At 44.2% G+C, this 122431-nt stretch overlaps 1 protein-coding gene and 1 pseudogene across 2 annotated transcripts; both read right to left on the bottom strand.

Moving 5' to 3' along the window:
- Positions 1-10468: 10468 nt before the first annotated feature.
- Positions 10469-62759, bottom strand: LOC309548519 (beta-1,4-galactosyltransferase 1-like; the record flags this gene model as incomplete). The annotated part of the gene is made up of 6 exons (XM_082248482.1): positions 62533-62759; positions 31271-31458; positions 22332-22454; positions 18326-18430; positions 10661-10769; positions 10469-10570 (listed from the first exon to the last, which is right to left on the bottom strand). Exons 1-6 carry the CDS (start codon positions 62734-62736, stop codon positions 10469-10471), a joined length of 831 nt encoding a protein of 276 aa, XP_082104608.1. The 5' UTR covers positions 62737-62759.
- A 53317-nt stretch (positions 62760-116076) lies between these two features.
- On the bottom strand, positions 116077-117875 carry LOC309545122 (piggyBac transposable element-derived protein 4-like; annotated as a pseudogene). Its single transcript has one exon. The product of its transcript is annotated as a piggyBac transposable element-derived protein 4-like (transcript).
- Positions 117876-122431: the final 4556 nt, after the last annotated feature.

The raw sequence follows: 122431 nt of genomic DNA, 5'->3' as shown, positions 1-122431 counted from the left end.
ATAGATCACTCCAGGAACTTCTTATTGAGTGTGTGTATTTACTTGCTGATATGAGATCATCCACACATGATGAGTCTTTGGGAGTTGGGATTGGTGTCTCAGCGTTTCTCTACATGACTACTGAAGTGGAATATTTCTGCAGCTGTAAATCCACATCATACATAAAACGCAGGAGCGTTACACTGGCGCATGTGCTGAATTTGGTGGTGCAGAGGTTCCTTAAAAACTACCCCGATATGTCAGAGCTGCTGCAGAAAGTGCGGGCCGTCTGTGTGCACTTTCGGCGTTCTCACCCTGCTGCTGCTCGCCTGTCAGCGCTGCAGCGTAACTTCGGCCTTCCCGCTCACCGCCTCATATGTGACGTGCCCACAAGGTGGAACTCCACCTTGCACATGCTGCAAAGACTGTGCGAGCAGCAGCAGGCCATAGTGGAGTTTCAGCTGCAGCACGCACACGTGAGTCGCTCTGCGGAACAGCACCACTTCACCACCAATAACTGGGCCTCCATGCGAGACCTGTGTGCCTTGTTGCGCTGTTTTGAGTACTCCACCAACATGGCCAGTGGCGATGACGCCGTTCTCAGCTTAACTATCCCACTTCTATGCCTCCTTGAAAAAACGATTCGGGCGATGATGGAAGAGGATGTGGCACAGGATGAGGAGGAGGAGGAGGATGAAGAGGTAACATTTGCAAGGCTTTCAGGGCAGTCATTCGCAAGGGGCTCCGAGGGTGGGTTCCTGCACACACAAACGCCAGGGACACAATTGTCCAGCAGGGGCACAGTTCTGGAGGATGAGGAGGATGAGGAGGAGGAGGAGTTGGAGGAGGAGATGGAACCATGTTCACAGCAGGGTGGCACCCAGGCCAGCTCATGGCCATCACTGGTGCGTGGCTGGGGGGATACAGAGGACACGGACGATACACCTCCCACAGAGGACAGCCTTTCGTTGCCTCTGGGCAGCCTGGCACACATGAGCGATTACATGCTGCAGTGTCTCCACAACGACCGCCGAGTTGCCCACATTCTAACTTCTGCTGATTACTGGGTGGCCACGCTGCTGGATCCCCGTTACAAGGACAACGTACCGTCCTTAATTTACTCACTGGAGCGCAATCGCAAGATGCGCGAGTACAAGCGCACGCTGGTAGACGCGATGCTGCTGGCATTCCCATCTGACAGCGGGGCCACAGTGGAAGCACAAGGCAGAGGAGGAGGAGGAGGAGGAGGTCGCCAACGCAACCAGGGCATCGCCAGCACCTCAGAAGGCAGGGTTAGCATGGCCGAAATGTGGAAAAGCTTTGTCAGCACGCCACAACAAACAGCAGCACCAGCAGCTCAGATGGAACGTCTTAGCAGGAGGCAGCATTTTACCAACATGGTGGAGCAGTATGTGTGCACACGCCTACATGTAGTGAATGACGGGTCTGCCCCCTTCAACTTCTGGGTCTCCAAATTGGGCACATGGCCTGAGCTTGCCCTTTACACCTTGGAGGTGCTGGCGTGCCCTGCAGCCAGTGTATTATCTGAACGGGCATTTAGCACGGCTGGGGGCGTTATAACAGACAAGCGCAGCCGCCTGTCCAGAGACAATGTGGACAAGCTCACGTTCATTAAAATGAACCAGGCATGGATCCCACTGGACTTTTCCGTAACTTGTGCAGAATAGCAATGGATACCGACCTTACCCACCCATTGTTCCATTTTTGCTCTTTCTCACTCTTTTGGGGTGTACCCTCATTTAAAATTTGTGAAAAGAAGCAGTGTTGGCTACCTCGTCCTCCTCAGGGCCAGATTAACGTAGGGGCTATTGGAGCTGCAGCTCCAGGCCCCTACCTTTTATATAGGCCCCGGGTTGGCCATATTCACTGTTACCGCTCTTCTGTCACTTGTAAACACAGAAGTCTGGCTTCTATGCTCGCTTCCCCAGGCAGCACCCTCAGAACCTCCCCACACAGCGCGAAGGCCGGACAAGGAGGGACAGTTGCCGATGCATGGATGTGTTTATGGGCTTCAGAGACAGCATCCCATGTTGAATTAGGCATGCATGGCTGCACCCTTCCTCCTCTGGGTGCATGCCAAGGCACGGCCCTTAAGGCCCTTCAAAATCCTCAGCACCAAGCCCATGATGCTCTTAATCTGGCCCTGGTCCTCCTCCACCGCCGCTTCCACCTACACCGCCTATTGCATTAGGGTGTGCACCCCAAAGTTGAAATACACATGCATGTGTTTGCCTACATGTACATGGCCCCGATACATTACTCCGAGGGAGATCGGAGGTCCGAGGGAGATCTTTCCCATCTCCTCACTGGCAAACAGAGCGATAATGCTATGTGCCCTAGGTGATTAGGCGATCGCGGCAATACCTCACATGTGTGGTTTGAACAGCGATTTCATTCGCGGCTCAACTTGCGTATACGTTTTTTTTTGTGCGCGAGCTAACGGTGACGGGGGCGGCTAAATTTTTTTTTTAACTTTATTACAGGTTTTTTTAAAAAAAAAAAAAAATCTGATCACTTTTATTGCTGTCACAAGAAATGTAAACATCCCTTGTGACACCAATATGTAGTGACAGGTACACTTTATGGAGGGATCGAGGGTCTAAAAGACCCTAGACCCCTCCACTACACTTCCCTGTATGCAAAACGCCGAAAACGGCATTTTTGCATACAGCTGTTATTCAAATCTGCCGCCTTTTGCAGCACAGTAACCCGGAAGTTACGTCATGGACGCCGCCTCCGGGTTACGTCATCGGAGACCCGATCGATGCCGTTTCCGGCATTCATCGGGACTCCATCCAGCCGGCACTCGGGGCTCCCGGTGGGACGGGAGCCCCGAGCAAAGCCACGGAAGGCGGCGGGAGGGGGGGGTGTCCCCTCCCGCCCCCCGGGTAACGATCGAGTGGCTCCCGAGCCGCATCGATCGTTACCGACGGAAAGCCGACCGTCGGCTTCAAACAACGGTACCAGGATGATGCCTCTAGCTAGAGGCATCATCCCGGTATAACCACTCAAAGTCAGCCGACGTAGATCTACGTGGCTGGTCGTTAAGTGGTTAAAGTTGTATAAGTAAATATGTTATTGTGATGCAATTGCTAATATATATATGGCATATACGCTTATATCCTGTACTTAGTATCTTGGACGTGAGTCCTACTAAGTCCTCTTCGCTAAAGAATAAAAAGGTTTGTTTTCCTGAAGTCTGCGTCCAGAGTCCATTTCTGGTTTCCCAAAACTGCTTGCTGCTACATTTCTTGGTGCATAGGCCGGGAAACCAGATGGAAAAACTGAGACAGATGGCCATTTCCACCAAGACTCGCGGGGATTGGTCTGAAGCTGGCCCCTTGGATCGCCACCAGACAAATTGTCTGGAAGACTCCATTACATCCTGATCACCTGCTCCAAAGCCACCCTGACGGTGCCTTGAACCCAGACTCGGGAACCAAACAGAGCTCCACTTCAGGAACAGAGAGGATTAAATCAGCTGGAAAAAAGACCAACTAACCTTTAGTGAAACTGCAGGGATCCTCTAGCAGGCCAATGAAAATCTGGGACAGTTTTATGAGAGACTGAGTGAAGCTTTCTTACTGCATGCTGTATACTGCATTCGATCTCGAGAGGCTGATAACAAATTGCATTTGTCAGTCAGTCTGCTAGATACATTAAAAGGAAGTTGCAGAAAAACACCAGAGAATACTCAGACAGAGAGAGGAAGTAATGTGAGGAACAAATTAACTGTTATAGCTACTGTGAGAAGCAGGTTATAAGGTATCCAGGAAAAAGGATCAATTGTGCCAAGAGACTGTAAAATACCTGGGTTTCAGAGTGTTACGAGGCCAGAGACAGTTGGGAAAGGGCAGGAAAGAAGCTGTGTGCCAGATCCCCACCCCAACCACCAGATGCCAAGTGCGTGAGTTACTGGGAGCAGCAGGATTCTGCTGGATTTAGATACCTGACTTTGCCACCAATCTATGAATCCACAAAGGGGGAGGGAGAGAGCCATTTCTATGTGAAGAACAATAGCAGTTGGAGTCCTGACACAGTACCTGGGATCATGGCCATGCCCTGTGGTGTACCTCTCGAAACAACTGGACACTGTAGCACAGGGTTGGCCAACTTGCCTGTAGGCCATCGCAGCAACAGCCCTCTTGGTGGCCAAAGCTGACAAGCTATCACTGTCAGAAAACCTATGTCCAGGTCCCACACCAGGTACAGGCACTGATGGATTACAAAGGAAATCACTGGTTCACTAACAGCCGGATGGTCAAATACCAGGCTATGCTGTGTGAAAATCCTCAAATCCATTTAGAGACTCTAAATCCAGCCACTCTGCTTTCCAGCTCACAAGAACATCTGGCACATGACTGCCTCCAGGCAATGGATGAAGTCTATGCAAGTCGGCCAGTCTTGAAAGACAGCCCCTTGGAAAAGCCAGATGTTGAGTACTTCAAAGATGGCAGCAGCTTTGTAAAAGATGGGATCCACTATGCCGGCTACACAGTGGTTACACAGGACACAGTGATAGAGGCAGGAGCCTTACCACAGGGAACCTCTGCTTAAAAAAGTGGAACTAATCACACTAACAAGGGCATTACAACTAGCTGCCAGATTAGGAGTGAATGTTTATGTGGACTCTAATTATGCCTTCCTGACGGATGCTCACGGGGCCCTGTATAAGGAAAGATGGCTCATAACATCCGGAGGGAAGAGCATAAAATATGGGACAGAAGAACTGGTACTCTTGGAAGCAGAATGGGCCCCTTAAAGTTGCAGTGATTCACTGTAGAGGCCATCAGAAGGGAGACTCCCAGGTAGTTAGAGCCAACAGGAAAGCCGACCAAACAGCCAGGGATGCGGCATTCCAGCGGCCACCACAACAGATAATGGCCCCATTGTTCCCAGTACCACTCTCTGAATTGAATCCAATCTACATAATGGCAGAACAAGAATGGACTGAACCTGGAGAGTACAGGGAAGACCAGTGGTATCATCTCCAGGACTGAAGAATTGTCATCCAAGCTGCAGTAGCAACTGAGTTAGTGACAGAATTCCACAGGGGAACACACATAGACAAAACAGCCATTGAAAAGGCCCTAGATAGACATTTTTATATTCCCTGCCTACCCACATTGGCACAAGCTGCAGCCAGCAGATGCGTAGAATGTAGTGATTGACCGATATCGTTTTTTCGTTGCCGATACTGATATTTTCAGAAAAGGGGTTTGGTGTAACCAAAAACTGCGCAAATGGTTCAACCGTGTATATAAATATATATAAAATATAAATATATGTGAATAAATAAATAATTATTAATTTAAAGGAATTGCTTCCTTGTAGTGAGCAGCAACAAAAAAAGCAAATGTGCTGAACGATTGTTTAAAAGAAGAAAAGTGTCGCGCTCAAACATAAATATAAAGTGCCTGTGCAGATATTAGATCAACAATTCATAATTAGTACCAATCCAAATTCAAAACATCAATCAATCTGTGCTCAACATTATAAAGTGTAAACAGTCCATATGCAGCATCAACCAGTCCACATATCATTGGTGTCACACAATGTAGCAGAGACTTGATAGTTAGTGCAGATTAAGCCTTCACCTCCACACTTCACCCAGTGATCTAGTAAGGTACTCCTTACCGGAAATATATGACCCCTTGATTATAGGGGGTCACATAGACATTTTCTCCAACTCAATGCACGATCCTCAGCTCCTCTGTCACACAATAGGTTCCAGTAACAAGCCTTTAGAGCATAGCTCGGATCAGGTGGCAAACATGGGTGGAATGAAAAGAGACTCTCATGGTGCAGTAAATCAAAACATGTCGCTTTATTTAAAAAGAAATGCACTTACTAGAATCTCCATAAAAGAATCGCCTTTCTCATAAAAGTATACAGCGGGGTTGAGAGCACTGCCGATCGTACAGCGCTCCTCTAACCCGGAAGTGGCTACGGTCTCACGTTTCCACTTCCGGGAAACGTGAGACCGTAGCCACTTCCGGGTTAGAGGAGCCATGAAAGGGTGGAATGCAACCCCTTTAGGGCAAAAATGGAGGGGTCCTTATACTGTCCTACTTTCAACCCCCACAGCCATTAAGGTGGCCGAGGTGATCCCCTGGATACATTACTCCAGGGTACAGCGAGCTGCACAGACTCCTGGCTGAGTACAGTAGACTCTCAGGACCCACTAAAGTTAAAAATAACCAGAGAAATTTGAGGGAAGAACTCCAGCCCTGCCCCTGACACACACCTGTAAGCCGCTAGGCCTGTGCATGGCAGAAGATAGTTGGATTGCAGCCCTGCTCCCAACACATAACTGGAAGCTGTTTGGGTCAACGCACGTCGAAAGAAAAGGATATCTGATATCTGCTAGCTCTGCTCCAGTCACACACCCGGAAGCTGACTGGTCATTGCACAGCCGAAGCTGGGAATATTCACCGATATGATGTCTGTTAGAAATTCTTTAATAAGATTAATGGTAGCCATAGTAATAATACTGGCTTGGCCCATAAGGGGGAAGGCATATCATGTGATCAAAACCACAAGAGTAGGGCCCATAACTATTACAAATGTGAAGGCCTAGTAAATGGCACTTGTGTGCATAATGAAACCACCTATTCAATGTGCACCGTAGGGGACCAGGTAACCTGTTATGACCCCACCTATACACCCACCAAAACTGTGAATGGTTCGGAGCTTTGGCTAGACAGGCAAGTTGAAAAACTGTATTCCGATAAACAACCCTAATACATCAGCGAGCCTGAATTTTGATCCAGTATCTCACAAAAGTGAGTACACCCCTCACATTTTTGTAAATATTTTATTATATCTTTTCATGTGACAACACTGAAGAAATGACACTTTGCTACAATGTAAAGTAGTGAGTATACAGTTTGTATACCAGTGTAAATTTGCTGTCCCCTCAAAATAACTCAACACACAACTATTAATGTCTAAACCGCTGGCAACAAAAGTGAGTACACCCCTAAGTGAAAATGTCCAAATTGGGCCCAATTAGCCATTTTCCCTCCTTGGTGTCATGTGACTCATTAGTGTTACAAGGTCCCAGGTGTGAATGGGGAGCAGGTGTGTTAAATTTGGTTTTATCGCTCTCACTCTCTCATATTGGTCACTGGAAGTTCAACATGGCACCTCATGGTGAAGAACTCTCTGAGGATCTGAAAAAAAGTATTATTGCTCTACATAAAGATGGCCTAGGCAGGGGATCCTCAAACTAAACCTCTCGAAAACCTCAAAGCTTTTGCGGAACTACACATCCCATGAGACATTGTAAAACTCTGACATGCCCAAACATGACTAGGCATGATGGGAATTGTAGTTCCTGAACAACTGGGGGGCCAAAGTTTGAAGACCTCTGGCCTAGGCTATAAGAAGATTGCCAACACCCTGAAACTGAGCTGCAGCACGGTGGCCAGGACCATCCAGCAGTTTAACGGACAGGTTCCACTCAGAACAGGCCTTGCCATGGCCGACCAAAGAAGTTGAGTGCATGTGCTCAGTGTCATATCCAGAGGTTGTCTATGGCAAATAGATGTATGAGTGCTGCCAGCATTGCTGCAGAGGTTGAAGGGGCTGGGGGGGGGGGGGGTCAGCCTCTCAGCCTCTCAGTGCTCAGACCATATGCCGCACACTGCATCAAATTGGTCTGCATGTCTGTCTTTCCAGAAGAAAGTCTCTTTTAAAGATGATGCACAAGAAAGCCCACAAAAAGTTTGCTGAAGACCATGTCCTGTGGTCTGATGAAACCAAGATAAACTTATTTGATTCAGATGGTGTCAAGTGTGTGTGGCGGCAACCAGGTGAGTAGTACAAAGACAAGTGTGTCTTGCCTACAGTCAAGCATGGTGGGAGTGTCATGGTCTGGGGCTGCATGAGTGCTGCCGGGACTGGGGGGCTATGATGCTATGTGATGCTTAGTCTCCGCTCAAACTTTAACTATGATAGAATCAAAGGGGGAATGTGGCAATGCCCAAAACAACACAAAGAAAAATGTTGTTTTACTTTTAAAGTTTCAGCAGAATTTCTGATAGTCTGACTTTCTGACAAGCTGATTGTAACTCAGACACCTCTTCCCCCCTCTTTCTCCCTTGTAGACATGTACTTGATGCTTAAGCAACGAGTACCAAAATAAGTTAGAGAAACAAGACATACAAATGTGAAACCACAAATGTAATTTGCTCTAGATGCTGCATAAAATGTATGCTACTTGCTTACTAGCTTTATGTTGTATAAGGAAATATGTATCTGTGAAGCAATTGCTAATTATATATATATATATATATATATATATATATATATATATATACATAAATATATACAGTGGGTACGGAAAGTATTCAGACCCCCTTAAATTTTTCATTCTTTGTTATATTGCAGCCATTTGCTGAAATCATTTAGGTTCATTCTTCTTCCTCATGAATGTACACATAGCACCCCATACTGACAGAAAAACACAGAATTGTTGACATTGTTGCAGATTTATTAAAAAAGAAAAACTGAAATATCACATGGTCCTAAACTGAAATATCACATGGTCCTAAGTATTCAGACCCTTTGCTCAGTATATAGTAGAAGCCCCCTTTTGATCTAATACAGCCAGGAGTCTTTTTGGGAAAGATGCAACAAGTCTTTCACACCTGGATTTGGGGATCCTCTGCCATTCCTCCTTGCAGATCCTCTCCAGTTCTGTCAGGTTGGATGGTAAACGTTGGTGGACAGCCATTTTTAGGTCTCTCCAGAGAGGCTCAATTGGGTTTAAGTCAGGGCTCTGGCTGGGCCATTCAAGAACAGTCACTGAGTTGTTGTGAAGCCACTCCTTCGTTATTTTAGCTGTGTGCTTAGGGTCATTGTCTTGTTGGAAGGTAAACCTTCGGCCCAGTCTGAGGTCCAGAGCACTCTGGAGAAGGTTTTTGTCCAGGATATCCCTGTACTTGGCCGCATTCATCTTTCCCTCGATTGCAACCAGTCGTCCTGTCCCTGCAGCTGAAAAACACCCCCACAGCATGATGCTGCCACCACCATGCTTCACTGTTGGGACTGTATTGGACAGGTAATGAGCAGTGCCTGGTTTTCTCTACACATACCGCTTAGAATTAAGGCCAAAAAGTTCTATTTTGGTCTCATCAGACCAGAGAATCTTATTTCTCACCATCTTGGAGTCCTTCAGGTGTTTTTTAGCAAACTCCATGCGGGCTTTCATGTGTCTTACACTGAGGAGAGGCTTCCGTCGGGCCACTCTGCCATAAAGCCCCGACTGGTGGAGGGCTGCAGTGATGGTTGACTTTCTACAACTTTCTCCCATCTCCTGACTGCATCTCTGGAGCTCAGCCACAGTGATCTTTGGGTTCTTCTTTACCTCTCTCACCAAGGCTCTTCTCCCCCGATAGCTCAGTTTGGCCGGACGGCCAGCTCTAGGAAGGGTTCTGGTCGTCCCAAACGTCTTCCATTTGAGGATTATGGAGGCCACTGTGCTCTTAGGAACCTTAAGTGCAGCAGAAATCTTTTTGTAACCTTGGCCAGATCTGTGCCTTGCCACAATTTTGTCTCTGAGCTCTTCAGGCAGTTCCTTTGACCTCATGATTCTCATTTGCTCTGACGTGCATTGTGATCTGGAAGGTCTTATATAGACAGGTGTGTGGCTTTCCTAATCAAGTCCAATCAGTATAATCAAACACAGCTGGACTCAAATGAAGGTGTAGAACCATCTCAAGGATGATCAGAAGAAATGGAAAGCACCTAAGTTAAATATATGAGTGTCACAGCAAAGGGTCTGAATACTTAGGACCATGTGATATTTCAGTTTTTTTCTTTTTTAATAAATCTGCAACAATGTCAACAATTCCGTGTTTTTCTGTCAGTATGGGGTGCTATGTGTACATTCATGAGGAAGAAGAATGAACTTAAATGATTTTAGCAAATGGCTGCAATATAACAAAGAGTGAAAAATTTAAGGGGGTCTGAATACTTTCCGTACCCACTGTATATATATATATATATACAGTATATATATATATATATATAGCCTTAGTTTCTTGGACGTAAGTCCTACTAAGTCCTCTTCGCTAGTGAATAAAAAGATTTCATTTCCGGAAGTCTGTGTCCGGAGTCCATTTCTGGTTTACCAAAACCGTTGGCTGCTACACTCCCAGGTCACCAGAACTAGTGTCACCATTGGAAGATTTCCCCTCTATTACAATTCAGGGGACAATCCAAAATTTGGGATTTTCTTTTACTTTCACTTTCAATGATAATGGTAAACGGGACAAATAGAGAGGGTGAATCTCCCTAACGGGGACACAGACAGCAATAGAAACAGACAGATATACTAATCATTCTCCCCTCTATTTACAACCAAAAAAAAAAAGTTTTGCCTTTAGTTATACTCTAAATATGTTCTGTCACAAGATCACAAGTTTCTTTGCTAGCCCACACCCACTGATGCTCACTTTCATCAAGCTTCCATGCTTCTCCATAGATCTTTTGGAGCTGTAGGTCTAATTTTCTTGCTTCGTAAATTGTCCGTTATCTCTTGCAAAAAGGAGAGACGAATGATCTTTAAGCAAACCAGGGTTCAGAAATTACTATAATATTAGCAAATATAGATAAACAGTATTGGAACCTAATGTGATGATCCTATATTAACTGTGATTTTTGTAAAAAATCTATGTTCAGTGTGGCTGACAACTTCGTATTCCAAGGTGTTTAATCCATCTTCATGCATGAGTTGAGCGGCCTTGTTTATGAAGTGGAAACTAATAAAAAGAAAACAAAAGCAAGGTATTGTATACATGTAAGGAAAGTATATAAAATAACATAAGGAAACTGTATAGCTTTTTTGTACTCATATAATGCATGTTCATTATTTAGCTTGCCTTGACTATTTTAGTTTTTAGACCTTTGTGAGAATGCAAAAGTAATGGGAATGCAAACTGCAGGTCAAATGAACCTGCCAATGAATTCTGAAAGATTTTAGGCCCTTAGCCTGGGTTCACACTGCTGCGGTGTTAGACATCGCATGTAATTCGCACTGGAATTGGAGGACATTCCTGGGCAAATTACATGAGGTGTCTCTGGGGTGCGATTTGAGCCATGGATTTGTATGGCTTAAATCGCACCGCATTTACGCCAGACTGGTTCAGAACCCTTTATGCAATTGGATTATTCAAATCGTGCTGCATTTTGCAAACTGATTGCGGGTTGTCTTTAAATTAACATACACTCCGCAATTGGTTCACATGGACGGATTGCAATGTAGATGCGGTGCCGAATTCTGCAGCAAATTCACTGTAAATTTGCTATGAATTCACATTGAATCTTTTGTGAACCCAGGCTTAGAATGTTTGTTTTCTAAAATCTCCATGGGGCCCTATTGCTCATCAAATCAGCAACCATGACAGGTAATTACAATAAAGTAATACTAAAGTATAATTTTTTTTTAGTTAAAAAAAAAAACATGTTATATTTACCTCCTCTGTGTAGTGGTTTTGCACAGTGCAGCCCAGATCCCCTCCCCAGATTTCCCTCTCCTGGCCCCTTCCTCCTGACTAGTGCCCCCACAGCAAGTAGCTTGCTATGGGGACACCTGAGCCAAGCCACAGCTCCCTGTGTCCATTCAGACACGGAGCTGTGGTCCGGCCCTGCCCTGCCCCCTTTCTCTCCTCATTGGCTAACTGACTTTGATTGACAGCAGCGGAAGCCAATGGTGCCTTGTTACTGTCTCAGCCAACAGGAGGGGAGTCCCGAGCAGCCGAGACACTGCTGCAACATTGCTGGATCTACTGTAGATGGACCTCAAGGCTGCTGCACACAGAAGGCTTTTTATCTTAATGCAAAGAATGCATTAAGATAAAAAAAAAAAATTCCAGGGTGGAGGAGCCTATGAATGGCACCCGTGGTGAGCCCTTGCTACGAGCGCCAGCAGCCATCTCTCCATGCAGTGACATACCTGATACCCTTTAACCATCCCGCCTCCCTATCCCCCGGTCTAAGAGGGTCCAGGACTGCCTGACGTGTACGGCTGGAGTGGTGGAGGTAGTGAACCAGCTGGAATGAGGAGAGAGTAAGTAGGAGGCTCTGGAGGATCCCGGGGACCCCAGGTGGGTCGGCAACTGCTGAGCTGTGTAGGAGGGCGCGAGACGGAGATATATTTCAGAATGGCCGAAAGTGTCTGAAGACGATCAGGACCAGCTGAGGGGCAACTGGCAGAACTGCACTCGGAAGTATCCGGGGGAGCCCCGGACAAAGCCGAGGAGTCACAAGCGCGGCTAAGGAGTGGAGACTGAGAAAAAGAGGCCGAGATCGGTTATTCACATATAGTGTTTTCTGCTGAGAGGTGATTGAAGAGCTGGGAAAACAAAATCATCCTAAATTCCTCTGGACCCACACAATTTTTTCTTAGGACATTGATCCTCCCAAGGCAAGTTACGTATGCCCTTGCAGACCCCCCCATCAGAGTGGTGAGTCCTGCCTTTTCATTTTGTTTTACTATCTGGCTGTTGACTTTGCATAGTGTTGGTTGTCTGTCGATTTTAATCAGCCACACAGTGACGCAAAAGTACCACTGGAGACTGCGATTTTAAAGGAGTAAGATAAAAAACACAGAACTATGAGAGGCAAAACATCAAAAGGAGTGGCGATGGCTAAATCACCCAGGATAAGCTCAAGCCCTGGAACAATCAAACAATACATGACACAAGAAGATGGCCCAGACAAGCAGGTTCCAGAAAAACAAAAGGGAACCCATACAAGACAGACAGAAGTAAACGAAAAAAATGGATCATCACACAGAAAAATATAGATCATCAATGGACACAAACACTTTAGGGCAATCAAGAGTAGAGCAGGATTTAGTGAATGACCCAGAGACAGACCACATTGTGGATCAAGACATGAACACCCAGTTGCCACAAAAGTGGAAATGGTGGCTAAGTTTTCAAGGTTAGAAAAGTCTTTAAAAACTGAAATGGTAAAAATCCATAATGACCTAGGCCACCTATTGTCACGTGCGGAAGAAATGGAAAAAAGACAAGACAACCATACACAAACAATAAACGAGTTAAAAAGAGAAAAGAAAGATTTAAAACTGGAACAGAGGTACCTGGCATACAAACTGGAAGACCAAGAAAACTGGAACAGAAGGAAGAACCTGAGAATAAGAGACCTACCAAAACCAACACATGGGTAGGTTAGTGGGTATAATGAGAAAGAAAATGTCATACCATTACTTGAAAGAGAAGAAACTGAACAGTTACTGTAAAAATAGAAAGAGTATGCCAGATTAGAAAATCAAAAGGCACATCAGTAGAGGCTCCAAGAGATGTAATAATGCAATTTCAGAACTATGAAGAAAAAGCCCAAATCTGGGAGAACAGCAAAAGTAAGATTCCGTGAGGAAATGCAGGACTTCTGTAAAAACTGAAAATTCCTATACCAAATATACCAGCTTGGCTCAAAGATAAGACAGAAGAAATGCTTCAAGAACAGTGGTGATTGGCATCTAAGAAAAGAATCTGAACTGTAAATACGAATCAAAGAAAGGCAAAGAGATTGACCGGGGGGGGGGGGGACTCTGCAGGGGGGGATAGAGGGAGGTGGGTGGAAAGAGTTAGGGAGCTCAGGATGGCTGAGCTAACTAGCTCTAGCTAACTAGCAGGCCCCAAATCTCATTTCCCCATGCAAGGGGGAACAAGTACTGCACACATACCAGATAGAGCACCACCCAAAGATAATAAGAGTAGATGGGCAAGGAGTGCCTAAGAGGAACAGTATATGCTACTCTAGGACCAAGAGATGGTCAAATTTACATCTTGCCAAGATTAGCAGTAGGATTTGGGGGGAGCTTGTGATAGCGTTGTTACCTTGTGTGCTCCCGCTTGACCCAGCTAATATCTGCTCTGTCAATATCGTTTATGACCTGGCTAGTTTTGACCCTGCTTTGCTCGCTTCTGATTCTGTACCGTTTTGACTCTAAACTACCTGTATATGACCCAGCTTGTCTAGACTACGCTTTGCCTGATCCTACTATAGTGCCAGACTCAGCATGACTACTTGCCTGCCCTGAATCTCCTGTTAAATCTGCAGTGGTGAACCACAAGTACCAGCTAACCTCCTGCTACATCTGCAGCGGTGAACCACAAGTACCAGCCAACCTCCTGCTACATCTGCAGCGGTGAACCACAAGCACCAGCCAACCTCTACCTTCACCTGCTGCAGTGAACTACAAGTTCCAGCTGACCTGCTCTGCTTAGACCTGCTCATGGTATGTGCACTTGTTTATTAAACCCTTTGCATATTCACACATCTGAACTGTTTCCTGTTATCTGCTCCTAGCCTGACATTATCATGAGCCATACATTTAAAGGGAAGACTATCATGGATCCAGTGCAAGCTCAGTAGAACTTTGCAGTTTATCCCATCAAGTCCAGGAAATAGCCGCAGAGCTCGTCAAGGTGCAATCACCTTCTAATACCACTGCTTCTAATACTGCATCATCTGAACCAAAAATTCCTCTACCCAAACGGTTTTCTGGTGACCGTAAGGGGTTTTTCAACTTTAAAAACAGCTGTAAATTATATTTCAAACTAAAGCCATCCTCATCTGGCTCTGAAAATCAGAGGGTTCTGATAATTCTCTCTTTCCTACACGGTGACCCCCAGGCTTAGGCCTTTAACCTAGAACCAAACCATTCAGCCCTGCTAACAGTAGATGCCTTCTTTGAAGCTCTTGGTTTGCTTTGTGATGATCCAGATCATGCTGCTACTGCAGAATCAACCCTGCGTAACTTACAAGGGACTAACACTGCTGAAATTTATTGCTCAGAGTTTTGCAAGTGGGCCCCGGATTCTGCCTGGAATGATGCAGCTCTCCGCAGCCAGTTTAGAATAGGCCTTTCAGATGCAATTAAGGATGCCCTGGTCCACTTTTCCTATCCAGCCTCACTAAAGGAGGCTATGTGTCTAGCAATTAGAACTGACCGCCGCCAGTGGGAGAGGAGGTGAGAGCTCTGGGGCAAATTATGTACTTCCCTTGCCACCTAATTATTCCACCTCCAGTGCCAGGTTTGAGGAAGAACCTATGCAGTTAGGCTCCACCCATTTATCTGCCCAGGAACACACACGCTGGCGTAACATGGGACTCTGCTTGTATTGTGGCCCCAAGGGTCATATGCTATGTTCTTGCCCTACACATTTGGGAAACTCCAGGACCTAGGTGATTGTGGGGAGGTCACCTTAGGTCTGCTTTCATCTCCCCAGAAGGACAATCGCATACTATTACTCACTGTTATTTACTCATGAACTGCTGGCCTTTGTAGATTCTGGAGCCGCTGAGAATTTTATTGATAAGACTCTGATTAACTCTTTGTCCCTGGAAACTCATGCTCTAGATTGACCAGTCTGTCTGATTTCTGTGGATAATAGGCCTTTCTCTCAAGATCATATGCTCCAATCCATCAACCCTTTCCAGTTATAAGTGGGGGCTTTGCACTGGGAGAAGATTTCATGCCTTGTCATTTTCTCTCCATCCAATACTTTGATCCTAGGCCTTCCTGTGCTTCAGAATCACAATCCAGTAATTGAAATATTGATAGTAAAGGGTATAGGGGCTACTACTAATATATGTTGGTATATTTGACACTGGTATGTGATGATGTATCTGTTATAGTGTTATTGGTGTGACATATTTACCATACCATTTACCATTTACCATTTACCATTTACCATACCATACCATTTACCACATATAACAACACACTTATACATACACGGCATACAATATGATATAACTGTAAAGTGCTCTCATGCTCAGTGCCACAAAATTACGATATGTAGATAAATTATGTGATAACAAATCCTATGAAAAGGTGAAATCCTTCTATAGTATAGAAAAATGATAAATAAATAAATAAAGTGCTGCAGTGTCAAACCTGTGAAAAGGTGAATACCTACTGTATAGGTACAAAGTATGATAAATAAATATAGTGCTATAGTATTTTAGGTAAAAATTATATATATATAAAAATATATATATATACATATATATATATAAATATCTCCAGATCAAATATGTCCAAAGTCCCAATATTATGTGCTGAGATGGGCTGTCGGCCACATTACTCTTTGAAGGTGCTGTAGTACCAAAACAAATCTAAGTATTAACAGTTTGTGATCCTTTTTAGGTGCTTGTGATATCCCAAGTGTATGAGAAGCTAAAAGAATAGGTGGGACGGTGGTACTGTGCTTATCTCTTACTTGGCTGTGCTCTGTGCGGTGATGCAGTGCGCCTATAAGAATTGCACTCACCGCAATGCTTTCCCCTGTAAAGGGGTAGCAAGCTCTGCACAGCAGTATAGGTGATCCAGGAGATCTTGCGATTATCCCTCTACAAACTCTAGCCGGTCTATGGTTCTGGTACTGGTCCTGGTGTGTATGAATATCTCCACGCTAACACTCGGGCCCTTCCTGGCGTTTCCGGGGTGTCTCATATGGTGTCCCACATGAAGGAGAATAGACCGACCATAGTGTAGTAATTTCAATACGTATTTTAGTAAAATAAATATCCACTTACAGTTTAAGTTTAGTGCAAACCGCAATACCGCTTGGTAAGTGTGCGGACCGGATGTCCAGGTTTCGATGCGTTCCAAAGGACGGAACCACACTTCCGCTAGATTGTAAGCTCTAACGGGCAGGGCCCTCTAGTTCAGGGATTCCCAAACTACGGCCCTCCAGCTGTTGCAGAACTACACATCCCATGAGGCATTGTAAAACTCTGGCATTCACATACATGACTAGGCATGATGGGAATTGTAGTTCCTGAACAACTGGAGGACCATAGTTTGGGAATCCCTGCTCTAGTTCATCCTGTTTTGAACTGTATTATAACTGTATTGTCTTCCCTCACATTGTAAAGCGATGCACAAACTGTTGGCGCTATATAAATCCTGTATAATAATAATAATAATAAAGCTAGAAGTATTAGAACACCAGATCTACTACTGTCAATTGATGCTCAAAAAGCATTTGAAAGGGTGGACTGGAGGTTTATGGTAGAAACAATAGAGGACATGGTTCTTGGCCTTAGGATGAATGAATGGAAAAGAGCACTGTATAGGAATCCGCCAGTAGTGGTAAAGGTAAACAGAAATGTTTTCCCATCCTTCAGAATGTTTTAGCTGCCATAAGAAGCAGTGTAGATACTGGTGGAGTAAAAGTGGGCCACGAGGAACATAAGGTGGCAGCATAGGCTAATGATGTTCTGCTGTACATCACTAGCCCTAGAATAACTCTGCCAAATGTTATAAAAGAATTTAAAAAATATGGGGAACTATCAAATTTTATGATCAGTCCAATAAAATCAGAAATGTTGAATACTGGGCTAAGTAAGAAAGAAGAAATAGCACTGCAGAGGGAATTCCCATTCATATGGGCGAAATCAAAATTAAAATACTTAGGGATAAATTTAACTCCATCTCTAAAGAGCCCATATCATGCCAATTACATTCCTATGCTAAATGAATTAAAAGCAGATATTAAAAAAATATCATCACGGCCAATTTCATGGCTGGGTCGAATAAACATGGTCAAGATGATAATACTACACACAATCTTATACACATTTCAAATGCTACCAATAGCCACCCCACAGACATATTTTAAAACAATAAAAACAATGATATCAAAGTTCATCTGGCAGGGGAAAAAGCCAAGAATATAGTATATGGTACTCAGTAAAGACAAATCACAGGGGGAATTAGCCGCACCAGACATTAAGAGATATTACACTGCCGTCATATTATCACGAATGATAGAATGGACAAAAATAAATTCAGACAAAAGATGGGTTAACCTTCTTAGCGGTATTCCCGAGCGTGGCTCGGGGTTAAATTTCAGAGCCAAAAGCAGTAACCCCGAGCCACACTCGGGGTACCGCCAGAAGCATCGCTGGATCCTGAAAGCGGGGTTACTTACCTTGTCACCGGGATCCAGCGATGTATCCCGGCGGTGTCTAGCAGCGGATCTTCCTCCTGATCCTCTCCGTGCCCGGCTTCCGTCTCCTGCGACGTGACGTTCGCAGGGGGGTGGAACCGGCGGCAAATTCAAATGTAAAACACACCAAACACACTGATACAATGCAAAATAAAAAAAAAAATCACATTAGTTTGCCCCCCAGTGCTATATATATATATATATATATATATATATATATATAATAGCGAACCGCAACGCCATCTCTAATTCTAAATATTACTACTATCTTTCAGGCAATTAGCATTCAAAAAAAGGATAATTGTTTACACAAAAATGTAAATTACCTTTTTCCAGTCCTCTCATTTCCAGGATCCCTTGGATGGCGCATCGCTTTAGATCGGGAAATTTTTGGATTTGGACGTTCAATCTTCATTCCTGCAGCCACCACTCTAATATAAATAAAAAAAGGACATTCTCTGACAGGAATCGTTTTCTGATGACATAACAATAGTACATATGTAAAAAGAATATATATAGTGTATATATATATATATAGCGGGTAAAATAAGTATTGCACATGTACATTACACAATACATTTCTAAAGGTGCTATTGACATTAATTTTTTTTACCACATGTCAGTAACAACCCATGTAATCCATACATAAAAAGAAACCAAAACAAATAAGTTTAGAAATTATGTTATGTGTAATAAAAAGGAATGGCATAGGGAAACAGTATTGAGCACGCTCACTGAAATGTATTTAATACTTCAGACAAAATCCTTTGTTGGTAATGACAGCTTCAAGACACCTCCTGTATAGAGAAACTAGTCGAATGCATTGCTCAGGTGTGATTCTGGCCCATTCTTCCACACAAACAGTCTTCAAATCTTGAAGGTTCCTTAGGCCTCTTATATGAACTCTGATCTTTTGTTCTTTCCATAGATTTTCCATTGGATTCAAATCAGGTGATTGGCTGGGCCATTCTAGCAGCTTTATTTTCTTTCCTTGGCTTTGTGTTTAGGATCATTGTCTTGCTGAAATGTCCAAACTTTTTTTATCTTCATCATCCTGGTAGATGGCAGCAGATTTTTATCAAGAATGTGCTGCTTAGTGTGGTCACTTTTTCTGTTTCAATCGTTTTTATTAGTTTTACAAAATAGAGTAATACAATTTAGTAGATATTTTTACATTCCTAAAGACTATCAAGAATGGTAAAGGCATACAGTATTATCAAAATCAAAATCAAGGGATATCGGTATAGTCCTATGTCTCACTCAGGCAGTACTCACAAGCTATTAGCATCAAGGGACTAGCCCACAGTGTTGGGGTAGTTACTCAAAAAATGTAACTAGTTACTAGTTACTTCTGTAAATTGTAACGAGATTACTTTACTAGTTACTGCATTTGAAAAGTAACTTCACTACTTATTACTTTACTTTCCTCTTTCTTAATTGACCGTGTAGAAGAAGATACATGACACTCTTTCTGCATAGAGTTTATTGTATAAACACAGGCTTTGGGAAACATGAGAACAAAACCTGAAAAAACAGAATAAAACATAAAGTGCAACAAAAAGTCATAAACTTCATCCCTCTCTATTCTTCGAAATAACGATAGTATCGCACGGCTTGGGTAACGCAGGAAAGCGCGTTCCTATAGTCTAGTAAAGTAGTGTAGTTACCTCCTATAGCCTAGTAAAGTAGTGTAGTTACCAATATTAGTATTGTAACTAGTTACATTACTTCGTTACCAAAAAAAGTAATGTAGTTACTGTAATCCGTTACTTTGTAACTAGTGACCCCCAACACTGCTAGCCCAGAGGTATAAACCCGAAGTAAACCCATCAAAAATATTAACATAAATTTGAAGGTATTACAGGTACTATAGTGTGATAAACCTCCAATAGGACCAGAAGTCGGGATACAGGACCCGGCATTATCATCAAAAACAATTTAGAAAGAAAGTTTCAAAAGAGCAAAAGCAGGAACAGAATAGAAGAGAAGGGGAACAAGGCCAACTTTCCAAGGACACCAGGCCAAAGAGATCAAATGTGGTCACTTTTTAATAGGAAAGCAGAGGGACTGGCAGGAACACCAGGGATTTTACACAAGGGAAGCAATACAAAGGGAAAAGGATACTTTTCAAGTGCATGGTACTGTCGGGACTGTTGGGGGTTATTAAAATAATAATAGGTAAAAAGAAAAATGATTTTAAAAGCCATGTAAATGCATATCTTATGATGCTGAACAGTACAGCATGGCGTCCATCTTGTTCAGGGTGAAATAGAGTTCATATATGTATTCTTGCAAAATGTCTCTCACAAGCTTACAAGAGAGCATAGAATTTCAACAATAGGGTTCTATACTTTCAGCAGACATTTCTATTTTCTTTTGTCATAAATAAGTTGATACCTTGACATCTCTATCAGATAAGACTTGGTCAGTCTGATACCAGATGTTAAGGGGATGGTAGTGCCAGTCTGTCTATAAGTATTTAACAATGGACAATACCCCAGTATATTCTAGAAGACATTTAAAGATGAACCATATAAGTTTTCATATATACATCATTATGTGTGAGAAGATATTAGCCATAATTATGTAATTATATTGTGTAAGGCATATACATATATATTTAGGAATGTTATATCACATTTTGGGTTTATATTCTCATAGTAGTAATCTTACTTAGACTTAAAACTAAAGTGAATACTAATTACTTCATTTTAAGGTATGTGGTAGGAGTGTTTATATAAGCGTTGCTTTAAAAGAGACTAAGTAATAGATCTTCAAACCTAGACTAGATGCCTGACAGCCCTATGGCATGGTCAAATAATGAATGGCTTTTCACTAGCTAAGAGGTCAATAGGTCATCAGATAACAAAATGTTTTAATTATGTTAAATACAAAATCTAATGAACGGTATGATACTGCCCTCTGGAGACAAAATACCAGGTGCAGTCTTGAGATAATTTTAGATATTCCCATATAAAAATATTATATTGTATTAAAATATAATTATTGAAATGGCATTACTTGCCAAAGTGAATGATGGAGATAAGATGGACATTTATGTATGTACTGGGAGTTTGGACAAAGTTTTATATGTGTTTTATGATTACTCTTACATATAGAGAAATCATCATTTAACTTTATTATCCAAGGTATAGGGTTAATTATATAAAGAGGTGTGTCTCTGACCTCACCAGTTTAGGTATAGAATATCCCAGCCAATGGAGATAATGTTTCATCCCTCTGGGTTTTACTTATGGTAATTTTTATAGCTCTTTGTTCTTACCATATAAAAGACCAACCCAGATGAGAGAGAGGACACACATTACACTGCCCATCAGACAATACACTTACATCACACACACTATTACATTCCTCGATAGACTCATCCAGACATACTCTATTTGTCCATCATTCATCTGAAACTTGGAGGAAACTCCTCCCTCACTGGCATCCATCTTAGGACTCTGGTAACACCATTTGAAGCTAGCGGCCATCTTAAGTGTGGTAAATATGCCTTGCTGTATTATTTGATTTTATTCAACAATTGTTTATTCCTTCCTTATATGTTTTATATTGCAAATTTAAGGGTAATGAGATTACAATCCCAGCCGTATAAACCATGGTAGATTTTTCTCTAAAAAGCTGATTTTTGTTTTTATACATTTTTATTAATATCAGATTTAGTGCATTATTTGCAATTTTAAGTCTTCCGTTTTGCATGGCTTATTCTCATTTCATCTGCAGTGATGTGACTTTCGGCTATGCATTACGCAGACCATTGTAGTCTGTTTATATAGAACATTAATTTATGGCTTATACTATACCTGGGAAGGAATGGTAATCTTGCTTTCGTTTTGGTTTCACTTTCACTTTGTTTTACTTTCACTTTCATTATTGAGCTAAACATCACATTGCATTGATTGTTTGAAGTTAGTATTTTTTCTGTAGAGTTATCTTTTTGTGTCACTTCCTGTTTGATCATATATTGTGTTTACATGTCTGGAGAATAAATATTTTTATATATATTCCATACTGTAGACTGTACTCACTAAGATTGGTATATGCTTTTAAAAAGAAATTAATCAATTAAAAAGAATTCACGACATTGATTTGTGGTATAGGTGAGGACTCTCCTTTTTCATAGATCTTTGCTTATTAACCATAAATAAAGAAACTGTTATATTCAGAGCAGTATAAATATTCTGACATAATTAAGTACGAGCGCAAGATATTTATTATTAAATATTCTTACAGTACAGCAGGCACATATCAGGAATAAGAAATGTTAGATTTACATATTCTTTAATTATAAAATAGCTGTTTGAAACAAACCTGTTGTATAATTCATCATCTTCTCCTCCCCATCCCCAGAAAAGATTTGAAAATCCATTAACTTTAAGGAATTGTTCTTTAGTGAAGGCCACTATTCCTCCAAATACAGTTTTATAAGGTAGACTGTGGAAAACCAGAAAATAGTATAATAGGAGACATTTTTAAACAAACAAAATATGTACAGCAATCCCAGCTATCTGCTGATTCCTTCTTCTGAAAATGCTAGTACCCTGGCTGTAATGCTAATCCAATAGCTTCAGTATCTTTGAAGAATGTAGCTGGAACTGCTATGAAGACAGAAAATGCTAATTTTACTCTGACTTTCTAATCTGAATGTCTGTTTAGGGTCAGAAAGTGATAAAAACCAAAGTCAATCAGTTATCTAGTATGCTTACAGGGAAGCCAGCAATGGAAGCCCTATTTCTCTCACTACTGGTTATTTTGAAAATGTCCTAAAATACTACTGTCAATACATGTTTCACAGCATTGTGTACAGATTGATGGGTGAATTTAATGTGATTTTTTTAAATACTGCTATATTATAATACCTCTGAAGAGACCTAGAAGTCCTAGTATAGTTAGGTTGGTACAAGATCAACACACTGGGACTAATTTCCTTACAAACACAAATTCTAAGGATCGAAGGCCCACATGCATTTGCAAATGTTTACACCTAAAATGCAATTCCTGGACCTTATCAAACTAATTGTACACTGATGTTCAATATGTGTGCTGTGGCCCTAGTTTGCTGAATGCAGTGTGTTATCTTTGTGCCTTCTGTTTGTCTAAGGTGCACAGAAAAGGTGCAAGCCAACATTTTAATGAAGAATCAAAAAAGTAAAATGACCATGTTGCTAAGTAATGAATTGTGAATGTGCCAAAGTAAAGAGCATGCAAAAAAAAAAAAAACCATGTAGACCAGGATTCAATCCTGTATTAACACTCTTTATAGAAATGTTTATACACAGCCCACATGGTTTCCTCTTTTTAACGTTTTAATCTCTGCAATAGAGTGTACTTGTGGATTTGGTAGAATGAATGTGGATAAGGGAGACCTTTAAGCAGAGCTACCTGTTAGATCCAATATGCCATATTGCCATGGAAAAATGTAAATTTATCTATAGCTACCTATAACTGGAATTTCTGGTAAAAGCAACAGCAAATGGAATCCTTTATGTCAGCTTGCAATGGAACTTCTGCAAATGCTTATAAAGTTCTGAACTTGAAGGGTTACTAAACCCACAACAGTAAAATCAGTCTGTATATGCAGTAAAGCATGCTTGTTATACTCACTGTGGAACCTAAGGGGTTAATCCTCCTCATTGTGTAAAAAGCCTGTTTGAGCCTGTCTTCCCTGATCCTCCCCTTCTTCCACTGTCCCCAATCCATTTCCTGATAACACCGAGCTTATAGAGTCACTCTGCACATGCTAAGTTTGGTGTATATTGCTAGAAAGTTTTTTTTATTTCTTTAGAGGGTGCATGTGATCAACACAGGGCCAATCAGCACTGACCAGACAGAGGATCAGCGGTTATGCATCCTCATAGGACAGTCAGGGCAGAATGAAAATTTCTCCTACAAGCTTTAACCAGACACTGATAGAAGTCACACTACTGCTACAGTATATACTGCTCATGAGAAAAGGTATTTAGCAGTTTAAATTTACTAAAATAATGACATTTTCTTGTTCCGTGTACTGTGGGAGACCAGATATAGTGAATGCATGTTCCTGGGTTTAGTAGCAGTTTAAGATTTTACAGTCATTCCATGATTCACTAAGACTTTTCACAAATTAAATTTTTGGGTTTTTTTTTTTACTGTTTCTTTTCCTATGCCGAAGACAGTTCTTGTTTTGCTGCCTTGGGCGCAGGGCATTCAGAGGAACAGAACTTCTTCCAGCTGGCCAGATCAGTATGTTTATATTTGCTGCTTTTTAAATACTGTTTCAAGCTTAGGCTAAAGTGGGGTACACACTATAAGAAAATTGGGTGAACGATCGTCCGATTTTGCTCGTTGTTTCTCAGCCAATCAAAACCGATAAACGGAAACTTGTACGAAAATTCTCATACGACAAAGGGTTTTTTTTTGTTTATTGCTTTCGATCATGCGCAGTCTTTCTTTCCTGATTTTTCTCATACAAAAATCATACGAAAATGGTACACATTAAAGGAAAATCTTCAATCTGTTCCCGTATGAGAAAAATCCTGGAGTTTCTCCCTTTGGGAATTTTTTGTACGAAAAGTTGGAATTGGCTGTCGAAAGTTGTATACACACTATACGAAAATTGTAGGAAAGTTCTTTAAGTGAAAATTTTTGCCTGATTTTCTTATAGTGTGTACGAGTCACACATATCTCTTTATTTATATTTTTTTCCTTCAACCAGAGGGTTGAAAAACAAACTGAGAAATCCCTGAGAGATCCCCGCATCAAACAATAATGTGTAATAAAGTGATCTCTCCCACTGTATCTTTGTACCCCCCACCCCACCAGAACATACTGATCAGCGCACCATTGGCTGCAAGAGCTGATTGTATGTTGGTTTTCCAGCATGACTGTTACAGAACCCCGTTGTTAGACCAGCTTCTGTTGAACAAGCAGCGGTACACATGTACTTTCAATATGTGCTTTAGGGATGCTTCATGAACCTCTATCAGAATGGTCCTTTCCACTCTGCATATTAATGGAATAGCTATGATGAACAGATAACGAGCTGCTGACTGCAGCAATTCATATAAAATGTGTCGTCCCCCCACTCCTCTGCTACCCGCTGCCAAAACGCCAAGAGCTGCCACCCTGCCAACACACATCTTTCTATTGGGTGGCTGCAAAAAAACTAATTCTGTGTCCCTTGCACAACTGATCCCCCCCCCCCTACTGTGCCCTCAATCCCCTTGCAGCTCTTTCGCCACCTGTAACAGGGAAAACAGCAGGCTGTGCAGGGAAGAAGCAGCCACCACCCAACAGGGAGGACTCAGTGGCAGGCAGGCACTGGCAAACAGCTTAGGTCTGTGTCCCCAGCACAGCTCAGTGTCTCTGCTGTGCCCTCAAATTCCCTGCTGCATTCCCACACCTGTAGCCGTGGAGACACCAGGCATTGCTGGCACCCTGTCCTGAATAGACACAGAGGAGTGTTTACTTATAAATACAGAGTTAGTAAATACGGCATGTCCTTTTGTGAATGAATAGGTAGCTCTCTAATAATTGTATGACAATGAAAGGGTTAATAATAGCCATGCACACTTTTGTATTGCTGCAGCGCTTAGATTTGAATCCAGATTTAAAATGGTTCTAGAAGGTTTTTTTTTTTTTTAATTTTAAAACATTTAATGCATTACGATAGAAAAAACCTTCTGTGTATAGCAGCCATCCCAGCCCCCCCCCCTAATACTTACATGAGCCCCATCTCAATCCAGCAATGTTGCACGAGAGCCTCGGCTGTTTGGGACTCTCCCTCCCGATTGGATGAGACACAGCAGCGGGCGCCATTGGCTCCCGCTGCTGTTAACCAAAGTCAGTGAGCCAATGTGGAGAGAAAGGCTGTGTGTCCATTCAGACACAGAAACGTGGCTCTGCACCATCCCCTCTGTCTCTACATTGGCTAACTGACTTTGATTGACAGCAGCGGGAGCCAATGGCACCCGTTGCTGTGTCTCAGCCAATCGGAAGGGAAAGTCCCCATGGGTGACCCCATTGCAAGCTGCTTGCTGTGGGGGCACAAGGCAGGAGGGAGGGGCCAGTGCATCGGCGAGGGACCCGAAAAGAGGAGGATCTGGGCTGCTCTGTGCAAAACCACTACACAGAGCAAGTAAGTATAACATATTTTTTATTTTTAAACAAGAAAAAAATGAGACTTTAGTAGCACTTTAACCCAATTCCACTGCTGCCCACCAGCCCTTTAAAAGGTTCTAAATGCCTGGAAATGGAGATGGTGATGGAGATGGGCTTCCAGATCACATGACCACTGTGATTGGCTGCCACTGTGGTTACATAATCGGAATCTTCTGACCATAAACAATGACGGGGAACAGTCCGTGACAACTTGGCCCCTTTACTGGGAGCACACAGTAAAAATGCTCCCAGCACAGAAGAGCAATTCCCCATAGAAACATATGTACGGTGGCTCAGCTTTACAGCACTCCCACCCTGCAGACAATTAAATGCCCAAGGCCAGTGGGAACTGGTTAAGCTTCCTACACATAACTTACACACACATAAAGTACACATGTGCAATAAACACAATGTGGTAATGCACATTTTGTGGGTTGTTGCAGTGCGGTGTTCACACCAACAGGTGTGCATTATGGTGCACATAATACATGTGCTGGTCTGCTTTGTACACATGCGCTACTGTGCTTTGTTACAACACATCATGCTTGATTTTTTTCCCTTTTTTAAAAACATTTTAAAAATGACGTCATTGTATTGTAATTCTCACCAAGGTACAGTAGTGCACACAATGCAGTTCACTCCAGATTTTTAGCATTAGTTGCTTATTTAATGTTTTGCATATCTTTGATTTTCATTGTTTTGCAAAAAAAAGGCATAACAATGAGTATAATTTTTGCCATGGAAAAGCATCACAGCCATAGTATAAGTACAACCCCCTCCCGCCACTGTGTTGGATTAAAGTGGGTGATAAGGGGTAGTAAAAGCACAAATCAACCACCTATTTTTACCACCCCCTGACTGCAAATGTAAGCTAGACCCTAATGAAATCTGCATATGTACAACGAAACCTGCATGCAGATCTTACATTTTGTGAGAAAACCCCTTTGCTCCCGATGGAGGAAATGGAAGACTGTCAGGAATGTTAATGCACTATTCATTTTTAATGTATGTATATATTTTTAATAAGGTTTTAGGTGGGAATCTGAAGTTACTGTGATATCATGGTGGGTGTATGATGCATTTTTCATTGGTGTTTCACTTGTATATAAGGTGCTATAGATTGTACAGTTTTAGGTAATTTTAACTGAAGAAGAAAATGGTCTCAAATGTTGCATCTATATATGACATGCTGAATATGCATTAATCAAAGATAAAGGTGTGCTTCTAACATACTGCATGTTATATCTGGTAAAACTTGGTGCTGTCCAGTGGTTCCTGAAACACTCTACACATAAGGTCCGTTACTGGTTTGGTGTGTGATAAGGGTATCTTCATGATGGAAGTACCATATTCCATTAGAAAGCACCCTGGATTGCTGTAAAACATATTGCATCCTAATTGTTGTGAATCGTTTCTCAATATAAGTCTTGGCAAATGGTGATATAGACCGCTGTGCTACTTTACATGCTCCTTTTTCTTGTTCTATTGTTGCTGCAATTATGTGTACCTGCCAAAAGGCGGATTATTTGTATCTTGCTTAAAATACAATTAAAAACGAAAGTAAAAAAAATAAAGAAAAGCACCCTCTACCTCTACTCTACTACTACAAGCCCAATTATTCCCTTTAGTCTACTGTATTGCTGAAATGTTTGAGCCACCATGTAGCTGCATTGACATGATCACATTACTACACCTTGAAAATTGAATGTGCACTTGTTCTCTGCGATGCTAGGTCCAAAATAATAATATACACCTGCACAGATTTCGACTTACTCATTCTGCTAAAACTTAAATTTAAAAAACATAAATAAAAACATATTAATAAACATAATTTAAAACATACAGTATCTCACAAAGGTGAGCACACCTCTCACATTTTTGTAAATATTTTATTATATCTTTTCATGTGACAACACTGAAGAAATTACACTTTGCTACAATGTAAAGTAGTGAGTGTACAGCTTGTATAAAAGTGTAAATTTGCTGTCCCCTTTAAATAACTCAACACACAGCCATTATTGCCTTAACAGCTGGCAACAAAAGTGAGTACACCCCTAAGTGAAAATATCCCAAATGGGCCCAATTAGCCATTTTCCCTCCCCGGTGTCATGTGACTTGTTAGTGTTGCAAGGTTTCAGGTGTGAATATGGAGCGGTGTGTTAAATTTGGTTTTATCACTCTCACTCTCTCATACTGGTCACTGGAAGTTCAACATGGCACACCATGGCAAAGAACTCTCTGAGGATCTGAAAAAAAAAATTGTTGCTCTAAATACAGATGGCATAGGCTTTAATAAGATTGCCAAGACCCTGAAACTGAGCTGCAGCACGGTGGCCAAGACCATACAGCGGTTTAACAGGACAGGTTCGACTCAGAACAGGCCTCATCATAGTCGACCAAAGAAGTTGAGTGCACATGCTCAGCGTCATCTCCAGGGGTTGTCTTTGGGAAATAGATGTATGAATGCTGCTAGCATTGCTGCAGAGGTTAAAGGGGTGGGAGGTTAGCCTGTCAGTGCTCAGACCATACGCTGCACACTGCATCAAATTGGTCTGCATGACTGTCGTCCCAGAAGAAAGCCTCTTCTAAAGATGATGAGCAAGAAAGCCTGCAAACAGTTTGCTGAAGACTAGCAGACTAAGGATGGGGATTACTAGAACCATGTCCTGTGGTCTGATGAAACCAAGATAAACTTATTTGGTTCAGATGGTGTCAAGCATGTGTGGATGCAACTGGGTGAGGAGTACAAAGACAAGTGCCTACAGTCAAGCATGGTGGTGGGAGTGTCATGGTCTGGGGCTGCATGAGTGCTACCGGCACTGGGGAGCTACACAGTTCATTGAAGGAACCATGAATGCCAACATACTGTGACATACTGAAGCAGAGCATGATCCCCTCCCTTCAGAGAGTGGGCTGCAGGGCAGTATTCCAACATGATAACGACCCCAAACACACCTCCAAGACAACCACTGCCTTGCTAAAGAAGCTGAGGGTAAAGGTGATGGACTGGCCAAGCATGTCTCCAGAACCAAACCCTGTTGAGCATCTGTGGGACATACTCAAATGGAAGGTGGAGGAGTGCAAGGTCTCTAACATCCACCAGCTCTGTGATCTCATCATGGAGGAGTGGAATAGGACTCCAATGGTAACCTGTGAAGCTCTGGTAAACTCCATGCCCAAGAGGGTTAAGGCAGTGCTAGAAAATAATGGTGGCCACACAAAATATTGACACTTTGAGCCCAATTTGGACATATTCATTTAGGGGTGTACTCACTTTTGTTAGCAGCGATTTAGACATTAATGGCTGTGTGTTGAATTTTTTTGAGGGTACAGAAAATGGACACTGTTATATAAGCTAAACGCTCACGACTTTACATTGTAGTACAGTGTAATTTCTTCAGTGTTATCTCATGAAAAGGTATAATAAAATATTTACAAAAATGTGGGGGGGGGTGTACTCACTTTTATAAGATACTGTACAGATCCTTCTCAAAAAATTAGCATATTGTGATAAAGTTCATTATTTTCTGTAATGTACTGATAAACATTAGACTTTCATATATTTTAGATTCATTACACACAACTGAAGTAGTGCAAGCCTTTTATTGTTTTAATATTGATGATTTTGGCATACAGCTCATGAAAACCCCAAATTCCTATCTAAAAAAAAATAGCATATTTCATCCGACCAATAAAAGAAAAGTGTTTTTAATACAAAAAAAGTCAACCTTCAAAAAATTATGTTCAGTTATGCACTCAATACTTGGTTGGGAATCCTTTTGCAGAAATAACTGCTTCAATGCGGCGTGGCATGGAGGCAATCAGCCTGTGGCACTGCTGAGGTGTTATGGAGGCCCAGGATGCTTGAGCTCATCCAGAGTGTTGGGTCTTGCGTCTCTCAACTTTCTCTTCACAACATCCCACAGATTCTCTATGGGGTTCAGGTCAGGAGAGTTGGCAGGCCAATTGAGCACAGTAATTCTATGGTCAGTAAACCATTTACCAGTGGTTTTGGCACTGTGAGCAGGTGCCAGGTCGTGCTGAAAAATGAAATCTTCATCTCCATAAAGCTTTTCAGCAGATGGAAGCATAAAGTGCTCCAAAATCTCCAGATAGCTAGCTGCATTTACCCTGCCCTTGATAAAACACAGTGGACCAACACCAGCAGCTGACATGGCACCCCAGACCATCACTGACTGTGGGTACTTGACACTGGACTTCAGGCATTTTGGCATTTCCCTCTCCCCAGTCTTCCTCCAGACTCTGGCACCTTGATTTCCAAATGACATGCAAAATTTGCTTTCATCCGAAAAAAGTACTTTGGACCACTGAGCAACTGTCCAGTTCTGCTTCTCTGTAGCCCAGGTCAGGCGCTTCTGCCGCTGTTTCTGGTTCAAAAGTGGCTTGACCTGGGGAATGCGGCACCTGTAGCCCATTTCCTGCACACGCCTGTACACGGTGGCTCTAGATGTTTCTACTCCAGACTCAGTCCACTGCTTCCGCAGGTCCCCCAAGGTCTGGAATCGGTCCTTCTCCACAATCTTCCTCAGGGTCCAGTCACCTCTTCTCGTTGTGCAGCGTTTTCTGCCACACTTTTTCCTTCCCACAGACTTCCCACTGGGGTGCCTTGATACAGCACTCTGGGAACAGCCTATTCGTTCAGAAATTTCTTTCTGTGTCTTACCCTCTTGCTTGAGGATGTCAATGATGGCCTTCTGGACAGCAGTCAGGTCGGCAGTCTTACCCATGATTGCGGTTTTGAGTAATGAACCAGGCTGGGAGTTTTTAAAAGCCTCAGGAATCTTTTGCAGGTGTTTAGAGTTAATTAGTGGATTCAGATGATTAGGTTAATAGCTCGTTTAGAGAACCTTTTCATGATATGCTAATTTTTGGAGATAGGAATTTTGGGTTTTCATGAGCTGTATGCCAAAATCATCAATATTAAAACAATAAAAGGCTTGCACTACTTCAGTTGTGTGTAATGAATCTAAAATATATGAAAGTCTAATGTTTATCAGTACATTACAGAAAATAATGAACTTTATCACAATATGCTAATTTTTTGAGAAGGACCTGTATATATACACCAATTTGTGGTTAAAAGCCATTACCTGAAATTGAATTTGTCCAAAGAATTAGCCAGGTGTCTGGGGTTTTGAGAGCATCGGTACAGATTCCTCTCATCCATAGGAATAATGTCAACATCACTGAAGATAAAACAGTCATAGTCGTAATCTTTACTAGCTTCTGTAAAGCCAACATTCATCAGCTTAGCTCTGTTGAAAGTTGAATTTTCTATCTGCAGAACAAAAGATTATATAGTGGACATTATTCTCAATGCTGCACCACTGATGTGCAAGTTGCATCTGCAAATATCAAACCTTTGCACCAACAACATTTAAAACAGATTTTATAAGATTTTTGCCAGGGTCAAGGTACAGCCACCCATCTACTACCTCGCCCAACGTCAATGAACTATCCCTTGTTTAGAGCTCTAGTATTCTAAGGCCCCTTTCACACTACGTCAGTTGTCATCCGTTTTTCGTCAGTTGTTATCTGTTTTTCATCCGTTCTCATCCGTTTTTACATAGAGATGCATTGATGTCCGTTTTTCATCCGTCAACAGATGGATGAAAAACGGACAAACGGACAGCGTGTGTGAAAGGGGCCTAAGTCTGTTTTTTTCCCACTTTTTGCAAAAAAAAAAAAAACTGTGAAGCCCTCATAGCAGGTATTTGAGTCGGTTCTCAGGGCTGTTGGCCTGGTAGCATCTCGACACCCCACTTAGTTACTTGAATAAAATGCTGTCATTAAAAAGCTTAAGCATCATTTGTTTTCTTGAGGTGACAAGTCATGCATACAGATGACCTAGAAGAAAGTTCTGGTGTAGTAAAACTACTTTACATATGCAATTCTTATTTTAAAAAAGAAGGTTTTTTTACTCTAATGCCTTTTTTGTATTTAGGTAAAAATCTTCTGATTGCAGCTCCCTCCCACAGCGCCCCTAAATTCTCACCTGAGACTGATCTCAATCTGTGCCCGAGAGCAGCGGCTCTCCTATTCTCTCTCTCTCCTCACTGGCAATGGAGGCAACAGCGGGAGTCATGGGCTCTGGCTGCTGTCAATCACAGCCTGGTAGGAGGGAGTCAAATACTGTACGACTCAGGAGTGCGCACAAAAGCCCTCATAGCAAATGTAAGCAAGTATGACATGTTTGTTTAAAAAAAAAATAGGTTTGCAATCACTTTAAATGTACTTTCTATTAGGCTTTACTATGCAATGATATCTACAAGCAAGCCTAATTTATTCTTGATGGGATGATATTTTGCCTTGAGCATAATTACTTTAATTTTGTTGATGTTGATTATTATCTACAGATCAAGGGCACATCTTAACTTTGCACCCTTTTATGCAAATCTCACAATGCGCTATTGAGACAATCTCAAGATTTGGATAGACAAACCCTTTGCCAAATACATCATAATCTTTGGGAGGAATATAGGTGAAATTATGATCATTTGGGGTGGCCCTGAGCCCTTAGTTGCACAGTTTGTGGAGCACTGCAATAGCAAAGAACTAGGTCTCTCATTTGGCCATGTTAGTAATCCTTACCTGAGCTGTTCCCCAATTTAGAACTAAGCTCTGACAATGGGCAAATTTTATCCAGGATCCACTTTAAACTGACTGCTGGCAATAAATATTTAGATACTGACAGTTACCACCATTCCAAATGGATCTAGAACGTACCCATGAGCCATTTCTGTAGGCTCTGGAATAATTGTACCAACAATGAAGATTATGCTACACAGAGCAATGTCTTTAAGACCAAATTTCTTGATAAAAGCTATAGTTTGAGGCTATTAGATGAAGCATATTGCCCCCACACATGTTCTGTTCCCATACTGAGACATGGGGAGAATAACAAAAGGAACTGAAAAGGCCATCCTCTATGTCAGATTCATAAAGCCCCGTACACACGTGCAGATTGTCGGCCGAACGATCGGCCGTCTTTTGTCCCCGGGCTGTCGTGTCCGCTGAAAAGTGCAAAAGACTGCACACGAATTTTGTCCGCCAACAACAGCCGACTGCAGAAGTGATGTCATGTGATGGTTAACTTTCCCTGTGTTTTTTCTTTTCTGAGCATGCCCAGTCTTGCAAATCTGCTGTCTGTCGGCCGAAATCTGTACTGACTGGCGAACAATCGGCCGTTCTGGTGTCGGCATACAAAAATTTTAATGCTTGCACGACAGATTCTGTTTGGCCGAAAGTGCGCTGTCGGCTGTCAGAAGCATCATACTAACAAGCCGAAAATCGGCTGATCGGTCGTCGGCCAAATCTTTTCGGCCGACAATCGGTACGTGTGTACGGGCCTTTACTCTTTGTCATTACAAATACAAGGGGATGGAGGAGATTTTAAAGCACTGGGCAATAGACCTACAAGATCCCAAATTGGAACCACTATTGCCAAAAAAAGTTCACACATGAGAGGATACCCAAATTGAAAAGTAAAATTGCATCTAGCAATTTAAGTCTAGTAGCCAGAGCCCCTAAGCATCTATTTATCCTTTAGTAAGCTAGTGCTAATGCATCAGTGCTGTAAAAACTGTGCCTCACATGCAAATATGGGCAGCATGGACAAAAAAGCTTTATGGATAAAAATGGGAAAATATTTCCACTCATTTCCTTTGACAACTGCTCCACAGAATTTGTGGTCTATTGCTTGATCTGTCCATGTGGCCTAATGTATGTAGGAAGAACCATCAAAACAGTAAGGAAAGGATTTGGGGAGCTCTGTGGGCTTACAGAATAAAGCAATGTGGAACATATTGTTCCTAGACACTTTGTCCTAAAGCATGGCAGGTCCCCTGATCAGTGTCTTTAAGTATGAGTTATTGAATACCTATCAAAGGATGCCCCTACTGCTGAAAGATAGGCTATGCAATCGGGAAACATATTTAATCTACACCCTGAATACTTTAACATCAACAGGATTTAATGAGGAAGTGAAGGTTAACACCATTTTGTAGACTGTTGTAGGCGGAATTAGTATCATATACTGTACTGTATATTTTACTGTATATTTGTCACATACTGTATACATACATTTAAGGCTTTAGGCCTTTATCTTTTTTGTGACATCATTTTTTTAATCCTATAGGAAAAAAAAATACTTTCCTCTTTTTATTATATACAATATTAATGTAGCACTGCCCCCTAGGGAGCTGCTGAGTGTGGATTCCCCTGAGTTACCCATAGCAACAGTCTGTAACACTTATCACTTTAAGACTTGGCTCAGACAATGAACAGTCCAGGGGATTTGGTTTTTGTGTTTTATTTTAGAACTTGGATGGGAGAAGGGATGAGTGGGATACTCCAACTTGAACTATGCACAATTTCTGAGGACAACTGACTGTAGTGTATGCGGCAAGGCCACTGCTTTACCTTGCCACTGAAGTGAACTAAAAAATATGTTCTTGAATGCATTCCTCTTCAGGGTCCTAAACTGGCACCCCCTTTCTCACTTCCCGTGCATACTAGTCCTTGTTCACTGACTCTCCACTGGAGTGGTCCCCTTCCTGGGCAGACCCCTGGCAAGTTTCCCGGTACTCACGGACACTGTTTTTCCTTGGGTTGCTCTGCCTTCAGCTCCACTCGTCAGTATCCTGGACCTCCTGGCTTAGCATCACACACTTGGCCCACTAGGCTGAACCCCTGTGACAAGTTCCTTGCTGACAGGAGGAGAGACAGCCATCACCCTCCTCCTGGGACCTGGCTTCCCACCCAAAGACGCCCTGTCACATGTGCTCTCTGCTTTTATGACCTATCCCAGAATGCACCACTGTTGTGCCCTCCCACTGGGACAGCCACAAAAGCCTGTTTGTCACTGGCTGGGTTTCCTCCACTGCCCAACAGGCTCCCCTATTGGATACAGTGGGGACACTCCCTCAGACCAAGTGAATCACACATGGACACATGTAACAGGCAAAACTACTGATCAGGCTCCCCTGATAAGCAGATGGAGCAAGCAATGCTTTTACCTAGCACCTACCTAGGAGGGTGCTACATTAACAATAATATAAAAACTTGTTTTGCTTTTTAAATAATATAATTGTAGCACCCTACAAGGTAGGTGCTAGGCAAAGTATAGTGGGCCTTGGCTGCCTAACAGCAGAGCCATGATTTTCAGCTAGGCTGTCATGTCTCCCAGGTGTTGCTATTGAGACTGGGGAGTCTCCCCACTGGCTCCATGAGAAGGGTTCTCATTGGGCAGTGGAGGAAACCCAATCAATGGCACATCCAGGTCTGTATCTACCCCAGAAAGGCATATTCTGCCACACAGGATTCTGGGACTGGGTATAAGTTTGAGGGGAACACATGACGCAGCGTCTTTGGCTGGAAGCAGAGTCCCAGGAGGGACAGTACGGCTGTCTCTCCTCTTGTCAGAAGGATCGGGTGTCTCGGGCGGCTGAGGATACAGAGAGAGCTGAGCTCATCTGCAGAGAGGACCCGGTGTGTCGAGGACCAGTGGAGTTGAGAGGGGTCCAGTTTTAGGAAAGCATTCCAAGTTCGTGCGTAATGTAACTGCCCCTGGGGTCTGTCAAGCTGAGAGGGGACCGCTCTGGTGAAGGTCCAAGGGATCCAGGAGCTGGCTATCGGTAAAGGGGGTGCCTAGTGAGAGGACCCAGAAGTGTCAGAGGGGGTGCCTAGTGAGAGGACCCAGAAGTGTCAGAGGGGGTGCCTAGTGAGAGGACCCTGAAATGTCAGAGGGGGTGCCTAGTGAGAGGACCCTGAAAGTGCAAAGGAGGCACCAGAGGTTGGGCCCTGAAGAGTTGTACAGCGTGCAGTGTGCAGTCTACAGAGTTGAGAGTTGCAGCAGCACAAGCAGTTACAAGGAGCTACCTCAGTCAGTGAAGGGCTGGAGGGAGTTGTTCACAGGACTTTTGAGCTAAACAGAGTGTCAAGAGTCAAGTCTTACTACAGTCCAGGATCTTTTGAGTTAACCAGTGGTGTTACAAGTCAAGTTCTAGCACAGTGCAGAAATAAAGCATTTTTCAAGCGTCAGTAAGCGTTGGATCCAGCTGGCGTCAAGACAGCGCTAACAGGCATTTTTCTACAAAGTGTCCCAGTTTTACCTAGTTGAGCCAGAGGAGTATCCCACTCATTCCCTTCTCCCATCCCCAATATAAAATAAACAATACAAACCAAAGATGCCAAAGAAGTCATTGTCTCAACTCTCACACTTGGGTACTCAGCTTAAATGGGCTGAAGGTGTCACCGATAACAATGGCAGACCCATCTCAGACTCAATGCCTGGAAAACCTGCTACATAATCATTTTAAACTCCTATATTTTATTCTCTACTAAAATGGGCTATTTATCCTGTAATTGTTGTTTACTCATGGCAACAGTATTTTGTAACAGTGTATCTGAAACAGTGAAGTAGAATTTAGCAAGGTTTCTAGAGTTTATTTGTATAAGGTTTCTCTGCTTTTAATCCTTCTGGTAAACTTCCTCCATAACACCTGCAGTTTGCTTTGTTTAATGAACCAAGTCATTGTTCATTCCAATTTTCATAGTGCTCCCTTTTTAATTTTTGTTTCAAATTGCAATCCTAATATTGTAATTTACATGCCTTCAATGCTTTTTACTTTTGGTATCAAATTTGCTATGTTTTAAAGTGGATAAAAGTAATCTAAAAACTTTTCCCACCCCCTTTCTAAAACCTATTCTAACTACCCTGTGGAAGAAAGATGTATATACTTACCTATTCTCAGGCCATTCTGGTTCAGTCACATGAACTCCCCTGTGTAAGCCAGTGCCAGCTACAGAAGAGAGGAGAAAGCACCCCGACAATGCCTGAACAATGATGTCACCCATAAGCTTAAAAATGGATCTTCCAATGTTGGCACTCCCTTCTTTTTTCAAGAGGCCACTGCTGTCTGACCCAGGGGAGTACGATATGATTGGATCTAAGCGGCTTGAAATTACACTATATTGTCAAAAGTATTGGGACACCTGCCTTTACACACAAATAAACTTTAATGGCATCCCAGTCTTAGTCCGTAGGGTTAAATATTGCAGCAATAACAGCTTCAACTCTTCTGGCCTGTCCACAAGGAGTGTAGGGAATGTTTGACCATTCTTCCAGAAGATTTGTTTAGGCCAACAAAACACACTGCAATCATACACAGGAAACAAGGAGGTCGTGGGTCTCAAACTTTTATACATATTTTGCAGCCGCCCAAATTACCTCTTTGATCTCTCTTTATACTACACAGCATGCTTCCCTGTGGGTCACTTTGGAAACGCTCTCCAGTTTCTCTCTGTTCGCTTCTGTGACTTCCTCCAAAATCTAGACCCGCATCCACCGTTCCTCTAATGTCCCATTCGCTTTGAGTATGGGACTCCACTAACCACTTCAATACAGGGCACTTTTACCCCCTACCTGCCCAGGCCATTTTTTAGCTTTTAGCGCTGTCGCATTTTGAATGATAATTGCGCAGTTTTGCAACACTGTACCCAAACAAAATTTTTATCAGTTTTTTTTCCACAAATAGAGCTTTGTTTTGGTGGGATTTGATCACCACTGTTTTTTTTTTCTTTTTTGCTAAACAAATAAAAAAAGGCTGACAGTTTTGAAAAAAAAAAGTTTTTCTTCGTTTTATGTTATAAAGTTTTGTAAATAAGTAAGTTTTCTCCTGCACTGACAAGCACTGATGATGAGGCTTCGCTGACGGGCACTGATGAGGCAGCACTGATGGGCACTGATGACGCGGCACTAATGAGGTGGCACTGGTGAGCACTGATGATGAGGCACTAATATGCAACACTGATGGGCACTGATAGGCGGCACTGATATGCAACATTGATGGGCACTGATAGGCGGCACTGATCGGCAATCATAGGTGACACTGATGGACATTGATAGGTGGCATTGATGGGAACTAATAGTTGGCACTGATGGGCACATATAGGGCAATCATAGGCGGCACTGATGGGCATTGATAAGTGGCACTGATGGGCACAGATAGGTAGCACTGATGGGCAATGGTGGGCATGGATGGCCAGCACTGGGAGATGGCACTATTTGGCAGCACTGATGAGAAGGCACTGACAGGCATTACTAATAGGCACTGGTTGACATCTTTGATGAGCACTGATTGACATGCCTGGTGGCCACGGGTTGGCATCCTTAGTTGCATGTGTTGGCATCCCTGGCGGGCTCTAGTGAGCATCCATAGTGGGCTCTAGTGGGCATCCCTGGTGGGTCTGCACTAATAATCAATGCGCTGATTATCAGCACAGACCCCCCACCCCCCCCCCCCCATCAGGAGTGCCGCCGATCAGCTCTCCTCTACTCGCGCCATGTCAGCGCGAACTGAGGAAAGCCGATAAACAGCACTTCCTGGTTACGATGTGACCAGCAGTGATTGGCCACCGTTGATCACATGGTAAAGAGTCTATGTCATCGGCTTTTTACCAGGATCGGAGATGCAGTGTGTCAGAGTGACACATCGCACCACAGATCGCCGATCTGCGCGCCCTTGTGAGCGGCTTATCCTGATAGACATCATATGACGCCCAGTCAGGATAACTTAACCACTTTGCGGCCGTCATTCTATATATGGCAGGCAGGAATTGATTAAATACTCTAGTGTTCTAATCTCCCCACATCTGCTACTCCTTCCCCTTTTAGGCAGCCCACTGTTTTCTCAAGGTTTGGAGTCCCTTATTGCCTTCTATTGGTGGGTTTCCCCCAAGTATCATTGCCTCTATTCCTTTCCTCGCTGAGCTGAAATTAGAGGCAAATATCAACCCCCCCCCCCCTTCCCCCCACAGTGAACTTTTTCAATTTCTACAAATTAAACATTGTCTAACTTCGATGCTCGCTAATAGAGACCTGACAACCCAACTGTCATTGTTTGAGTCCACCTGCCATCGGACTCCTCTCTCTCCCAAAATTATATCTACTCTCTGCTCACAAAACCTTAACAACACTGCTTTCATTTCCAGGTGGGAAGGGACCTTAAAGCACTAAAGACAGGGGAAGCTGATCACAAATTCAGACCGCACTAACTTCTTTTTCTTGTTGTTAACTTCTAACTTCTTGTTCCATTAATATCCTCACAATCAAATCGGCTTTTAACCACTTAAGCCCCGGAGGATTTGGCTGCTAAACGACCAGGGGGTATTTTGCGATTCGGCACTGCGTGACTTTAACGGACAATTGCGCGGTCATGCGACGCTGTACCTAAACGATTTTGGCGTCCTTTTTTTCCCATAAACAGAGCTTTCTTTTGGTGGTATTTGATCACCTGTGCGATTTTTTGATCATGCGCTATAAACAAAAAAAGAGCGTAAATTTTGCAAAAATAGCAATATTTTTCACATTTTTTTATATGAAATTCCCCCCCAAAAAAATGTAAAAATCAAAATTTTTTAACATTTTCGGCCAATTTGTTTTATGCTACCTATGTTTGATAAAAAAAATCGCAAAAAGCGTATTTTGATTGGTTTGCGCAAAAGTTATCGCGTTTACTAACAAAGGGAAAGATTTTTGTCATTTTTGTTGTTTTTTTTTTTAACTCGTAATGGCGGCGATCTGCGATTTTTTTTTGCGGTACTGCGACATTGCGGCGGACAGATCGGACTCTTGACTGACATTTTTGACACTTTTGGGGTTACCAGTGACATTACTACAGTAATCAGTGCTATATATATGCACTGTAACTGTAAAAATACACTGGTAGTGAAGGGGTTAACTTTATTTGAGAGGGAGGGGCTGTGTGTGTCCCTAGGGGCATGCTTTCTACTGTGATTGGCTGTGGCTTCAGCTGTATGAACGGTGATCAACGGTTCTATATAGTAGATCCGTATGATCATCTCTCATACACAGGGGAGAATGACAGGCAGCTTGTTTACACAAGCCGCCTGACTTTCTCCCTCTCCCCCGCCGATCGCAGAGTGACCGGCGGACATCGGATCCACTGGTCACATGCGCGGGGGGGTCCGTGACCACGCGGGAGTGGGAGCGCGCCTCCGGGGGCGCGCGCTCGCTCCCTAGACCATCACAAGCAAGCGACGTAGACCTACGTCAGTTTGCCTGTGAGGGGCTGACCGCCGACGTAGATAGTCGTGCGGCGGTCGGCAAGTGGTTAAAACTGTTTTGGTACCGGGTCCCATCTTGTGTGGCACATCTTCACCTGTCTGCTCCTGGCACCAGTTTCAGGGGTTGCTCTGCTCCAGGAGAGGTCCTCCACATATGGTGGACATGACTAATGCTCTCCCGGTTCTGGACAAAAGTCCTTATACTTTTAGAATCATTACTAGCTTACCATCCCAAGAGACCCATGGTATGTCCTGTCACACCTGAAACCTCTGGGCCTTACCAAATTTTAGTTCAGTTCAAATGAGCCAATTTAGTACTACTGGCAGCAAAACAAACAATAGCAAGAGCTTGGAAACAACCGTTCATACCCACCACCGCTTAGAATTTTTTTTCACTAAAGAGAAGCTCTCCAGTATCATTTCAGATACACATGAGAAATTTCTTAAAATATGGATTCCGTGGATCCAACATGCTAATCCATCTATACCAAGGGCAAGTTACGCATTGCCCTGGCTGGGGTGCTCCTATTGTTCTTTCACTCCTTACACCCCCCCCCCCCCTTGTCTTTTCTCTTTCTCCATCCCCTATTTACTCTTCCGCAGGGATGATCTCTAATTCTGCATCCCTTTAGGGTTGATTTAGTAAAGGTAAATAGTCAGTGCACTGCAAGTGCAGTTGCTCTAGATCTGAGAGGAACATGCAAGCAAAATTTAAAAAAAAAAGTATTTTTGCTTGCACATGATTGGATGATAGAAATCAGCAGAGCTTCCCCTCAGAGCAGATGCACTTCTAGTGCACAGTATATTTTAGAAAATCAACCTCATTGTTTCTTGTACAGTGAACCTAAGATATAAGCATCTCATTCGCCAGTGCCTATTTCTCTGGTAACAGATTCACAGGTTCCATTTCCCGTTATCCATAATGTTTTTCTGCTATGGCATGATTAATGTGCTCTTCGACATGCTAAATGTTTTGTTATTCGCCATCATTTCTCTATTTGATGTACAACTGCTTCTGACTTGCAAGTTATTGATGATATGCTTTTATCTGTATAACAGAAAGGGATAGAATAGAAAAGAATAGGAAATACGAGAATACAATAGAATACTATAGAAAAGAATAGAATGGAAAAAATAGTAGAATAAATTAGAAAATAACTGTCTTGTGAAATTCGAATCTCGAATAGAATAAATTCAATTTGAAATGCCAATTAAATTTTTCCGAATTCAGAAAATTCTAATCGGATTTGAAAAAGAATAAATAGAACAAATTCCGAAAAGGAATTACATGAATTGAACTAATTTAACTAAACAAAATTATTTAAATAACAAATCAAAATAAAGCAAAACACATTTTTTTTTGGTCTGCAGATGTTTAGATTGGAGCGGTTTTAAGAGTAATTAGTTGTACCTTGAAATTCTACTTCATGGTTCTGCCCGCGGCTGGAACATACAAATAGGGCGCGATACAAGCCCTTGTATGGCGGCGTCTCCCCGTCTGGGGGAGCTTCTTGGAGTTATTCAGCCCTGAGTAACAGCCCTGGTAAGAAACATTAGAACCCCTACGAGTGGCTTCATATTTTTCTCTTTGATGCAATGTATGCAGGACTCTTCACTGAAGTTCCTCTTTTTCTTTTTATTTATATACCTATTTAGGCATCAGTTTTACAATTCCTTCTGTTATTTTTGGACCGGCTGGTCCACTCATAATTGGATTTCTCTCCATATATTGCTGTATCCTGACCTTTGTTGAGCATTCATCCCCCCCCCCCCAGGGCCATCATTTTTTTTTCCTATTATACTTTACTATTAACTCTTGGTGTTAACCTTGGGTGTTTCTGGCCCTCTTTCTGAATTTATCAAACAATCTTTTTATCTTAGCTCATTCTCTTTAATCTTATATATTCTTCTTCCTCTTGACAATGCATTTTTACATCTGTAATTGTCACAACCTTTTACTCCCTGGTCTCTAACCGCTTTCCTGCATGTGGCTTGTTTCTTGGTGTGAATAGCTCTGCCTTTATGTATTATTTTTGTCAATCACTCCATTGTGGGTTCCCTATTAGGCATACCACTCATCTTTCTGGGATTTCAGGTGTACACGCCTACAGCCTCCTTCCTTGTCTGGCTTTTACCTTCTTGCCTAATATATGAATATATGCTCTGTTTTTTGTGACATACACATTTACTATCCATAATTGACATTTCAGGCGATACAGCTACACCTGGCTGATGTTACAAAGATATACATATCTACCATTGATTTCTCGGGCACTGCTAGGCAGCACACTCCAAAGAGCCCCCCGTTATGTGCTATGGTTACCTTTTTTCTTTTTTTTTTTTTTTTACTTTGTTGGCTTTTGCCTGTTTGAATTACTACTTGGATTTATCCAGGTATGTATAATTACAATTAATCTTCTGTATCTTTTGTTTTTTCTAGTGTTTACATGTTTTCAGTCCCCATATGGGCCCAACATGTGGCGTCCGCCTTGGGGTTTCCTATGTTCCCAGCCCCTCATATTGACCAACTTCATCCTCCTCTTTTTGGTTGACTGCCGTATTCCATGCCTTTTAATAGTATATTTTGTACAGTATGTGGTTTATAACCTATATCTTCCTCTTCTTTTCTTGCTTCATAAACATTGGAATTGTTTCTTTTTTATAGTTTGTGGTTTATGCAGATTGTAGTATTTCTGTTTAAATAAAATGCAATTATCTCATTATACAGTAATATATGTACCAGTAGCTCCAGAGGAAGCTTTCAAGCGAAACATGTAGGGCAATCTGGCTACATGAAACTTCAACACATTTATTGTCGCACAAGTGTAACTCAGGGACAATAGAACAACCTCATTGTCATCGTCTGTGAGACCTAAAATCTGTGACGTATATACTGTGTCATTTACTCTGAAATGTGACATGTACCTCTGCTTTGTACCACAACTGTGATTGTTATCTCAATATCACATATGCCTACTGAGGCAATATATTTCTATTTTCTGTTTTTGTCTGAAAACCTTCTGTTTTTAAATTGTCAATCAATAAAATTGTAATTTATAAGCTACTAGTTCCTATAAAGTCCATATTTTCCCAATATTTCTTTCAGGCTCAGAGATGGTTGACGCCATGACAGCTTGAGCCAGGAATGGTTGTATGCAATAATGGCACCAACCTTCTCTCCGCCCTCTGACAGGGACACTTGACACATGCTTGGCACATGTTCTGAATCTGGTGGTGCAGCGTTACTTGAGCAGATACCCGGGCTTCCAAGATCTCCTGAGGCAGGCCAGGAAAGTCTGTGGCCATTTCCGCAGTTCGTTCAATGCCAGTGCTCGCTTATCTGACATTGAACGGGAATTCAACCTGCCCAACAACCGCCTCAATTGTGACATGCCCACCAGGTGGAACTCAATGTTGGCAATGCTGCAGCGGCTGCACATGCAGCAGAGGGCCATCAATCGGTACCTGTGTGAGTATAGCACAAGGACAGGGTCAGGGGAGCTTGGCTTTTTTTCACCACGCCAGTGGCTTTTGATTAAGGAAGCATGCATCCTCCTGTCACCATTTGAGGAGGCCACAAGGTGAGCCGGGACGATGCATGCATCAGTGACACTATCCCGCTAGTTTACCCGTTGGAGCACACGCTGTGTGGAATCATGGACAGGGCACTTGAGGCAGAACAACGGCAGGAAGAGGAGGACTTCCTTTCCTCACATGGCCCCCTTTATGCAGATATCATTCCTGCAGGGCCACAAAACACACAGCAGGAAGAGGAGGAGGAGGATGAGGATTTCGGCAGCATGGATGTAGAGGAAGAGGATAGCATACAGCAGTCTTCAAGGGATGGTTTTGATTCCCCAGAAACCACAGGAGTTGTACGTGGTTGGGGAGAGGTTGCTCCTGCTGACAATGTCATCCTTAGTGACCCAGAGGACTCAGAAGCTAATGCCTCCTCCCTGATTCTGCAAAGCCTGCGAAAGGACCCGAGGATTCGTGCTATAAATAAGAGGGATAATTACTGGTTGGCAACCCTTCTTGATCCACGTTACAAGGGTAAAGTTGCAGAGCTCATCCAGCCTTCGCAGAGGGAGCAGAGGATGAAACATCTTGAGGAGGCCTTGAAAAAAAATGTGTACCGTCTTTCCAGACACTGGGAGGTCAACATTCTCCGGACATGTTTCTGAGGCATCGTTCAGCAAAAGGAGGAGCGGTGGAGAAGGCGACCGGCTGACCGATGCCTTTAAACAGTTCTTTTGTCCTCAGCAGCACCCAGGGCTGTTAGGTTTGAACCATCGCCAGCATCTCCATCATATGGTGATTGATTATCTAGGCGCAAGAGCAGACTTTTAGACCTTTCCAGCTGTGCATCCACTGGCTTACTGGGTCTTGAGGATGGACCACTGGCCAGAACTTCCTCAATATGCAATGGAGCTATTGGCCTGTCCTGCTTCCAGCGTGCTTTCCGAACGGACGTTCAGTGCTGTTGGAGGTTTTGTGACGGACAAAAGTGTGCGTCTGTCCACGGATTCTGTTGACCAGCTGACTTTTATCAAAATGAACCAGTCCTGGATCAACAAGAGCTATCAGGCTCCTGATGCTGATTTAACCGATTTAATTTGCTAGGGGTCTGCCATCCCTTGAACACTGCATATAGCTTCCGACAATGTTTTTGGTTTAGGTAACTACCAACCCCCAAGGCCTAATTTTTCTGCACTTGTATGTCAGGTGCATACAATTGAAATGTTGTATGTCATTTTAATAGCAGGCCCTGACCATGTGCCCTGCTAACTGTGAGGGGTTACGGGCACAAACACCAGGAGAAGGGCTCTAGGACCCAGCAGGGCTATCAGCAATTTACCTGGGCCTATATAAGGAAACCTGCCAGTGATTTTAGTTGCTGGTTGATCTTCGGCTCCTCCAGTGTGTTATCCTTGTGATATTCCAGTTCCTGTTTCCTGTTACCGACCCGGCTTGTCCTTGACCTGTCTCCTGATTGCTTCCTGTGTTTGACCTCGGCTATCCACCTGACTATGCTTGCTCTGACATCCACCTGGCTCCTGATCTTGGCTATCCACCTGACTACGCTTGCTCTGATATCCACATGGCTCCTGATCTTGGCTATCCACCTGACCACCTTCCAGTCTCAGCATTATCCAAGTCCTGCAAACTCCTCATGGGTGCCACCTATCTGCTGATTCCACTCGAGCACTCCAGCTGTACTCTGGATCCTTCTGCACACAGTCCAGCATACGACCCGTGCTACTTTGGGCCTGACCTCTCCTGTTCTTATCCTCAGGGGGGGTCTGGAACTTAGCCGCAAGGGAAGCCCTCTCTCTCCATTGGCCTCCAGCACCAGGTACGTGATAGTATCAATCAGCCAAGATGTCTGAGGCCGAGAGAGGTGCTTCCGCATTAGAGGTCCTATGTCAGCAGATTACAGCTCTTACACAAGCAGTCCAGAGCCTTCAAGATGGCTACCAGGGCCGATCCGAGGCGGGTGCTTAGGGTGCAGTGCGCCCAGGCGCCGCCTGGTGGGGGGCGCACTATCCTCTCCCAGCCGCAAGTCTCTCACTGCAGCCTTGGAGCTGCCTGCTATATCCTTTGTAGTTAGTTGTGAGCTGAGGGGAGGGGCGACAGTGGGGGAGGAAGACAGGCAGGGCCGGTGTGGTGGGTGGAGAATTACATGAAGGGGGAGGGGTGCTCTGTTCTGAAGCTTCCTCCCTTACAGAAGTGTCATTACTGTCCAGCAGCTACGGAGTTCCCAGCTCTGCCCAAGGGAGGAGACTTCTCTTTCCTCCTCTGATAGCATCCTGTGGGCGGAAGAGAGGAGGACAGCCATAGAGAACAGCTCCTGAGTACAGAAGTGAGTGTGTGCAGAGTGAGGGCAGAGTCTCCTACAGTTTGTTTCCAAAGGGCAGAGAAATTCAGCGTATTGCCAATGAAAGGATGAAAAAAAAAAAAAGTGTGTGCAATCCCTGCTCCCCCGCCCCCTCCCCACATGCCAGCAGCCTCCTGCTAACCTCTACAGTCAGCCATGTGTGTCCTACGGAGGGACAGAGCTGCTGAGAACCGACTGGCAGCATTCCTAGAAGTGACTAGCAGCATGGAGGACCCAAGCTGAGCCACTGCCCTCTGTTGCTGTTACTGAAAGGTGGGAGGAAACAGCTTCAGAGTCCTACAGCCGATATGTGGGTGATGGTATTGTAGCAGAGGAGAGCTTGCTTCATACAGACTGATAGCATGGATTTTAGAAAGGGGGGGGGGGGGGTTGAATTGCAGGGACAGGGTGTCAGTTATGCGTTACACAGAGATTGGGAAAAATACATTATTCCTAAAAAGCTTCTTCAGTGCAACAAAAAATGCTCTTTTATTACCAATTCAAGTTAACAATAGCCAAGTTATAGGAAACCTAACATGAAACAGGGAGGCTGTCATTGCTGTTTTTTTTCTGAAAATGCTAGTTGCTTGGTTGGCATGCTGACTGCATTGTTCTGATTCAGTGGAGGTATACAGATTGTGGTATGTGAATTCTAGCAGACTTTCCTGACATACATGACATGTTTGAGGTCAGAATGTATTAGATAGTGGGTCAGCATAACGCCAACTAACTAGCATTCTCAGGGAGAGGTTGGCAGTAAAGGGCTTATAGTTCACTAATCAGACCCAGCCCTCCTTTCCCCAAACACACAAATTCACAGGACTCTGCTAAGGGGTAGGGGTGTTATAAGTAAAGTGTAATATCCCTTATTATAGGTAACTTAGGAGGCATTATGTTGCCTCTTATGTAGTACACTACACATATACTTCCAAAACATGATGGTGATGTCACATTACCATTATGGAAGTGTATGTGTAGTGTACTACATTACGTGGTCTGACTGTCTGACTGAAGTTTAATGCATAGTAAAACGTTTTAGGCTTATGGAAGTGTATGTGTACTAATAATGCGCATTGTGCCGCACATTCACGAGCATATGGGGGGGTGGCAATTTTTATTTTGCCTAGGGCGCCAAAAATCCTTGCACCAGCCCTGGAGAGGAGGAGCCGTACAGAGGAAGCAGCGGCTTTGCTCTCTACTGCAGCCGCCTGCTTTCTCTGTACAGCTCCTCCTCTCACAGGCGGAGTGCATTTGATATCACTCCACCTGTGAGCCAGGACTATGGAGGCGCCGTTCTCACAGTGACAGCTGCAGCCCCGCTGAGATATCACACAAGAGCTTTACACCACAGAGCCTACAGAGCCCAGCACACCACAGAGCCCAGCACACCACAGAGCCCAACATACCACAGAGCCCAGTACCACCGGCACCACAGAGCCCAGCACCACAGAGCCAGCATACCACAGAGACTGGCACCACAGCCCAGCATACCACAGAGACCGGCACACCACAGAGGAGCCAGGAATCAGGACCAGCAGCCAGACACCAGGACCAGCAGCCAAGAATCAGGACCAGAAGCCAGCCCAAAGGCCCCAGCAGCCAGACCCCAGGACCAGCAGCCAGACCCCAGGACCAGCAGCCGGAATACAGGACCAGCAGTCTAGCCCCAAAAACCAGGACCAGCAGCCAGGAATCAGGAGGACCAGCAGCCAGACCTCAGGACCAGCAGGCCAGCCCCAGCAGCCAGACCTTAGGACCAGCAGCAAAGCCCCAGAAGCAAGGACCCAGTCCCAGAAGCCAGGCCCCAGGACCAGCAGCCAGCCCCAGTACCCATTATTTAATGTAAGTGAAGTCTTCTAGTCTTGGGCCTGGGCATCAAAGTGCTATTAATTAATATAATATTGTTTATTTTTCTATTGTTCGGTGACACTCTAATGTAGTCTCTCATGGGGGCTTTCTATCAGAGACTCTCCAATAGGCACAGAGAGGGCCTCTGTAAGATAAGCCCCCCTCTAGGTCCCAATAGACTCCGTTGTAGTCTCTAATGGGGCCTGGTGGGGGGTCTTTCTAACATAGACTTTAAAATGCACACAGAGATGACCTCTGTTCGAGAGACCCCCCTCCAGGTCCCATGATACAACCCCATTGTAGTCTCTAATGGGGCCTGGTGGAGGCTCTTTCTAACAGACTCTCTAACAGAGGCCCTCTCTGTGTTCCTTGGAGAGACCCCCTCCAGGTCCCATTAGGAAAGGGGAGGAGTTAGTAAGATGACCACGCCCACACGGGGGCGCCATAAATATTTCTGCACCCAGGCGTCTGTTACCCTAGGATCGGCCCTGATGGCTACTTTCAGCTGGAAGGACGCCTTCACTCTCTCACTACCTCTATGACTCCTGTGGATCCTAACCAAGCTACTAGCTCCACTGCCTCCGCTCCAACGGCCAGTTGTTCTGCTACAGCCGCACCTGCTATGGGTTTACCCCCTCCGTAGCCCAGAGTCCCCACTCCTGATAGCTTTTCAGGTGACCGACGGAAATTCAGAGCTTTCAAAAATGCTCTTGACCTTTACTTTGCTCTGCAACCAAGGACTTTTTCTCTTGAGACTGTCAAGGTGGGTTTCATCATTTCACTTTTATCTGATGAGCCACAGTCCTCGGCTCATAATCTCCTTGAGCAAAATAACTCAGTCCTGGATTCAGTTTCCACCTTCTTTGAAGCTATGGCTACCCTATATGATGATCCACAATGGACTGCCACCGCAGAGTCGGCCCTTCATGCTCTTGTACAAGGCAGACGACCAGTGGAGGATTACATTGTGGAATTTCGCAAGTGGTCAGCTGATACTGGGTGGAATGATGCCGCCCTAAAATACCAGTTCCGGCAAGGCTTATCTGAGTCTCTCAAGGACGAGTCGGCTAGGATTGAGGCTCCCGCCTCATTAGAAAGTCTCATCCAAATCTCTATTCAACTAGATCGACGGCTGCGGGAGCGAAGCTCTGAACGCACTCAGACCCTCCGACCCACATGGGTAATGCCAAAGGTCCCAGGACCAACACTCCCAGTCTCTGTTCCCCAGTCCTTAAATACATCCGATGGGGAACCCATGCAAATTGGCCTACTCCACCCTGCTTTAACCCCTGAAGAGAGAGCACGCAGACGGCAAGATAACTTGTGTCTCTATTGTGGGGCTTCGGGCCACTTCCTTCGCAGTTGTCCTGTTCGCTCAAGTAAGTCCAGCCTTCCACGCCCCTCGTACCTCCAGTTGTCTGGGACTATATCCACTCATTTAATTCTCCCCATCTCTCTGCAGGTGGATGGAAAGGAAGTAAAGCTGCGGGCGATCATTGACTCTGGAGCCTGTAGTTGCTTCCTGGACATCAACCTAGCCAAGAACTTGCGCATACCCCTGAAACTGAAGGAACAAAGACTTGATGTACATTTAGCAGATGGCACTGCTCCTAGCTCTGGACCAGTCACTCAGGAGACTATCCCTGTCCTTGCCACAACAGAAGCAGGCCATCGGGAATTCCTTCACTTTGATGTCATCAGGTCTCCTATATTCCCAGCCATTCTAGAGATACCCTGGCTACGGGCCCACAACCCGCAAATTGACTGGCCCAAGGGAGAAATTATCTTCTCATCTTCCTACTGTCATCAACACTGTGGTGTCCCCACGCCTGTCAACTCTTCAGTGTGTCTCTCCATTCAACCTACCTCGGATCCCTGTCATGCTGTTCCTTCAGTCTACCTTGACTTCCTTGATGTGTTTGACAAAAGAGGTGCCGATGCCTTGCCCCCACATCGGTCCTACGACTGCCCAATTGAGTTGCTACCTGGAGCAGAAGTACCCTTCGGGCGCATCTTTCCTTTATCCGAGCTGGAGCTGGAGACCCTCCGACAATATATAGATAAAAACCTTGCCAAAGTATTCATCCGCCCTTCCTCTTCACCTGCTGGAGCCGGCATTTTCTTTGTCGAGAAGAAGGATCGTTCTCTCAGACCATGTATTGATTATAGGGACCTTAATAAAATTACTATCAAGAACAGATACCCACTCCCTCTCGTCCCCGAGTTATTCCAAAGATTCCGAACAGCCCAGGTTTTCACAAAGTTGGACTTACGGGGGGCCTATAACCTGGTTCGTATTAGGGAAGGTGATGAGTGGAAGACCGTCTTCCGAACACGCTTTGGTCACTTTGAGTACCTAGTGATGCCTTTCGGGCTATGTAATGCCCCCGCAACATTCCAACATTTTGTGAATGATATTTTCAGAGAATACCTTGACTTGTTCTTAATCGTCTATCTGGACGACATACTAATTTTCCCAGCCTCGCTTGAACTCCATCGAGAGCACGTCAGAAAAGTGTTAAAGACCTTAAGAACCCATGGCTTATATGCTAAAGCAGAAAAGTATGAGTTCGAGAAACAATCTATCCTGTTCTTAGGACTCATAATCTCCACGAAAGGGATTTCCATGGATCCCCAGAAGGTATCAGCAATCTTGGAGTGGTCTGCACCTTCTAAAAAGAAAGGGGTCCAGAGGTTCTTGGGCTTTGCTAATTTTTATAGGAAATGTATTCGGAATTTCTCGACTATTATTGCCCCGATCACCCAGCTCACTCGCCTGCACTCACGCTTCTCCTGGAACCAAGATTCTCAAGCGGCTTTCAAAAAACTGAAGGCTCTCTTCACCTCTGCTCCCGTGTTGCAACATCCTGACCAAGCTCTTCCCTTTGTCCTTGAGGTGGACGCATCCGAAGTAGCTACAGGAGCCGTGCTCTCTCAGCGTCAGGGCCCAAAGGCCCTGCTTCACCCAGTAGCCTTTTGCTCCAGGAAGCTGAATCAGGCCGAAAGAAACTATGATGTGGGTGACAGAGAACTCCTGGCAATTAAAGTCGCTCTCGAATAATGGAGGTACCTGCTGGAGGCCGCTAACCATCCAATTATGATCTTCACAGATCACAAAAATTTGGAATATTTAAGATCTGCAAAACGCCTAAGACCTCGACATGCCAGGTGGGCCTTATTCTTTTCGAGATTTAATTTCCACTTGACATACCGCCCAGGTTCTAAAAATGGGAAAGACGATGCCTTGTCCAGGATGTTCCCCGAATCTACTGAATGTGCTCCTCCAAGCACTAACTTATCTGCCCAAAATTTTTTGCTGATTCAACCCAACCTAAAGGCATCCATTGAACAAGCTTCTGTATCGTGCCCCGAATCCGAACATGACTCGTTAAGGAGGCAGGGTGGATTACTTTGGCACCAAGACAAAATCTTTGTACCTCAAGAAGCTAGGTCTCTGGTTCTCAGGGCATTCCACGACCACCAACTTGCAGGGCACTTTGGGGCCCGTAAAACTAACGAGCTCATTCAGCGGTCCTTTTGGTGGCCTAACCTCAGTCGGGACTGTAGATCCTACATCAAGTCATGCACGATTTGTCTACGTAGCAAAAGCGACAAAGTCAAAGCCTGGGGGTTATTAAGACCCTTGCCTATCCCTAATCGCCCCTGGGAAATGATTTCAATGGATTTTATTGTTGATCTTCCTCCCTCTGAAAGATTCACGACCATCCTGGTCGTGGTAGACCGATTATCAAAAATGGCCCACTTCATACCAATGATTGGTACTCCCTCTGCAGCAGAAACCGCTCACATGTTTATCAAGGAGATCATAAGACTTCATGGACTACCAAAGAACATTGTTTTAGATCGGGGGGTGCAATTCACCTCTAGGTTTTAGAGAGCCCTTTGTAAAGCCTTGGAAGTGGAACTCTGCCTATCATCTGCCTACCATCCCCAAAGTAATGGGCAAACAGAACGCACTAACCAAACCCTCGAGCAATACCTCCGATGCTTTTCAGCTTTTTCCCAAGATGACTGGGCATCCCTGCTTCCACTGGCGGAATTTGCCTGTAATAATTCTGTCCATTCTGCTACAAACCAGTCCCCATTCTGGGCTAATTATGGATTCCACCCTGCTGCCCTGCCTGAAATTATGCCTGAAACTTCAGTACCCACCTTGCAGGACAGACTTGTTTTCATTCAAAACAATTATCAGGTCCTCCGGGAGTCCATACAGAAAGCCCAAGTGGATTACAAAAAACACTTTGATCGGAAACGGAGGGGAAATCCTTCCTTCAAGGTTGGGGACAAAGTGTGGCTGTCTACTGCCAATCTGAAATTGGCCTGCCCTTCACGGAAGCTAGGGCCAAGGTATATTGGGCCCTTTCAGATCAAACAGGAAATTAACCCAGTGGCTTACGAACTATCTTTGCCTGACTCATATAGGATCCATCTGTCACGGAACCATGAACCAGACGTACAACAACAGATAAGTGAAAATAAGAAAGCTTTATTGAAAAACAAGCTATAAAGCAAAAGTCCAAACGGATGGCGAAACCGATGAAGAGTCTTTGCGAAGCCAGGGGTCAGGAACCAGCAGGGTAGTCAGACGAAGCCAGGATCAGGAACCAGCAGGGTAGTCAGACGAAGCCAGGATCAGGAACCAGCAGGGTAGTCAGACGAAGCCAGGAACAGGAACCAGAAGTAGCAGCAGTCTTAGTAGCATGTGAACACAGGAGGACCAAGCAGGGAACTGAAGCCACAGACCTCCTATATATATGAGCTAGGTATCCAGCTCCTCCCAGTGGGAAGGAGGAGCCGCAGGGTGGGAGGCTACAAGAAACCCAGAAACCAAGATGGCCGCCAGCACATGTCAAACGAAGGAGAACAGCAAGAAGGTAAGACCATGACAGTACCTCCCCCTCAAGGGCCCCTCCTCCGCGGAGTAAAGAACGGTTTCTGAGGGAAGCGTGCGTGGAAGGCTCGGAGCAAGGCAGGAGCATGGACATCTGCGGAGGGAACCCAGGAACGCTCCTCTGGACCATAACCACGCCAATGAACCAAAAACTGCACCCGACCGCGGACCAGGCGTGAGTCCAGGATATTGCTCACCTCATACTCCTCACGATTGCCCACTCGGACCGGACGAGGCCGAGGAACCGAGGAAGTGAAACGATTACACACCAGAGGCTTCAACAGGGAGACATGAAACACGTTGGAGATCCGCATGCCAGGAGGAAGCGCAAGGGCATAGGCTACCGGGTTTACCCTGCGAAGCACTCGGAAGGGACCAACAAAGCGAGGCGCCAGCTTGGGAGTGGGCACTCGAAGGTTGAGGTTGCGGGTGGACAACCATACACGGTCTCCGGCCTGGTAGGAAGGAGCAGGCGCTCGTCTGCGATCAGCCTGGAGTCTCTGGTGCTGCGCAGAGACCTCAAGGGACTTCTGGATCTGTACCCAAGAAGCACGTAGGACGGAAAGGTGATCCTCCACAGCCGGAATATCCTGGGGAGAGAATACCTCCGGTAACACGGCAGGTTGGAACCCATAGTTGGCCATGAAGGGAGACGTCCCAGAGGAAGAGTTCACCGCCGTGTTCCTGGCAAACTCAGCCCAAGGCAGGAGGTCAACCCAATTGTCTTGGTGATCGGAGACATAGCAACGAAGGAATTGCTCCAAGGCCTGATTGGAACGTTCTGCGGCCCCATTGGACTGAGGGTGGTAGGCCGAGGAGAAGGAGAGATGAATCCCCAACTGGGAGCAAAAGGCGCGCCAGAACCTGGACACAAACTGACTCCCCCGATCCGACACAATCTCCTTGGGCAAACCGTGCAACCGGAAGACCTCCCTGGCAAAAATCGTGGCCAACTCCTGTGCAGAGGGTAACTTCTTGAGAGGAACACAGTGACACATTTTGGAAAACCGATCCACAATCATGAGAATGACCGTATGGCCTCGGGATGCAGGGAGGTCCACAATGAAATCCATCCCCAGGTGTGACCATGGGCGCTCCCCGGTGGCTAAGGGTTGCAGAAGGCCCAACGGAAGGTGCCGAGGGGACTTACTCTGGGCACAAACGGAGCATGCCGCTACATATGCGGCGATGTCGGAACGTAGGGAAGGCCACCAGAACAGACGTGAAACAGCCCAGGACAGCTGATTCTTTCCAGGATGCCCCGCGGTCTTGGAGTTATGGTAGGTTCGCAACAACCGAGTGCGCAACTCCTCAGGCACAAAACATCTGCCGTTGGGTCTCCCAGAGGGAGCACCAGATTGAGCCGCCAAAATCTGCTCACCCAGGGGAGAGGTCAGGCTGGTGCGAATGGCAGCCAGGATCTGATTCGGAGGTATGACCGAAGTCGGAATCGACTCCTCCCTGGACAGGTCGGAGTACTGCCGTGATAAGGCATCAGCCCTGATGTTCTTGGAACCGGGTAGGTAGGAGACCACGTAATTAAAACGTGACAAGAACAGAGCCCATCTGGCCTGACGTGGTGTCAATCTCTTGGCCTCAGAGAGGTAGGTCAGATTCTTGTGGTCCGTCAGGATGAGGACCGGAACCACCGAACCCTCGAGCAAGTGCCTCCATTCTTTAAGAGCCTGCACGATGGCCAATAACTCCCTGTCACCAATCTGGTAGTTGCACTCCGCGGAAGACAGTTTCCGGGAGTAAAACCCACAAGGAAGCAGAGGACCCTCTGGTGTTCTACGCTGAGACAGAAGGGCGCCTACTCCCGTCTCAGACGCGTCCACCTCGAGGACAAAGGGCAACCCAGGGTTGGGATGCGACAGAATCGGAGCCGACACAAAGGCGGACTTTAGAGCCTCAAAAGCTCGGATGGCCTCGGGCGGCCAGACCTGGGAATTACTGCCCTTCCTGGTCAGATCCGTGAGAGGCTTGGCTAGCATGGAAAAGTCCCTGATGAACTTCCGATAATAATTGGCGAAGCCCAAAAAGCGCTGCAGGGAGTGAAGACCACTGGGCTGGGGCCACTGTAAGACATGTAGAACCCCTCAGCGGAAATGATGTAACCTAAGAAGGTTACCTGGGATCGGTGAAATTCGCAATTCTCAAGCTTACCGAACAGCTTGTTCTCTCGTAACCGTTGCAACACTCGTTTGACATCCAGAATGTGGGTCTCCATGGACTCAGAATATATCAAGATGTCATCCAGGTAGACCACCACACACTGCTGCAACAGGTCACGGAAAACATCGTTGATGAATTCCTGAAAGACTGCGGGCGCATTGCACAGCCCAAAGGGCATAACCAAGGATTCATAATGACCGGTCCTGGTGTTAAACGCGGTCTTCCACTCATCGCCCGCCTTGATCCTTACGAGGTTATATGCCGCCCTCAGGTCGAGTTTGGTAAAGACCGTGGCCCCTTTAAGGCGATCGAACAGCTCGGAAATCAAGGGTATCGGGTAAGCGTTCTTGATCGTGATGCGATTGAGACCCCTGTAATCGATGCAAGGCCTCAACTCACCGCCCTTCTTTTTCACAAAGAAAAATCCAGCCCCTGCCGGGGACGAGGATTTGCGAATGTGTCCACGTGAAAGCGCCTCCCTCACGTACTCCTCCATGGCCTCATTCTCCGCTACCGACAGTGGATAGACTTTGCCACGAGGAGGAACGGCACCAGATTGTAACTCGATGGCACAATCGTATGGGCGGTGCGGAGGTAGGGCAACCGCGCGCACCTTATCGAATACATCCCGGTACTCCTCGTATTCAGGGGGCAACAGAGAGTCCGAGGAAGTACACAGCAACTTGACAGGCCCATGGATGCAACTAGCCCCACACTGCGGTGACCACGAGAGGATCTCGGCCGATCTCCAATCGAAAATCGGATTATGCTTCTGGAGCCAGGGGTACCCCAAGACCACCGAGTAGTGTGGAGACGAAATAACCTGGAAGCAGACCGACTCTCTGTGGACGGCACCAATGGCTAACCCCACTGGAAGGGTCTCATGAGTCACGTGTGGCGGCAGAAGGGGTCTGCCGTCTATCGCCTCAAGAGCCAGAGGAGAACCTCGAGCCTGCAGAGGAATGGAATTGGCGGCAGCGAACACACTATCAATGAACAAACCACCAGCACCAGAGTCCACCAACGCCTGGGTCGTCACCGAGCCCCCGACCCAGGAAAGGACAACAGTGATCAGTGGTTTGTCAACACGGGAAACCGGGGACGAGGAGACTCCACCCAAGATCTGCCCCCGACAGGATCTCAGGTGCGAGCGTTTCCCGGACGGTTCGGACATGCCAACCGAAAATGCCCACCGAGACCACAGTACAGGCATCGGCCCTCGCGTCTCCGGAGTACCCTCTCCCCCTCGGACAGGCGAGCAAACCCCAGCTGCATGGGTTCACCCCCAGACAAGTCATCCCCAGGAGGCGTGGGAGGAGAGGGAGGCACGGGTGGGACAACAAAGGTAGGCGCCAATCTGTTAGGAGGCCTCCGCAGACTCTCCTTAAAGGAAGGTCTCTCCCTGAGTCTGGTGTCAATCAAAATCAGGAAAGAAATAAGAGACTCGAGCTCCACTGGTAGGTCCTTAGCTGCAACCTCATCCTTCAAGGCATCCGAGAGACCATGAGAGAAAGCAGCGACCAGAGCCTCATTATTCCAGCCCACCTCTGCTGCCAGGGTACGAAACTCAATGGCGTATTCAGCTATGGATCGTGAACCCTGTCTGATGGACATAAGGAGCTTCGCAGCAGAGGCAGCACGAGCCGGCACATCGAATACCTTCCGAAGAGAAGCAACAAAACCGGAAAACTCGGCAACCACCGGATTGTTGTTCTCCCATAAAGGGCTGGCCCAGGCCAAGGCCTTGTCCGAGAGCAGCGAGATTAAGAAGCCCACGTTTGATCTCTCAGTAGGAAAGGCATGTGGCAGCAACTCGAAATAAATGCCCACCTGGTTAAGGAAACCTCGGCACTGAGTTGGCTCTCCCCCAAAGCGCTGTGGAAGGGGGGCAGAACCGGACATACCCCGAAACACCGCAGGCGCAACAACAGGTGTCGGGGTAGACTCTGGCGCAACAACCGGAGCGGCAGTAGGAGCGGACCCAGGAGCGACAACCGACCCATCGGCAACGGGAGCGAAATGAACCGTGCGTTCAAGCAGGGTTTGCAACGCCACGGCGAACTGACCCAACAGGTGATCCTGCTGATCAAGTCTGGCAACCAGCGTGGGTAGTGAGGATGGCCCTGCACCGTCAGAATTTGTGGCCTGTGGTACCGTGCGTTCAAGCAGGGTTTGCAACGCCACGGCGAACCGACCCAACAGGTGATCCTGCTGATCAAGTCTGGCAACCAGCGTGGGTAGCGAGGATGGCCCTGTACCGTCAGAATTCATGGCTTGGTCCTAATGTCACGGAACCATGAACCAGACGTACAACAACAGATAAGTGAAAATAAGAAAGCTTTATTGAAAAACAAGCTATAAAGCAAAAGTCCAAACGGATGGCGAAACCGATGCAGAGTCTTTGCGAAGCCAGGGGTCAGGAACCAGCAGGGTAGTCAGACGAAGCCAGGATCAGGAACCAGCAGGGTAGTCAGACGAAGCCAGGATCAGGAACCAGCAGGGTAGTCAGACGAAGCCAGGAACAGGAACCAGAAGTAGCAGCAGTCTTAGTAGCATGTGAACACAGGAGGACCAAGCAGGGAACTGAAGCCACAGACCTCCTATATATATGAGCTAGGTATCCAGCTCCTCCCAGTGGGAAGGAGGAGCCGCAGGGTGGGAGGCTACAAGAAACCCAGAAACCAAGATGGCCGCCAGCACATGTCAAACGAAGGAGAACAGCAAGAAGGTAAGACCATGACACCATCCGGTTTTTCACACCTCCTTGCTTAAACCAACTGTTCCAGATCCATTTCCAGGGAGAGCGGAGCCACCTCCGCCGCCAGTGACGATTGGTGAGAACACAGAATTCGAGGTGGAAGCAATCCTGGACTGCAGGAAGCGAGGGAGACAAACCCAGTTCTTAATTAAATGGAAAGGGTATCCACCCAAAGAAAGCTCATGGGAACCTGAAGCCAATGTACATGCCCCCAGACTCCTCCAAGAGTTTCAGGACAAACACCCAGAAAAAAATTGCCCAAATGGGCATCCGGAGGCTGCCCGTCGGGGGGGGGGGCACTGTCAGGGCACAAACACCAGGAGAAGGGCTCTAGGACCCAGCAGCGCTATCAGCAACTTAGCAGGAGAAGGACTTTAGGACCCAGCAGCACTACCAGCAATTTACCTGGGCCTATATAAGGAAGCCTGCCAGTAATTTTAGTTGCTGGTTGATCTTCGGCTCCTCCAGTGTGTTATCCTTGTGATATTCCAGTTCCTGTTTCCTGTTACCGACCCGGCTTGTCCTTGACCTGTCTCCTGATTGCTTCCTGTGTTTGACCTCGACTATGCTTGCTCTGACATCCACCTGGCTCCTGATCTTGGCTATCCACCTGACTACGCTTGCTCTGATATCCACCTGGCTCCTGATCATGGCTATCCACCTGACCACGTTCCAGTCTCAGCATTATCCAAGTCCTGCAAACACCTCACGGGCACCACCTGTCTGCTGATTCCACTCCAGCACTCCAGCTGTACTCTGGATCCTTCTGCACACAGTCCAGCAGGTGACCCGTGCTACTTTGGGCCTGACCTCTCCTGTTTTCATCCTCAGGGGGGTCTGGAACTTAGCCGCAAGGGAAGCCCTCTCTCTCCATTGGCCTCCAGCACCAGGTACATGATACCTGTGTAACACATGCAATTTCAAATTTGCATGGAATTTTTACCAGCAGGTCCCATTCCTGCACCCAGCAAGAGAAACTGCGAGGTCTTGGTTACGGTGTTCAGGCACCACCTTCCACAAAGGCCCAATTTTTGGCACTTTTATAACACATGCGATTTCACATTTGCATGGAATTCTTACCAGCAGGTCCCATTCCTGCACCCAGCAATAGTAACTGCGAGGCCTTGGTTATGGTGTTCAGGCACCACCTACCACAAAGGCCCAATATTTGGCACCTGTGTAGCACATGCGATTTCAAATTTGCATTGAATTCTAACCAGCCGGTCCTGTTCCTGCACCCAGCATGAGTAACTGCGAGCCCTTTGTTATTGTGTTCAGGCACCACCTACAGCAAAGGCCAAATTTTTGGCACTTGTATAGCACATGCGATTTCATATTACCAGCAGGTCCCATTCCTGCACCCAGCAAGAGTATCTGCGAGGCCTTGGTTACGGTGTTCAGGAACCTTCTACCGCAAAGGCCCACTTTTTGGCACTTGTATAGCACACGCGATTTCAAATTTGCATGGAATTCTTACCAGCAGGTCCCGTTCTTGCACCCAGCAGGAGTAACTGCGAGGCCTTGGTTACGGTGTTTAGACACCATCTAACGCAAAGACCCAATTTTTGGCACTTGTATAGCACATGCGATTTCAAATTTGCATGCAATTCTTTTTTTTTTCCAACGCAATTCTTACCAGCAGGTCCCCTTCCTGCACCCAGCAAGAGTAACTGCGAGGCCTTGGTTACGGTGTTAAGGCACCACCTACCGCAAAGGCCCAATTTTTGGCACTTGTATAGCACATGCCATTTCAGATTTGCATGGAATTCATACTAGCAGGTCCCGTTCCTGCACCCAGCAAGAGTAAATGTGAGGGGTTGGTAACGGTGTTCAGGCACCAGCAACTCCAAAGGCCCAATTTTTGGCACCTGTATGACAAGTACATGCGATTTCAAATTTGTATAGATTTTTTAGCAGCAGGGCCCGTTCCGGCACCCAGCAAGAGTAACCGTGAGGAGTTAAGGTGTTCAGGCACCATTAACAACCAAGGCCCAATTTTTCTGCACCCGTATAACAAGTATATGCGATTTGAAACTTGTATGTATATTTGTACATGACATTTTTTGCTTTAGAAATTTCAGTATAGCTGCTGCAGGCTACATACATCGTAGAGATGCACTACGTTACAGGCACATTCAGGGGACCCCCCCAGGCACGATATTTGAAGGAATTTTTAATTTTTATAGTCTCACTTTAAGCCTCATTAAAATCAGTAAATCAGTGCTCCTTTAAAAACGATCGTTTTTAAAAACTTTTTTTTCATTGCTACATGTTCCCCAGGTCAGGACCCGGATCCCCATACACTTTTTTGGGGCAATAACTTGCATTTAAGCCTTCAAAATGAGGCTGTTTGATTTTCGAGGTTCGAGTCTCATAGACTTCAATGGAGTTCGTTTGTTCCAACAGACTTTTCCTCTGTTCGCGGTGTTCTAGTGCAAACCGAACCGGGGGGTGTTCAGCTCATCACTAATGTAGATAATGTGTTTCAAGTTCCTCCAGGTGGAGGGGTTCTACTACACCATCAAGGATAGCTCTACATGTTTTGCAACCTTGTCACTTCTTCAGGAGCCATTAGTGTGCCTATATAAGGAAAATAAATAATAAGGTATGTATTTTCTATATGTACACAATTGATTACATACACAAAAAAGTTAGTTCATAGTTCATTTTTTACCATATCTCAACACTTACTGTGCAATTGATATGGGCCTCCCTTCTTTGACCTCAGGAACAAGCGCATAACTGTTTTTTAATAGCAGTAAGTGTTGAATTATGTTAAAAAATGAACTATGAACTATCTGTTTTGTGTCTGCAATCAATTGTGTACTCATAAAACATCTATACATTATTATTTCTTTTTCTCAAATAGACGCAATATTGGCTCCTGAAGAAGTGATTAGGTGTTGAAACATGTAGAGCTATCCTTGATGGTGTAGTGGAACCCCAGCAACTGGAAGGAACTTGAAATACATAGCCTAAGGCTGGCCATACACTATACAATTTTCTTATTCAATTTCCTTTAGATTTACCTTAAACTACGTAGTGCAAGGGCCTGCCTGACTGCATACAAATTGAAAGTGTTTAGGTTTGACCCTATATTACATGGTTTTGGTAAATCTAAAGGAAAGTTGAACAAGAAAATTGTATAGTGTATGGCCAGCCTAAATCTAGACAAGCCTCATTGTGTGCGATATATATGTATCCCACCATTACTAATCAGAGAAATTACAGTGCTGCCACTAAACACCTGTTCTGTGCATACATCCTATCTGATTATAACATATATAAATTCATCAACTTTTAGGATAATACATAAACATGGTTGTGCATAAAAAACATTCTTGTGCGTAAAAATGAATGAATAAAAATATATATATAAAAATACATATATGTATATGACGTGGCAGGATGCCTTGACTGGCATTTAAATAGTTGACTTAAACAAAATGTCTTTCGAGTTAATCTCATTTTACTTTGATTTCTTTACATGTGTCACTGAGCTTGCAAAAGCTAAGAATATATCAGATGACGAGACAGTGGAAATTCCCTATCTCTCAGAATATCAACTCTGTCTGGACAGCTGAGCGCAGAACTTATAATATCTTCTAATAAAAGTCCCTTAGGAAACTTTTCGATGATCGTCACCAAAGAAAATTCCCTGATGACAGAGAATCACAATATAGATTAACCTTATGCTTACCATAATTAGTTGTTAACTTTGATTGGACAAAAGATGTTAGTAACAACCCATTTTCTGTACGTCATTTAGTGTATTTAAACTCTTGCCTGCTGTAATAAAACCAGGTCACTATGATTCAGCCATCTTGAGTCTTGTCTGATTTCATTATATATATAGCTATATATATTGTCTGATTTGGTATCACTGACTAACAGGTAACAGGTATTTTGTACCTGAGGAAAAATTCCACAACATATACTGTATATATATAAAAAAAAAAAAAAAAATATATATATATATATATATATATATATAGAAAATGGTGTTATTTGCAATTCATAAAGTCCTGTGCATAAAATATGTGGTGGCAGTGAATTCACCAGGTAGAGGGATTTCACTTTGGAAAGGAGGACCCTTTCCCTAATGCCCCGTACACACGTACCGATTGTCGGCCGTAAATATTCGGCCGACGACCGATTGGCCGATTGTAGGCTTGTTAGTATGATGCTTCCGACAGCCGACAGCGCATTTTCGGCCGAACAGAATCTGTCGTGCAAGCATTAAAATTTTTGTTGGCCAACACCAGAACGGCCGATTGTTCGCCAGTCAGTACAGATTTCGGCTGACAGACAGCAGATTTGCAAGACTGGGCATGCTCAGAAAAGAAAAAACACACGGAAAGTAAACCATCACATGACATCACTTCTGCAGTCGGCTGTTGTTGGCCGACAAAATTAGTGTGCAGTCTTTTGCAGTTTTCAACAGACACGACAGCCCTGGAAAAAGACGGCTGATCGTTCGGCCGACGATCGGTACGTGTGTACGGGGCTTAAATCATCACTATTTTTGGACTTTCTATGTGTGATGTGAATGTGATGTTTTGATGCACTGTATTGTTTGAATAGCGCAACACTTTTTATGATCATTATTAGACCTAGTTTTCCTTCTCTTCACCTTGCATTCTTTTTCAGTAAATCAGGGCATTTGTATAGATTAAGCAAAAATGAATGTTACCTGTTCCACCACATATACTGCATATTCTCCCTCCTGCTTTTGTAGAAGTGGATGCATGTAATGCAGCCACATTTTAAGATGGAAATCCCGATCACGGTATGGAATAATTATGGCAATTTTCTGCAGAGCCTTACAAATTTGAGGTATCGCTCTTCCTCCAAACTGCACGTTTGGATTTTCTGAAATGGTATGTAAAAATGACATGTCCTCCCCCTGGGTAAATAATACAGGACCTGTAATAAGGTGGAGAAAAATATTGAAGTTAGTCTTAGAGCAGATCATTATATCCTGCAAAGTTACATTTAATATCTGAGAATCAGAGCCGAATCACCCATAACATGACATATGCAAGTGTCTAGGTCCTGCAATCCTGGTGTCTGCAATCCTGGTCTCAGCAGGAGATAAAAAAAGGTAACTTACAGGCTCAGAGCCGTCAAAGTCCAGACAGCTGTGGACAGGTAAGCAGAAGAATAGAGACTTTGTGCTCTTGATCTCTATGGGCTACAGACACCTGGGGTTTAATTGACCCCTGATGTTCCATCAAGAGCACCAGTCCTTAAATTTATATTACCATATATCAGCCCCTTTATGACAGTAATAAACATGAAATGTAAAAATGTTTAAAAAAAATTAAATAAAAATGTTAAAAATAAAAATACCCCTCACATACATACCGTACATAGACATATACAGTTTCTCACAAAAGTGAGTACACCCCTCACATTTTTTTAAATATTTTTTAAATCTTTTATGTGACAAAACTGAAGAAATGACACTTTGCTACAATGTAAAGTAGTGAGTGTACAGCTTGTATAACAGTGTAAATGTGTTGTCCCCTCAAAATAACTCAACACACAGCCATTAATGTCTGAACCGCTGGCAACAAAAGTGAGTACACCCCTAAGTGAAAATGTCCAAATTGGGCCCAATTACCCATTTCCCCTCCCCTCACTAGTGTTACAAGGTCTCAGGTGTGAATGGGGAGCAGGTGTGTTAAATTTGGTGTTATCGCTCTCACTCTGCCATACTGGTCACTGGAAGTTCAACAAGGCAAAGAACTTTCTGAGGATCTGAAAAAAAGAATTATTGCTCTACAAAAAAGATGAGAGAGATTGCCAAGACCCTGAAACTGAGCTGTAACACGGTGGCCAGGACCATACAGTGGTTAACCAGGACAGGTTCCACTCAGAACAGACCTCGCCATGGTTGACCAGAAAAGTTGAGTGCACATGCTCAGCATCATATCCAGTGGTTGTCTTTGAGAAATAGAGGTATGAGTGCTGCCAGCATTGCTGCAGAGGTTGAAGGGGTGGAGGGTCAGCCTGTCAGTGCTCAGACCATATGCTGCACACTGCATCAAATTGGCCTGCATGGCTGTCGTCCCAGAAGGAAGCCTCTTCTAAAGATGATGCACAGGAAAGCCCGCAAACAGTTTGCTGAAGACAAGCAGACTAAGGACATGTGCGATGAGCCAGAACCGCAGGGGCGACACGTGAGGTGCACGGTGGGCCGATGAGAGACAGAAATAATACAGTTCATCGGTTTACTCACGGTTAGCAGAAAGCCTCCCTGGGCTGGTCGCACAGTGAAGAGGAAGACAGCACGAAATCCTCCGGGGCACGCTCTGTGATAGGGAAACGCCAGCCAAGATGGTGGTTGAGGTGCCCGTGATGACAGGGGTGTTTAGAGTGCTTGTGGTGGCTGGGTCCCTTGATGGTATTTGTCGTGACGCCAGTACCGTTAATGGTGGTACAACCAGTTGTAATAGCAATAGTGAAGAATGAGGTAGACAGTGGTAGGATACAACTCACAACTTTTACTGTGACTGGTTTTGATTGCAGCATAAACATCCAGATAGAATACAGTCTCTGGGTAAATAGAGGAATTCTGCTGATCCACTGTTAATAGGTTTTGGTAGGTCTTGACTCAGGCTGTGGTTCAGTATAATGCTTACTTGTTTCTGGTCCCTTTAGAATCCAGTGAAATTTGGTGAGGTTGCCAGTGGCTAAGGAATCCTTCACCTTTATTCTCAAAGGTCTTTGCTGTCGTTTGGTTGGCTTTTACCCTTTGATTTAAGCAGTTCCAATTTGTCCCTTCTTAGGACTGACCTTCTCTAACCTCTACATGGTGCTTCTCTCCTGTACACTGACTTCCTGAACTGCACAACTGACCACAGATAAACCTGAGCTGGGATAGATATCCCAAAGTGGTGCTATCCCCATCTTGTGGTGGGAAGTATGAAGCACACTTGACCAGCCTATGAACAGGGATTAACAAATGGCAAATGCAAAATGACATGCAATATAGCGATGACAAAGAAGTAAATACATTTGCAGTTCCCACGTGTCATGAGTGGGACGCTGCATACCCCCATGGTAAAACGTGTGTCGACCTCGACACATTTTTGACTCAATGTTGTGTCTTCCTGTAAGATATAAGAGAAAGGGAAAAGCATGCATGCATAGGAAATAACATAACCCCATTCTTGTACTTCTTGTATCTGCAAGTAAAATGGGTAAGGCAAACATATCTCAGGCAACAACGAAATGTGTCAAAAAGGGGTGTAGTTTTTCCTCTGAAGACTGGTGATATATGGCAAAACCAGAATAGTCCACGATGAGATGGAAAAAGGAAAAACAAAACAAAAATAACATCTCAGGAGGCTCATAGGGTATGAGTCCGTTCCCTGGGCACAGGAAAATGTCAACAGAAGAATATCACGGAGGCTCAGGTACGCTAAAGTCTATCTCCGGGTGCAGGCTTGAACGTTGCAAAACTGTAGGTAAGTAGTCCTTTTAAAAAGTCCTTTAAAGGAAATGAACATGATATCACAAGTAAGTCTTCTTCTCACTCTGGAACTTCAGAAGATGTAAGGACGCATTCAACGATGAGATGGCAGGGCTGGTAGTTGTCTTCTCGACTGCTGGTGCAGGAAATCCTTATAACGGACAGGTGGTTGTCCTCTCGTAGTCCTGTCGGATCTTCGTAGCAGCTGAGTTTCTACAGGCCTTGTGTCAAGGGAACTTGGTGTCTCTTGAGCTGTAGTAGACACTTCTTGAGATAGCTCCTCTGGTTGAAGTGCGGTTGTATTGGTCTTGGCAGGCACTAAGATATTGAGCCACGGTGTAAGGAACCATTGTAAAGGATCAGAGTCTAATAATGCTTTTCCAAAAGACTGTAGTGGATTCTCTGAATCAGAATATTTTGTAGGCTCTGGTTCTATGGATTGTGTTTCCTCTTGGACAGCTTCTTCTTGAAGAGTTTCTTCTTGAGTACTTTCCTTGAGACATAACTTAAAGAGGTTGTACACCGAGAAAATTTTTTTTTTATCTTCTTTACATCCTGAAAGAGAAACCCATAATGAGCTAGTATGCATCGCATACTAGCTCATTATGAAATACTTACCTTAGAACGAGCCCCCGCCGTGCCGTCCGCTTACCTGTATGACGGGCGACATGTATAGTCGCCCGTCTTCCGGGATCGCGGCGTGACGTCACTGGCTGCATTAAAGGTAAATATCTCCTAAACCGTACATGTTTAGGAGATATTTACAGTACCTATAGGTAAGCCTTAATATAGGCATACCTATAGGTACAACTTCCTGAGGAGGGTTTACTTCCTCTTTAAGGCGATTGCGATGTACTACTGTACTGATTTGTTTTCTTTAGTGATCTCATAAGTATGAGTCTCTGGATTGAGAATAGCTGTAATGGTGTAAGGTTCTCTCTCCCATTTGCTATCTAACTTGCTGGTGCGATGGTTGTTTTTTAACCACACATGGTCACCAATTTTGAGAGGTTCTGCTTTGGCAGATTGGTTATAATCTTTTTGTTGCTTTTCATGAGCATGTTCCATGCGATGTTGAACAATTTCTTGTGCATCAATTAAACGTCTTTGGTGCTCACTCACCCAATCAGTCTTTGGTAGAGGGTTAATTGCATCAGGCACTTGTACGCCCAAAGTATGGTCAGCAGGTAGTTTACCTTGTCGGCCAAACATGAGATAGTAAGGTGTATATCCAGTAGAACAGTAAATGGTGTTATTGTAGGTGTACATCAATTGAGGCAATAGAGTAGGCCAATCACTTCTTGTAGCAGGTGGTACTGCTCTTAACAGCTCAATTAAAGTTTGGTTCATTTTCTCGCAAAGTCCATTCCCTTGGGGGTGGTAGGCTGTGGTCCTGATTTTCTGGCAATTGTGAAGTGTACACAGTTCTTTGAAGAGTTGCGACTCAAAGGCAGATCCCTGATCTGTAAGCATTCTTTCTGGGCATCCATATGGCAATAGGAAATGTTTCCAGAAAGCATCTGCAGTTGTTTTAGCGGTCAAGTCCTTGACAGGTACGGCTACAACAAATTTGGTATAATGATCAATGATGGTCATGGCGTATGTGTAACCTGAGCGACTTGGTTCCAGCTTTACATGGTCAATTGCAACTATTTCTAGCGGTGTTCGGCTTACAATGGGATGTAGGGGTGCTTTTTGGTCATTTTTTTCACTTCTTCCAACAGCACAGGTGGAACATTCTCGACACCACTTTTCAATGTCTCCTCTCATCCCAATCCAATAGAATCTTCTACGGATGGTAGCTTCTGTCTTCTGCACGCCAAAGTGTCCTGATTGATCATGATACATCTCAAGAATGATTCTTGCATCTCAGCGTGGTATTAAGATTTGGTATAGACGATCCCAGGTAATTGGGTCTAAAGTTCTTCTTAATAGTAGGCCCTTCCGTAGGAAGAGATGTTTTCTGTGTCTCCAAAGTTTTGACAATTCTGGATCAGCATTTCTTCTGCGAATTCTTTCAGGTGTTCTTCCGCTGGTGAAGAAATCTTGCAGTTCTCCCAACACTCTGCTTTCATTTTGCAGCTTGATCCACTTTTCTTTGTCCACTTGGGATCTTGGATCCACTTGTTGTTGAAGGTTAAGAACTTTTCTTCCTTTGATGGTGATAATGACTTGTTGGGCAACATTTTTGTAAAAAGCTGGCATTTCTACCTCTTCCCAAACATCTTCCTGTGTAGTAGGGTCTTCTTGGGTAGGCAGACGGAATAATGCATCCGCATTTTCATTTGCTTTTCCTGTTCTGTATTTTATGGTGAAATCGTAGTTTGCTAGGCGTGAGGCCCATCTTTGTTCCAATGCTCCCAACTTAGCGGTATTAAGATGTGCTAGCGGGTTGTTATCTGTGAAGGCTACAAATGGTGTTGCGGCAAGGTAATCTTTAAATTTTTCTGTAACAGCCCACACGAGTGCGAGGAATTCCAATTTGAAGGAACTATAGTTTTGGTAATTTCTTTCAGTACCTCTAAGAGATCTACTAGCGTAGGAAATTACTCTTTCTTTACCTTCTTGTACTTGCGACAGGACAGCTCCCAGACCTTTTTTACTAGCATCTGTGTAGAGATGAAATGGCTGCTGGTAATCTGGATAGCCTAGGATTGGTGGTTCTGTTAACTTCTTCTTCAGGAGTTGGAAGGCAATTTCTCTTTCTGTGTTCCATTCAACTGGTATTGGAGACTTTTGGTACCTCTTAGGATGTCCTCTCAGAAATTCTAATATTGGCCCCGCAATTTGGGCAAAATGAGGAATAAAGCGCCTGTAGTATCCTGCGAAACTGAGAAAACTCCTCACTTCTTTCCCTGTAGTAGGAGTAGGCCAATTTCGGACTGCGGCTATCTTCTCTGGATCCAGTTTAACACCTTCAGAGCTTACAATATGCCCTAAGTATTTGACTTCTGACTTCAGTAGATAGCACTTAGATGGTTTGACTTTGAGTCCATGTTTAATGAGGACTTGAAAAACTTCGGCCAAATGTTTCAAGTGATCTTCATAAGATTTGGAGTAGATGATGACATCGTCTAAGTACAACAGGACGGTTTCAAAATTTTTGTGTCCTAAACAACGCTCCATTAATCTTTGAAAAGTTCCGGGCGCATTGCAAAGTCCAAAAGGCATACAGTTGAACTCAAATAGGCCCATAGGGGTGGTAAATGCAGTCTTCTCACGATCTTCAGGTGCCATTGGTACTTGCCAGTATCCACTTGTTAAATCAAGGGTAGAGAAGTAGGCTGAAGATCCTAAAGCTGTCAAAGATTCCTCTATGCGTGGTAAAGGGTAAGCATCCTTGTGGGTGATTTGGTTAATTTTTCTGTAATCCACACAGAATCTGATGTTACCATCCTTTTTACGGACAAGGACTAGAGGTGCAGCCCATGGACTATGGCTGTCTCTAATGACATTGGAGTCCTTCATCTCTTTGATCATTTGCTTTACTGATTGGTACATAGTTGGTGGTATAGGCCGATATCTTTCCTTGATCGGTGGGTGTGAACCTGTAGGGATGGAGTGCTTGATGATATCCACTTTTCCATGTCTGTGGAATGCTTACTGAAGGCACGGTGGAGCTCCTTCACAATTTTTATTACTCAATTTGGTTTGCTGGTGTGGAAGCATCTCCCACATGAAGTTCTTTCCACCAGGATGTGTTTACATTTTGGTCCTGTGGGTTCTGTCTCTTGGTAATTTGCTCTGTGGTAGCTGTAGCCACACTGATGACATCTTGAAAAGTGACTTGGGTTAGCTGTGCAATAGGACGGTGTTTTGTTAGTGTTACACTGCTATCACTCAAGTTTAGGAGTCGTATAGGCACTTTACCTTCAGAGACGGTTACTAGGCTCCTTGCAGCTCTAACTAGAGGATAGTCTTCCAAAACAACAGGCTCTACCAGGGCTTGGTAGTCTTGACCTTGAATTCCGACTACAGCTCGGCACCACAAGAGAGTTTCGGTTTTGGGTTTGAGGATCACAGGTTGCTTATCCCGGATGCGGGCACAGCAAATTTCTCCTTTTTCGTTGGTGAATCTCTGTTGCGAATTTAGAACACGGATGGTTTGTTGGATCACCTTCTTAGAATCAGGAGAGGCAGTAGGCACTGACTGGTGCAAGCCTTCTAGCATCTCAACATAACAGTTCCTGAGGACATTCATTCCTAGGACTATTGGAGGGTTAGGGTTATTGCCTCTGACTCGTACCACAATAAGGCCTTGTCGAGGTAGTGTAGTTCCTCCTACTTGAATGGTAGGTTCCCAATAACCATGGACTGGTATGGGTTTGCCGTTACTGGCTATGAGACTCAGCCAGGATTCTGGAGGCTGGGTAAGCTGATTTTGATCCCACTATTTTTCAAAGGCTGCTTGTTGGATAGTGGTGACTTGGGATCCGGTGTCAACTAGGGCAACAAAAGGAACTCCATTTATTTGAAGTGCCACTTCAGGACGGGATCCAACGTATCTTGGCATCCAGTGGGGATCTTCTGGACCTATTGGTTTAACTCCTGAGGGGTGGTCCTTGGCCTCGGGGGTTTCCCTGTTTAACTGCCAGCAGGTTGCTTCTGTATGGCCTGGCTTGTGACAGTACATGCAGATAGGCCGCTTAGGGGTACTAGTGCGGTCAGGGGGGCGTCCGCCAGAATTTCTGGAAAAAGTCTCTCTATAATTAGAGGGGAAGAGTCTTCTGGACACAGGTTTCTCATCCTCTAGCATTAATGGTTTCTCCCATTGTTCCAACTTTTGATGGACTTTCTCCAGACTTTTAGTCATTAAATGGACTTGCTCAGTCAAGGCAGCAACTGCGTCAGGAACTGGAGCTTGGGTTGCCTGACTGACTATAGGTAAAGACTTTACAGGGGTAACCAGCTGTGATACAGGCACTTCAACAGATCTAACCGGTTCTGTTGGTGGGCTTTTTCCCAGTATGCTGATGGCTAATTCTTTAAAATCTAAGAAGGTAGCTCCTGGATGTTGGGCGGCTAACATTCTTAGTTGGCTCTTTAGATTGTCTGTATTGACGCCTTCAATAAATTGTTCTTTCAGGGTTTTGTCCTGATTCTCTGCCTCACGGGGGTCTACTTGGACAACAGCTCTAAGGGCTTCCTGCAAAGATAATGCAAAGTCTCTGAGTGACTCACCAGATTGCTGTTTCTTGCTAAAGAACCTCATCTTGACCTCTGACACAGTCCTGGGTTCAAAGGTGGGGTAGAGATGTTCAAAAATCTGCTCCATGGTCTTTCTCTCTGAGCTCGGCCAAGATTTCACTTCTCTGAGCGCAGCTCCTTCCAATTGCGCAAGAAGAATCTCCATCTGTTGCTCTGAGGATACAGGGTACAATCTGAACACAGCAAGAATTTTTTCTTTAAAGTCCCTTAAAGTATGAATTTCTCCAGAATATCATGGGAACCAGGGGGCCCCAAAATAATAAGGCATGGTTAAAGGCATTAAGCTTGGTGCTGCAGCGGTTGGTATTGCTCTGGGACCGACTGTGGCTGATGCAGGGGGTCCGCTGAGGTCAGGCTGCACGTCATCTTCCTGCACAGACATGGTGATAGCAGGTGAATTATAGTTAGGTAAGTCAAATGCGTTTTTATACACTTTTTGTGCGGTGTTGCTATGGGCGACCGCTGCCTTGCGGGTGTATGGCCCTTTAAGAATTTAATGCCGGCTGAAGACAATGCTGCAGCAATGTTGATTTTGGGTCTCTGGCAGAGTTCCGGCCTCGGTGCTCCTTATAGTTAGTAGAGGCAAATGACAGGTTGCGATTACTGCTTGAACGGCAAGCAATGCGATTATTTTCTCTTCTTTTGCTCTCATGCAAAGTCTCGTGACTTCTGGGGCGTGCGCTTGTCACACTCTCCTCCCAGGATTGACACAGCAAAGGTAAGGCGGGCTGGCCGGACAATTTTGCATAAATGGGTGGCACCAAACTTTCCCGCTCTTCAGGGGGTGTCACTAACTTATTCACAGTGATGGCACAGACATTTTTGAACAAGAAGGCCTCCGGCAGCCATTTTAAGTGAATAGAAACAGTCAATTCAAATACAGCAAGCAGTTTTGTTGACACACAAATGTCTGATTTCCTCTCTTTGGATGCTGCGATTTTTATGCTGATAACTGGGATAACAATTCCATGCGACTTTGAAACAGTTTAAACAGTTCTGTGGCCCCACACAGCATGCAATAAGTAAACAGTCTCTCAATAAAGCAAAGGGGCTTATTCTGATGTGACAGTCTTTTAGATAAGGCGCAGGGGTTAATATCCTGTTCGTGACGCCAAATTTATATGCGATGAGCCAGAACCGCAGGGGCGACACGTGAGGTGCACGGTGGGCCGATGAGAGACAGAAATAATACAGTTCATCGGTTTACTCACGGTTAGCAGAAAGCCTCCCTGGGCTGGTCGCACAGTGAAGAGGAAGACAGCACGAAATCCTCCGGGGCACGCTCTGTGATAGGGAAACGCCAGCCAAGATGGTGGTTGAGGTGTCCGTGATGACAGGGGTGTTAAGAGTGCTTGTGGTGGCTGGGTCCCTTGATGGTATTTGTCGTGACGCCAATACCGTTAATGGTGGTACAACCAGTTGTAATAGCAATAGTGAAGAATGAGGTAGACAGTGGTAGGATACAACTCACAACTTTTACTGTGACTGGTTTTGATTGCAGCATAAACATCCAGATAGAATACAGTCTCTGGGTAAATAGAGGAATTCTGCTGATCCACTGTTAATAGGTTTTGGTAGGTCTTGACTCAGGCTGTGGTTCAGTATAATGCTTACTTGTTTCTGGTCCCTTTAGAATCCAGTGAAATTTGGTGAGGTTGCCAGTGGCTAAGGAATCCTTCACCTTTATTCTCAAAGGTCTTTGCTGTCATTTGGTTGGCTTTTACCCTTTGATTTAAGCAGTTCCAATTTGTCCCTTCTTAGGACTGACCTTCTCTAACCTCTACATGGTGCTTCTCTCCTGTACACTGACTTCCTGAACTGCACAACTGACCACAGATAAACCTGAGCTGGGATAGATATCCCAAAGTGGTGCTATCCCCATCTTGTGGTGGGAAGTATGAAGCACACTTGACCAGCCTATGAACAGGGATTAACAAATGGCAAATGCAAAATGACATGCAATATAGCGATGACAAAGAAGTAAATACATTTGCAGTTCCCACGTGTCATGAGTGGGACGCTGCACATGGATTACTGGAACAATGCTTTGTGCTCTGATGAGACCAAGAGAAACTTATTTGGTTCAGATGGTGTCAAGCGTGTGTGGCGGCACCCAGGTGAGGAGTACAAAGACAAGTGTGTCTTGCCTACAGTCAAGCATAGTGATGGGAGTGTCATGGTCTGGGGCTGCATGAGTGCTGCTAGCACTGGGGAGCTACAGTTCATTGACGGAACCATGAATGCCATCATGTACTGTGACATACTGAAGCAGAATATGATCCCCTCCCTTCAGAGACTGGGCCCGCAGGGCAGTATTCCTACATGATAACCCCAAACACACCTTCAAGATGACCACTGCCTTGCTAAAGAAGCTGAGGGTAAAGGAGATGGACTGGCCAAGCCTGTCTCCAGACCTAAACCCTATTGAGCATCTGTAGGGCACACTCAAACGAAAGGTGGAGGAGCGCAAGGTCTCTAACATCCACCAGATCTGTGATGTCGTCATGGAGGAATGGAAGAGGACTCCAGTGGCAACCTGTGAAGTTCTGGTGAACTCCATGCCTAAGAGGCATGCAAAAATATGGAATATTTCTGCACTCCTTGGTAACTTTATTGAAGTATTAAAATCACATTACAGGTATGACAGGAACATAAAAGGTAATTCCTTTTTACGCTAAAGTCAGCGCTTACTCAAACCTCCTATATACATATATTTTTACCCTCTCTCGCCAACTTATACATGGGTTGGTGGGAGAGGGTTAACATCTATGGCGAGGGTAACTCATTCAGGTCCAGCATTAAATTGTTATATCGCTACATAGATGATCTGATTTTTGTCCTTGATGGAGCTGGGTTTGTGTTGGGAAAATTTATAGAATATCTTAATAGCAATGAATTAAACCTAAGATTCACAGGACAACAAAACGATCATACTATACTATTTTTGGATGTGGCATTATCACATAGTGGGGGCAAAGTGAGAACCAATATATACAGAAAACCATTGTCAGGTAATACCATTTTCAGAGCTGACTCTGGGCATCCCAGACATGGGTATTCCAGTGGGTCAGATGCTGAGGATTCGCCCCATTTGTTCTGAGGAAGTGGATTATTAGTATGAGTCTGAACAAATGTGTCAGTGCTTCACTCAGCGCAGTTATTCTACTGATGATTTGAGCAGAGCGCTGGACGTCGCTGGGGCCATACCCAGGGGGAACCTCTTGAGGGGTAAAAAGGGCTGGCAATTGTAGTGCACCAGTATTTTCCACAGATTATAGCATGGAATTTTACAAGGTGAGGAAAATTGTAGAGAAGTACATTCCAGGGCTATATCAGGATGAGGTCTACAACAAAATTCTTAAAAATGGGATTAAAGTGGTGCGATGACGAGCCCCTACTTTGGGACAGTCTTTATCACCTAGTTACTTTTCATCAAAGAGACTCAGTAACACACATTGGTTAAGCTTCAGAGGCAACTTCACATGTGGTGTAAATGATTGTCCATGTTGTCTGAGAATTATTGAGGGGGACAAATTTAGATTTAGCACAAGTGGAAGAGAGTATGGTGTAAAATCTTTCATTAATTGTAATACAAAAAAATGTGATATACCTCATCACTTGTGCCATATGTAATGTCCAGTATGTCGAGAGAACAACCAGGCGGTTACGCAACCGCCTGAGAGACCATTTATATGACACCGTCAAACATCATGATACAAGAGTGGCACGTCACTTCAACGAACATCATATAAGGAACACAATGACCATCCGTGTCCAAGCTGTAGAGAAGGTGGGTACTCCCAGACGTGATGGTGACAGGTTTAGGTCTCTGTGTAAAAGATTTATTGAATCTTTCATTTATGCACAGGGGTTATGAGTGGCACCTTACACATTTTTATGAATAAAGAAGGGGGCTGTTAGCACCATCTGGAGGGTGTGCTGGTCTGTATCCTTGTATGGTGGTGTGATATATATATTTGGCATTTTAATTAGAATCATTTTATGAATAGCCATTATGGTACTTACGTTCGTTTACATCACACCAGATTTGACTTTCAAAACAGTTTATTGAGATATAACAGACAAAACTATATGGTAAATCATTATGTAAAGCAGTATACAGCATTGCGTTCAGGAAAGTAGGATTAAAATTTTAAACATTCTGGCTACTGAGCATCTAACAGCAGTATTATACAACTGTGATAAATATAGGCATACAAAGAATATGAAAAAAAAGAGGCCTAAGCACAATCCCAAGTCCATAACAATAATGTGGGGGCTTCTACAAAGGGGGGATTCATATCAAATGCCATCAACCTGTGTCGAGTGATCTAAAGTAGGGAGGGTCCACTCGCACCTGGCCAGTGCACGTGCGGGAGTCCTCTAGCCATTGACCCCAAACCCGGCCATATTTTTTGGGGCAATCCCTGTGAAGATAGATCAAGTGTTTATATGGGAGGGTGGAATTAATCTCGGCCATACATCACACCAGATTTAACACATTTATTTGAGTCACTAAATAAGTTGTTATTAGGGATGTAACGATATCAAAATCTCACGGTACGATACAATTTCGATATTGACCTCACGGTACGATATTTATTGCGATATTGTGGAAAAGCTCATGGTATTGTTAAATAGCTCATGATAGTGTTTGTGATGATAATAGCGAAAAAAATACCGACATTTATTCTGCTTTTGCCAGTCAACAGGCAATTTATTGTTGTATTTATGGATCCATGACAACATAAAACACTGATCACATAGTGCTTTTAAAGTGCAAGTTGTAGTCAGGAACATCAATATTCTGTATAGTAATATTTGGTTGCATAACTGATTCTTCTGTGCAATGTTCAAGTTAAGAAGCAGCTAGAACAATTGTAAACAAACAATAGGCAATTCCCTTTAAGTGCAAACAAAGATCAAGTTAAGTCAGGTTTAAATGTGCAAGGCAAATAAAGGCAGCCTTTTAAAACTGGTATTTAGGAACATAACTTAAACTTAAATAAAATAGTCAGTCAAAAAGCCTTTAAAAAAAACACTGACCTATCATTTAGCTTATGTTCACGTTTTTCATCAGAAAGATCAAAATATCTACATTGCAAGAAAAAAAAAAATAAAACAGTAAAAAAAATCCTTAAACTCTGGTCTATGTAGTTAACAATGATTTGTTCCGCGGGACTGTGTTTATTCCTCTTGCTTTTTGACAGACACCTGTCCTTTTAACCACTTCCATACAGAGCAGTTTGACACCCTTCCTGCCCAGACCAATTTTCAGCTTTCAGCACTCTCACACTTTGAATGACAATTGCTCAGTCATGCTACACTGTAACCAAACAAATTTTTTATCATTTTTTTCACACAAATAGAGCTTTCTTTTGGTGGTATTTGATCACAACTGGGTTTTTTTTTTTCGTGATATATGCAAAAAAAGAGCAAAAATTTTGAAAAAAAAACACTTTTTTTTAGTTTCAATTATAAAATTTTGCAAAAAATTAATTTTTCTTCATACATTTGGGCCAAAATGTATACTGCTACATGTCTCTGGTAAAATTAACCCAAATTAGTGTATATTATTTAGTCTGTGTGAAAGTTATTGAGTCTAGAAGCTATGGTACCAATTACTGAAAATTGATCACACCAGAAGTACTGACTGCGTATCTCCTTTCTTGAGGCCCTGAAATGTCAGGACAGTACAAATACCGACCAAATGACCCCTTTTTGTAAAGTAGACAGTCCAAGGTATTTAGTAAGAGGCATGGTGGGTTTTTTGAAGTTGTAATTTTTTCCCACAATTCTTGGGAAAATGAAGAAAAAAATTTTTTTTCTTTTTTTTCCCACAAAGTTGTCAATTTATAAGCTATTTCTAACACATTAGCATGTACACAGCAAAAATTACACCCAAAAATACATTCTGCTACTCCTTCCGAGTATGGCGATACCACATGTGTGAGACTTTTACACAGCCTGGCCACAAAAAGATACTCCACGTCCAAGAAGCACCTTCAGGCGTTCTAGGAGCATAAATACACATAAAACTTTCTTACTACCTATCACACTTTTCAAGGCCCTAGAGCACCAATACAATGGAAAAGTCCACAAAATGACCCCATTTTGGAAAGAAAACACTCCAACGTATATTCTATGAGGCATTATGGGTCCTTTGAACATGTCATTTTTTTCCACAGGTTTTTGGAAAATGTGGGAAAAAAATGAAAACTTTTTTTTTTTACACAAAGTTGTCAATTTATAGGATATTCCTAACACATAGCATGTACACAGCAAAAATGACACCCCAAAATTCATTCTGCCACTCCTCCTGAGTATGGCAATACCACATGTGTGAGACTTTTTCACAGCCTAGCCATATAGAGGGGCCTAACATCCAAGGAGCATCATCATGCATCCTAGCCACTTGCCTAGGCCTATTTTTGACATTTGGTGTTTACAAGCTAAAATCAGTTGTTTTGCTAGAAAACAGCTTAGAACCCCCAAACATTATATATTTTTTTTTAGCAGTGACCCTAGAGATTAAAATGGAGATTATTGCAATATTTTTTATCACACCGTATTTGCGCAGCGGTCTTCCAAACGCAATTTTTTTGGAAAAAATTCACTTTTTTTAATTAAAAAATAAGAACCCAGTAAAGTTAGCCCAATTTTTTTCCATAATGTGAAAGATAATGTTACGCCGAGTAAATAGATACCCAACATGTCATGTTTCAAAATTGCGCACGCTCACGGAATGGCGACAAACTTTGGTACTTAAAAATCCCCATAGGCGACAATTTAAAAATTTCTACAGGTTGCCATCCTTGAGTTACAGAGGAGGTCTAGGGCTCAAATTATTCCCCTTGCTCTAACGATCGCGGCGATACCTCACATGTGTGGTTTGAACACCGTTTACATATGTGGGCGGGGTTTCCGTATGCGTCGCTTCTGCGCGCGAGCTAACGGGGACAGGGTGCTTTAATTTTTTTTTTTTTTTTACTATTTATTTTATTTATTATTTTTTATTTTTACACCGTTTAACAAAAAAAAAAAAAAAAGGATCATTTTTATTTCTATTACAAGAAATGTAAACATTACTTGTAATAGAAAAAGGCACGACAGGACCTCTTTTTTGTGAGATCTGGGGTCAAAAAGTCCTCAGATCTCACAAGTACACTAAAAGATAGAAAGAAAAAAAAAAAAAATTATTATATAAAATGAAAAAAAAAAAAAAAGGACCTTTAAACCGGTTGCTAGGCAACAACATTTTCCGTAGCTCTGGTCCTCCAAGACCATAGAGTCAAGTGAGGGCAAGCTTGCCCTCACTCGACATCCTGTCTGTGAGGATCGGGGACCGGATCGTTTTCCCTGCTGCCGGCGGGTCCGGTAAGCGGGGAAAAGGACCGGACGCGGCGGGAGGGGGGAGGGCACCTCTTCCGCCATCCCAGAAGGGTGATCCCACGGCGAATCCGCCGCTGGGACCACCCTTATCGGAAAGCCAACCGTCCACCGTTTAAAAAAAAAACAGGGTTATGGCAGCTATCTGCTGCCATAACACCGGTATTTAGGTTTAAACGGAGGACGTATATAAACCTTTTTGGACTTAGACATGGTGGCTGTATGAAGGGCGACAGGTACTCGGGTACTTTGTTGGGCAGGTGACAGGTACTCTGGTACTGATGAGCAGGTGGCAGGTACTCGGGTACTCCGATAGGCAGGTGACAGGTACTCGGGTACTCTGATGGGCAGGTGACAGGCAGGTGATAGGTACTGATGAGTAGTACTGATACTGATAGGTGATACTGATACGTGATAGGTACTGATGAGTACTGATGAGTAGTGATGGGTACTGATGAGCAGGCGGCAAGTACTCGGGTACTTCAGGCGTCAGGTACTCTGATGAGCAGGTGGAAGGTACTCGGGTACTCTGATGGGTAGGTGACAGGTACTCAGGTACTCTGATGACGGGTACTCCGTTGACAGGTACTCAAATTACCCGAGTATCCGTCATCAGAGTACCCGAGTATCCGTCATCAGAGTACCCGAGTACCTGTCACCAGAGTACCCGAGTACCCATCATCAGAGTACACGAGTACCCGTCATCAGAGTACCCGAGTACCTGTCATCAGAGTACTCGAGTACCTGTCATCAGAGTACCCGAGTACCTGTCATCAGAGTACCCGAGTACCTGTCATCAGAGTACCAGAGTACCCGTCATCAGAGTACCCGAGTACCCGTCATCAGAGTACCCGAGTACCTGTCATCAGAGTACCCGGGTACCTGTCATCAGAGTACCCGAGTACCCGTCATCAGAGTACCCGAGTACCTGTCATCAGAGTAACCGAGTACCCGTCATCAGAGTACCCGAGTACCTGTCATCAGAGTACCCGAGTACCTGTCATCAGAGTACCCGAGTACCTGTCATCAGAGTACCCGAGTACCTGTCATCAGAGTACCTGATGGGCTGGTGACAGGTACTCGGGTACTTTGATGGGCTAGTGACAGGTGCTTTGATGGGCTAGTGACAGGTGCTCTTTATTGGGGGGGGGCAATCAGTGTGTTTGGGGTGCACTATGATTGGTAACTAGCTGTTACCACACTCTCTTCCTCACACTGGATCAGTGTGTGAGGAGGAGAACACGGTGACAGCTAGTTACCGTGTTCTCTGTTGACATTTGTGACCGGCTGTGATTGGACACAGTCGGTCACGTGGTAAAGAGCCAATTTCATTGGCTCTTTACCTAGATCGGGGATCGACTCTGTCCGAGGGACGAGCCTCGTCCCCGATCGCTGCTCTGCGCGCCCCCGGGGGCGCGCATTGCAGAGAGAACGAGCGGCTCGTGCTGGAGCCGCTCATGTGATCGGCTGTGATTGACACAGCCGATCACGTGGTAAACAGCCAATTTCTATTGGCTGTTTACCTTGATCAGGGATGGGCTATGTCCGAGGGACGAGCCTCACCCCCGATCGCCGCGCTGCGCGCCCCCGGGGGCGCGCAGTAGCAGCTAGAGCGGGCGGACGTCATATGACGCCCGCCTGGATCCGTACAACCACCATGCCGACGTCATATTACTATGACTCGGTATGGAAGTGGTTAATATTGTAACCCAACCACGACGATATTGAGACACGACCACGACGATATCGAGACGACCACGACGATACGATATTGCGATATCTTCGATATCGTTACATCCCTAGTTGTTATTATACCTGTGTTTGATTCATACAAGGATCAATCCTTTTTGTCCAACTGTACCATTTCTTTTGTCCAACTGTACCTTTTGTGTATGGGGTTCCCAGGGGGTCGGTTTTTTGTTGAATTATTTTGATCTTTCTTTGGTCTTTTATTCATAATTTGTTTTTATTGATTCTTTTGTTCGTTTTTGACACTCTATTTCATCTAACATATTTTGTTGTTTTCCGAACCATTGCATTAAGTGGTTATAGGTCATCATTGTCTCTCTGGCATGCTTGTTAGCCACACAGCCTGCCAGAGGAGGAAACAACATTATGTGTATCCCTCACATTGTGGCATTATGTGCACTTAGTTTGTGAGGGTGTCCTGCTGTAGTTGGCTCACTATCTCCTTCCCTGTGCTCTCCCGCACGGTCATCCAGCAGTGGCTGCTGGATCTGTGTTGGTGAACGATGGGTTGGAGGAGATTTCTGTGGCTTGTTTTGTTTGTGATATTTTTTTTTGTTTTTTGATTTATGTGTTATATGTAGTGTTGAGCGAACACGGACTGTATTATTCGTGTTCGTACCGAATAATTGGATTTTTTTTACCCGAACACGGACACGGACACTTTACTGTATGTTCGGGTAAAAATCCGTGTTCGGTCGTTTTATTTCCGGGTTTTGCATGCTTTGGCGCTCTTTTCATGGCGGGCTTTCAACAGCCAATCAACAATCGTTTAACTGGTGTGCCTTAAGCCATCCCAGCCATGCCTGCAAATGTCTTAGTAGCTGTGATTGGCCGTCTGAAGCATGTGACCAAGTCTTTATAAGTTCGAGGCAGCCGCCGCAGCAGCGTCATTCTGCTGCTTAGCTAAGGGACAGAGCACACATCAATGTGCTGGCTGCTGATTAGGGAAAGATAGGCAGGAAAAAACCATTTGTGTCCGGATAGAATTGAGGGACAGGTCGGAGTGTTTAGGCAGGGCGAGTTGTAGGCATTTTAGGGATAGAGTCTGCTGAATTATAGGGTCAGTGTCTTCTACAAACTACAATCGATATTGCTGTGTGGGGGGTGGGGTGAATCTGCACTCAATCCTGATCTACGATCTCTTCTCAATCCTGTTAGGGACAGAGTCTGCTGAATTTTAGGGAAACTGTGTTCTACAAACTACAATCGATATTGCTGTGTGGTGTGGGATTGGAGATAGGCAGGTGTCAGTGATCCACATCCATTTTTCTGTGTGTGAGCTGCAGTGAACACAATCTTTTTGGGCTGCAGTGAACACAATCTTTTTGGGCTGCAGTGAACACAATCTTTTTGGGCTGCAGTGAACACAATCTTTTTGGGGTGCAGTGAACAAAATCTTTTTGGGGTGCAGTGAACACAATCCTTTTTGGTGTGCAGTGAACACAATCTTTGTGGGGTGCAGTGAACAAAATCCTTTGTGGGGTGCAGTGAACACAATCTTTTTGGGGTGCAGTGAACAAAATCCTTTTTGGGGTGCAGTGAACAACATCCTTTTTGGGGTGCAGTGAACAAAATCCTTTGTGGGGTGCAGTGAACACAATCTTTTTGGGGTGCAGTGAACACAATCTTTTTGGGGTGCAGTGAACACAATCTTTTTGGGGTGGAGTGAACAACATCCTTTTTGGGGTGCAGTGAACAAAATCCTTTTTGGGGTGCAGTGAACAAAATCATTTTTGGGGTGCAGTGAACACAATCTTTGTGGGGTGCAGTGAACACAATCTTTTTGGGGTGGAGTGAACAACATCCTTTTTGGGGTGCAGTGAACAACATCCTTTTTGGGGTGCAGTGAACACAATCTTTTTGGGGTGCAGTGAACACAATCTTTGTGGGGTACAGTGAACAGAATCTTTGTGGGGTGCAGTGAACACAATCTTTGGGGGGTACAGTGAACACAATCTTTTTGGGGTGCAGTGAACACAATCTTTGTGGGGTGCAGTGAACACAATCTTTTTGGGGTGGAGTGAACAAAATCATTTTTGGGGTGCAGTGAACAACATCCTTTTTGGGGTGCAGTGATCAAAATCCTTTTTGGGGTGCAGTGAACACAATCTTTTTGGGGTGCAGTGAACAAAATCCTTTGTGGGGTGCAGTGAACAGAATCTTTGTGGGGTGCAGTGAACACAATCTTTGGGGGGGTACAGTGAACACAATCTTTTTGGGGTGCAGTGAACACAATCTTTGTGGGGTACAGTGAACAGAATCTTTGTGGGGTGCAGTGAACACAATCTTTGGGGGGTACAGTGAACACAATCTTTTTGGGGTGCAGTGAACACAATCTTTGGGGGGTACAGTGAACACAATCTTTTTGGGGTGCAGTGAACACAATCTTTGTGGGGTGCAGTGAACACAATCTTTGGGGGGGTACAGTGAACACAATCTTTTTGGGGTGCAGTGAACAACATCCTTTTAGGGTGCAGTGAACACAATCTTTGTGGGGTGCAGTGAACAACATCCTTTTAGGGTGCAGTGAACACAATCTTTGTGGGGTACAGTGAACAGAATCTTTGTGGGGTGCAGTGAACACAATCTTTGGGGGGTACAGTGAACACAATCTTTGTGAGGTGCAGTGAACACAATCTTTGTGGGGTGCAGTGAACACAATCATTGTGGGGTGCAGTGAACTCAATCTTTGTGGGGTACAGTGAACACAATCTCATACTTCTGAAGATTTGAGGGTGCTGCCTGTTCCATACTCCCCCTACTCCTCATCTAGCCTTTTAGGGGTACAAACAATAGTAATTGGGGCCTAGTGTGGTTGTGTACGTGTGATATACATACACTTTTTTTGGATCATATTTTCTATTCCGCTATTTAATCAAAAACCTTTGGGGATCAGTTAAATTGGGGGATAGTCTGTGTTGGTACGTGTGAGAGAGATCCACCTTTCCAAGTTGTTGGGGTTCATCTCATACTTCTGAAGGTTTGAGGGTGCTGCCTGTTCCATACTCCCCCTACTCCTAGCCTTTTAGGGGTACAAACAATAGTAATTGGGGCCTAGTGTGGTTGTGTACGTGTGATATACATACACTTTTTTTGGATCATATTTTCTATTCCGCTATTTAATCAAAAACCTTTGGGGATCAGTTAAATTGGGGGATAGTCTGTGTTGGTACGTGTGAGAGAGATCCACCTTTCCAAGTTGTTGGGGTTCATCTCATACTTCTGAAGGTTTGAGGGTGCTGCCTGTTCCATACCCCCCCTACTCCTCATCTAGCCTTTTAGGGGTACAAACAATAGTAATTGGGGCCTAGTGTGGTTGTGTACGTGTGATATACATACACTTTTTTTGGATCATATTTTCTATTCCGCTATTTAATCAAAAACCTTTGGGGATCAGTTAAATTGGGGGATAGTCTGTGTTGGTACGTGTGAGAGAGATCCACCTTTCCAAGTTGTTGGGGTTCATCTCATACTTCTGAAGGTTTGAGGGTGCTGCCTGTTCCATACTCCCCCTACTCCTCATCTAGCCTTTTAGGGGTACAAACAATAGTAATTGGGGCCCAGTGTGGTTGTGTACGTGTGATATACATACACTTTTTTTGGATCATATTTTCTATTCCGCTATTTAATTTAACTGGGCCTCCATGCGAGACCTGTGTGCCTTGTTGCGCTGTTTTGAGTACTCCACCAACATGGCCAGTGGCAATGACGCCGTTCTCAGCTTAACTATCCCACTTCTATGCCTCCTTGAAAAAACAATTCGGGCGATGATGGAAGAGGATGTGGCACAGGATGAGGAGGAGGAGGAGGATGAAGAGGTAACATTTCCAAGGCTTTCAGGGCAGTCATTCGCAAGGGGCTCCGAGGGTGGGTTCCTGCACACGCAAACGCCAGGGACGCAATTGTCCAGCAGGGGCACAGTTCTGGAGGATGAGGAGGATGAGGAGGAGGAGGAGCTGGAGGAGGAGATGGAACCATGTTCACAGCAGGGTGGCACCCAGGCCAGCTCATGGCCATCACTGGTGCGTGGCTGGGGGGATACAGAGGACACGGACGATACACCTCCCACAGAGGACAGCCTTTCGTTGCCTCTGGGCAGCCTGGCACACATGAGCGATTACATGCTGCAGTGTCTCCACAACGACCGCCGAGTTGCCCACATTCTAACTTGTGCTGATTACTGGGTGGCCACGCTGCTGGATCCCCGTTACAAGGACAACGTACCGTCCTTAATTCACTCACTGGAGCGCGATCGCAAGATGCGCGAGTACAAGCGCACGCTGGTAGACGCCATGCTGCTGGCATTCCCATCTGACAGCGGGGCCACAGTGGAAGCACAAGGCAGAGGAGGAGGAGGAGGAGGTCGCCAACGCAACCAGGGCACCGCCAGCACCTCAGAAGGCAGGGTTAGCATGGCCGAAATGTGGAAAAGCTTTGTCAGCACGCCACAACAAACAGCAGCACCAGCAGCTCAGATGGAACGTCTTAGCAGGAGGCAGCATTTTACCAACATGGTGGAGCAGTATGTGTGCACACGCCTACATGTAGTGAATGACGGGTCTGCCCCCTTCAACTTCTGGGTCTCCAAATTGGGCACATGGCCTGAGCTTGCCCTTTACGCCTTGGAGGTGCTGGCGTGCCCTGCAGCCAGTGTATTATCTGAACGGGTATTTAGCACGGCTGGGGGCGTTATAACAGACAAGCGCAGCCGCCTGTCCAGAGACAATGTGGACAAGCTCACGTTCATTAAAATGAACCAGGCATGGATCCCACGGGACTTTTCCGTACCTTATGCAGAATAGCAATGGATACCGACCTTACCCACCCATTGTTCCATTTTTGCTCTTTCTCACTCTTTTGGGGTGTACCCTCATTTAAAATTTTTGAAAAGAAGCAGTGTTGGCTACCTCGTCCTCCTCCTCAGGGCCAGATTAATGTAGGGGCTATTGGAGCTGCAGCTCCAGGCCCCTACCTTTTATATAGGCCCCGGGTTGGCCATATTCACTGTTACCGCTCTTCTGTCACTTGTAAACACAGAAGTCTGGCTTCTATGCTCGCTTCCCCAGGCAGCACCCTCAGAACCTCCCCACACAGCGTGAAGGCCGGACAAGGAGGGACAGTTGGCGATGCATGGATGTGTTTATGGGCTTCAGAGACAGCATCCCATGTTGAATTAGGCATGCATGGCTGCACCCTTCCTCCTCTGGGTGCATGGCAAGGCACGGCCCTTAAGGCCCTTCAAAATCCTCAGCACCAAGCCCATGATGCTGTTAATCCGGCCCTGGTCCTCCTCCACCGCCGCTTCCACCTACACCGCCCATAGGTGTGCGCAGCCTATTGCATTAAGGTGTGCACCCCAAAGTTGAAATACACATGCATGTGTTTGCCAGCAGGGAGAGTAATGTATCGGGGCCATGTACCTGTAGGCAAGGAGAAATAGAGCAGAGCAGGTCCCAGGGAGATCTTTCCCATCTCCTCACTGGCAATGCTATGTGCCCTAGGTGATTAGGGTGTGCCCAGGCACACCCAGCACACCCTGTGCGCACGCCTATGTCACCGCCACATCCACCACCACCTCAACCTCCCTCCTACTCCATATGGGCCTCGTCCTTCAGAGATGAAGAAGAACATTGTTTTATTTTTCTGTTTTTTTTTGTTGTTTTAAGTTATTTCCCTATCCACATTTGTTTGCAGAGCACTTGCCATGCTCTTAATTACGTTTTGCTGCCATTTGCAGCACTCTAGCCCTTTCCTTTGGTGTTTTAGAGCCATTTTAGTGCCTTAAAGTTCGGGTCCCCATTGACTTCAATGGGGTTCGGTGTCCGGGAAAAGTTCGGTAAAAGTCCGGGACACGGACCCGGACTTTTTTTTAAAGTTCGGCCGAACCCGTCGAACACGGACATCTAGGTGTCCGCTCAACCCTAGTTATATGACGTGTTAGTATGCGAAGGCAAGGAGCATAGACTCAGTATTGTAGTGGGAGTGCATCTTTAATTGATTTATTGGTTAATAGTTCAATTGCTTAATTGCCATACCATGCTTATTTGTATCATACATATATATATATATATTTCATGCAATGTATGTGTATATGAGGTTTGAGTAAGCGCTGACTTTAGCGCGAAACGTGTTACCTTTTATGTTCCTGTCATACCTGCATTGGCGGCTGGTGCATATGGGGCGCAGGGGCGCCACCCCCCCATCCATGCGTCCGGCTCCCTAATCTACATGCGGGGTGCCGGAAGCATGGACTTCAATGGGGCTTTTTTTTTTTTTTTAGCCATGTGATTAGAGCCAGAGGTTTTAATAGGCTAAAATGAAGGGTGGGCACAGGGTGCAGAGCACTACACCCAAGCCCACCCATTTGTGTGAGAATAGCGAATGAAAATTCGCTATTGTCAGACGGATCCTCCTCCTGGCCAATCAGGAAGCGGGTTATGAGACCTATTTCCCGATTGGCCGAAAGGAGAAGCCATGCCATTGGGCATGGAGGAGGAGGGAGGAGGAGACGCAAAAGACGGGGTAGAAGCCACCGTCGCCGACGCCATTCGCCTGCTGCAGATGGGTGGGTTCTGTACTGTAATGCTGTGTGTACTGTGCGCGGCCTGGTCTGGTCCAGAGGGGGGGGGGGGGTGTATGGTGCAGTCTGTCTGCCCCCCCGGCCCATGGAGCACCAGCCACCACTGCATACCTGTGATGTGATTTTAATACTTCAATAAAGTTACCAAGGAGTGCAGCAATATTTTGGATTTTTGCATGTCTCTAAATCTCACAGACGAGCTGTGCAGCACCCTGGGTTCCTGTTTACAACGTGTGAGAGTTGTTCACTCACCTAGAGTGGCATTTATTTGGCTCCATGCCTAAGAGGGTTAAGGCAGTACTGGAAAATAATGGTGGCCACACAAAATATTGACACTTTGGGCCCAATTTGGACATTTTCACTTAGGGGTGTCCTCACTTTTGTTGCCAGCGATTTAGACATTAATGGCTGTGTGTTGAGTTATTTTGAGGGGACAGCCAATTTACACCATTATACAAGCTGTACACTCACTACTTTACATTGTAGCAAAGTGTCATTTCTTCAGTTTTGTCACATGAAAAGATATAATAAAATAGTTACAAAAATTTGAGGGGTGTACTAACTTTTGTGAAATACTGTACATATAAATGCACACAGATAGGATACCCTGGTTTACTAAACGAATATCACCAAACACATACTAGGTGTGATGTCAGATGCCAGAGATATGATGTCAGAGACAGAAGAATTATTTTTAGAGCCACTATCTTGTCTTAAATGGAAATTGAAGAGGTTTTCAACGTATTACCTACCTACTATTGAGTGTAGGCTATTTAAACATATTTGGCATTAATTAACTTGATACAGTCTCAACTTAATCCCTTGATGGTAAACCTGAAGATTATGCTGTGATTTTGTGCATACAAATGTTTGTAGGTTTATACAGAATATAAAGATTTTGCAAACAGTGTAAATTTTATATGTAGCACCCTACCAGGTAGGTGCTAGGTAAAAGTAAACTGGGCCTTGGCTGCCTAACAGCAGGGCCATGATTTTCAGCTGGGCTGTCATGTCTCCCAGGTGTGGCTGCTGAGAGGGGAGTCTCCCCAATGGCTCCATGAGAGGATTCTCATTGGGCAGTGGAGGAAACCCAATCAGAGACACGTTCAGGCCTGTATCTATACCAGAAGGCAAATTCTGCCACAGAGGATTCTGGGAGTGGGTATAAGTTTGAAGGGAACGCATGACGCAGCATCTTTGGCGGGAAGCAGAGTCCCAGGAGGGAGAGTACAGCTGTCTCTCCTCCTGCCAGAAGAATCGGGTGTCTCGGGCGGCTGGCCTGAGAGTGAAGAGAGAGAGCTGAGCTGAGTTGCAGAAGGGATCCAGTGTGCTGAGGACCAGCAGAGAAAGAGGGGTTCAGTTCCAGGAAAACCTTCCAAGGTCGTGAGTACTGTGAATTGCCCCTGGGGGTCTGCCTAATGTAGAGGGAACCACTCTGGAGAAGGATCCAGTAGTCGGCTAGCAGTAAAGGGGGTGCCTAGTCCAAGGACCCTGAAGTGTTAGAGGGGGTGCCTAGTCAGAGGACCCTGAAGTGTAAAGGGGGCCCTGAAGAGTTAAGTTTACAGTGTGAAGTGTACAGAGTTGAGAGTTGCAGCAGCACAAGCAGTTACAAGGAACTACCTGAGTCAGTGAAGGGCTGGAGGGAGTTTTTCATCAGACTTTTGAGCTAAACAGAGTGTCAGGAGTCATGTCCTACAGTCCTGGATCTTCTGAGTTAACCAGTGTGTTAAAGTCGAAGTTCTAGCACAGTTCAGCAGAACAGTATCTCCAAGCGCCAGGGAGCGTTGGCCAGCATCCAGCTGGTGTCAAGACAGCGCTAACAGGCATCTTTTTGCGCAGTGTCCCAATTGAACCTAGTTGAGCCAGAGGAGTATCCCACTCATTCCCTTCTCCCCTCCCCATTACAAAATAAACAAAACCAAACCAAAATGCCGGAGTGGTCACTGTCTCAACTCTCACACCTGGGTTCACAACTAAAATGTATTGAAAGTGTCTCCGGTAACAATGGCAGACCCACATCAGGCTCAAGGCCTGGAAATATTGCTACATATGCAATATACAAAATTGGGTCTACCATCTTTATATTTTACAGATCTTATTCCTCTTACAAAATATATCGTTTTGTGATACTTTAGTAAACTTGCAAGGCCATCATGTTATTTTGCTTATAATATTATAGCATGTGAACAGGGTAAACACATGCATGTTAGTTGAGATGTTACTCTTCCTAGGATCTTGTTTGTTCTTAATCCAGCTGTGCTGAGAAAGCACAAAGGTTTGCAGTTTAACATGATATTCTTTTGCTAGCCTTGTGTTAGATTTTGAAACACATATTTCTTATTACAATGATTACAATCAAATAAAAACATAGTAATAATATCTTATCATGATCAAGTCCTTTTGTATATTATCATGCCTTATTCATAATATACGTCAGGACTTGATCATGATAAGATATTATTACCATGTTTTTGTTTGATTGTAATCATTGTAATAAAAAATATGTGTTTCATCATCTACATACTGTATACTGTATATAAACTGAAAGGTGTCCTAATATTTTAAAGTTGTTATTTGTAATAAAGTCTAGGAGGGTTGAATTATTTTGTCTTATAGAAGAGTCTCCTGAAACATTCTTCTTTTTATGCCTTATTTAGTTCACTCCCAGAGACAATGGGCAGCTGGGTACATAAAGTTTGTGGGTTTTCTTAGCTTAGTTAAATAAAGCCACAGCCTCACAGTTAATTAAAGGGTTACGTTGTTTGAGGAGTAATTGTCTCCATTGTTCATCACATTTAAAGGTGTCCTTGCAATGATTTTCTCAGTACACACTTCGAAGAACCATTTTTTAAACTGCAAAATCAGTTTCCCTGTTATGTAACTTGGATACTTGGAAACCTTAATACAAGCCTGTAACATTGGTTCATTTGGGAATAGGCAATTATTATACAGAGATCATATGTCTTAATTTGAATTTATAGAGGCTCTGACATATTAACACAGAATGTTAGGTCTTCTGGCAATGATATACACTATATTACCAAAAGTATTGGGACACCTGCCTTTACATGCACATGAACTTTAATGGCATCCCAGTCTTAGTCCATAGGGTTCAATACTGAGTTGGTCCACCCTTTGCAGCTATAACAGCCTCAACTCTCCTGGGAAGGCTGTCCACAAGGTTTAAGAGTGTGTCTATGGGAATGTTTGACCATTCCTCCAGAAGCACATTTGTGAGGTAGGCATTGATGTGGACAAGAAGGCCTGGCTCGCAGTCTTCGTGCTAATTTGTCCCAAATGTGTTCTATCGGGATGAGGTCAGGACTCTGTGCTTTGTGCACTGGTCCAAATTATTTAGTGGATGGGGGATTATGGTGTGGGGTTGTTTTTCAGGGGTTGGGCTTGGCCCCTTGGTTCGAGTGAAGGGAACTCTTAAGGTGTCAGCATACCAAACCATAATAGACAATTTCATGCTCCCAACTTTGTGGGAACAGTCTGGGGATGGCCCCTTCCTGTTTCAATATGACTGCACACCATTGCACGAAGCAAGGTCCATTAAGACATGGGTGAGCGAAAGAACACCTTTGGGATGAATTATTTTTAGTGATAATGCCATCAGATAGCAGCAATCTGAGCATATAAGTTGGTATTGAACGTGCCAATCCTAGAATTTGCTAACATAGTGTGAGGGATTAGCTCGGTGGCGGGTGTGGATGACCCCTTGGGGGGTGCGTTTTCCCAGAGAGGTAGCCGACAAGTGCTTGCAAACAAACAGTGTGGTTTATTAAATGGTGTTTTCTTCACCAGGCTGTAATGCAGCAAAACATCCAAAATAAAATAAAACAGAAAATAAATCCTTGCCTCTGTGGGCGGCTACCTTCTCACAACTGGAACCTGCCTAAGTGTCTGTCTCCAACCTACCGTCGGGCAGACTTCCTTGTCCTACAGCGGACACTCAATAGTCCTTTTATAATAGCTTCACAGGGCAACACAGTCCTTTTGTTTCTTTCACATCAACAGTTCGTCTTCTCACCTTTGAGACGTATTCACCCTTGGTTACCGTCCCGGGCACACATCACTCCGGGGGGTCTTCTCCCAGGCCCACACATCCTGTCGGGAGGCACACGCTGACTGTCCTCCTGCTCCCAGCCCACATGGCTTCAGGATGCAGCTTCTGGAGGCAGCAAACAATAGGACTTTCTCTGAACAAATTATAGAGCCTTAACTCCCTCATTCTGAACAGGTGAAGGCCTTTCAACTTCCTGCTGGCTAGCTCTGTAGCCAACACCCTAAATTAATTAATGGACTTCTCAATCAGGTGGAAATGTATCTCCTTCCTGTGACTACATTCCCAGATTTAGCTGACTTCCTGTCACAATAGAAAATTTATTGGAAGGTTGGGAAGGAAGGATTTTCCATCACATAGATTCCTTAAAAAAATAATTTTATTCAAATTCCATAACACAAACATAATACTAAAGAGAAAAAACATAAACACAAACAAAAAAAAAAAATGTTTATGTTTTTTCTCTTTAGTATTATGTTTGTGTTATGGAATTTGAATAAAATTATTTTTTTAAGGAATCTATGTGCCGGAAAATCCTTCCTTCCCAACCTTCCAATAAATTTTCTTTGGGATGAATTAGAGTAGAGACTGCAAGCCAGGCCTTCTCGCCACATCAGTGCCTAACCTCACAAATACGCTTCTGGAAGAATGGTCAAACATTTCCATAGACACACTCCTAAACCTTGTGGGCTACTTTCCCAAAAGAGTTGAAACCTACGGACTAAGACTGGGATGCCATTAAAGTTCATATGCGTGGAAAGGCAGGTGTCCCAATACTTTTGGTAATATAGTGTATGTAAATCTCAAAAGCTATTGGGCCAGTCAACATGAACATTATCTAACTACAAATTGCTATGGAGTGAGTTGAAAAAGCCTTTGAAGAAAGACATTCTAAAATGAATTAACTCAAAGGGTCATTAAACCCACATCATAAAAAACTATTAATAAATGCTGTATTACATGCTGTTCATACTCACTCAGTCACTACGAGATTTGTTTTCTGTATTCTGAAAAAATATTGCTTGATTTTGCTGTTCTCTATCTCCCCCTTCTGTCCAAGTCCCCAAATTTGCTAGGGATTTTGCAGAGCAGTGTTGCTCATTTTTGGTGAGTTCCTATGCTGAGCATTTCCTCCCTATCACAACTGAGCAAACCATGTGAGAGTCACACATGTGGGTGTATACACAGTGGTAAATCACAGTCCACTCCCTCCCTCCTCCTCTATGCCCACTAACCAGCTAATTACAATGGGACAGGATGTTACGTGTAGATTAATGAAGGCTTCAACTCCATCCTAAGACACAGGCTGGAGGGCCGTGACAGTCTGTGACTGGCAAAAAAACCCCCACACAATGTTATTGCCACAAAATAATAACAATTTGATTTCAAATATATATTTACATGACAATTTAAAATGTAAATGACAGTCCACTCCCTCCCTCCTCCTCTATGCCCACTAACCAGCTAATTACAATGGGACAGGATGTTACATGTAGATTAATGGAGGCTTCACCTCCATCCTAAGACACAGGCTGGAGGGCTGTGACACGCTGTGACTGGCAGAAATCCACCCACACCATGTTATTGCCACAAAATAATAACAATTTGATTTCAAATATATATTTACATGACAATTTAAAACAGTTTAATTATATTGCTGTGTGTGAGTGTCAGCGCTGCTGTTAGTGACCAAAATATATTATATAAATTAATAAACAATCCTCTAAATTGATATATATTATAAAGTGTTCACTGCTAGCTGTGCAAATGTATATATCAACACTGCCACTGGTAACCAAAATAAATAAATCATTTATCATATATGCTGTAAAAGTGCTCAGTGCAAAACTGTGCAAATATTATATATTCATGTACCAATCAATAACAATATTCTATACAAAAATAAATGTCCTTCAAATACAGCTCCAATGTGATAATTCCAATATATGCAATGGTTGTGATAAAGTGCTTCAGTGTTCCACTCCAAATCAAAAGAGCTTGTGCTCCTCTCTTGTTAATCCACTCACCAGAACATGGAATAGAGATGGCCTGTGTAATAATATGTAGAAGCCTTAATCCGTATCCTCTTCCAAGCAGGCTATCCTCTTACTGCTGTTTCCCCCAATCTCATCAATGTGAAAGATATGTCCTGCTGATGCTTGTATAGCTGGCCAGAATCCTCCTCAGTAATATATAAGAATGATATCCGCCATGGTGAAGTATGTAAAAAATGCTTTATTTTAACAAAAAATATCCACTTACATTAAAAATAAGACGAACAGCAAAATTGTGGCATGGTGGTTCTACTTCCTGTAGCGTGCGCTCCAACGGCCAGATGTGACATCAGACGCTTTTGATTTTCTAGACGCGTTTCGCCCTCCCCTTGGGCGTCATCTGCAGCTAGACCAGCAGCAGAGGACTAGAAGCTCCTCCTGCTTATGTTTCCATGCAAACAGACTGGGGAAGATCTGGGTCATGTGACAGCTGTGTATTGATTAGGAAAAGGGTACCTACTGTTAGGAGCATCTAGTGCTCCTGCTCCTTATTCCAGCATCCAGGTTTTGGCTATGGCACTCTCCTTGTCTGTCTGTTCACCTGCAAGGTGATTTATGTAGCCAGTCTCTGGGTGGAAACCAAACCTGTTATAAGCCAGCCAAACACTCACTCGCATGCTTGTAAAAGAGAGTGATACATGCGTAATTCCTGATCAAGCTCCCCTGTCTGTCTGCCTTGCTCTGCTAGTTTGGATTCCCCTGTGTATGACCTTGGACCGGATATTGGACTATTCCCTGAACTCAGTCTGCCTTTTACCTGGACTTTCATAGAACCACTCTGCCTGTCTGCTAGCCGCAAGTACCGGTTTGCTTTGCTTGGTTCACGTCTGCCCTAGCGTGGTGGCCAGGCACTATAGCATTGTGTATAAGACCTAGGGGAACCCGAGAACTGGTAGGCCTGCTTGCCCTATGGGAAATGGGGCTGTTTTAAGTGAAGAACACAGTCGCTAGCTTTAGTATCTGATCACCTGCGTTGGGGTAGACATGATACCTACTGGGTTTTTTTTATTAAAACAATTGCAGCGCCATTATTCACAAACAGAAATAGAAGGGACAATGTACATTAAACAGTGTGTTTTTAGGATCACTTTAAGCAGTTTTGTATATAAAAATGTACCAAAATACCAATTTCTGTGAAGGTATATTCCACAATTACAGAAGGCGTTTATTGAAGTTCTTGCCAAAATAGTTAATTTTATAAATTCTGTGTCTTCCAAACAGTTTTAACAGTGAAAATGTACCACTTGTGCATTTGTGCTCTGTGTGCATACAAGTGCTCTGTGTAGAATTGTCTTGCTTGAGAATATACTCACTCTAATTCCAGCTACCAGTAGGAAATGCCCAACATAATGTGACAAAAGAGTTTGCATGGATCTGAATGTGATCCAATGGACAAAAAGGCAATGTTCAAACTGCAAGTTGTCACTGTAGATACTTGGGGCATATTGAAATTTCAATACTAGAGGTGGCAAAGCTTATAATGATGTTTCATTTTGCATAATGTTTGGTAACACATAATTTGTACATAGATAACTTTTATTCTTCCAAACTTTTTTGAAGTTCATTTATGACAATGTAAAACATTTTTATGACTTAGATGAAGAGTAGATCAAATTTTAGGAGGCAGTTATTCAGCATAGAGATGCGCTTCAGGTTAATTCAACATGAATCCAGTTTAGTGAGCAGCTGAACTAAATGACCAGATTTGGTCAGCTCACCTATCTGCCCAAACCTCTGTGCCAGTAGGGATGAGATTCGAGTTCGAGTTGAGGCTAAGATCGACTCAAGCATTGATGGTGTGATTGTTCGTAGAATGACCAACAAATGTGCTTCTTCGCTGGAAATTAGAGTTTCCCATAATGCACTGCACGCGCGCTCACATTATGTGATTGGCCAAAGCATGCACCCTGACCTTATGCTTTGGCTAATCAAATGATCTCTGCCATGATTAGACTAAAGGCAGGCTGCCTTTAGCCAATCATGGCTGAGGGGCCAAGTACACACTCCACACTACATAAAGGCTGCTCGCACAGCCGCAGCGTGTAGTTTCATTGTGCGGGCGTTGAGACAGGGGCAGGCACGCGATTGAGGCAGGGAGAGAGTAGTTTTTTTGGAGTTTGTCAGACAGTGCAGAGACACTGCTACCAGTGTAGGGAGGGTAGATACCTGTATGAGGTAGGGAAAGATTTATTTCTTTACATAATATCAGATAGTGCAGCGCCAGTGAGTGAGTAGCAGTGTAGGGAGGGCAAGGTACGTGTGTGAGGTAGGGAGAGATTTCTTTCTTTACATCATATCAGACAGTGCAGCGGCAGTGAGTGAGTAGTAGTGCAGGAAGGGCAAGGTACATGTGTGAGGTAGGGAGAGATTTCTTTCTTTACATCATATCAGACAGTGCAGCCCCAGTGAGTGAGTAGCAGTTAAAGGAGGGCAAAGTTAGTGTGTGAGGTAGGGAGAGATTTCTTTCTTTACATCATATCAGACAGTGCAGCGCCAGTGAGTGAGTAGTAGTGCAGGAAGGGCAAGGTACATGTGTGAGGTAGGGAGAGATTTCTTTCTTTACATCAGATATCAGCCAGAGTATTCATTGCTCAGGTATGGAACATTCTATAAGCATCACAGAGCTATAGGAATAGAGATCACTTCAGATATCAGCCAGAGTATTAATTGGTCAGTTGTGTCAGTTGTTTGTTGGTCAACATTCTATAGGCATCACAGAGCTCTAGGAATAGAGTTCACTTCAGATATCTGCCAGAGTATTCATTGGTCAGTTGTGGAACATTCTATAAGCATCACAGACCTCTAGGAATAGGGATCACTTCAGATATCAGCCAGAGTATTCATTGTCAGTTGTGGAACATTCTATAAGCATCACAGACCCATAGGAATAGAGATCACTTCAGATATCAGACAGAGTCATCATTTGTCAGTAGTGATGTCGCGAACCTAAAATTCTCCGTTCGCGAACGGCGAACATCGTCAAATGTTCGCGAACCGGCGAACCGGGCTAACTGCCATAGAGTTCAATAGGCAGGCGAATTTTAAAACACACAGGGACTCTTTCTGGCCACAATAGTGATGGAAAAGTTGTTTCAAGGGGACTAACACCTGGACTGTGGCATGCCGGAGGGGGATCCATGGCAAAACTCCCATGGAAAATTACGTAGTTGACGCAGAGTCGGGTTTTGATCCATAAAGGGCATAAATCACCTAACATTCCTAAATTGTTTGGAATAATGTGCTTTAAAACATCCAGTGTGTGAATACGATCAGGTATGATGTTTTATCGGTCAAGTAGTGTAAAGGCCCGTACACACGTACCGATCGTCGGCATACAAACGTCGGTGGACGAAGGATCTGCCGATTGTACGCGTGTTAGTATGGTGCCTCCGACAGATGTCTGCGCACAATCCGCGGACAAAAGTCTTTCGTGCAAACATGAAAATATTTGTATGCCGACACCAGAACGGACGATTGTTCGCCTGTCAGTACACAATTCGGCCGACAGACCGCAGATTTGCAAGACTGGGCATGCTCAGAAAATAGAAAACACAGGGAAAGTTAACCATTACATGACATCACTTCTGCAGTCGGCGGACAAAATTCTTGTGCTGTCCTTGTGCTGTCTTTGCACTTTTCAGCAGACACCGACATCCCGGGGAGAAAAGAGGAACATTTGTAAGCCGACCATCGGTACGTGTGTACGGGGCTTAAGGGTTACGCCCGCTTCACAGTGACAGACCAAACTCTGACAGACCAAACTCCCCGTTTAACAACAGTCAGTCAGTCCATTTGCACAACCGCAAACTCCCCATTTGCACAAGGTTGGATACCAAGCTAGCCATGTCCCGTTCCTTGTCCTCACTGACATCATTGAAGGTCTCTTCCTCCACCCAGCCACGTACAACACCAAGGGTCCCCGAAAGGTGAGAACAAGCCCCCTGGGACGCCTGCTGTGGCTGGTATTCCACCTCCTCAAAGCCACCTTCCTCCTCTGACTTCTCTTCTTCAGACTCCTCTCTCTGCTTTGCCACAGGTCCAGCAATTGACAACGACAAGGCTGCTTCTGGTGGTGATGGGGAGTGGACCACAACTCTTCCTCTTCATGCTCATCTACAGCCTGATCCAGTACTCTTCGCAAGGCACGCTCCAGAAAAAACGCATATGGGATGAGGTCGATGATGTTGCCTTGGGTTCGATTGACCACCAGGGTTGTCACCTCCGCAAAAGGACGCATGAGCCTACAGCCATTGTTCATGAGCATTCAGTAACGCGGCCAAAAAATACCCAGCTCCGCAGAAAGAATGAAAGAAAATGAATGTTTTTTCTATGAAAAATTATCCTGCGGATCGCTTTTGGTCTGTTCACAATGAAGCAACGACCTTATCATCTGGGGTGTGCCAACACACTCCTAGAGGTGATCGCTTCATTGTGATTCGCAAGACCCTTCACCACGACAAGGTAACGATCACGAAGGGGAATTGACACATGTATGTGCCTTTTTTTTTTGTTTTTTGTTTTTTTGCAGCCACAGAGGCCAGAAAAATTAGGCATGTACACATGCATGAAAAAGCAGGTATTGTTGCCTGAAAAATTGAGGTTTTCAAGGCAGAAAGTGCACTAAAACATTGCGGCTTGAACCGTAGTTGGTGGCGGAGACGTCACGTAAGTCATCCGGCATGCAGAGAATGATTAAAGACAGCAGCGTGTGGACCATTTTTAGGCCAAGGCATCTCAGTCATCACCAGGCCTTTTTTAGTCAAATGCATCCCCCACTGTCAGTCCCTTCGGGATCCATGCCTCATTCATCTTAATAAACGTGAGGTAATCAAGACTTTTTTGACCTAGGCGACTTCTCTTCTCAGTGACAATACCTCCTGCTGCGCTGAAGGTCCTTTCTGACAGCACACTTGAAGCGGGGCAGGCCAGAAGTTCAATGGCAAATTGGGATAGCTCAGGCCACAGGTCAAGCCTGCACACCCAGTAGTCAAGGGGTTCATCGCTCCTCAGAGTGTCGATATCTGCAGTTAAGGCAAGGTAGTCTGCTACCTGTCGGTCGAGTCGTTCTCTGAGGGTGGACCCCGAAGGGCTGTGGCGATGCATAGGACTAAAAAAGCTCCGCATGTCCTCCATCAACAAGACGTCTGTAAAGCGTCCTGTCCTTGCCGGCGTGGTTGTGATGGTAGGAGGAGGATTACTTTCACCTCTTCCCCTGTTGGATTCCCGTTGTGCTGTGACATCACCCTTATATGCTGTGTAAAGCATACTTTTCAACTTATTTTGTAGCTGCTGCATCCTTTGCGACTGCCGGTAATTGGGTAACATATCAGAGACTTTCTGCTTATACCGGGGGTCTAGTAGCGTGGCCACCCAGTACAGGTCGTTCTCCTTCAGCCTTTTTATACGAGGGTCCCTCAACAGGCATGACAGCATGAAAGACCCCATTTGCACAAGGTTGGATGCCGAGCTACTCATGTCCAATTCCTCGTCCTCACTGATGTCATTGAAGGTGTGTTCTTCCCCCCAGCCACGTACAACACCACGGGTACCAGATAGGTGACAACGAGCACCCTGGGATGCCTGCTGTGGTTGGTGTTCCTCCTCCACAAAGCCACATTCCTCCTCTGACTCCTCTTCCTCACACTCCTCTTCCAGTGTTGCCGCAGGTCCAGCAAGCGATGGTAAGGCTGTTTCTGGTGGTGGTGATGGTGACCACAACTCTTCCTCTTCCTCTTCACGCTCATCTACGGCCTGATCCAGCACTCTTCGCAGGGCACGCTCCAGGAAAAAAACATATGGGATGATGTCGCTGATGGTGCCTTCGGTGCGACTCACTAGGTTTGTCACCTCCTCAAAAGGACGCATGAGCCTACAGGCATTGCGCATGAGCGTCCAGTAACGTGGCAAAAAAATACCCCCCTCCGCAGAGGCTGTCCTAGCACCCCGGTCATACAAATACTCGTTGACTGCTTTTTCTTGTTGGAGCAGGCGGTCGAACATTAGCAGTGTTGAATTCCAACGTGTCGGGCTGTCGCAAATCAAGCGCCTCACTGGCATGTTGTTTCGCCGCTGAATATCTGCAAAGTGCGCCATGGCCGTGTAGGAACGCCTGAAATGGCCACACACCTTCCTGGCCTGCTTGAGGACGTCCTGTAAGCCTGGGTACTTCTGCACAAAACGTTGCACAATCAGATTCAACACATGTGCCATGCACGGCACATGTGTCAACTTGCCCAAATTCAATGCCGCCAACAAATTGCTGCCGTTGTCACACACCACTTTGCCGATCTCCAGTTGGTGCGGGGTCAGCCACTGATCCACCTGTGCGTTCAGGGCGGACAGTAGTGCTGGTCCGGTGTGACTCTCTGCTTTCAGGCAAGTAAACCCCAAGACAGCGTGACACTGTCGTATCCGGCATGTGGAATAGCCCCTGGGGAGCTGGGGGGGTGCAGTTGGTGTGGAGCAAGACGCAACAGCAGAAGAGGACTCAGCCGAGGAGGTTAGCAAAGAGGATGGAGTAGGAGGAGTAGACCGCCAGCAGGTTTACCCAATGCGCAGTGTAAGTTATATACCTGACCGTGCTTTGCAGACCAGCTATCAGTGGTCAGATGGACCCTTGCCCCAACACCTTGTGCCAGACGGGACATGATTTCCTTTTCCACAATAGAGTACAGGTTGGGGATTGCCTTTTGTGAAAAATAATTTCGGCCGGGTACCTTCCACTGCGGTGTCCCAATAGCGACAAATTTTTGAAGGCCTCAGACTCCACCAGCTTGTATGGTAAAAGCTGGCGGGCTAAGAGTTCCGACAAGCCAGCTGTCAGACGCCGGGCAAGGGGGTGACTCTGTGAGATTGGCTTCTTACGCTCAAACATTTCCTTGACAGACACCTGACTGTGGGCAGGTGAGCAGGAACTGCTGAAGGTGAGAGGCGGAGGGGCGGGTTGTTGATAGGGGGCATGGAGGACAGCAGTGGTTGACGTGGCTGAAGATGCTGGACCAGGAGGAGGATGGTGGCTTTCAGTTTGTGTGCTGCTTTTACTCATGTGTTGATCCCATAGGCGTTTGTGATGTGAGATCATGTGCCTTCGCAAAGCAGTTGTACCTAGGTGGGTGTTGGACTTCCCACGACTCAGTTTCTTTTGGCACAGGTTACAAATGGCATCGCTGATATCAGAGGCAGACACACAAAAAAAAATGCCACAGTGCTGAGCTTTGCAAGGACGGCATTCTGGTGGTGGCAACAGCTTGCATTGATTGGCGTGCTGTCTGGCTGACCCCGGGTGCCGAATCTACATGCTGTCTGACTGCGCCACTAGCTCCTTGCGATGACCTCCTCCCCCTGCTTCCAACTCGTCTCCTCCTCCTCTCTGTCTCCCCATCTGAACTTTCCCCCTCTTCTTCTGCTCTTCGAGCAGGCACCCAGGTGACATCCACAGACACATCATCATCATCAGCCACTTCACTTGACAACTCAGCAAAGGCAGCAGCAGGTACAACATCATCATCATCATCATCACAATGTACGTCCATGTGTATAATGCTGCCTGACTGAGACATATCCCCGTTATCTACATCCTCTGGCACTAATAGTTGCGCATCACTTATTTCTTCCAACTGATGTGAAAATAACTCCTCTGATGGATCAAGTGAAGCGGCTGTGGTGCTAGTGTTGGTGGTGGTGCCGGCGGGCTGGCGAGTGGAAAATTGAGAGGTGCCCGAAGCTGAGCTGGAGGAGGATGTTACATTAAGGTTTCGAGCGGAAGCTGTAGACGATTGGGTGTCCTGTGTAAGCCAGTCAACTATGTCCTCAGAATTTTTTGAGTTCAGGGTCTGTGGTGGCCTCTGAACACTGGGCATTATTCTAGGGCCTAAGGAAATCACAGCACCACGACCACGACGGCCCTTGCGGGGTGGCCTGCCTCTGCCTGTCATTTCTTTTAATGTGTTGTTACTGTTGTACTATGAGTGCAAGCTGCTGTGCCACCTTATATATCAGTGGTGGGTGGGCAGTGGCACAGTACACTCTCTGTGGACCTGACAGCAGTGACTGGCACCCAGGCAACTGCAATTTAAAAAATATATATATTTTTTTTTACTTTGCAAGCTGCTGTGCCACCTTATATATCAGTGGTGGGTGGGCAGTGGCACAGTACACTCTCTATGGACCTGACAGCAGTCACTGGCACCCAGGCAACTGCAATTTAAAAAAAATATATATTTTTTTTTACTTTGCAAGCTGCTGTGCCACCTTATATATCAGTGGTGGGTGGGCACACAGTGGCACTGCAGTGGGCACAGTACACTCTGTGGACCTGACAGTCACTGGCAGCCCAGGCAACTGCATTAATAAAAAAAATTTTTTTTTTCAATTTATTGCAACAAGATGCTGTGCCACCGTTATACCACCGTATATATATCAGTGGTGGGCAGTGCACTGCAGTGGGTACAGTGCACTCTGTGGACCTGACACAGCACTCACTGCAATTATGACAGAGGAAAAAAAAAATATTTTTTAAAATGCCAGGTACTGTGCCTGTGCCACCCGAAATTAGTGTGGTGTGCACACAGTACAGTCTGTGGTAGGTCTGTGGCCTCTCACACACAGCGGGCAGGCAACTGCAGTCACAGTGTACAATATATATATATATATATATATATATATATATAGAAAAAACTCTATTACCTTACCAGCCCTTAAAAGGGCTTTTGGGGACGCTAAATATATATATATGTATATATATAAATAAAATAAAAAAACCTCAATTACCAGCCCTTAAAAGGGCTTTTGGGGACACTAGATAGATAGATATATATATATATAAGAAGAAACAACTCAATTACCAGCCCTTAAAAGGGCTTTTGGGGACGCTAGAGATATATATATATATATATATATATATATATATATATATATATATATAAAAAAATTACACAAATACCAGCCCTTAGAAGGGCTTTTTGGGGTGCTGTCCTTACAGCAGTAGTGGACCAAGAACACTGCAAGACCAGGAACACTGACTAACTGTCCCTAGCTTAACAGCAGCAGCAGCAGCAGCAGCAGCAGCAGCTCTCTCCCTACTCTCACTACACACACTGCTTCAGATTGATCTAAGATGGATGCTGCCCTTGCTTATTTATAGGAGGTGGTAGGGTGTGGGAGGGAGGTATGCTGATTGGCTGGAAATGTGTCTGCTGACTGTGAGGTTCAGGGTCAAAGTTTGCCTCAATGATGTATTATGGGGGGCGGACCGAACATCGCATATGTTCGCCCGCAGCGGCGAACGCGAACATGCGAAGTTCGCCGGGAACTGTTCGCCGGCGAACAGTTCTATACATCTCTAATTATTAATAGTACTGTACCTTTAATTGAAGTTGCTGAAAGGTTAATGAAGTTGCCCTGATGACTGTGTGTCATTGAATGCTGTTTCACTTATTCCATTTTACCCTATGTAAGGGGAGTGTTTGTTTAACCGAACTTCCACAACTTATCTCACTGTATATTACCTGTGCCACATGGATCCTTAGGCTGTTGGCATTCCCCCTCCCACAGTGGAGCCAAAAACCTGCACACTACTATCCCCTAGCACACATTCTCCTCTCAATGTGACAGGCACCCTTGTTCCGCAGTGCTTACTCTTTTTCCCTTTCTGCTCCTCTTCTTCCAATACCCCACTGACCTCTACATTTCAGCTTCTTAGGGGTGTCCCAAGGAGGCCCACTCCCTCAACGCAAGTCCATTTTGGATCACTTAATTCCAAGGTCTGAATAGGCAAAATTCTCCAAAGTGTTATGTAGTACCCTCTTAGGTAGGTGCTTGGTAAAAGCATCTTATGCTCCTTCTGCTTATCAGGGGAGCCTGATCTATTAGGTTGCCTATTGCATGTTTCCAGGTGTGATTCACTGGGTCTGAGGGAGTGTCCCCACTGCATCCAATAAGGGAGCTTGTTGGACAGTGAAGGAAACCCAGCCAGTGACACATTGGCTTTTGTGGGAGTCCAAGTGGGTGGGCACTCTTGCAGTGCATCCTGGGATTGCTCATGAAAGCTGAGGGGACATGTGACAGGGCATCTTTGGTGGCAAGCAGAGTCCCAGGAGGAGGCTGATGGCTGGTCTCTCTGTTGCATGAGGAAAGTGGTCTTAGACAGTAGTGAACCAGGTGTGGAGCTGTGCTGCAGAGGATCCAGTAAAGCTGACAGTGGAGCTGCTACATACATAGTTACATAGTTAGTGAGGTTGAAAAAAGACATCAGTCCATCCAGTTCAACCTATGATGTGTGTGTGTGTTTGCTGTTAACCGTACATTGTATACCCCTGTACGTTGCGGTCTTTAAGGTGCCCATCTAATAGTTTTTTGAAACTATCGATGCTCCCTGCTGATACGACTGTAGTCTTCGAGGAAAAACAGTGTCCGTGAGTACCAGGGGACTTGTCGAAGGGTCTGCCCAGGCAGGGGGACCACTCCAGTGAAGTCAGAGGATCAAGGGGTCAGCTAACACAGAGTGTCAGATTAAAGGGGGTGCCGTATAGAACCCTGAAGAGTAGGGATAAAGGGGGTGCTGAGTAGGACCCTGAAGAGTGATTCACAGTACAGTACAGTCCATCAAATTCTTCTTCACTTAGTGGCAAGGTGAAGCAGGGACCTTGCCACAAATCCCAGCAATTGTGCATAGTTTATTAATTTGGAGTATCCCACTCATCCCTTCTCCCATCCTAGTTCTCAAATAAAACAACAAAAGCCAAAACCCCTGGACTGTTTTCTGACTGAGCCAAGCGCTTAGAATATGCTATATCGTCAAGTTGTTGCTATGGGTAACCCAGGGGAATCCGTAACCAGCAGCTCCCATGGAAGTAGTGCTACAGTTATACTACACAAAGTGTTATACTACATGAACAAACAAGTACAAGTCCTATTTCTACAAGAGACCTACTCTCATACCTCTTCAGCTACTACTGTTATTTTAAAACTCGGATTACCACCACCAATAATAACCTAAACATCAAATCCAAGGGATTTGCCATAGGCATCCCATTCCTCCTGTCTTTTTATGGCTTTCCATTAAATAACAGATAATGAGGGTAGTTATTTATTTCATAAATGTAAGATCTACTTTAGTACTTTAAATGTCCACCTCCCAAATGAATGCCAGGTGATAGCTTTTCTATACTACTATAATATTTTGCAAACTAGAGCATTATGCAAAAAGGTTTGTGGTCTTGGATGGCCCTTGGAAATATGGGCTTAGACCCCACTATGGACACATCAGGAAGGAAATGCACATCTCACTCACTCAAATAAAAAAAGTCAAACATCTACTTCACATCTCAACTTCAGTTTGGCATGTCCTGCATCTTACCTAACCTATAGGGATTATACCTATTTTTCCTTATATACTTTTAAATACTAGAACCGAGTATTTCTTTACATTTCACTGCCTTCTTTGTTGGCAGCTCTATGCTCAACTTTGCTTTGATTCCCAATTTTTTACAACCTTCGCTTTCGTAACATGTATAAACCAATCTTTCCATGGAGACCTACTGAAATGCTTCTATATGAGCTACCAACACAGTTAACCATTAGGTGTACTTGTCATTTTAATTGTTTAGGGTTCTTAGATCTTCAAAGGTAAATCTACAAACTAAACCCATTGGAAATCTAACAAACCATTGCCTCTGTTGCTTCAGAAAAGAGTCCAGGATGGACAGCTTCACTGGGACAATTTACAAGCAGTTCATAGGTTAAGGCCTGCCATAGATGGTTCCAATCTCAGCCGGTCCAGCAGGAAAGAGATTCAAACTATGTATGGGCAGGCTGAATGATCAATCAACTTGGATACAACCAGCCTGCCAGATTCACTTGCAATTATCGCTAGCGGCTGCTATAGCTGCTAGCAATAACCACTATCTTCCCAGCGGGAAGCACACAATTGCTCGGCAGGAGATTTTCCCCAGTCGGCACTGTCTGGGGAACCCATGGTTGCAGGAAAGAAATTTGCACTATCTATAGCCTGCCTTTTCCCTTTGTGTGATGCCACTCCATTTTAACAGTTAGTACACTTTCTAAAAAAAAACTTAGGAAGCCCAAATTACCCCAATTTCCAAGAAAAATAAAGATCCTGCCCAATGTCTCAGCTATTGGCCCATATTGTTTATCAATGTAGATTTTAAAATCCATGTCAAAAACATAACCAACAGAATCAAATCAAATATTCCCTATTTTTAAATGCCAAACAAGTAGGCATTGTACACCCTTTGCTCCATCTCTCACTTGATGCAGAACACTTTAGTCACCTTCTAGCCTTCTACTTGATTTTATAGCCATAATTAGTGATGGGCCAAACACCCCCCTGTTCGCACCAGAACATCTCGAACAGGGGAAAAAGTTCTAGCAAACTTTCAAACTCTCTTAAAGTCTATGGGACACAAACATGAAAAATCAAAAGTCCTAATTTTAAAGGCTTATGTGTAAGTTATTGCCATAAAAAGTGTATGGGACCTGGGTACTGCCCTGGGGGACATGCATCAATGCAAAAAAAATGTTTTTAAAACCATTGATTTTACAGGAGCAGTGATTTTAATGATGCTATAAATAAAAATGAAAAATTCCTTTAAATATCGTGCCTGGGGGGTCCTCTTAGTCTGCCTGTAAAAATTTTAAAAACGGCATAGGGTGTCCCCCCCCCCCCCCCAGTCCATATCAGCCCTTCCAGTCTGGTATGGATTTTAAGGGGAACGCCACGCCAAAATTAAAAAGAAAAAAAAAAACCACATAGGGTCCCCCCCAAAATCCATACCAGATACTTATCTGAGCACGCAGCCTGGCAGGTCAGGAAAGGGGAGATAATGAGCGAGCAGCCCTCCTCCCCTGCTGAACCATACCATGATAGGCAGTCCCCGGGAAGCGTTCACAGAGAGCGGAGCTTTTTTTTTTTCCTCCTTTTTTCGGGTCAGCAGGTGCGGCGGGCGGCATGATTAACGATGGATTTACATTGAGGGACAATATTTTTTTTATTTTGATTTTTTAATTAAGGACTTGTCAAAAGCTGTCTTATGTGTTTATTTATTTTTTGTACACTTTTTTTTTGAATGGGTAGGGGTACGATGTACCTAATACCCATTCACATGTGGGGGGGGGCCCTGCTGTTAAAATTAGAAACAAAAATTTTAATTACATGAACTTGTCATACAGGGGCAGAAAAATTGTGCCTTGGATGTTGGTGTCTGAACACTGTAACTCAGTTACTGTTGCTGGGCGCAGGAACGAGCCCTGCTGTTAAAAATTAGAAACACCAATTGAAATTACATGTACTTGTCATACAAGTGCAGAAAAATTGGGCCTTTGGTGTTGGTGGTGCCTAAACACTGTAACCTCTCACAGTTACACTCGCTGGACTCAGGAACAGGCCCTGCTGTTAAAAATTAGAAACAAAAATTGAAATTACATGCACCTGTGATACCGGTGCAGAAAAATTGGGCCTGCAATGTTGGTGGTGCCGTAAACCAAAACACATTGTTGGAAGCTAGCATAATCAAGATTCCGGAATAGGATAGGCAGCATAGGCAGTTTTAAGGGATCCCAGATCACTAGCAAATTCAATCAGTTACATCAGCATCAGGGGCTTGATAGCTGCTGTTGATCCAGGATTCATTTTGATAAATGTGAGCCGGTCAACGGAGTTTGTGGACAGACGTACACTTTTATCCGCCACAAAACCTCCATCAGCACTGAATTTCCATTCGGAAAGCACGCTGGAAGCAGGAAGGGCAAGTAGCTCCATTGCAAATTGAGCAAGTTCTACCCAGTGGTCCATCCTCAAGACCCAGTAACCCAGTGGATGCTCAGTTGGAAAGGTCTCCATGCGCAGTGGGACCCGGCCAGGGCCTTCCGCCCTGACATGTAGGACCACGCTGCGCAATACTGCGCATGCGCGGCCTATACAAAAAGATGCCTGTGAACCCAGGAGAATGCCATTTCCCTCGCAGAGGGAAGGAGTGAGCACCTCCAGGATACGGCGGACCAGCAAAGGGAAAATCTATAAGGAGAAAACCCCCCACCACACAGTGTTTCAGGCAACAGTCAGTTTTTCAAAAACACAAGTTTAATTGAGGGTCATTTTCCCCTCACTTGTGAACAAACTTCAGCATACTCCCTGCAACAATTTTACTGGGCCATTTCTTTCCCCATACACAAGCTATTTGGAAATCCCAGGATACAAAACCAAACGATGGGAGAACATATCTGGCACTCAATGCTAACAAAAGTGAGTAAATCCAGTAATTAGGGATTTCTTCTTACTTCACCCCAGATATATAAGGCACCATGCTCCCCATGTAAAGTCCTTCACAACACAAGTTCTAATGAGGGTAATTTTCCTCCCTCCCTTGTGGATGGACCTATACATGATCTTTGGAACAATGAGTGGGCATAAAACAGCCAGTATGTCTCTTCCTGACACTAGATTTTGGGAATCCCCAGGATACACAAACAAAGTGATGGGAGAACATTTGTGACACCTGCTGCAGATTTAAGTGAGTAATCCAGCAGACCAAAGAGTCTTGTACTCCCAGATGTAGATAAGACATTCTGCTCCCTAAGATGTAATTTTTTGTAACACTATAGAACCTGTCGCATTCCTACTTTTATGGGCTCTGCTTTATGGGCTCTGCTCAGAAAGAGAGGGGAGGAGGAGAGGTACCTTTCATTGCTCTGTCTTAAGCACACCTGCATAAAAAAACAAAATGTAAGTCTTATATGAACAATCTACCCAATCTATGGAATGTGGATACTTATACTCCAATAACCATATACTGTTGTATTTCTAGATATGGTGAAATCCTTGATAAAGGCATACAGCCGAAATGCGTAGGATTTAGATGCCTTCTGCTACATCCTAAGTCTAATCAAGCATGGATGGCAGAAAATGACATCATAAGTCACCATTTCACACATGTCACTTCTTCTTACCTTTATCACCTCACCTTTGCGCCCTTAGCCCAATTGTAGCATTACTCTATGTACTACTTATTCTATGACATTTTGGAATAAATCTATTTTATATAAAATCGCATAACCCTTGCCTATAAAGTCCCAGTTTTTGTTTGGCTTGAGGATCCAAGAATCATGATTGGAAAGGTCTCCAAGTCTGCCCTTGCACCTATATAATCCTGCAACATATGCTGCCGACGCTGCCAATGGTTGCTTACACCTATCAGCCCTCTGCGCTGAAGACTAATGAATTGTTTAAATCATCGGTCAGGCGGCTGGCTTTCCTTTGACTGAACAAAGGCTCAGAAACAAGTTGTCCAGGAAATGGTAACCTCCCAGTGTCTCAAAACGTGTTACACAAATTTTTATTCCCAGTGTCCTCAAGATGTTTCATTCTCTGCTCCCTCTGCGAAGGCAAGAAGAGCTCTGCAACTTTACCCTTGTAACGTGGATCAAGAAGTGTTTCCAACCACTAATGATCCCTCTCCTTGATAGCACAAATCCTCGGGTCCTTTCACAGGCTTTGCAGCATCTGGGAGCCCATGCAGCGTAAGTTTGAGGACGCATGAGATTCTGAGTACTCTGGGTCACTAAGGATGACATTGTCAGGAGAAGCCTCTCCCCAGCCATGTACAACTCCTTGGGTTTCTGGGGATTGAAAACCATCCCTTGAAGACCGCTGTATGTTATCCTCTACATCCATGCTGCCACAATTCTTCTCCTCCTCTTCTTCCTCTTGTGTGTTTTTGTTGCTCCGCAGGAATGTTATCTGCACATAGGCGGCCTTGTGAAGAAAGGAAGTCCTCCTACTGTTCTGCCTCAAATGCCCTGTCCATGATTCCAGGAAGCATGTGCTCCAGCAGGAAGACTAGAGGTAGTGTCACTGATGCATGCATAGTCGTGGCTCACCATCCTTGTAGCCTCCTCAAATGGTGACAGGACAGTGCATGCATCCTTTATCAGTAGCCACTGGCGTAGCAAAAAGCAGCCAAGCTCCCCTTAGCCTGTCCTTGTGCCATACTCACACAGGTACTCATTGATGGCCATGCAATGTTGAGTTCCACCTGGTGGGCATGTCACAAATAAGGCGGTTGGTGGGCAGATTGAATTCTCGTTGAATGTCAGCCAGCCAATCACTGGCATTGTAGGATGGCTGGAAATGGCCACAGACTTTTCTGGCCTGCTCCAGAGGATCTTGTAAGCCTGGGTACCTGTTCAAGAAAAACTGCACCACCAAACTCAGGACATGTGCCAAGCTTGGAACATGTTTCAAGTGTCCCTGTTGTAGGGCGGAAAGAAGGTTGGTGCCATTGTCACCACCATTCCTGGCTCAAGCTGCCGTGGCATCAGCCACCTCTGAGCCTGCCCCTGCAGAGATGACAGAATCTCTGCCCCAGTGTGGCTCCTGTCCCCTAGACAGACCAACTGAAGCACTGCATGACATCTTTTAGCCTGACTGCTTGCATAGCCCCTTGAACACTTAGGGAGCACTGCTGGTTCAGAGGACAATTCAGCAGAAGAGGCTATAAAGGTAGAAGAATAGGAGGGGTTGGAGCAGACAGATGTTGCAGAATCCCCACCAGCTTTTTGTAGGCATGGTGGTGGAACAAGTTCTAGCACGGAACCCTTTCCTTCATCCTTCCCAGCTGCCAGCAGAGTTTCCCAGTGCGCAGTGAAGGAAATGTAACGTCCCTGACCATGTCTGCCGGACCAAGAGTCAGCAGTAATGTGAACCTTCCTGCTGGATTCTCTGTCCAACAAGGCCACAACATTGACTTTCACATGATGGTACAGAGCTGCAATGGCCTTACGTAAAAATAAATTTCTTTTTTAAACCGTCCACTGGGGTACAGCACATCCTGCAAATTAATGAAAGGGGGCAGAGTCTACCAGATGAAAAGGCAGCAGATGTAGTGCTAGCAATTTGACCAGGCTAGCATTTAGACGCTGAGCATGTGGATGGCTGGGACAGTATTTTTTTTTACAGTTCAGCAACTGGGAGAGTAAAATTTGCTTGCTGATCAAATCAACAGGTGGTGTACTGCTAGCAGATTGGGTGCAAGTACCTGTGGCACCCATTACTATCCCATCATCCCTCAGTGCAGGTTTTTGAGAGGACTTGAGGTATAGTAGGGGTAGAGATCCCAGATGAGGAGCAAGGAGAAGTCTGCATTTTATTATGATGTGGGTCTTTGTGTTGACAAGCATGTGGTAACCAAGCGGCTGGTGTTCTGGCCACGCTTGACCTGCTTCTGACAGATATTGCAAACACCAATGCTGCGGTCTGCTGCACGTGTTGAAAAGAGCTCACACCAATGAACTTTTGGAAGTAGGTGGGGAGTAAGCAGTGCCCTGCACCTGTGGAGCTCTGTGGTGTGATGCAATAGGGTGGGCTTCACTTAAGCCGGCCCCTGGAGGACATCCTGCCTCGTTGCAATTGTTCCGCCTGCTCACTTTACTGCTCTATTCTCTCAGGCACCCAAGTACGGTCAGTGACCTCATCATCCCCTTCCTCCTGGTCACTGGAGCAAACTTTGCAGTATGCTGCAGCTTTTGGAACATGACTGCTAGTTTCTTGTCCGTCATTGTCACCCCCTCTATCTAGGCTCACAATATTCCCTTCCTCAACCTGGGAACCAACATCAGAGCATTCAAATTGCTGCAGATCCTCCAGCATCATGTAACTGACGCTATGATAGAATAAGTCAGATGACTCCTCCGTGCATGATGGTGAAGCTACGGAAGGAGAAGCTGTGGACAAGGAGCCTGTGGAATAGGCCACTTTGGCAGCTGCAGTGGATGGCAAACTAGTATGAGCCTGGGTGACAGAGGGTGAGGAGAATGAGGGCGGCTTAATTATCCACTCCAACAACTCTTCTGCATGTTGTGGCTCAATAACACAGCCAGCACTGGAAAAAAGGACAAGCGTGCCCCGCCTGCAGAGGATGCACCATATATGCGACCACCACTTTTCACTGTGGACACAGAGGCTGCTTGCCCTGTGAGCATCTGCCTCTCCTTGTTGGTCTTTCGGACATGATGGGGATTTTTGGGGGGGTTTATAACTTTTTATTATAGAGTGTGGGAAGGGAATATGATGCTTGGGTGCAATACTTTTGTACTTGGTGCACTAAAAAACATTTTATTATAGTTTTTTTTTTTTTAATAAAGAAAAACTTAACAAAGCCAAAAAAAAAAACCCTGCTGATGCAGAAGGAATAGCACCTACGACGCAAAAGGGGGGGGGCAGCAAGTACTCCCTAAATAAAATTAGTGCTGCTGCACCACAAAAAAAAACCCCTGCTGATGCAGAGGGAATAGCACCTGCAATGCAGAAGGGGGGCAGCAATTATTCCCTAAAAATTATTAGTCCTGCTGTGCCCCTAAAAAAAAAAAAAAAAAAAAACGCTGCTAAAGCAGAAGGAATAACACCTACGACACAAAAGGGGGACAGCAATATGTCCTAAATAAAATTGGTGCTGATGCGCCACAAAAAAAAAATCACTGCTGATGCAGAAGTAATAGCACCTGCAACACAGAAGGGGGAGTACTAATATTGCAGCAACAGAACCTGATGCTGCAAAAAAAATTGAAAAGAAAAAAAAACATATAAATGAAAGAAAAATGGGATCAGACGTTGTATACACTTCAGTGGCCCCACTACACTGTGTTACACAAGAATCACAGGACAGCACTACACTACACTGACTGCAGTACTCTGTGTTACACAAGATGAATCAGCCCTAAACTACACTGCACTGACTGCATTAAACATCAAAGCAAGATGTTCAAACACAAACTACCCTTCCAAATCTTCACTCCTACACACACACTACACAGAGATACACACAGCTGCTGTGTAAGCAGCCTTATATAGTTTGGGGCGTGGACTTAGCCCCTGAGCCATGATTGGCTAAAAGCACCCTGCCTTTGGCCATTCATGGCTCTCACAGGACATTGTGCTGTGATTGGCCAAAGCATACAGGTCAGGTGTATGCTTTGGCCAATCACAAGCACTTAATGCACTGCAATTGCGCATTGCATTATGGGGCGCTCATCGGTGAGCAAACTTCCTGCCGAGTGCCGCATTTGTTGAACACATGAACACCTGGTATTCGAGTCAAACTTACGTTCGACTCGAGAGTTAAGCCCATCACTAGCCATAATCATGGTGTTGTGCTCACCTCCTATGAAACATTGCATATTCTACCAAATAATAGGACTTGCCAAGGTTGCCCCCTCTCCCCCTACCTCTATATCTAAGTAATTGATCACCTTGCCCAGGCACTTTCTAACAACCCCTCAATACAGTGTCTGCATATTGGCAATTCTCTGAACCTTTTTGCAGATGATAACTTACAATTGTTAAAGTGATTATAAAGTCTTGTTTTTAAAAATATTAATAAAATATAACAAACAAGTTATACTTACTTGCTCTGCGCAGTTAGTTTTACACAGATTGGCCCAGGTCCTCCTCTTCTCGGGTCCCTCTTCTGTGCTCCTGGCCCCACCCTCTTGTTGATTGCCCCCACAGCAAGCAGCTTGCTTTGGGGGCACCAGAGCTGAGTTGCAGCTCTGTGTGTCAATTCAGACATGGAGCCGCAGCACGGTCCCACCCCCTCTGTCCTGATTGGCTGACTAACTTTGACTGACAGCCAATGCTGACTCAGCCAATGAGGGGGGTAGTCCTGGGCAGCTGAGAAACTCCTGCAAAATCGCTGGATAAAGATGGGTTTAGGTAAGTATTAGGGAGCTTAAGGGGGGCTGCTGCTGGTTTTTTTTAGAATGCATTAGGATAAAAAAAACCTTGTGCCTTTACAATCTCTTTAACAAGCCCAAGGAGACCCAAACAAATGAATCAGAACAGCTTGTAATACAGTAATTTTAAAATTAACAACCATTTCCCTCCTGAAATAGTTATGTTACCTAAAACCTTTCCTTTTTGCTTGGCATCTCACTCCATAAAATATTTATGGGTCCACTTTCCCACTGGCTTTTCCCCTTACTTCAATCCACCCAACTATGGGTGACATCCTGGGGATCCAAGAATCATAACTAGTTTGTCAGAATAGACTTGTTTAAGATGTAAATCTTGCTCTGTTTCCTGTACCTGATCAAGTACTCCTTCCGCCTTTTCCTAAGCTCTTCCCTCTAGAGGCTTTAGGGGTTTCTAGCCATTAATTCTAGCCATTGTCAATTGTAAAACTTTTATGGCCATTTTGGTAAACAAGGCCCCTTTCTAGCGACCTAACCCCATTTGAGGCCTGCTGCTTCTAAACAGTGGATTTCTAACAATATCACAGTTCCTTAACCATTTTCCGCCCGCCCTATAGGCAAATGACGGTGGGAAGGTGGTTGCATTATCCTGACCGTACGTCATATAACGGCGGCAGGACAATGTGCTCTGCGCGCCCCCCGGGGGGGGGGGGAGCGCAGAGCGGCGATTGGTGATGCGGCGTGTCACTCTGACACACCGCATCTCCGATCTCAGTAAAGAGCCTACTGACGTAGGCTCTTTACCATGTGGCCAGCTGTGTGCAATCACAGCTGGTCACATAGTACACAGGAAGAGCCGTTGATCTCCTTTCCTTAGTGCATGCCTGACAGGCACGAGCAGAGGAGAGCCGATCTGCGACTCTCCTGACAGGGGGGGGTCTGCACTGGTAATCAGAGCATTAATTACCAGTGCAGACCCTTGGAGGGGGTGCCACTAGAACCATCAGGGATGCCCACCCATGACCCCAGGGATGCCCACCATGGCCCCCAGGGATGGCAATCAGGGCTCAGGGAGCCCGCCAGTGCCCTCTTCATCAGTGCTGCCTGCCAGTGCCCTCCCCATCAGTGCTGCCCACCAGTGCCCATCATTGCCATCTATCAGTGCCGCCTACCAGTGCCCATTATTGCCCACCAGTGCCGCCTATCAGTGCCCATTAGTTCCCATCAGTGCCGATCAGTGCCCACCAGTGCCACCTATCAGTGCCCATCAGTGCCGCCTATCAGTGCCACCTATCAGCGATCATCAATGTCGCCTGTCAGTGCCCACCAATTCTGCATATCAGTGTTACCTATTGGTGCCACATATCAGTGCCCATCAGTACTGCCTATCAATGCTGCCTATCAGTGCTGCATATTACTGCCACCCCATCAGTGCCACCCCATCAGTGCCTCCTCATCAGTGCGGCCTCAGTGCTCATCAGTGCAGGAAAAAACGTATCTATTTACAAAATTGTATAACATAAACAAAAAATCTTTTTTTTTTCAAAACTTTTCGGTCATTTTTTTATTTGTTTAGCAAAAAGAAAAATCCTTGCAGTGATCAAATACCCCCAAAAGAAAGCTCTATTTGTGGGAAAAAAATTACATATATTTGGTTTAGGTACAGTGTTGCATGACCGCGCAATTGTCATTCAAAATGCAACAGCGCTAAAAGCTGAAAATTGGCCTGGGTAGAAAGGGGGTGAAAGTGCCCTGTATTGAAGTGGTTAATATCTCCTAATGCACAGATTACTCATAGTCCACACTATGCTAATGCTGGAATGTTTAATTGTTATAAAGAATATAACAGAATATGTAAAAAGGAAATCATGAATGCAAAAAATTCAAAATGAAGCACAGATTGCAAAAGATAGTAGGACAAACCCCAAAAAATTCTTCAAATATATTAATAGTAAAAAGGTTAGGTCCGCGCATGTAGGCCCTTTACAAATTTATAATCAGGAGTGGGTGACTGGGGACAAAGAGAAGGCAAATTTATTAAATATTTTCTTCAGCTCTGTGTATACAAAGGAGCATGGGGGAGCTCATGCCCATAATATGGATGGTATTGACACAGCCCCAAATGATCCTCAATGGTTTAAAAGTGATATGGTCCAGAAATATTTAGACAGAATAAGGGTGGATAAAGCACCTAGACCTGATGGCATCCACCCACGCATCTTAAAAGAATTGAGCGCTGTCATTTCAAAGCCTTTGTTTCTAATTTTAGGGACTCGTTAAGGACTGGAATAGTACCACTGGGCTCAAAGTCTTTGCCAAGTAACTATAGACCTTTTAGTTTAACTTCTATAGTCGGGTAGATACTTGAGAGTTTATTAAAAGACTACATAAATGAGTTCTTGCTGGAAAAAAAAAAATATTTTAAGCGACAGCATGGATTCATGAAAGACAGAAGTTGTCAAACAAACCTGATAGCTTTTTATGAGGAGGTAAGAAGGGACAGAGGGGTGGCTGTCATTTTGCAAAAGCATTTGACACAATTCCCCACAAACACTAATGTGTAAGGTAAAGTCTATAGGCTTGGAAAGATCGGTTTGTAAATGGATAGAAAATTGGCTAAAAGATAGAATTCAGAGAGTAGTGTTTAATGATTCTTACTCTGAATGGTCTAAAGTTATCAGTGGTATACCCCAAGGTTCAGTGTTGGGACCCCTACTTTTTAATATCTTTATAAATGATATAGGGTCTGGGATTAAAAGTAGCATTTCAGTCTTTGCAGATGACACCAAGCTTTGCAGTGGAATAACTTCCTTACAGGATGTCTCCAACTTACAAGCTGACCTCAATGCACTGTTTCATTGGGCAACTATGTGGCAAATGAGGTTTAATGTTTAATGTTGATAAATGTAAAGTTATGCACTTGGGGGCCTAAGAATATGCATGCATCATACATACTAGGGGGAGTAGAACTGGGGGAATCCATAGCGGAGAAGGATCTAGATGTTCTGGTAGATTCTAAGCTTAATAATAGAGTGCAATGCCAAGCTGCAGTTTCCAAAGCAGGCAAAGTCCTTTCTTGTATTAACAGAGGCATGGACTCCAGAGAGAGATATTATTTTGCCCCTAAACAAATCATTAGTAAGACCCCATCTGGAATATGTAGTTCAGTTTTGGGCACCAGGTCTTGAAAAGGATATCGGGGAACTGGAGAAAGTGCACAGAAGGGCAACCAAACTGATAAGAGGCATGGAGGAGCTCAGCTATGAGAAAAGATTAGAGGAACTGAATTTATTCTCTCTTGAGAAGAGGAGATTAAGGGGGGATATGATCAACATGTATAAATACATAAGGGGTCCATATAATGAACTTGGTGTTGAGTTATTCACTTTAACCCTCCTCTTATGTTAGAATTCCATTACTATCCATGATGTTAGGGTCAGTTTTGACCCGTGTTTTAAATCAGCCATAAATACCCTCTGAATAATTATTTATCATCAAATTTGTTTCTTACCTCTTGGTTACCTTGTTAGGCTTCTTTATCCTTGAAAAGATTGGTTTTAATATTTTTGGTGTGACCCCTAGACCTTTCTTTTGATAGCATACCTCTCATTTTCAAATTTAAAAAAAATGGTAAAATAAACCTCAATAGAATATTATAAGTAAATAAAAGGTTATGTCACCAGAATGTTGCTGAGGAGTATTTGAACACATCTCTTAAATTTTTTTTTTTATATTTTTATTTTTATTTTAATAACATTAACTATAATAACATTGATGGTGTTAGGGTCAATTTTGACCCATATATATTTACTTCAAGAAAATAGCCAAAAGTATTTTTTTTTTTTTTAACAAAAAACGTTCATAAACAATGAAAAGCAAGTAATAATACAAAATGTAGACTTGCAAGGTCAAACAAAAAAACACAAACAAGCAAGGCAAACCAATAGAAATCAAGTACTAGTTTCAAAGCATCTTTGTGCAAGAACTTGCATGTGTTTGTGTGAGTGTTTTTAGATGCATGTGTGGCAAAAGCTGACACTTTTAGCATGTTCTTTGCAGATATATTTTTTACAGTGGAAGCATAATGTATGTGTCTTTCTGTCCTTATTGATGGGGCAGACCTGACACCTCTTTCTTTTAGAATTAGATGGCATCACTGGAGTTGTGAATGTGGCTGTTCTGGTTGATGTTGAGGCAAGGCTAGATGATGAGGATGCTGGCACTGATTCTCTTTGTGTTGTTGATGGTGTGGATGGAGTGCTTGATGAACTCTGCATCTGTCTGATCACGGCTGCAGCGATTGGATCTCGAGACGCCCGTTTCCTTTGCTCAATGTGTGCCTTGACAAGGGAACTTCCTAGCTCCTCGAGAAATATTCTCCGCTTGTTTTTTTTTTTTTGTGTTCCAACCTGGGTGAATGTGGGTCCATATCACAAATGCATTGTATGCAGACACATCTAGGATGTTAAAAAACACAGCCATCGGCCATCTCCTGGTCATTCGCTGACAAGTATAGGTAGCAGTCAGCTTGTCCAGGTTGTCCACTCCTCCTTTGTTTTTATTGTAATCCAGGATAATTGTGGGCTTTTTGTCACTTCTTGATGACACAGCTACATCTTTGTGAAAAGTGGACATAAGTATCACATTTTTATTTTTTTTTGGACAATATGAAACAACAGTGGTGGTGTCTGTAAAAGCAAATTTTGAAGAAAGTGGAGCTCTGTCCTTCACCTGCAAAATTTCAGTGTGCAGCTCAGGTTTATTTTTTTTTTATTGTGCCTACCATGGTGAGTTTCCTCCTGAGAAGTTATTGTCCAAGGTCATAGCTGGTAAAAAAATTGTCACACGTGATATTGTGACCCCGCAGTCCAGTACTCAAATCAAGGACTACACGTTGTCCTTGTTTTTTCTCAGGGATGCCACTTTGGGGTTTGCCGGTGTAAATCTGTAGGTTCCATGCATAGTTTGTTTTTGCATCTCAGGCTGCCCAGATTTTTATGCTGTATTTGCCTGGCTTACTGGGCATATACTGCCGGAAGGGGCAAATTCCATGGAAAGGGATCAAACGTTCATCTACTGTTACCTGAGGCCCAGGGTTACACATTAGTGGAAGGAGCTGAACCCATTTCTCCCAGACATCCCTTATGGGAGCAAGCTTGTCAGATTTTGCTCTAGTATCTCTTTTGTCAAATCTGCAAACTCTTAAAATCATTTGAAAGTTGTGAAGTGACATTGTTGCTGGGAAGATATATCTGCCTCTTGACTTGTCCCAGAGACTATCAGTGGCCTCATTATAGGATCTGTACACTCCAGCAAGAAGAACACCAATATAAGCATCTAGGCATTCCTCATTTATGTCATTCCACATGTTGCCATGGACTTTTTTTCCTTCAAGGTTTGTCATTGCAATGATCACTTTTTTTAGTGACAATGGCATGAACAGTTCAAAACATGTTTTGATGTCACTTACTCTCGTCACAGCAAACCTTGTGATCCCAGGGGTCATTTTGATTACATCTGCAGCAGCTGCCCTGCCATGTAAGTCTGGAGGTTCTGAACTCCAACAGATATTACCACTTTTGGATTTGAATGTTTCAGCAGGAACAGCAGCAGGTTCAGCATTGGTGGCCTCCTCATCAGACTCATCAGATGTGTCTGTGTATTCTGGTTGCTACTCTACTTCATGTTCTACCTCAGAAACCTGCTCATCCATATCGCTATGCTGCTCTGTGTCCTCTGCCTCATTTTCATCCAAGATATAATCCAGTATTTGGCTTCCTGTAAATCTTCTCACTCTTGCATGCTGCATATTGGAGATGATTACTCTGCAAGTCAGCAACTCTGAAATGTATTGGTCCTATGTTTCTTTACTTTATTTAGAGAAGCAGACAAGCAGGAAAAGAGATAGGCCCCTCCCTAACTACAGCTCAGAGGTTTGAGAGGTGATTGGCTGTCAGTGTTACTAAGCAGAGAGAGTGTTTATTATTTCAGTTTTGGCACTTATTAGTGTCCTATAATACTAAATTATAACTGGGTCAGAATTGACCCTAACACCATAAACGTCTTAATTTTCACCACAGTATTTTATAATTTAGTGAAAAGGATTATTTTTCGATTACATTGTTTAAATAGAGGTTCCTGACAAAGTAAAAAAATCTTGATGCAATAAACAAATTTATGTGATATCTATAGACATTCAAAACCTGAAAACGGGTCAGTTTTGACCCTAACACAAGAGGAGGGTTAAGGTCAACACAGAGGACAAGGGGGCACTCTTTACGTCTAGAGGAAAACAGATTTGGTCTCCAAATACGGAAAGGTTTCTTCACTGTAAGAGCTGTGAAGATGTGGAATAGACTCCCTCCAGAGGTGTTTCTGGCACGCTCACTAGATTGCTTTAAAAAAGGCCTGGATTCTTTCCTGGGTGTACATAATATAACTGGGTACTAATATTTATAGGTAAAGGTGATCCAGGGAATATTCGAATGCCTCTCGGGAGATCAGGAAGTATTTTTTTCCCCTGCTGTAGCAAATTGGATCATGCTTTGCTGGGGTTTTTTCACCTTCCTCTGGATCAACTGCGGGTATAGGATTGTGTATATTGGTCTGTATGGATGGGTTTTCTTTACTGTTTTTTATTCCTTGAGCCACATGGACTTGTGTCTTTTTTCAACCTGACTAACTATGTAACTATATGGAAAAGGGAATTGGGCCACATTATCTCGGAGGCCACCTGGAATAAAGCCTTTACACCAAGGCCTCGTTGACTCCTGAGTGACACAGAGCAACACTGCAGCATTACAGATTTTTTTGCGCAATTCATTTTGAATAGACCTCCCCCAGCTCCAAAAACACACCAAAGAAGCTCTTTTGGCACTGAGCCAGGAGTTTCTGGGGTTGCATTTTCTGCCACGATTTTCATGTGTTTTGTTGCATGACAATTGTGGCACAATTGCACTGCCCTTAAGGGGGTTTTAAGAAATAACGGCACAACAACCATGTCCCCTGTTTTGCTGCAATTCTGGAATCGTGATTCCAAACCGCACAGGTGTTAACGGGGCCTAACGCACTCCACTGCCATTGCTAGTACATGTCAGAAACAGAGTTTGACAGATTGTAGCATTGTCCATTTATGTTACATAAGATATTCCCCTTTATTCATTTTCCTTTTTTATCACCAGTAAAATACTTATGGTACCAAGGGGGAGACCATGGCCCACATTTGGTGGTCTTACTCATTCACCCATTCAGCACCTACATTTCTCAGATCTACAGACATATAACAGGTTCACCTCTATCTTAAATCCTAGAGATAAACCCTTCTCTCTTTTATGCCAAGATCCATTGTGGGTAGCATGTAAGAGCATCCCCAGATTTTTCGTATTGGCAGTGAGAGCATTGATCTCAAGATAATGGAAATCCCCATAACTCACAAAGTTGATCAAGCCAGTTTATGAGGTTGAAAGAGCTTTTTGTTCACCTCCAAGACACTTTTTAATATGTATGATAAATTGAAGGTCTTGGATCAATTTTCTACACTCTGGACACCTTTAGTCATATCTTATAGTCTCAATGGGGGTGGGGATCCCCCCTAAGTTGACACTCCTTCCCCTTTTTCCCCATTCCCTTCTTGCACCACCTCCCTCCATAGCTACCTCAATGTCTTACTTTTATTTCTTTTCTGTGGTCTTTTCCTGTGTGTTAAGAGTTGCATGGTCGAGGGCTGGAGCATAAAGTGTGAAATAAAGTATGGAAAATATCCCCTCGACCCCCTCAAGTGTGCAACTCTTTATCACACAGCTCATATCACATACAATCAATGGATACTATGGGACTAATTTACTAAGGGTAATCAGGCTGTTCACTTTGCAAGGGAAGTTGCATTTTTTAAGGGAATTTTTCCCCAGAGCTCATTTATCGTGGTGAAACTTCACCCAACTTCATACTCAATCATGTGCAAGGAAAAAAAACTAAAAATAATTTTTGCTTGAACACAAGTGGATAAAAGAAGTCATCAGAGCTTCACCCCATTTACTAATATATAGGGAAGATTCCCCTGCAAAGTGTAAATTACCTTGCAAAGTGAGCAGTCTATTTGACTTCAGTAAGTCTACCACTATGCCTTGTTTGCTTTTCCATGAACTGTACAGAGAATGCATTTTTTTCTACTTCTGAAGACGTCATTGATGACGAAACGCGTCAACTGTAACTACGTCACTTCCGCATCGTTGGAACGCAGATCCGGCGGTTGGCTAAGACAGCGTCCCGGAAGCCACCACTAAAGAGGGTCTTGCGGTCCCTACACAACCTGTCGCTTGATTTTACTATTGCTAAATGTGAGTACTATACTTTTATGTGGAAATAAAGGATTATTTCGTAATAGTACATCACTATATGAGGCTCTTTTCTCCCATATGTGACCCCGGATATGTCCCTTTTGAGTCTGATCTGTATATAATACACATGGCATAAGAGGCTTCAGGATATAACACTGGAGGGATCAGCACATAGGAATACCACCAATTGGAAAGTTTACCTTCTTATACGCTGGTTACCCCTGTAGGGGTGCTGATTTCCGGTGAGTGCGGGAGAGATTGGAAGGGGGGGGATCACTGTTTCCACACCCGGCACCTGAATCACCCACGGAGTTGAATATTGTTATAGCTCACTTTCTATGAACTTTATGGACTTTTTCACGTAGTAATTTGTTGAGCTTGGATACAGATTATCATCACCAGATTCTTTTTATTATAAAACATTTATTGCTCACCTTTTTGTTCACGGGTCCTTATGATTAACTTTCCCTAATCAGGACCCTTTGCACTATAGCACTTTATTACAATTATTTATTCACTATTATTAATAGTACTGTGGATAATATTCATTTCACTGGTCTATCCTAGGACCTTTCTGCGCTTATTTTTTTCTGGCCAGCTATTCCATTGGCTTTGGAATCACCTCCCAATTTTTACTTTCTATATTCACCTCTATTGGAATCATTGCACTGTCACATCACCGTACCATTCTTAGCTGAAATATTGATTTGTTTCAGCCATTCCCTTTTTTGTGAATAATAAACAGCTCACAGGCCAGCATTTTCATTTTATTTGGTCACCTTTTTTACAGAACACTTTGTATATATTCTTTTGATATATATATCCCTTTGTGTGATTATTTCACTTATACACTGTTCACACTATTGCACTTTATATTTATACTATTTATGATATTTATTTGACATATTTATATGTAGTGATTTTATGTGTATAAGCTATCATCATTTATTGCAATATTCATATCTTATATACACCTATAGGCAGCGCCAGTTACCTCACCACTTTTTATATTTCCCACAATATTGACTGTATAGTCTATATTTTTGAGGTAGGCGGCAGCCATCCAATCTATCTCTCCATAGCGCGGACACTACCACTCACTATTTTTTTCTACTTGCTATGCCTTGTGATTTACCTATATGGTGGTGGAGTCAAGTGTACTATCTGATTCTTCTCAGTCAGTTTTCTGTAGAAAACCTCAATGAAAAGTTACTATTCAAAAAAACAAACTAAACCAAGCAAAATCTTTTTATGTTTGGGTTTGTGTGTGTGGGATATATAATAAGTTGGAAATAGCAAACCTCATTTAAATTATACAGTATAAATTATACAGTATAAGATTCCATGCACACTGGTATTTACAAAAATGCCAGTTCTTTTGGCAGAAAACACTCATATAGAGCCTTTTTGTACAGGTGTTTAGGGGCATTTAGTGTTTTTTTTTTCTCTCAAACTCCAACCAGAAGAGTTTTTTTTTCTTCCTCTAAACACTGAGCTTAAAACATGCCTAAACATATATAAATATGTCTAAACATCCTATTGAGCATGGACACATATGATTACACTGAGCTGCTTCTACAGGAAAAATGAAAACTTCCTGTAGAAGCAGTGGTTTTCAAACCCAGTGTGCATGGACCCTAGTGTAAGTAAAATATTTGTAACAAACATACTTTTTACATTGCAATTAAACAAATGTTGCACTATTGATAGTATTAAAAACGCTCATATATATAGCTGCCAAGACAATAAATCAAAATGAACTTACTTCGTTTGTGAAAGTTTTGTAATCTCAGTCCATCTATCCAGATCTCCTGTAGGAAGGACAGCTTTAGGTATAAAAAAACAAAACCAAAAGGACAAAGGGCTACTATACGATATAACGTTTTTCTGGTCCAAAGCATCTTCTCTATCAGCGTTGTCGCACAGTATCATACTTGACATGAATGTCCTTCAAAACTCTCGGATGAGTTAAACAGTATTGTATGCAAATTAAGTTAGATCCTGTTCTTCCAGTATTTTAACCATTGCA

This window comes from Pelophylax lessonae (assembly GCF_965119305.1).
Source record: "Pelophylax lessonae genome assembly, chromosome: 1".
Classification (NCBI taxonomy): domain Eukaryota; kingdom Metazoa; phylum Chordata; class Amphibia; order Anura; family Ranidae; genus Pelophylax; species Pelophylax lessonae.
This window is presented reverse-complemented; position numbering and strand designations above follow the sequence as displayed.